The 122744-nt window shown below is 41.4% G+C and overlaps 2 long non-coding RNA genes across 3 annotated transcripts; one reads left to right on the top strand and one right to left on the bottom strand.

The window, feature by feature from the left end:
• Positions 1–8162: 8162 nt before the first annotated feature.
• LOC138114374 (uncharacterized) lies at positions 8163–100209 on the bottom strand. 2 transcript variants are annotated; one of them, XR_011152628.1, is made up of 4 exons: positions 100058–100209; positions 88235–88411; positions 56560–56667; positions 8163–8246 (listed from the first exon to the last, which is right to left on the bottom strand). It is a non-coding gene; the product is annotated as an uncharacterized lncRNA (long non-coding RNA). The 2 variants fall into 2 exon arrangements; XR_011152611.1 differs by lacking the exons at positions 88235–88411; positions 100058–100209 and adding an exon at positions 75001–75557.
• On the top strand, positions 80253–83557 carry LOC138117738 (uncharacterized). The gene is made up of 4 exons (XR_011154837.1): positions 80253–80370; positions 80740–80884; positions 80998–81466; positions 83372–83557. It is a non-coding gene; the product is annotated as an uncharacterized lncRNA (long non-coding RNA).
• Positions 100210–122744: the final 22535 nt, after the last annotated feature.

Raw genomic sequence — 122744 nt, 5'->3', positions numbered from 1 at the left:
CTCGAATTGCTTGCTCTCCCCTAAGCCAGCTGCAGAAGTATCTACATTTAATATGTTTTCAAAAATTGGTCATTATTTATTAAAATATTATATAAGAACTTTTAATAATTTATCCTATAATAATTTACTTTATAATAGTTTCTACAATATATTGAAATTTTCCTCAGTACAAATAATGGTGTCAAAACAGAAACTGAAATACAGAGGGATTCTGAGGTAAGTTGCACTGAATCTAATAAAAGCTAATAACAATAATAAACAAACAGCACAGCTACTCTCTGAAGGCTCTGGTTTGCATAAAGAACAATGAAAAAAAAAACATATATGACTGCCTCTCTCATAATTTTTTGAGTTCTCTTAATATCAGCCATGGCCAGTGTGTTGCCAGGTTTTTCAAACAATACTGCTGTGCCTAATTAAAGCATAGTCCTGGCTGATCCAAAATTATTTCTCAGATTATTCCTGTGAAAACTGTTCCTGAGATTATTTCTCAGGAGCCAGAGGGCACCATGGCCACCCCATCTCTGCCCATGACAGGGAGGCTGGAACTGGACAATCTTTAAGGTCCCTTCCAACCCACATCATTCTATGATGTTTTCCTGCTTTGGGGGAGCAAACCCGTGCCAGATGGGTGAAACAATTCCAGGGCTGGTGCTGCACCACCACTTTTGAAGCCAGGCCACTGAGATGCTTCCAAGGGTCTCATCTTCAGCATCTCACCTGGGACTACAACCCTGTATCCCTCTTATCCCAGCAGCCATGATGGGAGCTGATGGGCCACAGGTGGGACTGGCTTCTCTCCTTTCTTCCTTTTAGCTCAGGAAAGGTATCACTGACACATGAGTCCTTTTTGCAAACATTTTATTAATAAAATTTAAAAACAACTACCACAACCCACTCATCCCTTGCCCCTTCACCAACACACCATCAGACACCTTTCACACACTCCCTCTCTTTTCATCCAGTCTAAGTTTTTCCAAAAGATCAAAAGCTGGTAACACTGCTGGCCAAGTCATATTTTCCTCTTGTCAGCTAGTACTATTTTCTTAGCAGACACATAGGATTATAGCTGCCTTTTTTTTTTCTCTTGTTTCGAATGAAACTTTGCTAAACACAGCCTGAAATTGCAAATAACTTGCTGGGAAGCTACAGTAAGCAGTTCAAAAGACCATTCTGGCAGTAAAATTATTTTTAGCCAATTACCTTCTCTGTCTCTCTTATCATTGCCACTGCTCTTTAAGCAAGCTGCCTGTTAACATTTGAGAAGTAACTCACAGGGGCCTTGATGTGGTTTAATGTGCTCCTTGCCTTCTAAGGACTCTACATGCGGGTTTGTTTCATATATCTCTCCTTAGGCTGGGTCATGGAACACCATGGTACTGCACAGCTCACCCAATGTAGTTTTGAACTATGTTTTTTAGCCTGTGTCCTGCAGCCCATTACTGTCTGCACACCTTTCTTGAATATTAGTTATCAAACAACATCTAGGCAAGGGCTTTCTGCGGATGCCAATACAGCACAGTTGAACTCTGCCTCGACAAATCATCCTGAACAGAGAGTTTCGCTTCTAGAATCCATTAAATGAAGGAAAAATAATTATAACATGCTCTTTCTAGATGTCCAATAGTCTCTTTGTTTATTTGGCCTCCTGAGCTGCTCCTCTGTACCATAGCTCTGCCTGAAGCTTCCTCATGCTGTGCTGCACTCTGGCAAAATCCAGGTCTGATAGGGAAGCTCAGCCCACAGAGGCTGTGCATGAGGAGTCCACCTCCCTGGTGAAATTCAGTTCCATCCACAACCTCTTTTCATATGTTCATATTTACACAAAGGCAGCCTTCATGCTCCTGACTCCATTTAATCTTCCCCTCCATTTCCCCTCCAAACAGCTCAGCTCCTTTTTATTCAAATCCTCCCCAGATTCACTTCCATTGTGCATTGTAGATGCAGTCCCTTGGCGTAATGAACTCTCTCACAGCTGTAGCAACTATTGTTGAATTGTCAGTTCTATTTAAAATGTCAGGATTAACTGTTACCCAGCTGGTCATCTGAGCAGGAAGAGCATGGGCTCATTTGCTGTTGCCTGGTACATGGGAGACGTGAGAGATTTACGCAGGGCAGCCCCACTGCTTGGTAGGTTAAGAATGAAAAACTCTGGTCTCTTTCTTCCCTGATTAAATGCCACCTCTGCCCTACAAACACCTGAAAGAGAAAATACAAAACTGAGTCTAATTATAATTTTCCATTAATAAGTCAAGGCCATGTTTTACACAGAAAAAAAAAAAGTTAGTGCTTCAGTGCTAGAAATAATTTGTTAATCAAAAGAAAAGTGGCTGAGGCTTTTGAGCCTCAGGATCTGTGCCTTTTCAAAACAAATATTGCAGTTTCACAATACTTGCAACACAGCCTGATCAAGGCTAGCACACAGCTTCAGCTGTGGGTCCCTGGTGCTGGAACTGCTCTCCATGGAATTTTTGATCCACTTCTACCCAAAGTCCATAAAATGCATAGAGAATCAGAATTTTTAAAGCAAACATTTCAGAAACACAGATTGCTGGTTTGGATCCATACTTGGCCTAGAAAGAACATACTTGGTTGAAATGGATTGACTAATTTGACAGTAAGATATTACAGACTGTAAAATAAGTTCTACAAATCCTATAGTTTCATCCACTGTCAGTTTTACTTTCCTCTCCTAGGCAAGAGATCATGGCTTTCAGACATTTGTCTCAATTAGTTTGCTTGCCAGTTTAAACACTTGTCCCAATTTAAGATAATTACGTATCATTTAAAAATAAATGAATATAAAAAAGTCTCATCAGAATTGTTTGCAATCAATTTAAATAATCAGCCAAAGTTATTATAACATGTTAGACTGATAGTATCTGCAGATGAGATCAATTTATCATTTGTTGATCGTGATTCAAAACATAGGTAAAATCCCAAGAAACTGCAATCCAACACTGAGAGCATAAAATTGTATTTTTACAAATTGAACTGGAGGGGAGTGCTGGGATTTGACTGCCTGAATTTATTCCTGGGAAGAATATCAGCCAGAAATCATAGTTGGGAACTCGGATGTTGCTTGCTTTCACTTATTTTAAGTAACACAAGAATATAGAACAGAGATTAGCCTCATATGAATGTGGGGGAGTCTTAAAGTCAAGAAGCCTCCTGTACTTCCAGTGAAAACATTATATATGATCCTCTGGGAAGAGCAGCACTAGGTTACATTCAGCAAACTCTGCAGTGAGGAATGCTGGGCTCAGACACATTTGCAAATGACTATAGACAATTTTTGTATTTTGTAGGGCCAGGGCAGCTTTTGCTGATGCTTTGTATCTGTGCAGGAATATAAATATTAGACTAAAAATAAAACCAAAGACTGAAATGGAAGTTTTTACTGAACATTTTTATTACTTAAATGGAAATAGAATTTTTTATGCATCCCTAAATATATTTCTGTTCTAATTGGCCTGAGAAGTGACACAGATTGCTAAAATATCTGTTTTAATATATATATGTGTGTGTATATATATATATGTGTGTGTTTATATATGTGTGTGTGTATATATATATATATATATATATAGGAATTCCATTTAGTCTTCCCCTATTTGTAAGACTTCACAGGCTAAATAGGAATTGTAATTTTTAAGTAAGTGCTCCTTTTAGTGTCCTTCCAGTGTCATGTTCTGCTGGCTAGGAAGGAAGACCCTTCACGATGATATTGGGGTGCAGCAAATTCCATCATTTTTATGCAGTATTGGAAGGGCACAGAGTGTCCTGCATTTTAGGGCACCAAAGTGTCCTCTAAAAGATCTTTTCCAGATGTTTGTTTCTTTTAAAACTTTGTTTTCAAAATGTAGCTTTCCAAGTTTGCTCTTGGATGTCTTTTGTTTTGTTTTGAGTAAAAGTTGTCAGATACATACTTTCAATATCAGGTGTGGGAAAGTTCTGGTAAATCTTGCCAGTAAGGTATATTTAAATTATAACTAATTCTAATTTCCTACCTCTCTGGAACACCAGGAAAGCAGTGAAATTGCCACTGAATTTTCTTCTATTGCTTCCATTCCTGGTTCATCCTGTGACCTTCCAGACCAAGAGCATGTCCCCTGATATCCAAAAGTATAAAATTCCCACAGTTTTGTACCTGGGTATTAATTTTGGTTCCCGACTTCTCTTCTGGAGAAGGAGGATTAAATTCTGTTTCCTTTGCATCCAGTTGCAAAACACCTGCCAACGTCAACAGGGCCAGAATTTCACCCAGAAATGTCCCTCCACGGCACCTGTGAGGTTCCTGATGGTGATGGCATGTCCCCAGCTGGAGCTCTGACTGCTGCACTTCCAGAGTTCTGCAGGATCCCAGTGGGATCACACCCAGAGGATGAAGTGCAGGACATGCCCTAAAGTGATTTTAGTTTTCTAACCAGTAAATGGTTTAGTTTCTACAGCAACACCTATTGTAGCTTCTCTCTTCTTTCCTTTTCTTTAACAAGGAAGACTTGAGCATGGCTTTTTATCTATTATTATTATTATTATTATTATTATTATTATTATTATTATTATTATTTTAAAATATACTTTTCAAAGTGCAAAAATAAAGTACAAACACTTGCATATCTGGTATGTCACATGTTTATGTCTTTTACTGCTCTTTAAGGAAAAAATGGAGATGGACTTTTGTGATTTAGTTTTTTACTATAAGAAAGTGAAATTAAAATAAAACTGTATTTAGTACTGCAATACTGTTTTTTATATACATATAGGTATATTTATATCTGTGCATATATATATATATACACACATGCATATATATTCATGTACATATATATAGAAAGACATACACATGTGGTTTGAGTTTGCCTGGCCAAGCATTAAATTGCAGACTGTCCCTCTCGAGATTAAGCTATTTTTTGGACCTTTTTTCGCTGAGGAGAATACAGCCTTCACATGGCTGTTGAACTGAGGAATGTAGCAGCAGTGTCAGGTCCGTGTCATGCCTCCATCATGGGACTTAGAGCATGGTTCAACCCACAAGAATAACTCACTATATGCTCTACACAGAAAAAAAATAAATCTAAGTGTGACTGTACTGAATCAGTGGATTTAAAAATCTTTGTGTGTCAAAAATTCACTTCTTTTGATGTCAGTCCAGCCAAGTTCAGTCTCATGGTCATATGCATCTCAGAGTCAACTTCCTCTTTCACAGAGTCATGAAACCCTGCTGAAAAGCAGACATTCTGTGGTTAAGAATGTGTTCAGATTTTAGGCTGAACATTATCAGAGCCATGATTCAAATAAAGGATTTTTGAGTTCCAAGAAAGCATCAGTTCCCATGTACCTCCATTCATACTTTGCCTAGGGACAGCAAAGTCCTTGTCAGGGGCATCACTGCAGCCCAGAGAAGGCTGGGCACCTGCCCGGGGCAGCACCTGGGTGTAGAGATGGATTTGTCATGTCCTGAATTGTGATCCCCTTTTGGCTCTTCCGCTGTCCACCAAGACAGAGTGAAATGTATTTACAAATACCAGAATTAGCTGTACCATGAGATTAGTTAAGCCCTTTTTTAAAAACATGTGGGCTGCCCCCCTCTCCACCACAAGCCTTATAAATAACTTGCTTCCTGGCTGTTGTGTTGACAAACTGAGCTCCTTCAACCACCTCTGCCACCCCCACCTTCTCCCTTCACCAACACATGCTACTTCTCAAGACTTCAGAGTTTATTTATCAAGCATTTTTGGGAGGTGGTAGGAGAGCAGGATGGAAAAAGGAATCAGATTGTTCAAAAAAATCAAAACCATCAATTAAAACCAAATCCTTTCTTGTCACATGTTGGTACACACAGGAACTAAGCCCCAACCTGTTTTGAAAGTAACACAATGATTAGCATGGAGTTGCTCAGGAAATCTTGAACTTCAGAAGCCCACAGGACTTTTTAGGTGACACTGAAGTGGACTGAAATCCACCCAGGTGCTGCACAGAGCCAGACACTTCCAGCCCGTGCCCTGGTCAGCTGGCTCAGCAGCACTCACTCAAACATCCGTTCCCAGGCTTTATGCTCTTACTTAAAGGCCAGCTGATGGCTGGCCTTGTGAAAATCCCTCTTCAGTGCCAGTGATTCCATCTGCAGGATATTGGAAAATAAACTGTCCCCCAATTTAAATGCAAAAGCCCTACTTTATACTGCATGCAAAACATAAAATACCTTCCAGTAAGTGCTTCACATCCAGTGCTTTATGCACAGGGCTGAAGGGTTTTCTGTCAGAGTCATTAGGATCCAGGAATAAGTAGCAAGAAGTTTCAAGTGACCCACCACAGGTGTGTTAAATGCCTTTTAGAGGTTATCACTGTCTCGTGTTCAGGAGTCTCCCAAATGCTGACTTGTTTTTTACCTATACAAAGCATCTGATGTCACTGGTGTGTGTGGGTGGAAAAAGCTGTACAAAGGTTAAACAAGTTCTTTCATCCTTGCTCATGAAAGTAGGCTCATATTGCATTTCCAGTAACTAAGTGCATTATTATAACAGATTGGGGATTTACTTTCTGCGTGCGTCTGTACCTCTGGTGACTAACTGGCCATGTGCTCTCCCCATTCCTCATGATGTTGCTTAAATTATTGCTTAATCTGAATGCTCTTTTGGCCTGAGTTCAGAAAGGTAGTGCAGCCAACATTTCCCGCTATCAGTGAGCAGCCTTTCTAGCACAGCACCACAGAACCTGCTTGCAGGCTACAGAGATGAACTTTTTAGAAATTACAGTGTAAAGATTGTATCTCATAAAACAGATTGTTTCTTCAGCCAAGTACTCAAAAGGAAAGAGGCCACTGAGTTCGACATAGGAGCACTCATTTGCATGTGAGCATGGGAAAAATCCCACTGATGGTAGCTTAATATTAAGCAAAGGATTATGAGTTTTGCTAGATGGAGGCCTAAAAGAATCTAGAATCAGTGGAGTTACCTCAGCGGATATTATGCACTAGAACTATCCAAAAGCCTCTGATAAAGTGAGGTTTTTTTCCCAGAAAGACTGTTCAACACATGGGAGCCCAGGATGCTGGAGAAACCCTCCTCATGGCTGAAATATGAAGGCCATGCACAGGTTCCACTCAGAGGTGCAGTTGGAGGCTGAGGAGCTTTACGTGAGTCATTTTTTGCCGGTGTAGCTCCCGTGCTGCAGGAGGGTAGGTGTATCAGCACAGAGATCATCACAGCTACCTCAGGGAGAGCTCTCAGCCTCCCACACTGCTGCCAGCTCCACCTGGGCCAGCCAGTTCAGAGGCAGCTCAGATGTGTCTGCACCAGCCCCAGTGCCAGCTCTGTGCTGACAACTGGAGCACAGCACAGAGGCGTGAGATGCAGAGTAAGAACAAAGAGCCCAGATGGCCCAGCAGAAACTGAGCTGGGGTGTCTTCTAGCAGAGCTACTGATGGGAATGAACACGAGAAAGGGATGTGTGCTTATGTGAGAGCATCTGCAGAGCACACACACAGGGGATCAAAGTCATTTCAGCTGGAAAAGGTATTGGAGATCATCGGGTTCAACTGTTAACCCAGCACTGCCAGATCCACCACTAAACCATGTCCCTCAATGCCACATCTACACTTTAATATATAAGAATTAATATATAGAAGACAAATTACTGGTCTTTTAAATACCTCCAGGGTTGCTAATTCCACCACTTCCCTGGGCAGCCTGTTTCAGTGCTTGACAGCTGTTTCTGTGAAGACATTTTCCTAATATTCAATGTAAACCTCCCCTTGAGGGGGACTTCCTTCTCTTGTCCTATAATTTTCTACTTGGGAGAAGAGACTGATCCCCACCTGGTCAAAACCTCCTGTCAGGGAGTTTTAGAGAGTGATAAGGTCCCCCCCAAGCCTCCTTTTCTCCAGGCTAAACACCCCCAGCTCCCTCAGCCGCTGATCATGAGATTGGTGCTCCATCCCCTTCCCCAGCTGTTGCCCTTCTCTTTACACACTCCAGAGCCTCAGCATCTTTCTTGTCGTGAGGGGCCCAGAACTGAACACATTATTGGCTAAAATTGAAGAAATTTTAGACATGGTGACAACCCTAACAAGGCCAGGTGAATGGCAGCCAAGTACATGCTGATAAGTGAGAAGAAATAACAATTAGTAAGAAGAATTTGGAAAGTCACAGACACTTTATTGACTTTAAACTGCTACACTCTGGAAAAGGGTTGGTTCACTCCTGACAACAGCTCTGCAGGAAAGCTTCTGTAGAGTGTGGAATCTGTGGGAAAAAAATGACAAATGACAAATTGTATATTATGAGGCGTAAGACACAGAATGGAAAACATTATAAACAGTATAATGTGATAGGTACATGAATAATGCACTGCCAACAGGGACACTGTGTTCAGTTTTGGTCAGTGCTTTTAGAGGAGATAATACAGCAACAGAGGGGATTCAGATAAAAAATAATTAAAATAAATAGAGGAATGAAGAATTTTCTATGTGAAAAGATAAAAAGGATTAGGTCCATTTAATTTAAAGACAAAATAAGAGGGAATATATTAGAGGTTTCAATATGATGACTTTGATACAAATGAAATATCCTGTGCTCCTATTCAGTGTTTCTCTCATTCAAAAAAAGTGGAAACATTACATGATAAAAATCCATAAGGAGTGATAAAAGACTGCATTTTTTCTCACAACACCAATACAAAATTATTCTCTGTAATTCTTTCTTCTAGCAGAATTAAAATGGACTGAATGCATATAAAGAAAACTAGAATATGCAAATTCAAAAAGTTCAAGAAATATTTTTCACAAAGTTGTAAACACATCTCTAGATTAAACAGATCCTGCTCTGATATCGTATGCCAATTCCAGCATACATTCAGGACAGGGAAGAGAAAGCATGGGAGGGAGGTTGCCATGAAAATGGTTTTTCTGTAACTGGTGGCATTATGACTTTGGATATCTTATGCCCTGTTCATGAAGGTAAGATTCATCCTGTTCCAACAGCAAAGCCTCTCCCCTATCCTTGCACTGCTGTAAGCCAATGAACTTTAACCTCTGTATGTTAAACCCACTGCCAATGCAGACCCAAATCATGCCTGCCCTGTGTCTCAGGCCGGGGTAACACACAGGAGAAAATGCACTTCTGGTGTGAAAATGGAAAAAAATATTAGCCTGACGAATTATTTAAAAGCAAACAATAATACTGAGAGGTATTTGTAACTGTTTGGGAAAAAACGAACAAGTCCCAGCGGAGACAGACTGGCAGGCAGAGAGTGGAGGAAACGTTGCAGAGCTAATTAATTTATTACATAAATCCATAGCTTAACAACTGATTAACACTCGATATAAATGCCATGAGCAGAAAGAACACTAGAGCTTTCAGGAGCATCAACCAGCATCCTTTTGGGAGGGCAGGAGCGGTGTAGTACCGAACCTTCAGGAATGAGTGGCTCATCACACGCTGCATGTAGTGGCCAGATTTTTCCAAAACCAGAAGCTCTTCCTTTCCCATACCTTAAAAAGCCAACAAAACAAACCAAACCCACATGCAGTACAATGAAAGAGAGAGAGAGAAAAAAATTTAAACCCCCTGGTCTTTGTAACCCAGTTCCTCCTACATGCATTTCCCACAAACTGTCAACATCCCACAGGAATCTACCCACGTTGCACATCACAGCACAATGCTCCCGACAAAGGCATCTCAACCCATGATGTTTCAGGCAGCCTTTCAAACCGCCTTCAGTGTAAGTAGGTTCACCAGCTCTGTAATTAGGTGTTAAGTTTGATCAATCCGGGAATTTTTGCAGGGACAGGCTTCTTTGGCTGTTCAGCATGATTTATGCCTGTGTGGTCTGGCTGGAAGGAATAAAGGGGGGGTTTGTCCCATGAAGAAAATGAGACTTTGCATACTTCTCGTGAAGCAATTAAACACATGTTCAGGTTCATCTCTATTTAAAAAAGCCTTTAAACAAGCATGGGGACCTCAGTTGTCCTGTTAGTTCCATGGAACTAAAACAGGCAGGTGACTACTCCCCCTAAAGGCTTTAATTTATAAACATCAATAATAATAATGTTAATAATCATTGTCATAACAACATCTGCTCAGTTTGGCTTTACATGACAACGCCAGGCTTCAGGAGGGAACTATGATAAATTAAAAGCACAGGTTCTTACCATAAACACAGCTGGGGAGACAACATTGGGAATAACACTGATCCCTGCCAGTACAGTTTTCTTTGGTACATGCCAGAGTGTTGCAGGGTTAAAATGGCCATTTAAAATGCCTCTTTGGTGTGTGATTAACTCTCAGCAGGTGAATATTCCTATTGACACTGTGAACTGAAGGCTGTGTCATATGTTTCATTTTAGTCTCCAAAATCAGGGGTTAGGACAAAAGAAGGTGGAAAAATATCATTTTAGGAGATCAGGAGGTAAAAGACAAAATGTAAGAGAAAATTATAGGGCCATGTCAGCATCCAGTTCTCCAGAGGGCTGCACAGCATGTTTTCAGGTGTTTCATTAATCATTGCATTGGTACCTGTTGAGAGAGGTGCTGCTAATGACTCTTCTCCTACTCCAAACTCTCTGCCCAGAATGGGAATAACAACAAATTTGGCAATCAATTCTTGAAGTTTCAGCACCTATCATGTCTAGCACAACGCACTAATCTAAACATGCATCTGCCCTCTGTTTTCACCACACATACCTTGATTACCACAAAGCCTGATTTACACTGTTATCTCTCAGGTGTATTCGATGCCTTCCCTGCGGCCCCTTTCAACTTCACAGATGAACTTTGGATGCACCATCAGCCAGACGACATATTTTGGCTCTATGGTTTCCAATGCTCTGTTACAACTGATACTCTGATATTCTCTTTATTTTATTTAATTTGCCTTCCTATAAATTTCAGTTAGCAATTATGAGAAGAGTGAAGAGCCATGGGCATGCAGAACTCAGTGGTGTTCAGGGACAGCTGCCACACTGCAGGTGACTGTCTGACCACACTGTGATAAAGAACAGTAGCTCTGCTTACTGTAGAAGAGTTTTCCAGGTGAATTTTTGTTTTTATAAATCTAATCTTCATTCACACTATCTTCTCTTCCTAAGAAAAATTACAGCATTTTATTACTGGTTATTTTTCTGAAGTAACTTTGCTTTTGCAGTTGCATGTGGTACAAACAAAATCTTTGCATTTGCTATATATGTGTGGGTATGTATATAAATACAGATATGCACAATAAAATATGTGGAGGTATCTTGATTATGCTTATTTGGGGGAAAGATTCAAAATTACAAAAGAGCAAATTCAGTGGTTAAAATACATATTTTAACTGGGACATGGTGCAATTCTTTCCTCTGATCTCTACTGTGACCTTATGCAAACCACATTATTTCAGGAAATGTTCTGATCTTTCTAGTCAGTGATTGTGAAGCAGCATTTTAAAGGGGGTTTTCAGGAATATTGCAGTTTCTCATTCCATGGAAATGCAAGGGAGGAGAAAAAGCACTCTTATCTTACCTAATCATTCAACAACTTGTATTAATGATACATTCATATACCTAATAACTTTTTTGGGTTTATTTGTATGTTAATATTAATGTAAAACACATTGAAAGACAAATCATAAAAGTGAAAATTTTAATGTCTGAATCATCATTTAAAGGAAAGAGTGACAACATATGGATGGTATATTAGATGGTCCTAAGCCTCTAAACCTTGAGACCGGCCTGAGTGCAGCATCACACCTCCAAGTTCATGGTAAGTGATTTAAATATGAAACATCTGGAGTTTTAGACAATTATGTCTAAAAAAGTAAAGCTTGCAGCTCCCCCAAATATACTTTTTTTAAAAAAATAATAGTTTTTAATTCTTGGAGTACTTCTGCAGTATCTTGAAATAAGAGAATGGATCTTTGCCCAGTAGACACACTTGGGAGGAGGATTTGGGGCCAAACTTTTCTGTGTTGGCTCCTTGTAACTTCACAACACACTCAGTGCTGTGGGCTCCCATCCACTGGGTCCTCTGACTTTGTCAGCTCAGTTTCCACACCCTTGGGAGCTGCTGTCAGGACAGTGCTTGAGGATGTGGCAGAGGGGAGGAGAGGATAAGGTGGATGAGATCCAGTGTGGTTCACCCCCACGTTACACTGGAGAGATGCAGCAACACCTGATGGACAGACATGCTCAGCCCACACCTTTCCCATTGTGTGGCCACAGCTCACAGAAACCAGGAGGGGAAGGGACAGGTTGGGCAAAAAGCAAATGTGGGGGTGCTGACCTGTTTTTGTTTGTTTGCTTTTTGTAAAACTCATGTTGATAAAAACCCAACATAAATTAGTTACTCATCATATCTGCAATTATTAAGGAGAGCTGTTCCTAGTTTCAGTCCAAATTATGGTGCTAGTAATTTCAGATGGTTTTTTAAATCGGTGTGAGGGGTTGCAGAAAATCTGTCCCTGAAAACAAGCAGTGACCATGAAGGTGTAAAATGAGATAATTTCCGCCAGAAACAAAAGAAAAAAATGTTAGTATTCAATTACCTCAATGATAATTAAAACTTGTATCTGATGGCTGTAACTTAAGCATCGACTTAGGAACAGAAACCATTTTGTTCCTTGTTGGTCCTAATTTACATTCCTACAACAGTGCTGGAATAAAAAGACAGGCCACTGACCAAATAGAGGTGTTTGTATAGCCTTGAAGCAAAACACTTAGGATTTAAATTCCCTTTACTGCAACATGAGCTTGGTTAGGGCAGATTGGCTCTTTGCTTTCATTCACAACAGGCACAGAAGCAGACAAGTTCAGGTTCAAGTGTCTCTCAAAAGGCTCTTCAAGCCCACGTGCCTTTCTCTGGCTTTGTGGTATGAGAGCAGTGGGCTCCTCAAGCTCTCCAGAGCTGCTGCAGCACACCTGCCATTGAAAACCTCCAGCGGTGAAGATGAACAGCAAAACTGCTTCCATTTTTCAGATGGAAAAAAGTCCATTGTCAACAAACTCCTCCACAGAAAGCAAAGGAGAGATCACCAGCATGTTGTAGGGTGGTGAAGCCCCCACCCACAACAGGTACAGCGTCTCTGAACACCGACAAGGAAACCTGAGCCTTTCTTTGTTTGCTTTCTCCTGAGGAGGTGTGTTTGGAGGCTGAAGCCCTCTTAGCACATCGAGGTGGGACCAGCCCATCCTGACTGTGGGGACCCAGCAGCCAGACCCCAGCTCCCAAAGGAAACAGTCAGGGCTGCACAACAGAGAAGAATAAATAACACAAAAGGAGGGGAAAGAGCAGTTATGAGAAACAACCTCTGAATGATCCATCTTGATGTATTTATTTACACTACTTTTCATAAATTCCACTGGCCACATCCTTAATCCCAAAGATTCTGAACTATGCAGCAGAACCATTATTTTCCCTGCACAGGGATACTTTCACTTTCAAGTCGCTCCTTGGAAGCGCTTTTACAATTAAGTCTTTATTAAAACCTTTCAGAATAAATAGAAGGTAAACTTAGAACAGGTTCCCTCCAGGTTTTGCCAGTAGACATGCAAGTGCTGCATGTCCTGAGGGACAAGTGATTTGTTGCCAATAACCTAACAGAGTGCTCCTCACAAAAATATTCTCCCTTATTCCTTAATAAGGTCCATGTCCCACGTGTCTGCTCATGCACACTCCTAAAGTGGACAGGTGAGAGGCTGGGCAATCTCTGTTTCTTCAGGATTTTTTTAATCTCCTTTTAAACAAAAATGCTTTTAAAATTAACTCATCCTAAAAAGAAGGCAATACCTCCTCCTTTAATGACCTTAACTCTGTGGGAAAACAAATGGTTCCACAGAACATTAGCAGCAATCAGAGGGCAAACCATCTATAGTTAATCAAAGTAAACATTACAGAGGACACAAGTTTGCTTTCGCTTACAGTAAAGGAGTGTATATAGATATCTACTTGGATAAATAGGCTTCTCAGAAGGTTTGGTGGTTTTTTTTTTTTCTGGAGAAAGCCCATAAAACTTGGAAATTCCAAATAGATATTTTTATGTCCTATTGTGTAGTCACTCATAAACTTAATGTACATTTACTGTAAAAGTACCATTGCCACTGATTACTACCGAATTATTTCAAGCCAAATAATTTTGTGTAACAATCTCATAAGGAATACATTTGCAATATTTTAAATAGCTAAAATTAACTGATCATAGATGGAATTAAATGGAACCATTATGTGAAAGCCCTGCTACCATGCAAGGTGTACTTTTTACACAATATGCTTATCCCAGCCACGCTGGCCCCCTTTCTGAAAATTCTTTTCCTGCATTGTTCTAGCCCAGCAGTCATTCTGCATATTGACGTTCCTGTGCAAATAAACACCCGTAGAAATGAGGCTCCTTGGCATTTCCTGAACTTCAGAGTGTTTTCAAGTGCACTTCCTAAGGCCTTTTACACTTGAGAAAGACTCGTGTAGCTTAAAAGAAGAAATATGAATTCTCATGGCACTAACACATGCTTTGTGAAGAATATAGATTTTGCAATGTGTGCCATACTATCCACTCGGAATGTGCTGCTGTTGTAGAGAGAGTCACATGCTTGTTTCTCTTGAATAGAATTATGCTGTGAATAAGTCACTGTGAATCAAAGCGTCTCCTAAACCAATAAAGTACTGTACAACAAGCTCAGTAATAACAGAACAGGGTTCAAAAGGTTGCAGGCATTAAATAACATGGTAAGATGGTAATGGTCAAACATACAAGGTGTGTGTTTAACTCTGGAGTCTTTAAGAAACTTTCAGCCTGGTTTAATGACTCATCAAAGATATTTTAATCCTGCTTTGCAAGAGGTCTTTATCTTGCTGAATGTTATCTTTCCAATAAATTTCCATTGCCCCTCAGGCCAAATCATTTCAGTAGAAGTGCATTGATCAAGGAGTGTAATGATTCTCTTCTCCCACACCTGTCGTTTCTAACATTTCATTTTTAGTAGGTTTTTCCTTGATTTTCTCAATCATTAGCTGGTTTTATGTCTGGGAGAGTGTACAACAGAACAGAGGGGGTGCATACTTAGGGCTGTTCAGCAGAGCTCTATCATCCTGTTTTTATACCAACATAAAATTGGTTTAACACAGTGATAAACCAGGTCTCTAACAGCCAGTCCTTCGTATCTCAAGAAGACAGAGTTAATCTCTGGATTTTGGGTACCCTTAGTTACTGCACAGTTGCTCTCATAGCTGCTTTTTGTTTCATAATTAAGCTCGCTGCTCTGTTTTGCCAGTCCCTCACATCTTGTGTAAGCCTGTGTGATATCCAGAGCACAGAAGCTTGAATGTGCTTAGTTTTGAGAATATTCATCAGACTGGGGGATTTGGGTTTGCAGATTCCCTGTCAAAGGTATCTCACAGCTGTGGCTTGATAAACTCAAATGCTCGCATTTGCTCATCATCCAGAAGGAAACAAAACTGAATTGATACGTGCAGCTCAAGAAGCAAGTTTTTATAAGGCAGATGCAGAAAGACAGTTCTGGCTCCTGGGATGGCTGTGTGAACAGGAAGGATACCTCCCATCATGCCAGGGTTTGACGACTGCCACTGCAGTGAGTCGGACTCTCTTTCAGCACTGTTTCGACATCCAGGCAGCCATCACTGTTAGAGCTGCACTTTTGTGATAGCTGTCACATGAATTTTGTTTTCAGCTGGCTTCATGTGTTTTTAAATCAATCCACAGCTCGTGCCATAAGGAGACATTTGTTTCTTAAGAGGAGAAAGATGTGCTGAGTGATGTGGGAAGAGGGACACCGTGAACATGTTCAGAGGGGCTCTCAAGGATGCCAATCCCACAGCTAGAGCTCGTGGTTTCCTCTGAATATCTCAGAGGCCCTTCCGAAGTATCTCCAGCCATCTGTGTCCTCTCTATATGCTGTGGTCCCATGTCCCTGCCCTGCCTGCTCCCTCCCAGCAGGGTGGGTGGGATCTTGCCTGCCTGCAGAGTACTGAAATGCATTTCTGCCAGTGCAGGTAAAAACAAGGACTGCGAGGAAGCATCAGGCTTTTGGCAAAGGCAGGTCCTGCAGCCCCTGGGGCTGGTGCAAGGACAGGAGAGGAGCATGTGATGGGGGCAGTCAGGACATGGAGCTGCCAGTGAGCTTCATCTTCTGGTTATGGTTTCACATCTTGCTGAGTCCTGCCAAGGAGAAGAGAGGAGACCCTGCCCCTCACCTTCTCTCCTCCCCCAGCCACACGGTCCTGCTGCATTCCCTTGGGATGGTTCTGGTGATCAGATAGCCCTGGGGCAAATCAATTCAGAGAATTGACCTGGTGGAAATCCAACACTGCACATAAATAAATATGCAAGTAAAAGAACAATTTACTGCCAGATATGTCAACCTGTCAAGTGAGTGGGCTCGCCCTAAGGCCACACTATTTCCAAAGCCAATATTAGGAGGGAGAAGGGTGCCTGCAGCTGGGGAGAAAGGGCAGGGGAGATGGAGCAGGCCCTTTCTTTTCAGTGGAAGGTGAGCACTGACTTGTCAGGGCTGCTGTTAGTATGAACTCACCCCCTCTGGTTCTGTGCTACCTGTGCTTAGGATGGAAGGGGGCTTAAAAGGGGACAAAATTCATAGAGGAAAATTTTAGTTTCTGGAGGTTCATTCACCAGGGTTGAATAATTAATTAGTGGAGAGAAACACACTTCTCTGGGCAAGTGGTTATGTTATCTCAGTTGTGAGATTACTTTACCTCAATTATATCAGAATACTTTATCTCAGCTGGGATCATGGAAGGAGCCCAGAGACATCTACAGCTACCTGAGAGGAGATTGTAGTGAGCTGTGGTCTGTTTCCTCTGCCATGTCCCAAGTGAAAGGACAAGAGGGGATGGCCTGAAGTTGCATCAGGGGAGGTTCAGATTAGATACTAGAAAAGAAATTCACTGACACACTTGTCAAGTATTGGAATAAATTGCCCAAGAAGCTGGTGGAGTCTCTGGAAGTGTTCAAGAACCATCTGGATGTGGCACCTGGGGACATGGTTTAGGGGTGATTATGGGGGTGCTGGGTTGACAGTAGGACTGGATGATCTTGCAGGTCTCTCCCAACCTTGATGATTCTGTGATTACACCCTCTAGGGACAAGGCTGCTTTGTGAAAATCTGTAACAGCAATGATTTTCATCTTGTCCATCAAGACCCTGGAGTTCTCTGTTAGAGGGCTGAAGGCTGGTAGGGTGACCCACTGCCCAGGATCTGGGCTGGCTGCCTCACCTCCTGACAGCCCCCACAGAAGTCATCTGTAAGCCCAGGAGTCTGTGGACCACAGGTAGGAGCCCCTGACCCCACAGAACTAGGAACTCAATTCCCTCTGCACAGCCAAAGCAGCAGAAATTAGGAGGGAGCAATAACACCACTCTGCTATCGCTACCACTGAAATAAAAATACATAGTTAAAAAAATTGTTGGATTTTTAAATTTTTCAATATGTTTATTTTAAAATATAGAATATCTATGTGTATTTAAAAATAAAGAATATCTGTATTTAAATTAAACTATCCACGTTTTATACTACATGCTCATGATGCTCACCTTGCATTTTCCCCATGGAAACGTGTATGACTTATCATGACAAACCACTAGCCCTAGTGAAGAGCAGACCCAAATCTTTGGCAGGAAATTATGCTATGTATTATAAAGCTATTTTATACTAAGTGTGTATATTTTCAGTCTAATGCAAGGTAGAGGAAAAGCCCCAACTGTTTTTCTTAAATGGATAGAATCTGGCTAATTTAAGAAAACCAAGAATAAAATTTCTGAACATTTCATACTAAAATTAAAATTCAAATAAAGCTAAAGAAACAAGCCTTCTCAAATGTTCTCCAAAGAAATTGTTATATTTTGCTATTGTGGAATTTCACCAGGACTCACTGAGTTCCTTTCAATTCTCATTTTTTTCCTAACCAGCTCTTTGTCCACTAGTTTGAGCTGATCTGAATTTACAGGGTTTGCTGCCACCTTTTTCAGTTACTGAATTCAGAAAGATTCCTCTTTAAGCAACCTTAGCTGTTCTAAGTGTATTTTTGAAATCATTGGACTGCCTATTAGTTAAACTAATAATTTCAGGATGGCTGTGCATGTGCTGTATGTCAAGAGGTCCAGTTTCCACACTTAATAAATATACATAATAAAGTTGCTGAAAATTTTGTGTCTCTGTGTGCATAGAAGGAAACAACCTCCAAAACTGGTAACATTTGGAGAGCAAAAAAAAAAGGTGGCATCTTTGTCTCTGCTTTATGAAATTCTTAGGTTTCAGCAGTCATGCACATGGTGCATATGGTCTGTCAGTATAATTTACCTGAGTTCATTCACCATTTTAGTCAGTGAAAAACTCACCACCTGTGCTACGTGCTAAAATATTGATAAATAATAGATGTGGAAATTAGTTACTCTTAATGTATAAGATGTTGCTATGTTAATAATTTCCCACTAGGCAGACGGAGTTTGTATAATTAAGATCATTTATCTGTAAAAAAGTGAGTGTTTGAAGTTGCCAATGATATGTATCACAACATTATCAGAAATTATTAAAAAATCCATGCTGAAAAAAAAGGAAGGGTACATTTCTCCACAAAGGCAAGATAATGGAGCGTTGGAGATTTTGAAAATTCTAAAATGCTAGACACGGAAATAAAACGTTTTGTTTATTCAAGATTTGTTATTCAACTCAAATAAAATGCTCTGTTTATTTAATATTTGTTATTCAATGTAAGTATGAAGTCTGACAAGAATGCTATGTAAGTTAACTCAGTGAAACTTGCAGGACACAGCATCATCTTATTTACTTGCTTTTAAATGTCTGCTCAATGCCATGAGCACACAGGACCTGTGCTTTATTTAAAGTTCTGATGGATAATTCAGGGCAAGTAATTCCATGTCCCTGTGTTTCATTTGTTCACACTCATGTCTGTGCTGGAGGATACTGGGATGTATTATTGGAAGTATTAAGGGTTTGATTATCCCTTTCTGAGCATCACTGCTCTTACCTCAGGACAGCAGAGAAGAGAAGTGATGAATACACAGTTTTTCAGTTTTTCAAAAAAAAGGTTGTTAGTTAAAAGTTGTTGTTCACTGACACACTAGGGGTGAAATTCTAGTTCCATTAAAGATGTGGATTTGCCATCATCCTCAATAGGATTGGTTTTCATTTGTCTTTGATGGGATTTTGCACACTGTCTCATTTCAAACTACACTTACTATATGTTTCACTAATATCTCAATTCATAAGAGAAAACATCTAAACTTGTAAGGCAAAACCTCTCCTCTGGAGGAATGCTATGCATGAAGAAGGTGACGGGGAGCAGCCATTTTATCCAGAAAGCTCCAAGTATGACAGTCTGACTTTTAATTTATCACAGAAGAGCTAAAATAGCTACCTAAACTGTGGGCAGTGTTTTGACTCTAAAATATGCACCTTTGTTCCGTGCCTTGGCTGCCATTGAGGTATCAGATGTTTGAGGTGCTGCGCAAGAACAGGCAGTTTATTGCTGTTCCCTGCTTCTGTTTTTCCCAAGCTGCAGCAATCAAATGAACAAGGAAAGTCATTCCTACAAGGTGGAGTAGATATCTGTTAACATGCCTGCTGATTTTATGGTGGAGTAGAAGGAACATAGCTTTAACTGCTCGCTGTAGAACACTCTTAAACTTGCATTTATTTACATAGCATCTAAGGCATTTAGCTGACTGAAGAGAATTGATTAGCAAGGAGGCTGTTAAACAGCAGTCCTATAGCAGGCACTGCACTGAGGATTAGAGGTTTATTTCACTAATTGGTGCCCTCCTGTAGTCTTTATGGGTCAATTCTAAAAAAAAAATAAAGGAGAGCTCCGAACTGTGTTTGGAATAAAAGCAGAGTGATGCTTTTCACTGCACAGAAATCCCATAGATGAGCTCTTTTAGAAATGGGTTTAGGATTTTCCAGCCAAATTTTTCCTCTCTGGTGAACTCTTGCTGTATCCCTACTATGCTGTTTAACCCTAGAGAGCACAGCATGGTGAAAACCAGACCTGCAGCAGACACATTAAGGATGATGCTGTCTTAGCTGTCCACCACCGCTGCTTGGGATGTAGGAGCCATACACCTCTGTTGTGAAGAATTTTTTATCAGGGGAAGCAGAAATAAAGCCCTCACCTCCGGGGTTTTAAAAGGTAATCAGAATAAAGGAGATGTGCACGCTACACCCTTAAGAGCAGCGTTGGTACTCACACGAAGAGCTGCCTGGCTCCCGCTGGCTCCCGGAGGTTTCCAGGGCATGGACAGCACCACTAGAGGGCTCACAAAGTATTTAAAGGGTTATTACGTGTGGTACATGAAAAATAGTCTCATTTTACTTTCTGTTCCCCCATTTGTACAAGCAACGAATTTCAGAGCCGAAGCTGCTGAAGAGTACCTTTATTTTAAAGTCAGCCCAATGTCACAGGTTTACCTCCGTATGGGGACACTTCCACCTCCTGACCTCTCCTGTGTAAACAGGCTTTCCATGGAAAACAGTTTTGGCCTGATAGTGTTGCAGTCACCAGCCAGAGGCAGCCACTCTGCAAAGCAACACCTGCTCTTCCCAGTGCTTCCAGAGGAATGGAGGCGTTCAGGGCACCAGGTATAGCAGTGTTGGTGTATTTTATAGATCAGTGCTTCAGGGGAGAAAAAAAAAAACAACCAAAAACCCACAAAAAAACCCCAACAACAACAACAAAACCACCATAAACTCATTTCTCTTCCTCTTATTCTAAATTCTGGGATTACAAACTGTCAGGCATATGAAGATTTTGTTATATTGTTCATGAGGTCAGGGATGTTGGCCATCCCTACAATTGGATATGAAAGCTATTTGTGGCAACTAATAAATAATGTTAACTACCTCTAAAACACATTTCCTCTTAAGGATCAAGATCTATCTTTGTTGATGGGGGAGAGTACCAAACTAGTATAACGAGTTTTCTTTTTTGTCCTAGCCCTGAAGACCTTGTTACAACATTTGGTGCTGAGAGTAGAAATGTTCTAATATATAGCCCCAAACTAAAAAATGTGAAAGCAATAATCACAGGAGTATTTCAACCCTAACTGAAATTAATTTCCCTTTTTTTTTTTTTTACTCTTTCTTTTCCCTTTCCTCTCTGAAACAGACTGCCAAGGGAATTATTATGATTACTCTGCATGTTTTGCAGATGGTTGGCGGCTGCACAGGGTTCTCAAGAGAGGTCAACATCCTATAGCATCCAGCTTGGATGCTGCCCTACAGACCAGCTGAGCTGTGGAAGTCCTTAGTCAGCAAAGCTTCTGCTGACATGACTAATTAAAGACTCTGGTACGTGTCACCTCCTCAAAGCTCAGACTGAAGCCCTTTCATGAGCTGGGACCTGATTTTACTCTCCTATTAAACCCAGTGGATGTACTCTACTTGTCAGGAATGGAAGCTGAATTGGATTTTTTCCATTTTAAAATATTTTTACGTACATATGTATATACACATAGAAGCTGTAACCCTGATGGGTTCAGAAGCTGTGTTCATGGATCTTTTCAGGAGCTTCAGCTAAACCTCAAAAGGGTTTTTCTTAGGGATACTAGAGACAAGGTCATTGGTTATATCATGTCACCACTGTGAGGACAGGAAGTTTTCCTGCTTTTTTGGCTTTGCTATGTGGCATTCAGTCAAACAGTTCAGAGCGACCATGGTGACAGGCTGATGTGGGACAGCAGGCTGTGTGTTTGTTTAATCTGTACCTTTTTGGTACATAACTGATAGATCCACATTTTTTGTACCATTCCACAGTGAAATGGAAGAGAAAAAGGGGCAATACTGACATAATGCTGCAACACCCACCTGTAGGTTCCCCTGCTTTCTGTATAAATGCCAGTAATGTAGACACTCTGGTTTTAGCCCCTTTCCATGATTACACTGATTAAAGATCAAATTACAAGTAGCAACTGCCCTAAAGGCTCTGTTTAGTTTGAATACTCACATCTGCTTCTCCTTTTAAGTAATGAGAATGATACAACAAATCCAGACTTTCAGACCCAAAGAAGGGTAAAAGATCAGTTGCCCCAGATTGTCTTGGATTTAACCAGCCCCCATGACTGACAGGAAGGCTGTGGACCTGGGTCAGCAACAAGCATTGCTGTTTGCACTGAGAGTTTGCTCCTGCATACGGCATCAACTCCAGCTGCCCAGCCCTTAGAAAAGGTCTCAAGGGTTTTAGCCTTAGAGAGAGACAAAGAATTCACCATTTGAGGTCTTCAGAAGACCACAGTCACTCTGTTCTCCCCCACATGCATCCTGAAAGAAAACTGCTGGAAATCTGTCTTCATTCAGAAGTAACATCCTTCAGGACAGGAACATGTTTCCCTGACACATCCGTTTCACAGGGACAAATGCGGGGAGGTGATAATGCTGAATAAACAGTCTGAGATTCTCAAAGCCACCTTGAGTAAAAACTGGATTTTCACATCCTTTAGATAGTTAGGGCCCCTGCCCTCATGATCTGAACTGCACCCTGCAAGTGTGGCATTATACAAGTTTGAGTTTCAGATTTATTGTTTCAAATTATTTTGGAACCAGTGAGTGACACAGACACATCTGCTCATCTATGTCAACAAGTCACAGTTCTTATAATTTGGGGTTACATGAATCTTGGATTTCTAAAATGCAAATTATATATTTATGCTAGAAATTGATGTGTTTACTATCATTATTTCAAGGTGGGCTTTTTCACTTTGAACAATTTTCACGAAGTTGCATACCACTATTTATGTATGATGAGGTTGTATAGACCAATAAAAGCAAAGAAATTACAAGGTAAGATTGATGATAAATTGATGATACATTCCTAACTCATGCTGTTGTGCCTAGTTATTGCAGGATTGCCAACCAGCTCACGATAATTATATATTGCAAGCAGAGCTCGGGCTGGGGGGGAAATCATTGTTTTGGGTTCATGTTACTTTCTCTGAACTTTATTGGCATGTTTGATTAATATATCTTTTTTTATATTTTGAGTTCATAGGGCCTGCAAACTCAAATGCAAACCTCCTGATGGATCAGGAAGAGCAAGGCTGGTTTTGACTCTTGTCAAAAGCACAACAACAATCTTAATTACAGAATCAGAGAATCTTAGAATGGTTTGGGTTGGAAGAGACCTTAAAGATCATCTCATTCCAACCCCTGCCATGTGCAAAGGCACCTTCCACTAGACCAGGTTGCTCAGAGCCCCATCCAACCTGGCCTTGAACACTTCCAGGGATGGGGAGTCCACATCCTCTTGGGGCAACCTGCTCCAGTGTCTCACCACCCTCACAGCAAAGAATTTCTTCCTAATATCTCATCTAAATCTACCCTGTTTCAGTTTAGAGCCATTATCCCTTGTCCTATCACTACCTGCCCTTGTAGAAAGTCTTGTTTCATTTTTTACCACAAAAATGTGCAGTTCTTGCTTCTTTCTCTTTGCAAACCATTCTGGACCAAGCTCTTTATTTCCAGAAGAGACACCAGCCAGTCTTGTTTCTGTTTGTGAGAGAAGGAGGGGCTTTGAAGAGCACGGGGAAGGAGCTGTTACACACAGTGATCGCAGGTTTCTCTTGGTCTCTGTCTTTACTGTTTCCTAGAGTTCAAAAGCAAACATGTCTTTCCATTCTCGTACTGGATATGAGTGTAGTTTCAGTCCCAGAATGGTGGTGGTGTCTAGAGAGGAGTTTAGTCACTTTTGCACTCTCATTTTACACTCTTCTGTCCTTAACCCAATTTAAATGGTCAAAGCACTCTGGGCCAGAGATTTTTGTTCACTCAATATGCACACGGTCCCCAGCACTACAGGGTCCCACTCCAATGAAAACATTAAGTGCATCTCTGATAGAGATGCATTAATGCTAAATAATTGATCACAAATCCCTAAATCATACAATGCAATGTAATTTCTTCTCACAGATTTTCTTACACTGTTATTTATATCAGCATACGGTATCGATAAAAGAAATTTGTAATGAAGTCCCAGAGATGCTTTGATTTTATGTGGTTACAGAGACTATCATTGCAAGTGGAAACAAATACCTCTAATGGATTTTCTAGTACCTTGTTTTCATCATCCATAAGAGGCTTTCATCTGTGCTGGTCGGAACTGTAGGATGTCCGTGTGTTCTGCACCCAGACTTTAACAGATCTATATTTTATGGCCCTACAGTAAAAGTAATTGCAGGTTTTATAATGTCTGTGTACTGTTCCGACTGAAAGCAATCCATTTAGAGACTTCTGGAAAGCTGTTTCAGTTACAAGTGCATAAGCTGACACGGGCTCCAGTCGTGCAGCCGGCCAGTTTCCACAAAAATGCCTCTTTTCCAGCCTCTTTTTAATGAGGGCACATTCCAGAGATCTAACTTTCTTTTCCTTTCCCTATACCAAAATAGAAGAAGGTTTTTGAACATGAGGGGTTGGAGCTGAAAGGATCCTGCCCCTGAGTTTCATCAGTTCAGAGGAAGTGCAGGAACGTGGAGGCCGGCACAGAAGATGCTGGCAGCTGGAAAGGGCAGCAAGGGCAGGATGCCAGCATGGCTGCTCGCCCTCTTCCCAAATCAGACCCTTCGGCTGCAGCTCCCACTTGACAAAAATCAAGAATTGATTTTGAATCACTGTCTGACCTCAAATTAGCTTTCAAAAGCCGTGCAACCGTTCTTGGCAATCTCACCGTAGCAAAGCAGGAACTAAGGCAATCAGAGAAAAACAAAATCACTTCCTTATTTTTTTTCTCTTTTTTTCCTTTTTTTTTTTTTTTTTTTTTTTTTTTTTGTTTTGTTTTGCTGTGTTAAATGACAGGGTAATTATACCATACCTAACATTGGAGGGTTCTGCCAAACATTCATACCTACACAGCCCTCCACAGGGCTGCCTCCTGCCCCCATGGTAACAGCCAGCCCTGCAGCAAGAATCTGGCCCAAGGAGCACAAGAAGGTAACAGGGGAATGTGGCTTTTTAAAGGCACAAATACCCTCTAAATGCCAGTTCTGCCATTTGCTCCTCTCAAGACCAAGAATAACTCAGTCCTAATGTTAACAGTGCCTTTTTCACTGTATGTGATGAATGGATTAATCCTGCTATTATCAGAATAATTAATCTTGCTTGACACTCCAGGCAAAAAATCCAATACGCTGGATTCCACAGATAGGGCAGTGCTTCATAATATTTTGTTATTTTTTCAATGTATAATTAATAAGGAGAGTAGAGAATCCAGAAGAATCAGCCAGCATTAAAATAAGCAGAAAACAGAAAGTCAAGGTATCTGGAGTAGAGTCTCAGCTATTTCAATGACAGCATCAATTGAAAGGAAATTCCCCAACTGAGAGACAGACAAGATCCAGTTGCAGCTGGCTACAACATAGGTGCCACTTCCTAAACTACCTGAAACTACTTTTTGTCATGACATGAATTATTTCTCTCAGTGATTCATGTAATTTTAAACTGTCACTGTTTTCATAACATGCTCCTTGACTGGGCTGCTCCAGATCTATCAGCTGGAGAGGAAAGGGTAGCCAGCCTATACCCTTGGCATTGTCAGTCTCCCAAAAGCAGCCATTCAACACAAAAACTTGTGCACGGCTAAGTAGGGAAAAACACATTCTTTAGTTTTATGGGCAAGAAATTAGAGAATCCTCATATTAATCATGTAATTTTTTATTTTCAGAATGGCTCCCCAAAGACTTTCCTTGACTCAAACAATACACATCCATCTCCAGCTCTAGAAAACCATGTGAATCAAACAGTAATTTCCAAACACTGTATTTTTTGGCTTAAAAATTACCTCCCCTCCCAACACACCCACATTATCTTCTTATGTGCTTTCTTCTCCCTCAGGTTAAATACTCATTCTGAGGCAGCAGAGATGACCATACAGTATTTGCTGCATGCTTGGTTCACCTCCCTACCTGGGAAAATAAGCAGTAGCAACATGCTTGGAGCTCCTACATGGACCAGTGGGGGCTGATGGTTTGATGCAACCTTCACTTGGCCTGGACACCACTGACCTGCTGTAGCTCAGAACCTGCCCTGAGAGACAGAAAAACTGTTATTTCTATTCTCAGGGGGGAGGAAGTGTGACTTCAGAAGGATTTGCTAAATGACACCTTCACTTTGCAGCATCCCCAGCTGAAGGTGCCATAGAGCAGTTCTGTGTCACTCCAGGCTGCTTGTGAGGAACTGGTGTGCTGGGACACAGACCTGATTGAGAGACTTTGAGGAATTAGGGAATGAGAATTTGCCTGAGTTTTTAATCAGAGAAGAAAACAATCCATGGGACAGATACTCAGTTGTGATCACTTGCCATGACTTCAGGTGAACAGCTTTATGCAGCAGCAGCAGCAAGGTCTGGTGCCTTGAGAACCTGAAGGAAGGTGGAAGGAGGAAACCACAGTACAGGGAAAAACAGTGTTTACTCTGAAGTTCTGTGTGTTCTTGGATCAATGTGGAAGGGTGTTATATTATTCAGAGATGTGAAAATGCATTCTTGACTCAAAAATTAGATCTCCTCTCAGCCACCATGATGGTACTTAAGTCTTGGTGGAAGTCTCATGGAAATATACAAAGCAGAATCACTGCTGCCCATTCAAAGCTTCCTTAAAATCAAATGCATTTTTCAGCCACAAGACCTATCAGACTCGTGGCAGGGGTTAGATACTTGTCATGATTAGAGGTGGTCTACTGGAAGGTGTCCCTGTTCCTCTTAGGGAAGCTGGACTAGATGGTCTCCAAGGTCTTTTCCAACCTAAATCATCAATAGTTCTTTGTATTGGGATTTTGTGGCAAGGTTTTTGGAAGCAGGGGGCCTACAGGGGTGTCTTCTGTGAGAAGGTGCTGGAAGCTTCCCCTATATTTGACCCCACACTGGAACAGGGGAAAGGTATGGAATGCTCCCCCTGGGGAGGAAGGAGCAGCAGAGATGAGTGATGAACTGACCACAGCCCATATTCCCTATCCCCTTGTGCTGCTGAGGGGTAGGAGGTAGAGAAATAGGGGTGAAGTCGAGCCCAGGAGGAGGGGAAGGGAGGGGGGAAAGTTTTTCAAGGTATGTTTTTTATTTTTCATTATGCTACTCTGCTTTTATTGGTAATAAATTAATCTGATTTTCTCACATCAAGTGTGCTCTGCCCATGATAGTAATGGGTGAGTGCTCTCTCCCTGTCCTTATCTCAACCCATGAACCTTGTGTTGTATTTTCTTTCCCCGGCCAAGCTGAGGATGGGAGTGATAGGGTGGCTTTGGTGGGCACCTGGTATCCAGCCAGAGTCAACCCACCACAATTCATCAGACTTTTCCTGGAAGAAAACTTCACTGGCATTGAGAGATGAACCAGATTCCCAGAGAATGTTAGTCATACATGGAGACAAACCAAAGGTCCTGGAGATCTTGATCTAATTGAGCTCAAACTTTGCAGCAGAGAGATTGGAAATTTCTGGAACCTTTATTTTAATGGGATCTCTTTGAGCGATCCAGTGCTTTCCAGTGGGACCAAAGCTGGGTTCTGGAAATCCTCTCTGGAGCAGTGGACATGTTGCCTGAGCCAGCTGGTCTGAGGCCCAGCACACTCTCAATCCTGCCATGAAGCAGTTTCCAAAAGTGTGGTGCCAGAGAAGGACAGGACTGGGAGCACAACCACCAGCCACAGAAACAGACTCGTTCTTCAGCAGCAAGGACCCTGAGATGCAAGCCCAGGTTTGCTAGTATTTTAATCACTCTGCAAACATTTTTTCTTTCAATTGCTTCACCACCTCAAAATCTTGGCTTCTGTTTGACTCACAAATATGGTGTAACTTTTATGTTTGTTTTTTTTAGGGAGCCTTTTACAAGCTAGAAATCCTATGTTTTCAGCTGAGGCAGTTGCAGACTAACCCGACCACTGATGGCTGCAACATTATCTTGTTTTTATGCACTCATTTTAGTGTCTCTAACTGGTATTTCTCATTGCACTGTTCAATTTATAACAGGACTACCCTTCAGCATATTTATGTACAGTGCTAACCACAATAGGGCCCTGTTTTATAATTGTGTTGAGGTAATACCCAAGGCTCTCAGCAAGAAAAAATAATAAATGATGTGACACAACTGTGCTGAGTCACACCTTTTTAAAGCCCAGCTCTTCTTGAGGGACACAAGAGCATAGATGAAAACAGCCCCAGGCAGCAAAGAGCCCCTTCTGAACAGCTCCTGGTAACTCATTCAAGTCAGTGGTCATAAACAACAATAGCACAGCTGTTAGATAAATGGGATGCTTACAACTGCACACAGAAAACCTAAAAATTTCAGCAACAAACCCATTAGCTTTTACTACATGAGTGGTACAGGACCTGCTGTTTCAGTAATGCTCTGCTGGGTCACATAAAACCTGTAGAGAAAACACAGAGAAGTCTGGCACCCATCCATTCCTCCATCTGTCTGAGGGCAGCTGGGAAACTGCCCCAATCCATCCTCAGGCTCGGGGATTCTCTAATGTGGCAGCCACTGCCAGGGTATCAGAACTGTGAGCAACATGTTCACAAGCCTCAGTTTGCAGAGAATGCCCTTTATAATTTCTTGTTAACACTTAAAATAAAAGCTCAATTTTTTGCAGCTGTTTCAATCAGCCCCACTCCTGGGATGTGTATTTTCAAAACAGCAAAATCACAGACATTCAGCACCTCTTCTGGATCATCTCACCAGCCTATGACCATATCCAGCACAATCCTCCACACCAGAAATTTTAAAACTATTTTCTACCACATCCTATTAACATCTGTAATCCACAGCTCCATGCACAACAGTGGAGAGTATATTCTGAAGAATATGTGATGTATGTTAAAGGCACAAGAGTAGGGACACATCAGAACACAAGGCAAAGACATCATGAGCCAGGGTCTGTTGGTTTTTTCCTAGGGGGTTTTTTGGGTAAGGTGTTTTCCTTTTTTTCCCCCTGCACTACATAGTCCTCCTAATTTGTTATGACTCTGAAAAAAACAATAACCTAGGATGAAGGAATTAGATTGAGTCCTTCCACTTAGTTAATTTCCATGATCTAATATTTCCCTCATGTTCCAACATAACACTGTGCTCTGCTGACGACATCGGGGCTGAGGAAGTCTCTTAGAACTCGGATTCAATTCAAGGGCAAGGCAGACCAGAGACCACTTAGTTCCCCAGACAAAGTATTCTTGGTTTAGTGTGCTTGTAGGTGAGCCAGAAGGTGTAATGAAAATACTTAGGAAACCAAGTCCCCTTGGATACAGAAGATCAATAATGTTCTCAACAAAGTTGAAAACAATTCAGAACACAGTGTCTCACCAACATGTACTGTAATGTTTCACTGTAGTTTCTGTGGATCTCATTTTTTGGCAATATCTTGGAACAGCAATCAATACTTGCCCAGAGTATGCCTCCCCTCCCATTTATTCTGTTTTCCAGCCAGCGGCAACAACAATTATTTAAGGACAACTAAGCATTGATATGTTGCTAATGATGAGTATTTACTGTATGTGTAACAAAGATCAAGACCCTTCCATGATGGATACTACAGAAGAAAAGATCCCCAGATACCCTTTGCTGGAGCATCTGAGGAAATTCTGCATAAAATAAACAGCAATGGAAAATCACCAGTGGGCTTCCTACCCTTTCATCCAGCAAATAAAAATGTTACCACAAAGACAGTAGACACTAAAAAGGAATGGACTATCTATCAAGGGGGCTGAGCTTGTATGTAGGAAGGAAGAGAAGGAATTATTTTAACAATATGGGAATTAGGGTTTTGCGGCAGCAAAGTAAAAAAAAGTTGGGTTTGTGGGGCTGATTCCTGGTATGTGCTACTTTTGTTCTTCTGTTGGTCTGTATTTTATGTTTGCCAGAAATGTCAAAGAGTGCGATGGCAGATTTTGGTTTAGTCCATAAATTATGAAGGAAGTAAAGCAAAGTGATCCATCAATCCAGTAGCTGATGTTTAATCTCCTTTCTTCCTTAGACCTGTTGCTCCTGCTCTTCCAAGAGGATGTGAACTGTCTCATTCCCAGGAAATATAACAAACCCTCAGCTTCACAAACAAAAAGTCTTATTGAGCCTTTGGAAAATGCTCTGAACAATGCTGTCCATCTCATCCTGTGGCAAAACATTTCAGCAGAGACAGCACTGATGGAAATGAGTGGCAGAGGAATATTGCAAAATACATGTGACTGTAGAGCCCAATATGTTTGTCTGAGGGAGCTGAACACAGGGACACACTGGGAAAAGCACTACAAGCTGCTGGATGTGATGGCATTACTGAATACTGAGCAGCAGCAAGAACAGGACATACATAGCAAGAGGAAAACAAGAGCATCACCTGAAATAATTGAACCAAATTATACATTCAGTGCTTTTAGGCAACTGCTAGACGTGAGTAAGGAGCAACATTAGCCTTGTGCCCAGAACCAGCTCAAGTTTTTGGTTTCCAGATCCTTCTTCACAGAGTTGTCTCTTCTAAGCAAGCTCTGGACATTGCCTACACTTGATTTCTTGGCCCCAGATTTCCCATCTCAGTAGTTCAACTGCACCAGCAGGAGCAGCACTGGCAGAGTGAGCATGGAAAAGGCCCCTGGGATGGTGATACCCTCACCAAACCACCACTTCCACCCACTGGGAACAGGACGAGGAGCCTCCATTGCCACATCCACACGGACAACCCTCAGCAGTCACACCCTGTGGGATTTCCTCTGGTTTATCATTGGATCTCCAGCCCACAGCCAAATGGAACCATCGGGGTTACAGGTGAGGGAAGGAAAAGTGCTCTTTTTCTCCCTTTGCATCCCTCCTTCTTCCCACTTCCCAGCCTCCTCCCTCACCTGAATCAATCCAAAGCTGCAGGAGTAGAATCACAAGTTAAAGAGCAAAAAATAGGGAATATGGAAAAAGCTTGTCATAGAAAGGGGTTACTCATACCATCATGAGGAAGCAGGGTGATTATACACACTTTACACAGAGCGATAGAAACAATAGGATTACTCACACAATTTCAAACTCTAATGAAGTGCATCAGTTACACTCCCACAGCAACCTGGAGAAGGAAGGAGAGTAAAATCTGCTGGTGTAGCCTAATAAGGACTTTGTGAGAGAATCACAGTTAACATGTCCTACTTATGGTTTGCCACAAGCCTCCTGGGTACTGCAGTCCGGGGTTTCTGTATGTGCTCAGCAACCCAATGGAGAGAGAGAGGAAGCACAGATGTGTGTATTTTTTGTATTTTTTCCAGCCACCTCCTCTTCCAGTGTCATCCTTAACATAATCAGTTCAGGAGGTACAGAGTAGGTAGAGCGAAGGTAGGTACAAAATCAAAGGAGGAAGTTCACCAGCAGCTATTTTGAAACTTTGAAGAATACACTTTGTATTTCATTTTAACTCACTGGTGACACACCAAAAAGACAGAGGAACAGGGCAGATCTCCTTGAGTGCAATTCTACAACCAGACCTCTTGAAAAGAGCAAGAGCGGGATTGACTTTCTGCCTGTGACTGTGAAGGCAGTATCTGTAAATTGAACCAATGAAAGGAAGCACACCCTCTTCAATTTGTAGATTTCCCACCTGAGATCACCTCATGGGAAAGTCCAAGCTTTCAGAATCTGTAACCCTTGATTTTGTGTGAGAGCGAAATAATTCAAAATTAATTTTTCGCTTCATACTTACAAAAATGCTTCACTGCTGCTTCATATAATTTTGACCTTTCTATTATAATGTTGCCAAAAAAAGATGAATCTAAATGCAAGCATAAAAATAAAACTTGAAGTGAGCATCATGCGTCCTAAATGTATCGAAATAAAGCAAAATTTTTCGTAAAGATGTTGCTGAAATCATTGTGTTCTGTGTTGAATCAGCACTTTCTAAGCCTCCATCCAGCTCAAGAATTTCTATGCTTTTTACATTTATTCCTTTTCAGCAGAAAAGTTTTCCCAATGTTTTTTGACAGCACCATGATAACTTCTTCATTGCATTTGTGCTTAAAATTCCCTTTGCTTACATTGAAAAAATAATCACGTAGCTTAATTATTTTTTTTTTTTTTCACTCCTTGCCACGAGAGCACCATCAGCTTCATAAGAAGCTTGGAGTTATTCAGTTTGAATAATCTCAAACAAAACTGTGCAGAAGACTCCTCAGTTTGCATTACCCCTTCCCTGAGTGTCTGAGCTTTCCAAAGGCATAACTGGAACCCTGAGATCAACCCAAACTTTTTGCAGCAACCCGTTGGTGTTTCTGTTTATTATCATGCCTGATGTTACAATACACCCTTTCTTAAGAAAGGCGGTGTTTAATTGACCAAACAAGAAAAACAAATGCTTCCCCAAGGCATAAATTCCATGAACTGTTTGGATGTTTTCTATGAAGCTAACAAATACTTCTGTCAGTATTTGGAAGACTTAGACACTGGTTTTTGAATGGACTGAAGCAAAGAAGAGACAGCCTTAATGAGAGTTTATAGTTTCAACAAGTTTAAAGACATTCCAGCGTAAATACTACTTGTTTTATAACGTTGCTCATAAATAAATGAAGTTTTTAAGATAGACTTTATACTCTGATTAAAATTAATTTAAGTTAGTTAGATTAATACAGCTAGAATAACAGAAAAAATATGGTTATATTCCAGGCTTATCAGGCCTGTTCTTGAAACCTTCTTTTTAATATATTTGTATTTAATGTGTCCCTGCAATCAGACTACATGTGGAAACACTAAGTGCAGCTTTATAGACTTCTGGGAGCTTAGTGCAGCTGCAGGGGTATAATCCACAGATGATCCAAACACAGGAAAAGAAATGAATTCAGTTTTTGATACCAACATCATTTACTGACTTCATGCTGGTGTAGTGTAGGTGAACACAAGACTACAGAGAGGAGGACTAATTCTTGTTCTTCCCAAACAAATGAAAAACATTAAACCAGCATTTTCACTGCCAGAAATGAAAAAAAGAAAAAAGAAACAAGAAAAAACCTCTTCAACTTTCCATGGTTTTAGCATTGAAAAAAACCACTGGCAAGCTGTAACTTGGCTCCAAAGCCATTAAATTCTTGAGGAGGTCTTAGCACTGTCCTTAGGATCAATGAATCAAAGGCATACCACTGTCTCACAGGCGAGTTCCCTGGTTTTCCCCCTTGCCCTTCCCCCTAAGAGGGAGCATTCCAGGAAGGATGTTGCCTTTTACATAAAAACATGATACAGTGAGCCTGGAAGGAAGAGATACCTGACTGGGACAGGTTTGGGTTACTCAAGAGCTGATGTTTTTCTTATCATAGCTGAAACGATCTGTAAGTGCTCTGATGTGCATGATTGACTGAAAACTGGATGCCTAATACACACAGTCAAAATGTGAAGCATATACATGCAATTTCAGCTTGATCAAGCCCAGGGAATAAAGTTCCTAATGCAGGAGTTAATTCAGATACTCTTCAGACCATATTCAGAAAATAAATATGGAACAGCAATCCGTGTTGCCCAATCTGTACAGTGCCAGACAGAGTTAATCCTAATGAATTGAGTTATTTTGAATCCTGATTTTCCTAGCATGATTTAATTACTTCAGTTTATCAATTGCTTTTAAGTTCCAAGGTTTTAAAATGCCAAATTTTACGAAGGCATAGTTGTGGCATGATGTTTAGTGGCATAAAGTCTTGGATACTTCAGACATCTACAACCAGCTGTAATCATAGTTTCTAATAACATAGGATGGCTGCAACCCAGGCCTGCTGTCAACAGGTGACCATTTCCAGTTCAACCAAAGCACAAGACTTTGAACCCTTCCCTACTGTAAATATGTCCATTTGCCTGAATTGTTGGTTGAGAAAAGAAAATTACTTCTTGGTCTGTAGATGGGTATCTACTAGAAAATCTGATAAGCCAGCTGATCTTCATTTTGGAGAGGCTACTGAGCATATTTCCTTAGAAGATGATCAGTTTAAGCAACATTCCTTTAAATTGCCTGGGTTTAAACCCACAGACCTGAAAACTACATTATCTTCCTTGACTGCACTGTGAACTTCTCAACTGTGCCTAAGTAACTTATATTTCTCAATACTTCTCATTTTTAACAGAGTCCTAGAAAATATGGTCTTCTCACCTGAGTTTTGGTTTTGAACAAAATCAAAATTTGAGGTCAAATTTTGCCCTCAACCTTCTTCATATGCAGTTGAGTTCATGCTTCGACATAGATTCACCTTGGAGAAGAAAATGGCCTTCAGAATTCTGAACAGAATTTGAGGGGTGAAAAACTACTCATGTTAAAGACAAGAAAACACTCCTACACAACTCTTTACTAAGGAGTCAACTCATAATAAACATCCAGAATTTAGAAAACATAGAAAAAAGCAACCTTGAATAATTAGGGTTGCCAATTATTGATTACTAACTAGAAATTAGCAATGCTATTAAAATGCCACTTGGTTTTCCATGGAAGATTGGCACACTTAAAAAAATAAGTTCCTTTTATTTTGTATTAAGGATTATGACAGAATTGTGTTATTTACTACCCCAACTATTCAGAAGTACAAATTGGATTTTAAGTATTAACAGGACCCCCAGAGTATTACAAATTTTAGTTCAAAGGACTGTGTACCATAAAATTCAAAGCCAAAATTGCTTTACTTGTAATTTTCCTGTTTTAAAAGTATCAAGCAACCCAAATGAAGAAACCCAATCCTGTGCAATCTGTATGACCAGCTGGCACAGGTATGCAAACAAATGAAGAACAGAAAGCAAAAGCTAATAATTTGAACCAAATGTAATTAATTACTGAATAATTAACCCTGGTACTAATAGTATCAATACCAAGAGACTCTTCTGTTCTCTTTGTAACAGATTGTAAATTCTAGGGTTTTATAGGAGATGAGTTTGTGCCATATAGTTTGGAGTATTCTCAAGGTCAGCATGTTTGGCTTCAGAGTTTTGCGATATGAAAACAAAAAAACTTTGCAAAATTTTCAATCTAATTCAATTTTGAGTTCAGATCACATTTCCAGAGGCTCTATGTGTTCAGACCTACCAAGTTTTTGGCTGTAATCTATACGCAATTAGAAAAGAAGCAAGTGAAAAAACACTCTGTAACCTAGCTGCATGAGGTTTCCCAAAAGGGTTTCCAGGCTTTTAAGGGAAAATCCACTTCATCAATATAGCAAATCTTTTCAAAATCTTTTTTTTTTTTCAAAGGATGAGGAAAAAAAAGAGAGTGTTGCTGTGTCATGGACAGGACGTTGAACAAAGATGTTTTAGTGGTGATAGTGGTGTGTATCTCCCACTGTATCTATTTAGTAGTTATGCTTAGGTAGCAATAAAAATGAAGGATGGATCATTATTGATTATGGGATGAAGGCCAGACTGGTGTCTGAGCAGTTGGAGTAATCTGAACTCTGTAGACTGCTGGATGCTCCTCTGTGGCACAGAGTACAAGCTACGAGTTTAATGGAGGGAGTTACTATAAATAACATTTCTTCTCCTTCATCTCAGGCTGAATAAGTGCAGCCACCACAGCAAAGCAGTACTATATCCCACCTGAAAATGCTGAATGTGACAAGATAAATACTGCAAGTTACTTGGGGTATCTTTTTAAGGATATGTAGTTCCAGCTTATTTGGCATTGACAAAATTAGACACATGCACACAAAAATGCTATAATCACTTTCATATCTGATTTTAGTAGAAAAAAGGAGTCATTGAATCTGCATTACATTCTTTCCCAAATGCTCTCTATATCTCTTTCCCTTGCATCAGGAAGATTTTACTTCTGTTGTTGTCAGATTCAAAGATACTCAACTGAGTATTGAGAGCAGACATACAAACTTGAGAAGTACCTGGCTTAGTTTCGCTTTATCATCTATTACACAAGTCAGTTTGAAGTCATGTCTTCTTTACTTAATTAAAATGTGTATGTATCACTGTCAAAGTACTTTTTTGGTCTATGAGCAAATTCTGACTGGGGCATCTGTGTGCTTCTCAAGTTCCTCAGACACCAGGAGAGATAAAGGAAGGAAAAACAGGTATTTCTCCAGAGAAATCTGTATCTCTTAAATAATGTCAATTCGTTTTCTCACAATTTAAGCTGCATATTAGTCAGAGTGTAGCCTGCAGAAAATTATTATGAATTTAAGAAAAAATGTTGTGATGTAATTTCTACACCCTGAAGTGTCTGGGAAAATATCTCTTCATGTCTTCCTTTTCACCTCAGCATTGAGAATATAGAGGAGTTTTAGAAGTCTCAGCAAAGGACCTGTTTATCAATAATACAGACTTCTTAGGCTTAGGGAGGAAGTTACAGGCATTTAGTTAACTACAGCATTATGATTAAGCATCCAGAATATGAAAGCTGAAGTGCAGTGTTCATACAATTGGGCTACTGGCTTAAGACTTGATATTAATCCAAGATGTTTCACCTGCCAAGGGCCAAAAGCATATCTAAAGACCCATTTCAATCTCATCCCACAGCAAGACACAAATAAATAATGTGTCTTGTGAAGTCATATAAAGTGAAGCTGAATACCATAACTGGCTGCATGTTCCTTCCTTCACTCATACTTTAATTATGTAATCAATAATAAAATACTTAGATCAATAATTTTGAAGCTGTGAGCACAAAGCCAACACCAAAAGATGAGGTTCTGCAGGCTTTGCAGTGCCAGAGATGCATTTTCATAATAGTTGTGTCCTGCATTTAGTGCATGAATTTATAGATCAGCACCTCTTAAGAGAAAATCCACAGGATTTTCCCATGCACCAATATCCCTTTTCTACTCCTTTGGATTCAACTGCTTTTCTGTCTTGACTTGAATCCTTTTACAGGGCATGAACCTGCTCAAGGGAAAAAAAACTTCAAACTTCACAAAGATACTTCAATCTAGAAATAATTCAGAGAGAGCTGGGCTCTCAAAGCTCTCCCAGCTCAGTGCTCTTCCCTGTCCCTGCCCTAAAATAATTTCCACACACGCAGCTTTGAAATGACTTGTAAATGAAAGCAGTTGCAAAGGAGAGGGGCAGAGTCTGTACAAACTGAGCTGGGTGAGGACAGGTTGAAGCAAAGGGGCTGAGAGGTCAGTCCCTGCCCCAGCAGCATCCCCTGCCTGGCTGCAGCCCCCGTGGTCCAGGTGAGGGGAGAGGCTGCAGCCCCCACACAGCTTTTCACCAGCCCTGATCCAAGGGAGCAGCTCCTTTGTCAACCACTACATGAGTCAGGCTGCTGCTGAAGGAAATAATTTTGTTTACAGCAACGGGAAGGGAATTGCTAGGGCAATTAAAATAATTTCTTGTTTCATAATACAAGCCATACCAAGAAAGCCTGTTAGCTGCATTTCAGTGTCAGGTACTTAAAAAACAAACAAACAATCAATCAGGAAAAGTAGGTTCTAATTTCACAGAAGATTGTTAGTAAAAAGCAATCTTTATTTTAATGCCCTCAAATCTTCCATGTTGCTGTGCCTGGCGGGCACCCAGTCCACATTCTTGTTCCCTGGAGGCAGTGGGTGGACCAGAGTACCTACAGGGATTACTGTCCTTTGCTGCCTACCTGAGTCTTTACCTGTTGCTGAAGGCTGTGAATCAGGGGTGTGCAGGTATTTGTGAGTGAAAAGAGGAGAGTGAAACATGAACCTGTCACCCACTTCTCCTTATCATGGCAGTTGTTGGCAAGGAACTCTCAGACCTTGTGGACATGATGCTGCAGGTGCCTAGGGCCAGCCTGGTTCCAGTAAAGTGCATCCATTTCAAGATTTCTCCATGGATTTCCTCACCAAACACAAGATTTGCAATAATGGTGTCTCATGTAAGGCCTGACTGGCTCAAGAAGAGGAGATTTGTTTTGTTTTGTTTCAATTTTTTGAATTTTCCAGCTGTGTGTCTGCATGGCAGAGCTGAAGCCCAAATACATTCCACCTGCTGATCGCACCTGCCAAGTCCAGAAGGAACACCAAAATACTGATATGGTCCATCACAGTTAATATTTCTCAAGTCCCAAATATTTACAGGGAATTTTCCAAGCAATTGGTTGGGAAGGAATAATAATCCTCCTTTCTCACGTACACACACAAATGTACAGCTCCATGCAGCAATTCTGAAGAGCCACATTAAATAATGTATGTGCAGCTCGTGGACATTTTGCAGCAGGGAGAAGTGAAATCCACAGTGTTACATATTTCATTATTTGTTCAGCCCTATTGCTTGTTAACTGTTTAGAGAAGTAAAGCAATCTCCCCCAAAACTCTTTGATATGTCCAGGGTTGAATTTCTGGAAATACACAGTATCCTTTGGGGTGGAATGGCATAGCAGGAGGATGCCTTCATCCTGGAAGATTCCTAAACTGAACAGATCTGATTCAGCTGCCATTCTGAGTAAACAGATAGGTAGGTTTTGTTGTGGTTGTTTTAGGGAAATGATAACATTTGATAGAAATGCTGATAATTAACATTTATCAGTTGCAGAGGATTGTGATGGATTCTCTACCATTGAAAATATTTAAATCACAACTACTTTTTTTTCCCCCCTAAAGATTCATTGCAATTCAAACAAGAATCTGTTCAAAGCCTTCAGATATTTGTTACTACAGGAATCCTAAACAGACTACCACAATGGCCTTTTGCTATGGTTGTCTGTATCATCAAGACTCCATAGGGAAAGACAACCCTGCCATGGGCACAACGTCAGAAGCAAAGGCTGGTCTGTGTCTAAAGGGGTTTTCAGGGTAAGACTGAGATAAGGGGCAACAGAAGGATACAGGAAAACAGGACAAACTGAGCTACACAACTATACCAGGACAAAATTCTGAACCTTTAGATGGCTTTTAAGACACTGCCAACCTCTGAAGGTTTGGGAAAATTCAAATACTTTGTGAATAAGGTATATAAATATTAACTTCCCAATGTCTTCTTTCTGGGAAAAAAAAAAGCTACTACTATATAGTAACTTTCCAAATCAGTTCAGACTGGCTCTACCAACCAAACATTTCAGACAGCAGGAGCTGCAGAACTTCTGTTTTCTTTAGAACCAATACAGACTGACACCAGAATTTGTTACATCTCACAGTCTAGGTAGGGCCAGGTCTGGGCAACACTTGGAATAAATATCCATGGTCTCTTTGGTCTTCTTAAGGAATCCATACCCTTCTTTGTTTCTTTACAAGAAGACTTTAGCTGTGGAGGAAGACTGCTAACAACACTCCATACATGCATTTCTTGTGTCCTATCAGGTTAATTGTAAAAACATCCCACAATATCCCCATGAATCTGCAGAATATGTTTTATAGCTGTTCTAAAGAAGGTGAAATTAAATTAGATGTTAGCTTATGTTCTCAGATGTAAATTATGTAGCGGAATTTCAATTTAACTACCAAAATATTAGATATAACTGAAGCTAAAGAAAATAAAATAGTTTAAATTAAACATATCCCCCAGTATTATTTTTTATTTATAAATCATTATGCAACTATGGACCCCTGAAACTAGTTTTAATTGATAAATATTGCATAAGATCTGTCTTGAATCTGTTTTTTAAAGATGATTTGCATTTTGAAATGGACTCTAACTCTACAGTGTGGGCTTATTTATATAATAAATATTTAAGCAGACATATATCTTCAAGAATTAAATATCATTAATGGTAATTGAAAGGACACAGCTTGTGAAATGTATTTGGAAATCTTTTCCATATGGTAAAAACATCAGGCAGAGAAAAGAGGGTGACGATACCCAGCCTAGAACGTGCAGCCTGAATTCCCAGTATTTAATCAAGAAGGTTGGTTACATTATGGTATTTAATTAGGTTTTTTGCGGGTCAGTATTGCACCTGTTACCCTGCAACTGGGGAAAATCCAAAGAGTTTCCCCAGACCTCACATCCAGGTCCCCACCTGTTAAAAAACAACTGGAGGTGTTTGTTCCTGCACCTCTGGGTCTTGCAGGTGCAGCTCTAACCCAGGAAAACCTGGATTTGCCTATTTGACAATGTGGATGTGTTTAGGGAGAAGTTAACTTGTTAAAAGACACCCACAGCTCTTATTCCAGGCTTGGAAAGCATTTGGGGATCATTTAATTCATCCCTTTCTTTCCCATTGCAGATCTGACTGTTTCTAAGTGCTGTTGGAGCCCTATGGCCTTTTGTAGCACTCTGAGTACAAATTCTCTTCATAATAAAAGAGGCAATTAACAAATTGCAAAGGAAATATTCCATCATGGGAAATATAATTCTACATGTATATTACAGAAAAAAAGGAACAGAAATCTGATCTTGACTGTGGTCACCTAAGTTAATAATACTATTTCCATACATAGCACTAATTACTTGCTTCATATAGTTGCTGGATTGATGCCTACAACCAAAGGAAAGATTTAAATTGAAAGGAGTGATGGGGAGAAAAAATAGTAGAGGGAAAAGAAACACTGTGTATTCTTTCCTCAAGTGTTTATTGCTTTCCTTCATTTCTTCTTCCCTTTTTCTTTCACTCATTCTGTATTTAGGTTTTCCTCCTTACAGTCACCTATCTAATCAACTATTTTTGTAATTCCTATCCTTAAAGTATGGAATTTTCTTTCTATTTACACCCAACAACTGGAACAAGAGGGAGAAAAAAAAGGTTTCTTCACCTCAAAGGGCAGCATTGCTGTGAGGAAATGACTGTGCAAAAATGAAATTTTCTCATGGAAAAAATTAATGCTTTTTGCATGAGGGGACATTCAAATTCTTTTTTTGGAGAGCAATATACTGCTTCACTGGGTGTTTGCAGGACAGAGCTGGTGTGGCTGAAGGAGCAAGAGAAGACCTTTGCTTCATCTTGTGGCTCATTAACAGGGCCACCTGTCCGGCCTCATGGGGTGACATTGGCTGCTGAGCCAGTGAAGGGCACTGACAGTGCCACCACCACATGTGGAAGATGGAGTAGCAGGACCAGAGAAGATCACAAAATCACAGGTTCACAGAATATGCTGAGTAGGAAGGGACCCACAAGGATCATCAAGTCCAACTCCTGGTCCAGCATCATCCCCAAGAGTAACACCATGTGCCTGAGAGCATTGTCCAAACACTCCTTGAGCTCTGCCAGGCTTGGAGCTGTGATCACTGCCCTGGGGAGCCTGTTCAGTGCCCAACCACTCTTTGGGGGAAGAACCTTTTTCCTGATATCCAACCTAAACCTCCCCTGACACAACCTCAGGCCATTCCCTCGGGTCCTGTCACTGTCACCACAGAGAGGAGATCAGTGCCTGCCCCTCCTCTGCCCCTCACGAGGAACTTGTGACTGCAGGGAGGTCTCCCCTCAGTCTGCTCCAGGCTGAACAGACTAAGTGCCCTCAGCTGCTCCTCACACGGCTTCTCCTCAAGGCCCTTCACCATCTTTGTTGCCCTCCTTTGGACACTCCAACAGTTCCATGTCTTTTTTACATTGTGGCACCCAAAACTGCCCCCAGCACTTGAGGTGAGGCTGCCCCAGCGCAGAGCAGAACAGAGCAGAGCAGGACAATCCCCTCCCTTGCCCACCTGGTGATGCTGTGCCTGATGCCCCTCAGGTGAGGGATGTCCCTCCTGGCTGCCAGGGCACTGCTGACTCACATTCAACTTGCCATTGACCAGGACCCCTTTCCGTGGCACTGCCCTCTGGCCTCTCACTCCCCATTTGTATGGTGCTGGACTGGACACAGCTCCTGGTGGTGCAGGCCAAGAAGGGACCCAGGGGATGGGGGGACTGAGCAACTTCCAAATCCCATCACACGGCATGAGCTGGCTTGATGTCACCAGAGATGTGATCCCTTTCCTCTAAGGGGAGAGGGATGCAGACGATGGACCTCGACACCAATGTTCAATCCCTGGTCTGATTTAATCTGTGTTTACTGCCTGTGATGACAGACAGGAGGCAAAATCTCAACTTCCCTCGGAGACTATGATAAAACTGAAAGGTCTGGCAGGCAGTCACGCTGCATTCTAACTGGTAAACCAAAGCTCTTTATATAGAAACCATTAAAAGCACAAACATGAAACTCCACAGCACTGTTTTTACAGTCACCTTTCAGAGGGAGCAACAATCTAAAGTTAAACTGTTTTGTAAGGAGGACTTTTATGGCTCCTGGACTTCAGTCTGTTTAGTTTATTCCCAGAAAGGTAAAAAAGGATCTGAACGTGGTCTGTAAATACCTCTGATAGAAAAGGGCTTTTTAAACTAATGGGATAGGGTAGAGCAAGATCCAACATCTGGCAACTATGCTAACTGTATTCAGGAGCAAAGGCATGCATTCCTAACAGCCAAGATCTCCAACCAAATCACTTGCTCAAGGGTACACTGGATTCCTTCTCAGGTGAAGCCTTGAAATTGAACCTGTGTACCACACCAAGGGTCAGAGGCTCAACAGAGAAACCAGTATGATAAAAATCTATGGCTTTTGTCAGGCAAGATGATACTAAATAGTCCTTTCTGGCATTAAAATTATATGCATTCAATTCCAGTGGCATAATGGGAGGAGAATTTAATTTAGAAATTCTTTAATTAAGTGTCTCTCTTTTACTCTCTCTCTCAAAACATGACTGTTCAGGAAGAAAGGTGATATGGCCACAGTGGATTTACTGTTCACTGGGTGCAAATTCCTATTCTTCTGTTCTCCAGAACACTTAGTAGCTGTTGAGGCCCACACTTTTACCAGAATATTCAATGCAGAGTAAAAAAATTTGAAATAATAATTACAAATATGTGTGAAAATTTTTGATGTTGGGTAAAAATAGCTCAGGTCAATATTAAAGTGTTCACTTTCCCTGTCTTCTCACAAAAATACTCACTGACTTTTGAGGTCATGTGCAAACATCTGTGGCCTGAACCTCAGGCTCTAATAGAGAAATTCCACAATTCCTGTGGAAAAGTAATTTCTGAGATATTTCAAAGTCCTGGGAGAACTCTGAAAAGTCCTGGAACTAAAACTGTTTTCATAGCCTGCCATTAGAAATCATCACATTTTCTTAATGACAGTGATGCAGTGCCAAATATGGATCAATTTTTCTCCAGGTTGCTACAACTTCTAGCAGCTCCATAAGCAACTGTGCACTATCTTTTTCAATATCTTAGGTTTGTGTGCTGGAATCTTTGTGTAACAGGCTCCCCTACTCTGGGAGAGTCCAACACTATCAGTATCTCACATACCAGTTATGTGGGTGTTGTGGTAAATGGTTTACACTAGAATTAATCATCTGTAAAGATATCTAGGTTGTATTACATAGATAACAGCAGCCTTACAGCACTGATATCCCTACATCATTATGACAGATTAATTCAGAAAACAGACGAAATTTCTTAGTCAGGATTACAAGAAGCTTCTGTAAGCGTGACCAGCACAGAGATATGTGGATTGACAGCCTGAAAAGCATGGCACATAAACAAAATCTGCCTTTTCCTGCTCCTCTTCATCATCCTTTTGCTGCTTTAGGATCTGACTTCTTTGGGAACAGATAAAATTTCAGTGACACCCCTGTGGATAGGAGGACGCTGAACAAGTGTGTGCAGTGTGGTCACTTTACAAGCTGCAATCCTCCACATGGCAAGGAATTCCACCACAGCCATTTTCAATTTTTCAAGCTGCTCTTCCTGCAGATGTACCTGGGGCTGGGGAGGACAGAAATCCATGTGCACAAGAAGCTTTCCATTGGCTTTCTCCTGAAGAGAACTCATTCAGCGAGCAGCCCATACACCTGGTTATGGTGTTTCAGGCAGCCCAAGCCCACAGTTTATTCCACTTTGGACTGCAAATTGTGAAAACCACAGTCAGCATTCCGAGCAGCAGCTCAGCACTAAGCCTCACATTCACCATCCTACAGAACGGAGTGCTAATTATTCATAGGGAATAATAGCTTTCACATGAAGTAATACATTGACTGTCCTCCAACATCTAGCTTGGAATTTAAGAGATTATGAGCAGTGCCAACAAAACTACTCCAGGGCAAAACAACCCTGAATCGTCAAGTTTAGACAAGAGCTTTACTATAAACAAACAAAAGCGTGATATTGTTGAAATTGGTCTTTGAAATTGTCAGTGGGCGATCCACTTTTTTTTTATTTTTTCATCCTTCAAACAGGAGGGGAACTTTTACCTTCATATGGCAAAGTTAACTCCCAAACATTACCCAGGGAGCATTTTATAAAACATGTTGTGATATACACTCTCTGTTGCAGAGATATCGAAACAATCACTGCAAGCTCTTTTCTGTAACTACCACTTAAGGCTTAAGGATGTCCTCAAGGCCAAAGAGGTTTGGCTACAGGGAACTCAGAATTTCATTCCATCTTTCACTGGATTACCTTGGAACAAACCATTCCTTTGGTCACCAAAGCCAAGCTTTCACTTTTTGAGGACAAATAATTTTAACACAGATGGCATTCTTCTCCCATGCTCTCTATAACAGGAAGGAACACTTAAGGAACTTTAAGGAACACTTTGTTTCTACCAAAAAGCTCATCAAAATTCTCTTTGCACAAGTCTTACATGTAGGAAACACCTGATGCTGATAGCAGAGATTCTGAAGCACCTGGTGCTACAGCTGCCAAAACAAAATGCAGAGTATAAATATATCTGTATCTATCTATATATATATCTATATCTATTTTTTTTTTTTTTTTTAAGATACAGAGGTTGCTGAATTTCCTGGTTGTGTATAGTTGAAAATCAGACTGAGAAAGGAAGGAACACAACAACTTTTGTACCTTCATGTGATCTTCTGGTTTGGACTCAAGAAATTGTGAGAAGTTCAGAGATGCTCACACAATCACAATGAGTTGCAATCACCACTCAGTTCCTTTGAAAATACAAACTTTCCTTTGGCACTGCTGTGTCTCACGGAGTCAGGATGTTTCAGCTATGAGCATCTGCAGATCACAAGCAAGTGAAATGATGCTGCAGTCTAGAAAACATCACCTCCTTGTCACAGAAGGATGCTCCAAGGTGCCACCATCTCCAGTTTCAGCTGGTTTTCTCATGAAGTTGCAGTCATTTTTAAGTTCTAAGATGCTGAACTTGGCAGTTATGACTCATAGTCTACGACATTTGATTGCTTCAAAATGTGTTTTAGCTATTTTACCTTGAGATTACTCAGAAATTTCTTCAGTAGAAACAGTAGCTTCACTTTTTCACCTCATCTGTTACAAGAAGTAAGGCAATTTTTTCAAGCTTCACTGGTTTCAAGTTAAGATCAAGATAAGAAAATCACAAAATAAGTGGCTCAATGCTGCAAAGATTCATGTATTTCATTGCACACATGGAGGCTGTTCCACTGACATCCACAAAACTGCACATGTAATGCTTTTGTAGGAGAGAGAGGCACAAGGAATTTGATTTCCAAAGGAGTTCAATGCATGTAGCTCTCACTGACCCAAATATCTCTGGCCATGGGGCTACTTGTGTAGGTACCAGTCTAAAAATCTGAAAGTCTTGACCCAAAGAGTTAATTTTAAGTTAAAGCTGTGATTTTGCATGAAAACTACACCTTAATACATTGACCTGGAAAGGCAGCATTCTACATAACCATCAGTAGAAGGATGCTTGGATTCAGACCCTCAGATGATATAAAATGTGAGTACATTATTGGACACACTGAAACTACAGCTTTTCAGAAAAAGGCATGGGGAGTCATGTTTCTAAAAAATCAGTAGTAATAGTAATAACAATAATAATAATAATAGTCAAAAGATCTCTCTCAGCAATAGGACAAAGCTTTCCAAATAAAGAGCAGTTTACCTACAGAAACCTGCAGGTCAGCTGGTGCCTGTTGCTGTAAGGGGTGTTTGTTACCAGGGAAGAGACAAGGCCTGATTCCAGCCTCAGAATACAGAAGAATGTCAGGGGATGACCAAAACCTGTCAGATTTCCTTGGCATTCAGAGTATGTGGATCAGTCTGATGTCAGATACCATACCAGAAGCAACATGTCATTATTGCAGCTCAGAAAAATAGAGAAGAAAAAATGGAGGGCTACAACCTGATGGGTGGAAAGGAGCAATTCCACATGACATTCTTCTTTTTGAAACAATATTAGCAAGCAATTTGTTTCCCTGGTTTTCTCTAACCATGAGTTTTTTCTAAAGGAAAAAATCTGTCTCTTCATGTCTGCCAAAAAGCACGTCAGACCTCTCAGGGAAGCAGGACCTACGTGTTGTATGTATCCTGAATTAGTCTGGCATTCCTAGATACCCTGAAGTGAGAATCAGTTTATCAACTTCATTGCATGTTTTAAAAAGTATCATGAAACCATCTTGTATTATCTTAACTTACTTGTAAAGTAGCTTATGGGAAACTCTTTTAGACTGAACACATAATTTCCAGATACCCATGTCCAAAATTTCTCTACTCCTCAATGACTGCAAGTGCATATTGTTGCTTTATGGATGTCCAAATCTTTTCAATTTACCACAACTATTCATGTGTATACATCACTCAGGAACATATATGAACCTTCTTTACTTATTCACCTTTTTCTGAACCCTAGAAATACTTTGTGGACCATGAAGCGTTCATAGAAAAAATGCTGAAAACTGTGGCACTAGAGGAAGGAGTCACAGCTTAAGAAACCTTCCATTAAAAAAGGGATAAAGACATTTTTTCAGGAATTAAAGTGGAAATTTTCCAGATTCAAGTTTTGTGGCTTAAGAAAATTTCCTCCTTCTTTATTCTTTATGTTAATTGGCACCTACATTCCTACTGACAGTAGCAAAGTCAAAGAGATTATGAATTTTTCTCCTTTTTTAATACAGAGTTAAGAACAACCAATGTCCTGAGCATTTCAACAGCTGAAAACTGGACTTACCACACCATTATCTCATCTACTCTCATCACCAGAATCCAATTAATTAAGAAAACCCTCCCTTGGGAGAACAACACAGATAAATACAAAGTGACTTTTCACAGACAAGGAAAGACTCAGCCTCTCTGAACACCTCATTGGCTTTGGAAGGCAGAACCCAATTACTGGCGGATAACTTTTGGGTTTTCCCATGATGGTGGAAATGGGCGGACAAACAAACAATAAGTTACATATTAGTCCTCTGGTCTTACTTGGTAGGCCTCATCAGGAAAATATCTAAAACCTACAACTGTTATTTTTAAAGACCCACTGTCTTGATGGCTTAAGAGGCCTCCTTTGCTGGTTATCTAACCTATAAACTGGCCAGATCACGGTAGAAAGCCGAATTAATTCCGCTTTTGTAAGGGCTTTATCTTTGCCAGTTGGAGTTTCCCAGTTTTCTAATACTAAACTTAAAGGCAAGTTCTGTGGTATTTCATTCCCCATACGAGAAATATTACAGCCCATGGTTTTATGCTTATAAACAGAAAATTCACAAAAATAAAGCAAAGCCATCTAAAAACACTCCATTAAGCAGAGAGAGAAAACTAGAGAAAGTAGGCTTTGAATTCACAACCCTGGGGATCCAAACTGTGGCTGGAAATACGCTCCAAGCCTCCAAGCCATGGCACCACATGACTGTGGGCCAAAGGGTGTTGGCTACAATCCTCCTAACCTCTTCACAAGGCAGGAGCAAACCAACAGAGGATATCCCTGGAACTCTCTGACAAGTTCCCTGACAAGCTTCTCACAAGCTTCTAACAAACAAAGGGGTTCCAACCGGAGCTAGACCCTCCTGGACTCTCTCGAGCCCCAAACAAACTGTAAGAGATCTCTTAACACCCAACCCAGGTGCCAACAGAGTACCACCTTTATTCATTTACTCACGTGCCTCTGTGCTGGACCTGGAGAGCTGTCCGGGCTCTTGGGGCTCCTCTGCCTCCTGGACTGCCACAACTGCCCCTCCTGGGTGCCAGCAGAGGCAGGGGAGCTGAGCTGAATCCTTCTGGGTCCCAGAGGATTTTCAGAAGCCTCATTGTCCCTTCTGGTGGTGCCAAAGAACTGATGCCTTAAGAGGCCTCCTAGAAACAGAGACTAGACAGGAGTAAGGGAATAAGGTAGGTGTTTATGGACCCCAAGATGGACCTTTGAAGGCCTTTCAAATAAACACCTACCTTATTCCCTTACTCCTGTCTAGTCTCTGTTTCTAGGAGGCCTCTTAAGGCATCGGTCTCCTCATGGAGCATTTGGAAGGGGAAAGCAGCGTGTAACAGACTGTTACCGTGTTGGATATACACTTAAAGAAACACTGTGTTGTCTTTTTCTTTTTCTTTTCCTTTTTCTTTTTCTTTTTCTTTTTCTTTTTCTTTTTCTTTTTCTTTTTCTTTTTCTTTTTCTTTTTCTTTTTCTTTTTCTTTTTCTTTTTCTTTTTCTTTTTCTTTTTCTTTTTCCTTTTCCTTTTCCTTCTCCTTCCTTCCTTCCTTCCTTCCTTCCTTCCTTCCTTCCTTCCTTCCTTCCTTCCTTCCTTCCTTCCTTCCTTCCTTCCTTCCTTCCTTCCTTCCTTCCTTCCTTCCTTCCCTCACTACCTTTTTGTCCTAATCCATTTTGCAAGACCACAACTGGTGGCTGTGGAAAATGACTCCAAGTTCATTAGCAAATTATTAGGACATCCTAAATGGAATACTCTAAGTAACCACCTCTCCCCCTTCCCTTCTTCATGAGGCATTTGTATACACACAATATCAGAAGGACATTCAAAGCACAGTAACCAAAATTATCTCCAACAGCTACAACAAATGTATTTTCCTATTTAAAAAAAAATCAAAATAGAATCTTTTATAATTATTTCCTCTTGAGAAAGTAACCAAAATGACACATTATTATAGGATATATACTTTCTTGATCATAACTATAATATAGATTTTCAGAATTCATTCTTTAAAAAAAAAGATTTATTGTTACATCATTCTACTTTTTGGCATATTTTTAATCTTGGCTGTTTATGAGTGTTTCACAGGCCAAATGAAATTTTACAACAAGCATTGAAATTTTAAAAAATACCATTTTTCAGAATGTTGTTTTGTAGGAAATTGTGGAATAAAAAGTTTGCAATTACTGATTTTTCTGGGGAATTGCAATGCAATTCCAAGTTTGGACAAGCATACCTGCTTCATCTGGGAAGGAGAGACTGATGCTATCAGGGATCCCTGGTAAACTGAGTTGGCTTTGAACTGATGACATAGTAATGAAGGTTTTAAATTCCTAAGCCATCCAACTGTCTATTAACAGCTCTTTAAACTTACTGCATACACACTGATACCGATCTGCTTATTACTGCAGAAATTCTAAACATAAACATTATTATGAAATCTTGTTTTAGCCACCAAGAACAGAGAGAGAATGAAACACTAGACAGCTTTTCTTTGTCTTTTATTCCATGTGGGAGATTGGAGTTAGACATAGCAGCCCTGTAACCTGCTCTGGGAGAAAAATAAGCCCTTATAGGACAAAATGACCAGCATTATTCAAACAATTTGGCCTGAAAGGGCTTAGAAAAAGGTAGGTGCAACAGAGGGAGGGAGAGATATCACAGCTGAGGAATATAAAGTACAGAAAAGTGTGGCAAGGACACAGATGTGTGCTTTTGTCAAGAAATGGTTTATTTTTTAGAAGGTTAATTAATGGGATAATGCTTTTATAATGCACGTTGGCTCCATCAGCCAGAAAAGGGTTGTCAAATGGACAACCCCTTCATACTGTGGGAAAGAAGGCAAACTCCTCTGACTATAAGCAATTTTGCTCCATTAGGTGTTTGTTTCGGGCTCTTCTTCCTACTTCGTCTGAAGCAAAGGACAATTACACCGTCTGGATGGAACACATGCCCACTTCCCCTGGTTTGTTCAGACTGCTAAATGTGGCTGCCTTGCCTCTTTCAGGTTTTGTCTCTGGACTTATTGTGCCCTGCAGCCTGATTTCCACTTGAATCCACTCAGGACTAGGATGCTGAAACTTGATTGTTTCCACTCTTGGAGGCTGCCGGGTTTAGTGCCACACATTGCCTTAATGAGCTTCACCCCGAGCACGCGACCCAGCTGGCACTGAAAACCAGGAAGCATTTTGGCACACATTTTCCCTTTGTGGGGTGAGAGAGGAAGCAGACGCGAGCCCTGGCTAACAGTGACACAATTAAAATGGAAACAGAGAGCTGCCTTGCCCTCAGTGCAGCAGGAGATGAACCCTAGGTCACCCCTTTAGGCTGCGCCCCTGGGTTGGATTGGAGATGGGTGATTCCTCACCCATCCACACTAAAACTTGCATGCAAGTGGTCTCCAGAGGCCTGAGCCAGCAAAGTCAAGGGGAAGTCTGTCTCCCCATTCCCACAAAATCTGGATCAAGTCTCTCTCCTCCCTTCTAGTGAGCAAGAAACCTTTCAATTAATTGGTTAGAAAAGTTTGTTAGGTGAAGATCGCTGCCATATTTGGTGCACCAAGAGTCTTCTAACACTTAGAGCATCAAAGAAATAGTGGCACCTCACTACACTGAGGCACCTGTATTGTGTAATTTACAAGGGCAGATATTCTGGACTTGACAAAACAAGGTGTCTTGGTGGTAACTTCCCTAAGTGGTCCCATTTCAGCTGTTGACAAACATAGGATTTCATTCTCCCTGCTGTCTTGGTACTTCCCAAGTCCTTCTCATTCATAGTTGTGTCCAACAGCCCTTATTGTTAATTCACCTTCATCCTTACTTCATTTCTTCACCTGGGTATTTTGTAATAGCAGCAAGCATAGAGGAGGAGGTGAAGGGGTGGGGAAAGCACTCACCTTCTTTTCTTTCATTGGTAAATAACATTCAAAGCAACTTGGAAGCCATGTAGTTGTCAGGAAAAAATATGATCCTGTTCCACACCTTGGGACATTTTTTCTTGATGTAAATTTAGCAAAGGTGCATGAGAGAACATTTTAGCATGAAAGCATTAATCCACGTTTCATTATGTTTGTCAGAGCAGGATTCATGAGGATAAAATCTGTGCTGAGCAGGAGCATTTTCCTGTAACTCAAGTATGACTTTTCTGAAAGATGGCAAGGTGGAATTTGTATCATCATCATTAAAAGCCAAATCCTACAGTCCTTACCAGTGGCCAAACAAAATCTCTGAGCAAGTGCTACAGGGACCCTTAGAATAGATAGCAAAATGTGAACTGATACTGGTGTTCAGCACAGTCAGGATGTCTTCTCTTTCTTTTTCAAAAGGGATACACTTTTTGTCACAACGTCATGGACAGTGCCTACCTAAAGTGGTGTCATTCCCATAGCCAATTATTCCCACTTAGTGAGCAGAATCTGCATAATGAGATGTGATGGCTTTTCCTGCGATGCAGAGGAAGAAGTAATTAAAAAAATCCCACTGGGTAATGCTCATCAGCTTCTACACATTTTTCAGATGAACTGCTAAATTTTGTGGAAAACTTCACCCCCCTCATCCCAGTGGTCAGCCTTCATCTGCTCTACAAGCAAGGGCTGAACACTCATCAAGAACTGTTTAGTGCTCTTCAGTGTAAATAAAAGAAAAAAGCATTTTTTACAGTAAAGGCTTTTATCATCTGTAGAACTCCAAGTAATTTACAAAGAAGTCAGTATCTCCATCTTGCAGATGGGAAAGAAGATCAAGGATGAGCTGCTCAACCCGTGGTCATGCAGAAACAAAGCCTGGAGATCCCTAAAATCTTGACCCCTAAAATAGGGACTGCATTCACAAACCCAGATGCAGAAGGGACATTTTAGGGAATAAAACCCAGCTGTGCTCTCAATATTGTAGCAAAAATCTCCTTAAAAAGAAAATTACTGATTGATACAAAATCAGGCAGCTGGATGAATGGTGGAAAGATGACATTTGATCACCTTAAATGGAAAATACAAGCATTGTAGACAGTCTGCTCATAAGTCATTCACAGGTATGAGTCTATACAAGCCAGTTTTGCAAGAGTTTGTAGATCTTTTTCGTGATTGTGTTTCAGCTTCAAATCATATTGGCATCTACCCACAAAGTTGTCATCTTTGGAAACCCCAGCTTATGCTAAGTGTAGGCCCGTTGAGGGCTCTGAAAACATGTGGAATACAAAGAAAGAGCAGAAAAGAACTGGTAATGGAGGGGAAGCAGAAGGAAAATCAGAAAGAGTAAAGAAAGAAGAATAAATTTGAGAGGACGGAAGCAGGAGAATGAGGAAGATTAGGAAAAGAGGAGAGTCACGAGAAGAAATATAGGAGGAGAGATAGGGAAATTTGGTTTTAATTATGTTTATTGTAGTTCTTCATGCACAAAATTACAAAGTGAAAACAACATAAACAGCTCTGCTGCAGGCATGCTAGGAAACAATCCATAAAGCAAGGAAACGTTACACAGGAGCTTGGAGTGACGTACTACATTATTCACTACGTAGTAATTGCCCAAAAGAAATTAATGAGACTTTTTTCAATTAGTTTGGCGGATAGCTGGAAAGACTTATAGGTTTCTTTGCTGTAGATTCTTTACCTAAATAACAGATAAAAGATAACCAAGACCTTTAGAAGCTGGTTGTAAAATAAAAAGTTAGATATGCTCTGTGCAGGAAAGGCACCCCTGCCCCAGAACAGGACCCCTCATACCAGATGGAGGATGTGTTAATACAGTAAGAGACAATCCCTGCTCAGAGAACTTGAAGGAAACATTGGAATGGAGAGACAAGATGTGCTGAAATACATGAGAATAAAAGATTTTACAGGTCCAAAGCCTGAAGCCCAACAAATTCCCAAATCCACCTCTAAAGCTGGCCCAGCTTTCAGCTACTCAAATAGTTCAAGAGAGAAGCTTAACAGAAACAATCAAGCAATTTAGGTGTGACAAGTTTTGGCAGGGTAAAGTCATTCTCCCCAAAGAACTGCATTCTCCTCCACACTGATTAAGGCCAACAGGGACCCAAATACCACATTTCCAGCTCTTCCCATTTGTATTCCACATTTAGGGCTTTCCCCCTTATTCCTAAACCCATGCTCATTTTACTTTCTCTCTTCAAAGAAAGAAACTTCAGAAAACCCTTTGACCTGAAGGGCTGAATGGAGAGTACCTCCTATCCATAGCAGATTTTTTCATTTCCCCCTAGAGTCTGGATGATGATCACAAAGATTTTTCTTTTCATTTCCTTATTACCCATTTCTACCTTTGAACTTTTCTAATTTAGAAATCCATGATTCTTCATCTTCTTCATCTCCCATCTCTAGCTGCTGGATCTTCCCTGGTAGCAGCTAACAAGGCTGGGATCATTAAGCAAACAATCAAGGAGAAAATCTAGATACATGTTAATAGGAGGATATTCTTTCTCGTTACAGCACTGAAAATGTCTCTTAAAGTTTCCTGTCAAAATGTCCTTGAAATCTGCTGAGTGTTATTCTTGCCAAACACATTGTCACAAGAATTCTGCCTGTTTCTAACATAAGCCTCTGAGCTGGTTGGTACAATTTCTGGCAAAAAAAAAGTTAAGATCAGGAAACTGTGTACCCAAAAACAATGCAATATTATAACAAAGTGTCTACACTCCCAAAAGATTCATGTGGACAGGTCTATCTGTGTGTGACCATGTCCTGCACGGTGTGACTTGGCACCTGAGCTCTGAGCATCTGGCACAGCTGCAGTGCCAGGAGTGCAGCCCATTGTCACACCAGTAGTGGTTAATTGGCACAGCACGTTGGCAAAACTCAGAGCAGCCCAGGACTGCAGGGATGGGCACATTGCACAGCCTTTACCCTGCCAGCTGCCTCCACTCACTCATCACACACTCCTGCCCCACTGGCCCGGCAAACACGACTGCTGCTGCTCTCTGGAGCAGTCCATCTTCTCTAATGTCCTTAACGTGCTCCACTCATGCTGCATTTTTCTCTTAAAGCCTCCTAACAGAGCAGAAGTGTGTCCATGGAAACCTTCCTTGCTTTGCACTAGCTATGCAGTCTGTTGCTACACTTTTGCATCGAATTTGTTACTGCTGCTTATTCACTTGGACTGAAACAGCAAACTTGTCTGGAGATGTCCTGAATTATTCATAGGCAGCCTGTACAAAGATAAGTCAGGGCATGAGATGCACCTCGGTGCTGAAGTCAACGTGGTGTGTGAGAGTGATGCTTGTGTGGCTTTGTGGGGGAGCTGCTCTCAGCCACTGGGAATGCCGAGGGGTTGGCTAATGACCATTAAGACCTGACAGCCAATTTGCCTTTGACAGTGGAACACAGGGGAAGTTTTTTCACACAGCAGCTGCCTTTGCCTCACTTTGATTGTGAACACAACAATAAGGCATGGAGTCACTCCCAGGTTTGTGTTTAGACTTTCACAGCAGCAGTTTTGTGGACACATAGGGGCGAGTATATCTGATAGAGCTTTGGCAGCTAATTGCTTCGTTCTGCCTCTCCAGGATGTATTAAGATGACTACATATCAACTGTGGCTCTGGAGCTGCAGCTGGAAAACTATCCATGGAAGTTGGATAAATAGGCTGATTTCAGATCTGTTATCAGCTTTGAGCTCATTTTTCACACAGTGCAGGTGTATTCACTATAAAGTATTTATGCTTTACAAACAATTTCTACTTTCCTCTGAAGTCTGGTACCGAAAGAGCCAGAAGCCAGTGCTTGTGAACTCTGAGTGGGCCTGGTTTGAAAATGCTAGGTCCAGTTCTGATTTCACACCACTCCAGTATGGTTTGCGTGACTTCCATCTCTAGTCTGAGTGTGCAGGATCAGAAATGGGCCTATCTATAAAGTCATCACCTAAACAGGCAGTCATGCTTTTCTAAAAAGAAGGTGTACATCTATTACTCTGAGAAAATGGGGGACAAAGTGATTCCATACTGAAAACACTTCTGTAAGCCCTGCATTAAATACTCATTTAAGCACTCATGTTCATCCTTGTCCAAAACGGGAAAATTTTTGAAAACACAAAATCTTTGAGAGAAGAGGAACTTGGTTCTGACCCATTTACAGCCATTAGCAGACTTGGGAGGTGTCCCAATTTGAAGATGCAAGTCACAAAAGCAAGGTGCCACATCCCACAGCACAAGCTAATGGATTTAAAGAGAGCTACCTTGCTAAACCACCGTTGGTGGACCAGTTTGACCATGGGAAGAGACTTCTGTTTGTAAATGGCATGTTCCTACTTAAATTAACTCAAACTTCTCTTTCTGCTATCTTTATTTTAAAATCAGATTTATACCAGTTAGTAATTTTTCCCTAAAGCACTTTACAGATCTATGCCATCACAGTTGGTGTCTGACTTTCAGCTGTCAGTAATGTAGTACTGCAAGATGTTTTTAACTTAAATTATATATATATATATCTTATATTTAAATTACTTCAGAATTGTGTACAGAGCCTTGTTTTTAAACACTTGTTCTCTTTCTGGAGATCGTGTACACGTGCAGAGTTTGTTAGGAATCCAAGAATTTTCTGATTCTAATACTCCTACAGAACATGACTAAATATTCAGCAATGCTTCAAATTAAGTTAATGCCCCACCCGAGCAGATCAGCTCTTCAAACAGCCTACATTCCTTCATCTGGGAGTGGAAGGAAATCATGAAAAAAAAGTAAATAAAGGAGTGAGATGGAAAGCATTTTTGCTGTGCAATTATCCTGATTTTTAACTTGCACTCCCTGAGAAAAAAAGAGGGAAGGGCAACCCTTGACATGTCCCTAGGTCATGGCAGGGAAAAATTGCTTGTGGGTCAGTACTACCATCCATACTCACCTTGACCAGTACCTTACTCTGTCAGGGCACTGAACTGAAAGAGAGATCTTAATGCCTTATGTTTTAAAATCACAACAGATACAAGTGAGATGCCCCTCAGAGCAGGACTTGTGCCCAGCTCTCACTGTGGGGTGGAGCAGAGAGGAGGAAGAGTATTCAGGACACCTTCCCTCCCATTTTGCAGTATAACATTCTTCTTACTCAGCCAGTTTTCCCCTAGTCTACTTCATAAGGTAGCATTAAGCTTGAGTTCCTGTCTCATAATGTGATTTTCACACATAACCAACCTGTCTGGGTGAAAGGGTTGGGGAGGAGCATATTTCCACACATGTACTTATTTGAGAGTACACTCATCCACCTCAACTGATCATTTCAGAGTTATTAGGCAAATATCACGATGACACCAGACCTTCCTTCCAAACCATCTGGAGAGAATAACCCAGAAATTTTGCAAGACTTTTTCTTTCTTCCCACTGCCATGATTTCATTACCATAAACCAGCCTGCTATCAGACAAATCAGGGAATTATGCACCATGCTGAGCAAAGCCTTGGTGCAGGGTCCATATTTTGCCATTTAGCTCACGACAAAACTCACGTTTATCAGTCATACTTGGGAGCATTGCTGCTCTTCAGCAGAGATTTTTGCCTTCTGAGGAGGTGGTTTGTGTTCCATGCACCCTCTGAATCACATTCTGCCTTTTAGATTTTAGTACGCAACGATGACACAGCAAATTACACCCTTGTAATATGAAAACATAATATTTTTCTAGCAACAGTTCATAATGCTGTGACCAGCTGGTCCAAAATGGTTAGCAATGACACATCCTCAAATTCTCCAAGGCGTGCTGGTAATGCAGCTCCTCAGAGTCTCTAATTTCTTGGTTTTAGGACGAAATGAATGGAGCATCTTACATGAAGGCATTCCACTCTGGATCATACAGCAGTGGGAGTTTCAGAAGAGTTGAAGCCTTCTTGAATTTAAGCAGCTCACCTTATTTCTGGTGTCCTGTTCTCATGATGAGACTACAGCTCTGATGACATCTCTGTGTTCATGCTGATCGTATGGGGAGATAGGGTCACCCCTGAATTCTCTGCATCTCTGAAATTGAGAGAAATGTGAGTAAGGGAAAGTCCATTGCACAGCATGTGCTGCTAGTTACTTACTTTGACTTGACATTGATGGATGCATTCAAGTATTTACAAGCTGCTTGATGAGATGACTCAGAGAAAGTTTGAAAGAAACAGCACGGCTGACACCCCTGCTTGAAGGGGGAGGAAGTGGGAGGGAAAGATTGCCTTGAGATCAGAGTTTGTGGTTTTTTAAAATGCTGCTGCTTCACAAGCCCACTCTTTGTGCTGGAGTAATTATGTGGGTGTACTAGGAAAAAAAAGCTAAGCAGCTTGAGAAAGGTCTGGCTGTGGGGAAACCCAAATTTAAAAATCCTGAAGAAGCAGAGCAGCTCAGTAGTCCTAGAGGAGGACATGCAAGCCACCTTTGCAAGAGCCTAGAGCAGTTACTGGGCCAGTTGTGGGGAGTTTGGGGTGCAGATCAGCCATCCATGGGCAACAAGCCTACCTTTCCATCACCCTGCTGTAGAACTCCTCCCTGCTGGGGTTGTCCCCAGTCTGTGGCATTGCATGAGACATAGATCAGCACATTTCTCCCAGAACTTGAAGACTGCTTTAGTCGAAGGTTTCTCTGACCACATGAGGACATAAACAAGAGTAGGGACTGGAGGGTCAAAAAGCCATTCAGAGCTCTTCCTTCCACGCCTACAATGTGTGGCTGGGCCCTGGAGATGTGTCCTGCTACTCACCAGCACCAAGCCCTCTTGCTTGGGGTAAGGCCAGAGCCATGGCAAGGCACAGAACAGAGACTTCGGGATCATGTCTGTCATCACTGATTTTTTAATGAGCAGAGAGCAAAATGAAATGTGCATCCTGTTCTATGAATTGCCATTTTTTGAGCTGTTGGGAGGGAAATACCTGCACCAAGCTGGGAAGCCACTCCCAAAAGCCAACACATTTAACTCTTTCCATTTTTCTAACAGCTTGTGCAGGTCACAGAGCAACAGTGTAGAAAAACCCCACAGAATCTGTCTTTCTCCACAGTTCCACATGGGAGTGATGCACCTCCACCTGTCTCCATGGCTCAGGGAGGGGAAGTGCCCTTGTGAAGCCAGTGGTGCAAGGGAAAAGTGTGGTTAAACTTGGACTTCATCCCCATCCTCAAGACAGCCTTCATGAAGAAATCCTCATCTTATAACCAGCATGGTAAGAAGGACAAATTCCCTGAGTAATCAGCTGGCACAGTTCCCCAGCATGAAAAAAGAGGAGGGAAAAGACCATTCCACCTGCAGAGTCCTAACAGGGATTTTGTAACTTACCTTTGTACAAAGGAACTGGGATGTCAAGGATGTGAGCTATTTCTTGTATGCATTGCTGCTTCAACTCATCAGATAAACTCCCTTCAGAGTCCATTTCAGGCAGCTCTAAAAACAATACAGGGGTGTCTTGAGCATCCTTTGTCTGCAGCTCACACCCAGGTGAGCTCCATGCCAGCTGTGGGGGCCTGGGTAGAGGTGCTGCTCTGGAAGTGGGAGTTTGCTGTGGATCAGCCACCTCAGGATCCACCCAGGTGCTGTAGCAGAGGCATACCCTAACTTGCAAAAGGAATGTGATGTACAAGAATTGTTCTCCACCCAAGGAAATATCACATGCTACTATTTATATTCTTTTATATCCTCTAGGGGCTTGGATAATTCTGGATGCTCCCTGTTCCTTAAAATAAAATGCAAAAGAAAAAAAATTAAAAGGGAGGAGACATTAAGAAACTAATGAAAAATCCTAAAATGGCTGTCTTGTTCTGAAGAAATAAGAGTATTTCCCTCAAAAGTTTTTTTGCAAAAATCTCTAATTGCACTAGAAGATATTCTACTTCCTTGGAATTTTGTTTTTCTGACAGACTTTGCTGAAAGGGATATTTTTCTTGTCAAATCTTGTATAATTACAAAAGTAAAGGCACATTTTCCACTATGGTGGTGAAATTTCATTTGGAATGAAAGACATTAAAGAAATGTAGGTGTATTAATGTTGTCGAAAATAGCATTATGTAACAGACATTTGATGGACTTGCAGGTCTTTATTGGAGGTCAGATGCAGTTATTACTCATTCCCCAGTGCTCACAGAACATGATACCCCTTCTAACACCAATGAAAAGACTCTGGTGGACTGGAGAGGGAACTGTTTTGGAACACTGGTACCTCAACTTAATTCCTCTTTTCTTTTGAGAGTATAAAGGAGCAACACTCTGACTGGCAGAGTGCAGTGAGGAAATTTCCTTAATTGATAAAACAATAATGCTTAATACAAATCATAACACATGAGTAAAAGAACAGGAGAAAGGAGCCTCTAGCTGCACAAAAGAAAAGCTCTATGAGATTTTAAAATGTTCCCTTCCATGCATATATGCAGTGTTTTGTACAGTAACCATAAAAATGACATGTTTTATACCTTTCAAGCACAAGCAACCTGTTTTGACTTCGTAGCACTTGGTGAGTCATTAGAGAAACTGATCTTACTAAAAGCTTTGCTATTTCTCTTGTTCTAACTGAGATCCCTGAAAATAAAGGCTTGGGTAAGATACAGGCTGCAAAAACAAAATAATGTACATGTTCATTGTCTCCCCATCTTTGCAATATGCAGGCTTGGGCATCCAGCTTGCCCTTTCTTTGCCATCCAGGACAAGTCCTGGCTCCAGAGCTGCTCATCTGAAGTGGAGCCCCACTGGGCACAGGGTAGACTTCCTCCTTTCCTGTAAGTGCATGTGGAGGGGAAGTGAGGGTATCTTTTTGCTCATAGACTCACTATGACCCTGGGTGATCTGGGGTAGCTGGTGTCTGTGATGACACCTGGCTGAGCTCACTCCACCTGCCCATCCACCATGTCCCAGCCATGGCACTCCTGGAAACACTAAGCCTCTGGAGCTGCAAATCCAGGCACTGCGCCTGTCACATGTCCCTTGGCTCATCCCCTGCCTGGGACCTGCCTGCTGAGCCCTTGTGCCCTGCAGAGCCCCTGGTTTGTGCTATTCTGAGCCCTGGACACCACCCCAGCTGGTGTAGAGCTTCCCTGTGCAGCCAAGCTCTACATTGGAAACAGCACAAATTAGGGCAAGAAGACAGAGTCACCAGAAAGTTTTTGCCTGTGATCACACAATCAACCTTAACAATCAACCACCAGAAGAAGTGAAAGCACTTTACAGGAGGAAAAGCAACAACTAACCTATAAATAAAGCATTGCATTCCTTCTCAATGTACTTTTCCCCCTGAGCAATCAATTAATGTTTCTGCAACAAAGAGATTATCAGCTCCTGTGAGTGGGAAAGCAGGGGTCTGATGTGAGTGTGAGGGGGCTCGGCTGCAGCAGACACACTGCAGAAAGAAGCACCTCTCCTGCAAGGTGCAGCACATTGCATCCAAAAAATGGGAGACGTCCCTGCACTGAGGAATCATCTTACCTCTGAATCCAAACATCTGTGGATTTTATTTACTAATTTTTGAAGGCTGAACAGGCAGCTATGTGTGCAGAGAGGCAGCAGGGTATTCATTTGCTTCATTGTTCATGCCTTCAATCTTCCTCTGGCTGGTTGTGAACAGTATTTTGCTGCTGAGTACCAGTGGACTCTTTCATGGTGTCTGAAAGCTTGTCAATAAAAATAACTGCAGCAAGAAAAGAACAGCTTTCCTATCGTGCAGCACTTTCAAGTTATCTCTTGATAGCAAGTGGTCAGATGTCACCACTATAAAACCACAATTTTCTGGGATAATGTATAACCCGAACAATAAATCCAGTATTGTATTCCTTGTCTTTCACATCAGATATGCAGGGCCCAGTGTCACTGCTTTTCCCTTCAGTTTAACCAGGGTTGGTCTGTCTGCTTAAGCTGAATGTTCTTCTGACTCCTACTCCTTTCTAAAACTAACCCACTTCATCTGCTGCCTGAATAAAAAGCTTCGCGTTAGTCACGACATCTTCCTGCACTGTTTTATTCACAAAGTTTGACAGAAAAATACATGTTATGAAACCAACTTTTAATGCTTGATGGAAATAGGTCTGAACCTCCCTGGGCAGCTGTCCTGTGAAAACTGAAGGCAGCATTAAGAGCTCCAATCCATTTTCACCCTGCTTGATGTGTTGGCAGGCTTGGGTCACCCACTGATCAGACCAAAGACCATCATGCTGGGTGGACCAAAGGCCCATCAAAACCAATACTTGATCTCTGACAGTAGTCAGTAGTAGGTGTGTCAGGGCAGAGGAGGACAAATAAATTGTGGTGGGAATCATGTTCCCACCATGTCTCAACCTGCTGCCTCAGACGTCGTGCTCACAGTTTTAGTGGCTCTGGAAGCATTTTTCTTTTTGTGTTTTGGTCATCATATGAAGCAATTCAGACTTTCCACTCCATAGCATCCTATGAGTAAAACATGTCCAATGATCATGCAATGCATAAATCACTTTCTTAATGTCCTTCAGATCTTCAGTCTGGTAACACCAGAAGAGGTTGCCCAGAAAGGCGGTAGGATCTGCATCCTACATTCAAAACCAAGGAAGACAAATCCTGAGCTAAACTGGCCCTGCTTAGAGAGAGGTTTGGACCAGATTATGTCCAGGGATTCCTTTCAACCTAAATCATCCTGTCCTTATAACTTGTCAGGGTGTTCACCCCCCTTTTCAGCAAGTAAGAGTGAAACACTTCTTTCTTTTCACTTTCTTCTTACCCATCAACCACATCATTCACAGTCCCATGAAGGACCACAAGCCAACAGCCCCTCCCTGCCCTTGCCAGGTCTCTTTTCCAGATTCCAGGGTGATTATTCTGTTTTGCCTGTCCCCTTAGAAAAGGGTGAGGTGCTCTGTACCTCCATTCATCCTTGCTGCCCTTCTCTCAACCTTTATTAATTCTGTTTCATCCCTTTTTAGGGAGAAAGGAAGGACCAGAACTCTCTGCAGAGTTTAAGAGGTGAGCAAATCAGGCACTTTCTACTATAGGAAAGTGGTATATCCAGACTATTAGATAAACTTCTCCTAATAATCCCAGTCTGGTCAACTTTGCAGAGCCACGAAACAGATTTTCTCCATGCTACTCCCAGACTCCTATTTCTCTCTCTTACAGTAATTCTTTATTGTAATCCCATTCTACAACATCTTCATTCCTCTTCTCCTCTTCATTCTCACACTTCCCTAGCAGTCAGGGCAGCACTGGTGTTTGAGGAGCTCTGTGGAAGTCAGGCAGTCTCAGCCGCAGCTTCCATCACACCAGGAAGCTCTGGCTTGAAGAGAAAGGCTGTGACTCCTTGGCAGCCTCAGTCAGTGTGTGTTCTGGCACCACAGCCGCTTCTGCTGTCCTGCCCCACAGCCCTGCACCTCTCCTGCAGCACCTCAGGGCACCTTGGGTGTCCTGCCACACTTCAAAGCCTTCCTCATGCATACAAACAAAAGGTCACAGGTAGATTTCTTCCACATTAACACCTCAAAACGACTCTACAAAGGAGCAGAGAACATCCAGGCTAGTGCAGGGGATGGAGTGGGGTTGTGGGAGAGGGGAAGATGGTAGCACTGCACTGCAGAGGCAGCTGTTCCATCAGCTGAGGCTGCCGTGGGACTGCAGCTGTGCTCACTCTTCCCAGAGAGGAGCCCCTGGAAGCTCAGAGCCTGAGGAAGGAAGTTGCTAATGAGCATCTTTCCTTCTTCCCTTTCTCACATGCAAAAGTACAATTCTTTTAATGGCAAAAGATAATAACTGCAATATGTTATGATTACAGCACACTTTTTTTTTTTTTTTCTCCCAGCAAATCTTTGCTGGTTTTACATGAAGTCTGTCCTCACAAGGCTGTATGAGGTATCTAACACTGAAAGCAGAAGGCCATCTTACAGAGATATAAAGTGAAGCTCAGAGATGTAAAACTATGTGATTGAATTCATGCAGTCTATTAGGAGCAGTCAAGAAACAGGACTTAAAGGTCTGTCTCAGACTTCATTAATGTCTTTAACCACTAGAAAAATGCTTGTACAGAAGGGAGAATTTCTCCATGTAATACTGCTGGGGAAGCGATTGAGGGAAAGCCTGATGCATGTCTGAAGGAGACACCTAATTTATTTTCATGCTTTTCAGGTACCTTATCAATAGCCTTATGTTTTAGTATCCATAGCCTTACTTTAAGTTTCTCATCCCTAAGTAGGATGGCTCAGATTAGATGCCCTCACACAGACTGGAAATACAATTTTCTGTCTGGGTCAGGCTATTCCTCTTTTACATACTTCTCTTCTGAAATCCTTCCGGATTTCTCTTCAGATTTCTCTTCAGAAATCTGAAAAGGGTAAGCCTTGCTCTTCTAATAGTGATGGGATATCCTCCTCCCAGCCAAGGGCCTCTGCTCTCCAGCTATGGCCCCTGCTTGAGCGAGGAAACCCTTTCACAATTTTAATACATCTATCTCTGTTCAGGAAAGCACTGCAGTCAGGAGCTCACTTGCAGACCCCCTGTACTGTCAATGAGCTCTTGTAGAAAATGAGTGTCATACCCACAAGTACAACAAAGCAGAGTAAGTGTAACATAACTGGTGGGACTTTTTGCCTAAGGTTTTAAATTGTCCATATTTTTATATCATATCACTTCAAAAATGATATTTGTTCGTGTAATTAGAGACTGTACCATCCCAGAACAGCCAAATTGAGACTCTGTGGGCAACATGAACATTGTAGTTTCCTGGTATCTGCTTAAAATATATTCCTAATGCATTCTTTCATAGATTTATTTCCCCTGTCTTATTCAATATTCCAACATATTTTAAAAGTAAAAAAAAAGAAGATATTAAGAGACAAAAAGATAAAGCTAAATTTCTAACAACTATGGCATTGACAATCCTACATATCTCTAAGGAGATGGTTTTTTCTGCACAATCTGGGAGTTATAACCACACCAAGACAACATCAGCAACAACCATTTCTAGCTTTGCAGAACCTGATCACAGTCTGAACTGCCATCAGGAACTTACTGTCCCACCAAATGCTTTCCACCAGTAGATCTCCAAGCGAACTAAGAAGAAAGGCAAGTATTACTGTCCCCATTTCACACTCACACAAAGGTACTGGTTCCCAAAGAACTGAAGGGAGATACCTTGAGGAGAAAGGTCAGGAGCAGTAAAGTCATGGAACAGAATAAGGCTCACTTAAATCCCAAACCAGATGTTGATGGCTCCCATTACTCCTCCAAAACGACCAGACAAAGACATCAGATTTCAGTTTCATTTTTATTTCAGGCTGTCCTCATGTGACTGCATATTGCACCTCCTGTAAGAAAAAGCAAGAGCTTCCCTCAGGCTGTCCCAGGAAGGCCTTGTCCTGAAGCTGCTGCAGGGCAGACAGCTGTAGAAATTGTTTTTCTATGACAAACACACGATGTGCAGAGCATCACGCTTGGCTCCAGAAGCCGGCGATAAGGCAGGATGCGGGAACTGCCTCCTACTCTGGCCATGAACCCAGAACCACATCCTCTCTCTCGGGAACAACCAACTGTTTTTTCCTCTGCTGCCTACTACAGACCATGAGGATGGTGGACATCCCACTCAAGCCTGAAGAGGATTGTTTACCCTGTCATGAAAACCATGCCTGGGCAAAGTGGAACTTTACAGCAGCCCACAAGTAGTCGAATCCCAGACTCTGTAACCAGAGTGCAGAGATGCACTCCTGCTCTTCCCATCCTTCTGCAGTGTTCTGCTTCTAATAGCTCAGCCATCTGCTCTCCAAAACAAAGAAATAATACTGCAAGCACTTCCCTGACACTCTTGTTTTTAACTAGACAATGGTCTTTTCATATCCCCCATATTAAATCTGATGAGATGGCTTTGCTTAAACCTGTACACTCATATACATATTTTCATGCTGAGACCATGTTTAATAAGCTCAGTCCTGCCTAGCTGAACAATTTCTATCCAGCAGGCATTGCTCAGGTAGGTTCACAAACCTTGAAAGGAGTCACCTGAATACCCTTCATTATTACGGCAGCATCCCTGGTAAATAGGGAATCACAGCTGGAGTTCTAACAGCACTGTGATCATTCTCATCTTCCCATACAGCAATCCCACTAAAGCCCAGGACAAATCTGCCCCAAGGTAAGGAACTGTTGAGCATTCAGTACCACCAGCATTCAGTGAGCAGCTTGTGGAAGCTCTGGGGGGGCTCAATTTCTACGGTGAGTGCTGCTCTCCCTGAAACAGGACAAAACTCCATGAAGAACAAGCCTTTTTACAGCTGTGATGGAGTCATGCTCTCATCTATTCTAGCAAAAGGATGAAGCCCAGAACAGTTAGAGTTGACAGTATAAATTAACCCCTCTTAATATTTGCCTTGCAGTTTAATCTCAAATGATACTAACCTATGTTTGTTTGAAAACAATCAACTGGTCTCTGTTTCAATAATGGTTGTATGCTCTAGAACCAATTTTCCCTACTTGTACTCTCTTCCATGCCTTCATGAGTTTAATCACCTTATCTAAAAATGTGCAAGAACTATAAATATGAGAAAAAGCAAATCTTTCAGCCATGAGGCTGAGTGGAGGCATGTATATCAGTGAACGCATTTCCTGAGTAATAGCACACTATGCAGTTTGTAAAATGCAATTCTGCTGTAGCAACCCTTATCAGGAACATATTTACATTGATTTCTTGTAGCAATAGATCAAAGAACTTATTTTACTGACCTATATCTGTATTTAATTGTAGAGCAGTTTCTCACATAAATAAGAAATTTGTTTTCCTTTTTCTGAATAATTTCCTACTAATGGGCAGCAGTTTTCCTGACATAGATGCTTTGCAAAGATTAATTTTTGAAGGCTAAAACTGGTGTCTGAATTTAATATAACTCCTGGTTGGAAAATTGTAGATGTATGAAGCACTGGCTGTCTGTAGAGGAAAAGAGAAGCAGTACACACAGTGAGGCCACCACCTTGAGAAGACACAAGCAGGTGGCCTTGTCACAGAAATAGATAGATTTTTGTTCTCCTGACTATTTTCTCCTTTGTCTCTACCCACCCACAAAACTGTCTAGAAAAGTATAACTAATATTCATCCAGAAGAGGAGGACCAAGGAGCATGCAAGGCTCACAAATCCTGGCTCCTGTTCCTTTAGTAACCAGGGGTGTGCAGAATTTACTTCCCAACCATCCAACCAGACTTCCATTGAGACAAGGCCTCCAGTACAGCTGAGCAGCTTATGGTGACTCCTTTGTGGGGGATTTTAAATATTTTGTTTCCATTCTGCTTTAGAAAGTCATTACTAGCTGTGTAAGGGCTCCACACATGGGTCACTGTCACCTCTGGGCTGCTGCCCTCCATGCAGCCCTGCTCAATTAGAGACCCTGATTTGTTTGGTTGCTTCAGCACACACAGGAATACCTGTGAGGGCATTTGCAGCCATTAGCAGCATGTTCCAGATAGCATCAGCTGTGGTTTTCCATGATTAGTTGTGCCAAGAGCAGCTGGGATGAGAAGTCACAGAGATGAGGATTTTAGAGGTCCGAGTGAGAGTGTCCACAGAGCAGCCCAAAGAACCAGTCCTTTGACCTCCTGTTCCTTAGAGTTGCTTTGGAAATTTCTATAAAATATCTTTTCTTCCAAAATGATGACTTGTTAAAAAAAAACAGTGATTCTTATGGAAATATAGATGTTAAATGAAACTTTTTGTACAAATAGCAGCTTGTGTTGCTCTAGGAGCCAATATGTGTCAAGGCTACTGGAGCTGGTGTAGGGATTTCAATGTCAGGATTGGGTGTTCTCCTCACCGGTGTCATTTGATAGAAAGGAAGGGGCATCTTCTTCAAGCCCATCCACCAGAGAAGTTTCCACTTTTTATAAATAAAAATACTCAGGGGCATGCATCTGAGTCTCCCTCATGGTAGAGCAGTGCTCAAACCCACACAGACAACACCTCTCGGAGAAGCACAAGCAACTTACATGGCCAGAGATATTTAAGGAGACCCATCACAGAGCAGCTGATGGAGTGGTGTCAGGGGAATCCCTCCTGGCATGAGAAACCCAGACCAAGCCAATGAAGGGTTTAAATCTGTTTCTCCAATAACCCCAATGTGAAAAGCAAGCACCAGGCTACCACCTAGTCCAGAATAAACTTGCTCTTTCCCCTTTTTGGAGAATACTTTTAGAGATCTGCTTCATCCCAGAGCAGCATGGAAACATTTCCCAGCCAACTCTGCTGCCTAAATTTGTTCTTGAAAATGGCAAATAGTTACACTTAGGTTTCCTTTGACAAATTTGAAACCAGCTCGGCAAAATGATAAATCTTTCATTACCTTGCAAAAGTTACAGCTAATTCATTAAAGCTAACCCAAGCATGCAAGTCATTCATTCATGCTAGCTCATCTTTTAGGCAAGGGGTTTTCTGTGTCTGGCACTGTTTTCATTTAGGTGGAAAAATAAGTCACTTAACTTGGTTAAATTAATAACATGGAGCAATAAAGTAATCCATAAAAGTCCACATTGAGAAGGAGTTTTATGGATTTGAAAGACTCTTACATGCCATCAAAACCAAAAGATCACCTGCAATCTTCACAAACCCTTAAACTCAACTAGTCTGTGGTTATTATGGGGAAAGACACGATACGTTTGTGATTGAATTGCTTGTGGAGGCTGATCTGTGTCAGCAGACACTGCCATATGTGGCTGGCTGCCCTGTCATTTCCTACAGAGATGCTCACAAGTCTCTGAATAACACTCAGGGAATTGTGCAGGAGAGCATCACACATGTCCCATCAATTCCAAGAGGAGACGTGTCACTGCACCGCACGTTTTTAGAAATTTTCCATCATTACTTACATTGTCTAAGCGTTTTGCATTTTCAATGAGTGATGACACAGAAGTAGAATAAAAACAGATTATGGTTAATATCTGAGCTTGCAGAATGTTTGAAGAAGTCATTTTTACTTGAAAGAAGGAAAGAAACTGCCAAAGGCAGCCATGATTTGGATGAAGAGTAGGTTATATCTGTACCTATATCAACTGAAGTTCCCTTCTAGCATTGCTCTGGGAGGAAGGTTGGTTCAAGGGGTTGATTTATTGACTGATTGTTTTCTATAGCCCAGAATATTTCAATACTTGCATGATGGACCAAGAAACATATACCTTAGAGGGACAGGAGTAATTTCCTAGTTCAGGGGTTCTGTAGACACAGAGAAGCACTGAAGAAGAGTTGACATGGAAATCAAATCGTTGGTCTCAATTTCCCTGAGAATAAGAAAAGGCAAATATGCTGGAAAATATGGGCCAGTGGATTTAAGTAAGTGGAAAACTATGAAAATGTTTTAGACTTGGTTTAAAAACATTTGCCAAGTTGTTTTGGTTTAAAAACAGAAAGCAGCCACTTTAGCTCATTATCATACACAAGCCAGGCTGTCTGGCCATGCTCCCTTCATGCAACACCTCACACTAGTCTTTATTATTTTGTTATTACTAACTTGAGTAAAGATATGTTTTGGGAAAATTATTACTAACTTGAGTAAAGATATGTTTTGGGAATTTTACTAACTTGAGTAAAGATAGGTTTTGGGAAAAAAAAATCCCAACTACCAGACCATTAAAAAAGTATTAGTTACAGCTTTTGACCAAAAAAAGAGTGACATTTAAAATGATCTGTTAATCCATATGTGCTTTGAAAGGTGTTAATGTGAATTAACCAATGCATTTTGAAAGCACCACCATTTATTTTCTTGGTCCACATATGTCCTGTAGGAATTGAACGAAAAAGAAAGGTAGAATCCCAAGATATTGAAATATAATCCAGTGGATGCTGATGGATCTAGTGGTCCCTTAGAGGCCACTGTTGACCACACTGGCTGTGTATGGCTTAAGCTTCCTTTTACATTGAGATTGTGGGGAAAAAACAGGGTCTGTGATATGCTGAGCTATATCATGTCAGGAAAACTGCAGCCTTTTCTGGAGAGCAGCACCCAGCATTTGTAGTAACCAGGCTGTTCATTTAACGTGTACTGGCTTACTAAGTAAAGTAAATTAAAGGCTGAGGTGGCAACAACGATAAGCAGCAAATTTGTTTGTTCAGTAGGGAGCTGGAACGTATCAGCTCATGCTTTGATCAAGTTAAATTGAGGGGTTTCAAAGTACACACAGGAAATGCTCCAACAGATTAACTTTGTCCCTGGAGGTTTGTCCCAGTCACTTTTCAGCCTTCTGCCCTCTGTTATCTGTTTCGGCAATTCTGTAACTTTAACCTCAGAGAATCCACAGAGAAAAGTGACAGTGTTAAAGGTCAAGGGTTGACTTCTAGGGTGATGGGCATAAAGTCTTGGTCTTAAGAGGCAGGCTATTGGGCAGTCTTTGGTTCTTTACAAAAAGCGAAAGAAAGGGAGAGGAAATGGAAAATTAAATGGTTTTTAAAATCATTAGCTTTAAACGCAGTTAAGGTGGTAAATCATTACTACAAATCAGTATCCCCACATGCTGTGGAGATCAGCACATTGAAGTCTGGCTGCTGAACTCAAATTCAATTGACTTCAGTTCAAAGAAGGAACAAGGTTTCCCTGAAATTCTCCCCATGGACACGTTTATAAATAAGCACTTTTCCTACAGGTGGGTTTTCCTCTGTCTGAAATAGTGCCTGTTCACACTGCAGCCAACCTCTCTGTGAGCAGGTTATCTTCACAAAGCTTGTAGGAACTTGATTTCTTTGAGAGATCAATGGGTTGAAATTTGTCAATAGGTTCAAAACATTTCGGGGGTGTGGAAGTGACGAAGATACAAGCGCATGCAGCAGGATTGCATAAGCCTCATTTCTGCAGGAATCAGGAAAAAAAGTTGCAGCAATATAGAAATAAATAACTGAGCAGGCATAATTCCTAAAAAAAATGCCAGTAGGTAGCCAAAACCTCATTTCTGCTGAGGGCAGAAGGAAAGGGGAGATCTGTCATTTTCCTCAGTGTTTAAGTATTTCAGCCTGTGACATCTGCTTTTTGAGAAGTGAGGACATTTCAGAGATAAAAAACACTTCTCTCTGAAATAAGGAACATGGAATCTTCTTATCCTACCAGGGAACAATAAAATCTCCTGAAACTGGTAGATGAGATAGCATTTTTTCTGTTGCTAATAATGCTGTTCGGCAACACGGATCTGTTCATGAAACTCAGTGCTACTCATGCTGTGTCTCATCCATCCTGTGCACTGTTTAAAGCTGGCAAGCTATTTCACTGTCAGGGATTATCAATGCAAACACAACTATACAGACCAGAGAGGTACCTACATCAGCAGGATGAAATAGTCTCCATGCCCATAACACTTCTGAGTATCCAAGCCTGGCCCTACAGGGACCTACCTGGCAGAATCCCACTCTAGTCACTAAATCTGAATCAACTACCAGCTCAGTTAGTACACAGCATCTCAAGTGGAATTCAGAAGATAATGTCTATAAAATCCCTTGTGTGATTGCAAATCCCTTTGTCCTTGCAAAAATAATTGGCTGAGATGGGTTTTTAATATATTTGAAAAAATATGTAGTATATTTGAAAAATAATATAATATTCTAAGAATATTAAAGGCAGAGGTTTTGCAGTATTGAAGAACATAATAATTTCTTATTTTACTGATGACCTATGGCACCACAGATTCTGAGAGTTATTTTCTCATCAATACAGGACCAACTAGAAAATCCTGCTGTTTGGCAGAGCACAACCCCTAACCCAGGGAAGTGACCTATTGACTTAAAAACAACAGCAAATCTAACTGGTCTGCTAGCCCAGTTAATTTGTTCTGTTATACTTCCCTGTTGTAGGAGTTAAACGTTAGGAACTTCAAGCATAATCCCAGAATCCCAAAAATACCTCCTTCTCTCGATTTTCAGTTCAGCTTTGTGTTTAAACAGCATTGTCTTCCTATGTATCTTCTAGACTTTAAATCCTGCCACTTGCAAGCTATTTCCCTTTAAAGATGGACACATGAACAAAGAAATTTTCTTTCTCTATGACAACTTGGGACACTGACCACGGGTGCTGCTGATTGCTGTGCCCAGGGTGATGTGCTATGGCATGAAGAGCTTGGTTAAAATTCAAAAGGCTTGCTGCACATTTCCCCTCCTATTTAGCATCTTTATTTGCACTCCTCTCTGCACAGCCTCCTGGACAATCCCTTCATGCTTACGGTTTTCCTGACCCCTTCATTATCCTACATTAACTTCTTGTTAAAGACTTTCCTGCTGGGAAACCTAGAAACTTTCTTCCTTCCCCCAGTGAGATCTTAACTTAGAAAGAACAGTTATAGCAATAATTCAATTTAGAAAAGAAAAAAAATAAGACAGCTGCTCAGCCATGCTATTCAGCACTGATTTTTTTTTTTTTTTTTTCTTTTCAACCTTCTTAAGTTTTTCACATTTTTTTAGGAATGGAATCTGTGTGGAGCAGAAATTTTGTTCTCATTTCTGTTGAAAACACATAATACTAGTTATTCATGCAAAAGCAGTTCTAAATTTAAACAAAAAAGTAAACCATAACCTGAAATCCTTTTTTTTTTTTTTAGAGCTAGCAATCACTCCAGACAATTCAGTGCAATTTTGACTGTAAGTGCACGAGCTTAGCTTTTTGCTTGAGACAGATCAAAAATACCCCACAAATAAACTTTCCTACAGTATTTCCAGCACAGCCTTAAAACGAGCCAGAGACCAAAAACAATCTTCGAAGTCTGTTGCACCGAGGCAGGAGGTCAAAGTGCTCGTACAAATTGGTAAAGAAGTCACGTTTTATCAGTGACACTGCAATTACGGACGTTTGATTTCTGTTTGTAGGACAAGGTCCTCTCATTGATGGAGAACCCACCGGGCATGGAAAGAAAGGGATCTTTGTGTGAGGAGCAGCAGCACATGACAGGCATCCTTGTGACCGGCCGGCTGACCCAGCCCAGGCTGCCCAGGCTCGGGCTCTCCCGGCTCTCGCTGTGTTCCACCCCCATCACTGGAGTCTGCTCAGCTCTCCACAAAAAAAGAAAAAAATAAAAATATAAAAACCAGACAAAAAAAACACACCAAAACCCAAACCGAAAACCAAACGCACAGCAACAGCTTTTGAAAGAGGTGGCTGTGCTCATGGTCAAAATAAATTAAGGAAGAACAAACTACAGCCCCCCGGGCAGTGCTTGGCCTGGCTGTCCCCTGAACAAGCTTGTTTCTAGATTGCAGCAGGTATCTTTCCCAGAGCTGAAGGGCTCTCCAAGGCAGTGATTTCCTTTTCTTTTTTTCCCCCCTCAGGCATTTCAATGGGATAGTTAAAAATAAATGAAACGAATCAATGCCTTTTGGCTGCTGCTGTTTCAGCTGATGCCTCCTCTAGCAAAACACAAGCTTGATATGGTGCCTGAGAGCTCTTCTCGAGACAAAATGGGCTTCTCCACACAAGATTTTACAACTGCAGCCTTCCATCCTTATGACTTTGAGTAATGTTTTGCTTCTGAATGTTTATGCTTCCCAGCTATGAGTGAATATAGGAAATAGCTCTTCTGTGCAGTGGGAAGCAACCTAACAAGCCTGAGCTACATGAGGGCACTGGAGGAGTTTACAAATGTGTGGAGAGCGTGTGATGAGCAACCCAGGGGATGGTACCATTCAAGGGAGTCCTCTGACAGAGCTGGGGACAGCACTGTGCCTGGAGAGGAGCAGACAACCAACCCGAGCAAAAAAAGGGGCATCTTAACCTGCAGCTGAATGTAGGTAGCCAAATCTCTGGTCTTGGCTGTGGTGTTGTTAGGTTTGAGGGAAGATCTATAGGCAGAAGAAGGCAAGCTTGTCTGACCTGGGTTTTACAGGGCCAGTCTTACCTTAAGTAGGCACCACAGGAAGTGGATGAGTGGAGGAATAAATAACATGTTGAACCAATGCAGAGCTGGGGAAGAAAAAGTCTCCTTGGGGTTAAAATTTTGTGAAATTCTTGTTTTTTTCTGGGGAGAGAGGCACTTATTGGTTGGGGACAAAACAACATTGGTGGAGACTGAAGGGGCTGAAGATGACTTTCTGGGAGCAGGGTCCAACCCCGACAGTATCCCCCAAAAAATTCAATTCAGCTCTTGCAGGGAGTGAAAGTTTAGCTCTACCTCCAAGGCAGAAGCTAAAAGAGGGGCTGGAGAGGTCAATTGCTCTGTTACATATAGGGGCTGAAGGAAAATTACCGTGTGCACAAACTTAACAGCCACTGCAGAATGTCAGGGTGAATGCCACCTTTAACAGTGATCCTAAAAAAAGCAAATGATTATGTGAAGAAAGCAAATGGCAGCATAATGTTTTGAAAGTCCTGTCAAACTAAATAGTTTCCTGTGGTTTTGCAAGAATGGAGTGGCATGAGTACCATTAATAAAAAGCCCCCTACCATCAGAGATCATATAAGGATGAATTCAGTACTGCCCTTAGGCATTTTACAGTAAGCCAGAACACGTTTTTGATGGTAATGATGCCTTAGGCTTTAACTTTTATATTTTTCAAATCCTGTACTGTCCAGTGTGTAACTCTGGTTTCATGTGGCCTGTTAGCTGCTGCTCTCTCATGCTGGTTAGACATAACAAACCCCTCTAAGTTTGCTCTCCAAGGACACCTAGATTGTCCTAAGCCCAAAATGTGTAAACTAAAATCCTAAGAAGGGGAGGTAAACTTGGGGAAATTACATCATTAACTGAAGTTATAATTGGAGAATTAACCCTGATCCCCAAATGGACCAAACTTATGAAAGGGAAAGAACCCGTGACCCAAGGTCCATCTTGGGTGTAGCCTTTTGACTGCCCAGGGTGTACCTTTGAAGGCCTTTAAATAAATGCCTTCTTTTATTCTCTTACTCTTGTCTAGTCTCTGTATTTTAGGTGGCCACCTCAGGCATCAGTTGTTTGGCATCCCCAGAAGGGACAGTGAGGCTTCCAGAAATCTTCTGGACTGAGAAAGATCCAGCTCAGCTCCAGCCCCACTGCCAGCACCTGAGACATCAGTAAAATGTAAGAAGATTTACATACTGAACATTTTAGTAAAAAGAGAATCAGAAGAGGAGTACAGCCATAGTCTGCTGGTCAAGGCAGGGTACAAAGTTCAGCATTCCACAAAATCTATCTCACTGGCCAAAATCTAGTCTGAAAGCACTCAAGAGCAGTCTGTGAGTAGACTCTACAGTGATAGCACTCCACAAAGGATGCAGCCCTTAACAGCCTGCCTGTAAAACAGAAGCAGATGACAAGAGCAGGGCAGGGAACAGAGTTCAGCATGCAAGAGATCAAGCACGTGGTAGCACAGTAGAGGGACTGGATAGGTAACACCTCTGCCCCATGGCCTCCGAGCCTAGTGCGCCAGTGACACGGTGACGCAGTGCCAGCACAGCACACCTACACACCGACACGAAAGCAGTCTGGCCTTCTCAGCATGAGGGGATCACAGAACTGACTCAGAAGAGGGGCCACTTGGCTACTGCTCTGTCCAGGAAGACCAGGACCAGAGGGGTCCACTGGAGGACACACTTGAGCCTGGCAATGGGAGGCATCAGGACTAGCACCAAAGGGCCTGTCCTCACCATGAACACTGTCCAGACTGGATGTCCCTCAAACGGTTTTAACTTCCCTTTGAGTTCATGCCTGTTGGCCAGAGAGGAAAGGAAGTTGTGCCCAGTGGTATCCTGGCCATGCCAGTCAAACACAGGCTTCTCTTCCCACAGTGCTCAAACCTGCCCAGCACAGGGGGACTGACACCCATCTCCTCACCAGGACACCCTGCTTGACCATCCTCAGGTGGCCACTGTCTCCTTCTGCTTCACCACTGCCTGCCCAGCTTCCCAATCCCTGGGCTTGGCCAGGCAGTGCCCAGGGCATGGGGCCAGCCTGTCTTCTCTGATCAATACCCAGCTGTGGGATGTTCCTCCACCTCCCTCCAAAACCCCACAGTGGTCTAGCAGACAGGGAAAGCAGCATGTGGCTGGCTAGCCCCAGGCTCCCCGGCCCTTCAAGAGGAAGGCAGCAGGCTCTCTTACACCATCCTTCAATAATTTACTAGACAGGCAGTAACAGCTTCCCCCTCTGTTGCAACAAGCAAGTCAAAAACAGTAGAGCAGAAGCATCCATCTCTGACATTCCTGCAGGTTTTCTGTAATGGATCACTTTTGATTAATTAGTGAAACAAGTTTGAAACAGCCTGCAGGATACTTGGTGTGTGCTTGTGTCTCAAACTGGAACAGGAAACCGAATTTATCTCTATAAAACATGAACATAAAAACTCTGCCCTTATTGTTTCCACTTTCACAGGGGTCCTCCATTCTCTGCTATCCATGTAGAAAAGAAAAAAAATCTAAAACATCTTTGCTTTTGTACTAGAACTAAAAATGAAAAAAAAAATTGTTTTGCTCACCTTTCCCTCTCTGATCTGTGAGCACAGAGCCATTGCTTGACAAAATGTAGCACAAACACACAGCATGGCATTTCTTCTGCACGTTTGCTGTCTAGAGTTTCCTCAGTTAAAAACTGAGCCAGGGACTGGCTTCCCACAGCTGGTTACCAGTTCAGCACTTGAAGCACAGCTCCTCTTTGACAAAGTCCCACGATGCTGAATGTGGTACCAATCTCAAGCCTGCCTAAGCAACACCAGCTCTGGAGTCTCTTGAACAGCAGCACACACTGTGAAGAGAATGTCTTAAGATGCTCACTCAGAGAATTTTTGTTAATTTTATTATATGTTGCCCAAACCACCAGAAAAAAAAAAAATTGGTTAAAGACAGCAACTTTCTCCTTTTTTTTTTCTTCTTTTCCGAGGAATTAATCTCAGGCCTTGCACGCTTTCCCACGCTCGCAGATTGCGGGTTATAAACGCGTGGGAGTAATGCAGTTTCGATCAGTCAGGTAGGCTGGGTTTCTGTTAGCTGGCTGCATACCTTTGAGCCCTATCAGCACACAGTGATCAGTGGAATTCCTGGCATTTTTGTCATAGCATCAGAGGCAGTACTTTACAGAGTAAATACCAATGACCTGCTGTTCTGTCAGGGCTCTGTACTTACCTTTTATTTTCAAGTCAAAGGTTAGGCCTATTTATGTAAATCCTCAGCCATGGGCCAAGTAATCTGACCTCCTGGTTTTCATTCTCCTAATTGTTTCAGGTGTTTTTCTTGAAAAGTTTGGTCAGTTAAGGCTAGGGATCTTTTTTTAAGGCGCCTTTGAAGGGCTCTAGGGGCTTTCATAGCCCACCCAGTTTGCAAAGTGGAAACATCAGTGACCTGATGCCCTGGGCACTTATTTAAAATTCATTACCAGGAAATAAGGTTTTGATATATAGCCCCTCTATGCTGAAGAATATCTTAGGGAACATATGCATGCCATTTTTTACTTTGGATTATGTGATCTCTGAAGCCACATAGAGAGGCAATAATAAATTACACTCCTGTTTGCCCTTCATTTCTAATAAGAACGTTATTCAGCTGTAGATAGTTTTGACTTCCCACATGCTGGCCACTGCTTCCAATTCCTTTGTTACTTCACGCTTGGCCGTGCCATTTTATTCATAAAAGGGTGTCCGAAGCTGTATAACAAGAAAAAGAAATTTACTGGTCTTTTTCAAGCCCTTTCTCTGAGATTCAGCCCTGCTTATACTCTAAGATTAAAAAGCAAGATGAATGTCTTCTGAATAAGAGAGAAATACAGCCAGTTTACTCACACATAAAGGAGCACAGATACTCTAGATTTTGTCCCATCGCCCCTGGGCATAGAAACTTTGTATTTCCATATGGCCAGAACCAGCCATAGATAGCTCCACAGTGGGAGTAATTCTCTCCCGTCTTCAGGAGTGACTTATCAGATCACTGCTTTCACTTCTGACCATGGATAAACCACATAAAATGCATGTTATCACATTTCAGTATTTATTTCTTCCCTAGTCTTCCTCCAGTTAAGTGTCACTTTGAGGTATGCACTGGAAATGGATAATTAATATAAGAATAATATGTTCTTTAACTGGTGCTGATACCAGAGCTCATGCAACCATCTGAAAGCAGCAGCTCTAAACTGGAATTTGGCTTCTGCAATTTAGGTCTGTGGGGACCAAAAGCACAATCAGAGAGCTGAAGTTTCAACTTCTGGGCCACTCATTATGCAGCTAATTCTCCAGGTGTATTCCTTTTAATTATTGGAATAGTCACTTGTCTGCTACTGATGAAAAAAGGGATTGTAAGAAACCAGGTTAAGTGAAAAGCACCATTTACATTCTTCACTGCTATGTGCTACTGACTTGAATTACAATGTTCATTTTTTCAACCCTCAGGTAACTACAGCCTCATTTTGGGGGGGGAAAATTCCTGCATCCCATACCCAGCAACAGAAGAACACTGAGGAAACATTGAAGAAGGAAGGTCAAGGCCCTCCACCTGAAGCCATTAGTAGTTAATGCATATAAGCTGGGATAGAGTTAACAGAAATTGCTACGGCAAACAGATGAGCGATGGAGGCATAAAATAATGACAACAGCTGGCAAATGGAAATAGAAGTCAAACTGTCAGAAAAGGTGAAATTACACTCAGGCTCTCAGGCCTTCATAAAATGTGGAACCCATACTTAGGAGAGAAATTGTACATTGGGACTTTTCCCCACCTCTCCTGATTTCACAGGCCACTTCCCACGCTCAGCCACAATTGCTCAATATCTCTGCAGTGACTGCAACTGTTACTTACATGCCAAATTTTGAAAATACTCTGACTTTCTTTGCATTGAAGGAGATGTCATTGTTTGGTAAGGCAAGTTCCTGGGGGACACCATCTGAGACCATGCTCTGAAGCCCTGTTTTCTACCAGTAATACCAATGTGCATGTTTCTGTTGATACTTCTGGGCGCCTTAAAGGAGAAGATGGGACCAAATCATTGCCATCCTGAGGTCTATTTATTTTCATACATAGCTATCTTCCTAAGATTAAATGGATGTGACTGCATGGCCTGCCTGTGCCCAGAAGATGAGCAATGATGTTAAGATTCATCAGCATTGGATGAGGCCAGGACACTGACACCAACCCATTTTCCTTCCCAAGATGTGACCAAAATAAGTCAGCATCACCTCAGTTACATGGCAGGGAGTCTTTGTACCTCTCTATATGCCCCTGTTGCCATGACCTGAGAGGGAGCCATCAGGGTGGTGGGATTTAAGCCTTCCAAGTTGGGAACCCACAGCATTTCACAGACCCAAATGGACACATGCTGATGAGTGCAGGAGTCCAGTTAAAGAGTCCACAGTCAGGTAAACGTGGATATAAAATATCCAAGGGGACTGAAGGTCTGTACATGGATGCAGTGGAGCAGGAGGAAGAGTAAATTGCTGTAAGTTGAGGTTCCCCAGGAGCTCAACCAATCCAAGTCCTGTCATTTACTTCTCACCCCAGCCACAAATTCCAGCAAGATGTTGTGTGCCAAGACCAGGCCTTGCTATGACCCTGCTATGAGCTGGTTCAGGGAGTCAAATCAGGTAAAAAGTAACTCTGCAGCAAAAAGCTGAGGCCTTTAAGAAGTTTAGTTCCCTGAACTGGCTCATGACATGACCATGCAAATATCAGTGCTGGCAAGAAGAGAGGGAGCAAGGTGCAGGACCAAAGCTCTGACTTGGACCTAAACCAATTTGGACACGAGCCCTTAAACAAAGGGCTAAACCAGTCTGTGTAACGTCACAAGCATGAAATAATTCCCCAAACTACTGCTCACATTCCTATTTACACAGCAATCCCCTGCTTCATAGGAGTGCATGAGGACACATCTTTCTGAGGCAACAAACGTTTTTCTTCCATGCAGAATAAACCCATTCCACACACCGCTCAAACGCAACCTGCTTGACCCTTAATTTTTCTACTGGGCCCCTATCCAGACATAAAAACTGAACTCTGAGGGCTGTTAAGCAGGGCTAGAACAGCTGACCAGATCTCTGCCAGCCTTTACAAGCTTGTTGAAAGACAAAAAGAGCATTCCAGTTCAGCTCAGTTGGGCTTGCTAAACCACAGCGCTCCCAACCAAGTCCAGCAGGTTTTCACTCAGCACTATTGTTCTTAGGCACATGGTAGACACAACTTACTTGCTTCCTATTTTCTTGTTTTGTTTTGTTTTAAAGCGTTTCTTCTCGTCCCTCTCTAATTCCTGGCAGTGTTTCATGGGATTCTGTGCTTTAAACACACAGCTCTCAGAACCAACAATTCTTCTACAGATATTTCTCCTCTGTAGTCATCCCTTTTCTCTTTAGAGGCAGCACGATCCTATATCACTTTTGAATAAAAGATATATGATCCCTGACAGCATCTTGGCCTTACTCCATAAAAGCACACTGTTTTATTTACTGTCCATGTAAGCCTGCCTGGGAGATATAGATAGAGATATAAGGCATTTTCTATTGATATTTCATTTAGCATTAAAATTTTTTAATGTACTTCTGTCAAATGTCCACCTTCATACTACAAGTTAACTGATGCTTTCCTACTTACTCTTTCCCATGGCTTCTGATTTCATGGTTTGCAGAGCCAGCTGTGCACGTAGTGCATGCACCACCTACCTCCCCACTGACTGGGTTATCCTGTTTAAAACACCATTGTGATCCTTGGGTGCTTTACATGGGGTTGTGGCAGCAGCAGTTTTGTCTTCTTGGTCAAACACACAGAAAGACATACCCCACGTCCTGCAGCAGCCATTTTGCACGCTACCCAAACAACATTTTCACAAACAACATTTTGTACACTTCCCAAACATGGACCAGATCCCACAGCTACAGAATACAGCCTTGGGATCCTCACTGATGCAACCAAAAGAGCTCTGCCTCAGAGCTCAGTAGGGCATGGATGAGACACAGGCCTGGTCCCCAGCATGGTCTCTGGCTGGGCACTTCGGGGTTGGCTCCCAGAGCCATCCCAGCTGGTGTTTGCTGCTCCACAGCTCCTTCCCTGTCCACTCCCTTCACCAGGCAGGCGGGGTACACCCTGGCACAGTGCAAACTGGTGTGTCCACATGAGCAGACGTGGCCAGAGGCTGTGTCTGTGTGGTGCATGGCAGTGCGTCCTGCAATCTACAAGCAGCCCTTGTGTCCAGGACAAAAATCTCCACTCAGAGAAGGTGTGAGGACAGCACGAGTGGAAATACCTGTGCAAGCTTGCATAGCTGCCTTAATCCTGTGACACAGCCTCTCTCAGTTCTTGGTCTAAACATCCTCGATACATCCACATGCTTTTCCTCTCTTTCACTCTCTGCCAGGGGCCTCGACAACCAGTCCGGGCTCTAACCACAAGTTCACACACAGGAGAACTGGAATGGTTTCCAGCTCTGTCTTCACACTGCTTGGCTGGCGTGTGAAATGAGGCTTCATTCTCCGGGGAGATATTTGGGTCACAGTCAGGGATGGAGTGACCTACTTCAGTATCCTTGGGAATTACTTTTACTCTCCATTTCTGACTCAAGAGCCATGCCCAGACAGATGTATTACTGCAATATTGCAACTGTCCCAGTAAAACCTGCCAGCCTTGACTGATCTTGGCATCCCTCCTAATATCCCTGGAACCATTCACCCCTCCTGGCTGGTCTGCTGGCATGGGAATAGACGGAGCACCTCAGCAAACCTCACCAGGCCATCCTTGCCCTTTGGTAAATGCGCAGGATCAGCCCATTACAGAGGGACGTTTCAGCATATGCAATGCAATTATGTCAATATCAAGACACGGCGGATTTCTCTCCAACGAAATTTCATCAAATCAAGAAAAATGTCCTAATTCCTGCAGCAGTAAGTTGTCTCCCCTCCCCCTCAGATACAGCATTAACCTTCTCTACTCAGCAACCCACTCACAGGATTGCTGATAGCTACTAATTAAAAAGGTTTTTAACTGGCTGCAAAACTGGACTGAGTGAAATGATGAGTATCACTGCTATAGATATGAATTTTGATTTGGATCTCTGAAATAGTCTCTCTCTATATATATACATACATACATATATACACAAACATCCTTACTTGCATGTTTTTGTATATTACACAGAGCATGGCCCTTCTGTGGGTGGGTATGAAGGAAAAGACAAAGCTTGCAAATTCAAATTTCAGATGCCAAGTGGAAGATGAAGAATTTTTAATCCCTCAAAAATGCTCTTTCCACAGAAATCCATTTTCCAGGATTTGCCCAAGTCTGCCAAAGGGCGATTTCTTCCATCCTGTCCCCTACTGACAAGATCACAGCTCTGGACCCTGTCAGCTGAGACATCATAGTTGAAAGTAGCTGAAGTTTTGAAGCTCAGAGCCAGAGGTAATAAGTCTCTGAAAAGAGGAGCTAGTGTTAACTCTCATTGGATGACTCAGGACATTTCAGCTTTCTCCTGAAGAGCTTTGGATTTAATCTGTTCTTGTTTTCACACCCAGAAATGAAGCAGATTCAGCAGCTGAAGTCTGGTCTGGATGGCTGCGAAAAATGATTGAAATGCAACTTGAGTGAACCCTAGAGGCTCATTATACGGAAGGTACCCTCTTCAGTAGCAACTGGAAATATCATGCATCTGTTACAAAAAATACACAGTCCTTCTTCTTTGAAGCCAATTTCCAAAACAATTTTTCACATAAGAAAGGAGAAATTTTCTGAAAATAAAAGAAACTGCAATTCGCTGGGACCTGACAGAACTGACTGCAGCGTTGCACAGACATAGTCTGTCCTGTTTATAAAGACACAAAATGTCTCTCCAAAAAGCCTTCCTCCATTCATTTCTACACAAGCATGGTTTACACCCTCACTCTAAGGACTGAGCTTCATTTTCATACAATGTTTTTCTGCCTCCTCACAATGGAAGATCTTCCCCACTTACTTACCCCTTAAACAAACAAACATATCAAAGAGGTATGGGGTTTTTTTACATTTGTTTTCTAACTGGCTATGAATTAATTTATTTAAACTGATAGGCCAGAGGCAGATTTTTGGTTTTCTAAAATCTTATTGCTCAAATCTTAGTTTATGCAAAATGAGCAAGAGAAGTCAACTGTGCCTCAGTCATCACGGTTTTCAGGGAGGAGGGAGAAATGGAGATTACTTACTAAAATCTAGTTTTGATTTGTCTCAGAGGCAAATTAGCTTTCTTTCCTTCTAGCAAAGCAAGGTGTAGAACCGTTCCATCACTGGTCTCTTCTTAAAAGGGTTTCAACAAGAAATATGAACTGCGCCTTCATTTTCAATCTATAGAAGAGTTGTGGAAGTGTTTCTTTAAAGGAAAGAGGCGTTAAGAAATGTTATTGAAATGTGGGAAAATAAATAACTTTTATCCCTCATGATCAATATCAGTAAAGGTGAGGAGACTGTCAGAGGCCTAAATCTGAGGCAGAGCTGAAACTCCCCCTGTTGGCATCTGGTGGGCCATGCCTGGAAAACCATCTTTCCTCTGTTTTCACAAACCCTTGGGGATTTATTTCAAATGAACAGGTACAAATCCTCAGTTATTTTCTCCCTAATGCCAGCCAGGAGAGAAATTAGCCAGATCCTCTGAAATCTGTGCCACTGAGCCTCCCTGTGCCTCGCGCTTGGTGAGCTGTGAGATCTGAAAGTGGAATAAACCCACGTAGCGGTGCAGGCTGGTGAGGAGAAGCTGCAAAGTAAGAAGGAAAATTAACCACAGGGTGCAGCTCAGTGAAAAGCAAAACATTAAAGGAAAAAGAGCCTCCAGCCATCCTGAGAGTTTGGGGAGGAGGGAGCAGTGCCTGCTCAGTGGAGATGACAGGTATCAGGCAGTGCTTTTGCTAACAGCCTGTGAATTTATCCTTGGGTTCACAAGGTGGTGATGGCACTATCAGTTGGCTCATCCATCATCAGAAAAAAAACCCACCACAAATAAGCAAATTGATCTATGGAGTTGACCCCTATCCAATGGCAGAAAAAAAAAATAGGAGGAGGAAGAATTACATGTGTTATTCTGGCTAGGGGTAGCAAATGATACAAGTCATCGAATCCAGCTAATAAGCCCACTCACTTTGTGTCAGGGAAGCTACATATCCTGGAGGGATTCTTCAGGGACTGAGTTTCAGTCATCCTGCCAACTGCATTTGCTGTCATTTGGAGCAAATTCCTACAGCCTTTTCTCTTTTTTTTTGCCTGTCATAATTAACTTCCCAGGCCATCTTTATGCACAAGGATCGGGGTTAGCACAGGCAGTACTGTTCGCCTGCAGACTGAACATATGTTGTGGGTCTTCTTGTTCCCTCCTTGTACCTAATGGTTCTTCTAACTCTCAAAATTCAGAGTAATGCATCTGACAATGCCAAAGACAAGAACTAACGAGACTTTTACCACTGCAGAGCCAATACAACTGTGAGGAAACAAATCAGCACCGACTCTTCTGTGTGGACCACAACCACCCGTATCTGCTGACCTGCTGAGTGTAGAAACATTACTTTTGACACTGATGTCAAAACGATACTGATACTGTTTGATGGTTGAGTGTTTCTAGCATTGTTTGCCACAAATGTTTGCTGTTCCAAATATGTCGTGGAAATTACTGTAGGGAAGTTCTCTTTATATAAAATAATATCCCCATGACACAGCTGAGGGAAGAATTTATGTGGAAAGGGCTGGACAGCACAGACTTACAACATGTGAGATCTGTAAGGAGACATTTCTCCCTTTCATAAAAGGCAGCAGATACTGAGGATTGCCTTAAACCCTGCCCAGTTCATTCTTTCCAAGGGAGGGAGCATTTTGCAGTTAGGGTCAAACTCTGTTCCTCAATAAACATTGAGTGTGTCCTTTCCTCTGCAGAGTCCTACTGACCCAAGTGCAGATGCTCAAGGAGTGGAGTGCTACCCACAATTACAACAGATGGCAGGATCTCATTCTGCTGTATTGACCCTGCAATTCTGCAGTTCCTGCTGTATCTGTGCTACACTGGCAGGAGGTCTGCTCTGATCTTTCTCTTCTTGTGAAATCATTATCCCAAGAAAAGCTAGCTAGACATTAAATATTAAAAGAAATTAAACTCATACATGCAGTTGTCCTGACAATTCATTTTATTGACAGCAGAATTTTGTTCCTGCTTTTCAGATAAAAATGTGAAGAGACTACAAGAGTGTTTTAGCACTGCACAAAAAAGAAAATATAATTTCTGCCTGTTCACCCATGACAGGAAGAGTTAACCATAGGCACGCTGCTCCACAATGTACCACATCATGACCAGGAAGCTAATTTCAAGCATCCTTTACACCATCACTGAACTCACCAGCGTAGAGTTTATCACCTCTATGCAATGGCCCTGTGGCCTCCCCTCTCCACAATTCATGTTTGTGACTCAAGTGGTGCACACACATGCTACAGGCACCTGGCAGAGGTCCAAGGAGCTCACTCATCACTCCCCTGCTACGTCATTTCTGCACTGGACAAAACCCCATATGGACCTTGCCCATAATGGAAATCATATTTAAAACAGTCTTTTAATGATAAATCATTAGTGGGGGTGCTTGGAGGTCTTCCTAAGCCCTCAGCAAGCACAGGGGTGACAAAGGCACAGGGAAAGAGCAGTGGATGTCAGCAGGGAATCAGTGTCAGACCAGTGCTTGTCTGGGACAGGAGATCCCTGCAGAGCAGCCCTTGGCAACTGGATGTCCTGAGTGTCCTACTGGAGGCCACCTTACAGAGATGCACTATTCAACACCTGTAGATGCATTTGTTAAGTCACCCAGTTTCAGCTCAGAGGCATCAGCAGTGGTTGTCCCGAGATGCTGATATGCCAGAAGGACACATCCACAGCCCTGTGCATCCCCAGTGCCACACAGAAAAAGACACAGAGGGTCCACCAAGGAGACCAAGGCTGTGGACAGCACTTATAGCAGGCCCTGAGGAGGCTGCTGGTCAGGAGTTTCCTTCCTGGGCATCAGCTGAAGCTCAGCACAGTGGCCCAGAACTTGCTCAGATGTGAGGTGCTCATGCAGCCCCGTGATGCTGCTTCCCTGAGAGCAGCAGCTCCAGCAGTTTGTTTTGCTGTGATGGTGAAGCTCTGCTCTGAGTACAAGAACTTCATCCCAGGAGGGGAACAGCCACAAACAGTTTGAACGTGGTTTCGCGCCCTTTCATGAGCTGCACCCAGCAACAAATTTCCTTTGAGCATCCTTTGCATCCCTACCAGGCTAATGCTGGTCTGGCCTTAAGACCACCTGAGCATCCACTCTCTTTTCTCAAATGTGTTTTCAATGAAATACCTACTTTTGCTTTAGGATTGCTTTGAATGCTAAAGTGGTCGTCTTTATTTCTTCAGAACAAACTGTTTGCAATTTCACAGGTTTTGTTCTTTTCTGAACGTGCTATCTGCAAATGGATTAGCTTTACTTTTAGCCTCAAGTGCTTCTGTGCAGGCATTTCAAAGTGAAAGAACTTTGGAAAAACAATTTTCTAGAGTGCTTCAAGAAAACAAAAAATCACATGAAGTGACTTTGAATTATTCCACTGTATTAAATTACTTAAATGCTTAAAGCTGGAAGTTTTTTAGGTTCTTCTAATGGTTCGGAGAGAGAAATACATAAAATAATACTCCTTAATGCTTTCACTTGTTCTTTAGTCTCAAATAAAGTTCTCTAAATGCTTACAATGCTATGCTTTATTCATAAAAGGTGAAATTCATTCATTCTGCATAAATCCTTACTCATCAATCAAGGCAACAAGTAGGAAATGGAGGGAAGATAAACTGCACTGTTCAAAATAAGCAGACTAGCAGAGTGATTCAGAGCACTTAAAACTAGGCTCCTGTTCTGAATCATCCTCTAGAGAAGTCTCTCCTCCATTAAGTACACAGGGAGTTTTGGAGGCAAGTCTCCTTTGGCTGAAGTAAGCCACAATGAATTAGCCCCTTCATTCAGACCATCAGTTTCTTCACAGATCCATAATGTTCTGCTTCTGGATCCTCTCTCTACATAGCTTCACTGTGGGGTTAAGTCATCCCCATTTAGACAGGAATGAATTCCCAAATGTTGCAATCACCCTTGAAAGATGTAAAACACAATCGGCAGGAAAAATAATTGCAAACAAAGGAAAAAGTGAGAAGAACTGAATAAACAATAAAAATATCAGTGCCAAAGGACATTAGTCTTTGTTGTCTGGGGCAGCACAATGCACAAGGTCTTTCCCTTGTCTCTATTGCAGTAAGAAATGAAGGAAACCTGCCTGCACATATTTATTCATATTTAAAATACATTAGTTTGGCCATATTTGCAGCCAGTATGTATCCACTTTACTTGATCGTTTCAGCACCCACATTCCACCAAGCTGTATATTTAACAGTAAAATTCACAATTTGCACTGCTTGGTGTGCTACAGAAGCCATTCAATCAGAGAACAGAAATTATTTGACCGCAAATTTGCAACTGTAAATATTTATATCTAAGCATTTGTAAATGATGTGCAGTACAAGAATAATTGCCAAATCAATTCAAAAGGCAAAACTGAATAAATTAATGCATCTATGAATTATTCATGAATTTTACCTTCTCATATAGCAAGTTCATTATTTCTCTATGTAACCAGTAAGCGGCTAATATGTCTGAGTGCCTTGAAAATACCGATTAGTCTTCTGGATATACTATTCAGAGCTTTTAATCAACAGAAGATTTCAATAAATATTAAACTTTCAGTTAGGGAAAATATGAGAAATCTTGCTTCTAGGGATAATGCATGCTTATTCCAGATTATAAGGAAAAAGTATTTGCAATTTATCCAAAATATCAAGAGAATTTTCCATAGGTATTTTAGCTCAGATGAGTGTAATAATAAAGTGCTCAAGAATTAATTGGCCAGGAATTTTGCAGATTTGATTGATCTTGGGAAGATCAACCCAAAAGACAGAGCTTGACTGTTCCAAAGAGCTACACACTGTGGAGAGACACCATAATTTTCTCTAAAGGTTGGAGAAATCTCACACTTCTCTTGCAAGAAAGAAAAACCCAAGACACACCTCTTACACCTTGGAAAGTCTGTGAATGGCTTGGAGGCAGGAAATGAGAGCAGCTCCTGGAGAGTTTGCTGTTCAATTGTGAGATGGGGCTCAAGGACAGATGAGGGATGTTGGCCTCAGCTTGGCTCCCTTGTCCCCAGAACTGGGTGTGGGTTTCACCCCCCAGCCCCCCCCAGCACAGCCTTGGTGACAGCACAACATCTGTGCCTGTGGACTCAACACATCTCAAGAGCTGCCACAGCTGCCTCTGACCTTTCTTGGGGACTGTGCATTACATTCTGCTTCTGACTTCAGGCAACAGACTAGAAAGCAGCGCTGGAGGGCTGCATAATTTGTGCACCACTGGTAGGAAAAACAAGAGCAATAGTCTCTCTGGGAGGCATCTTCCTGGTTACTAAGGTACAAACACCAGGAACAAGATTCAGAGTGATGGGGGTTTGTCAGCCAAGTCAGTCAGAAATACTTTTAAAGCTTTGCAGAGGCTGAGGATGTTGATACAGATTTTATATTAGACTGGATTATCCCAATTATTTCCACTTGTTTTCTTGTGTTTTGTTTAGCTGTGTATGTGTTTGCATGAGAGAGAGAGAAGGGAAAGAAAAGGAAAACATTGCCAGGCACATTTGCCTACAGCTGCAGAGAAGGTCCAGTCTCTGATTTTATCTTCAGAGGGAGATGGCACTCTACAGTTAACCCATGCAGCAACTTCAAAAAGCAGATTGTTGATGACAGATTCTGGTTTATGAGACTGGATAGTCCAACCTGACAGGTTACTCTACAGTATGAGGAGGTGCTCTGCTTAGAAGTTTCCAGGACTGAGATATTTCCAGATAAGACCAACTTATCTCTGCAAGAAAAGGAGTGAGCAGAGGCTGCAGCACATAGGGTGTGTGCAGACTGACAAGACATAGTATCTTCTAGGTTTTGAGAGCCCCATTCAGGTATCCTACTTCTCCATGCTTTGCTTCATTTTGATGATGAGCTCAGAGAGGCAAAGGAAACACTTTTCAGCGCACGCTTACCTACAAGCAGTTTGAAGTCATACAGCATTGTGAAAGCAACAGAAATGAAGAAATTATAGAAATTAAAGGCCACAAGGCCACTTCAAAGCTGTCATCTAGCCCAGCCTTCCTTTGAGGAGTCAGTACTAAGTATTAATAGGTTATATGCAAAAGAAGTTTGTGAAACTCTGAAAGGAAGAGGGTAGTGTTGAGAGGGACCCCAGACTGCTCAGTTAGAACTCATTCCACTCTTCCATCATACAGTCTGTTCTGCCTCCACTGAAAACCACCTTAAGTTTCCTTTTGCTGTAAAGCTTTAAACCAAGCTCTGAGAAGATAAAATGGATAACTAAACTATTGTCAAATTTGTGCAATTCATGACACACTGGTAAGTAGATTTTTCTGTTTAAGTGTGTATTGGCTAAAGAGTTATGTACAGATAAGGAAAGCACAGTGAAACTAAGGAAGATACCTGTATTTCTGTATTGCCTGTGCTTTAAGAAAAAAGAAAATCAGAGTCTGTGTGCAAGATCATTTTTAGTTTGGTCAACACTGCTTTTAATAAAATGAATTCAGATTCAGATTCTGAAAAAGAGTTCAGATTAATTCAATATAGGAAACATGTGCTCATCATCAATCCATATCAGTGAAGTCATATGAATAGATGAAGCCACAGAATATTACCTTAGCCTGGGTGTATTTCCTTGGGCTCCTCCAGACTGTGGGAGTCCCAGGAAAACTCCCTGGGATGTCCTCTGCAGCACCTTGTCTCTCCACGGAACAATTCACTCCCACAAAGCAAGTCCAAGGAGACGAGGCACACCACACTGCACGTGGGCTTTAAGAGCTGTTACACTGGGCCTGTATCAATTAATTCAAAACAAATTTGGAGATGTCTTTAAGGTGACTGCCATAAGACAACCTTCCTAGCCCAATGCTTCACCTTACTAGGAGCTAGCTATAATGAATGAGTCGGCTTTGCAAAAATAAATGGAGCATCTACACAGAGGATAAATGGCCATCAGACCTAAACAAGGCATTTATCACAGAAGTACTGGTAAAGAACTTTTAAGGCTACCAAACTATTTAAAACTCAACTTCAGCCTAGGGTGACGTTTACATTTTTTGCAATCCCATGCTGCTGACAAAACAGTGTTGTTCCACTCTCATCTCTAAATCTTCCTCTCCCATAGTGCTGCTTAGCAGACACTACACACCTGGCATTTGTACTCCCCTTCCTAAATGTCACAGTTGGTTCATTGAACATCCTTTTGTTTATTCACCTATTCATCTCTCTGACAAGTTCTCTATTCATCTATCTGTCTGACCAAGTTCATTTTGAACTCTGATCATGTCCTCCAGAACATTTTGCAACTCCACCAACTGACGTGTCAAATTTTAAAAGCATCTCTTCCATCAGTCAAATTGTTTGTAAAAAAAAAGACGTATTTTTGCATCTTATTGTACATCAGAAGTAGCATAAGAGATATTAGAAACCTTCCAGCTTGATAGCACTGACTTTGAGAATAATTTCTAGTCATTTGTGAAACTGGCTGACAGTGATTATCATTTGACATCCCCTTGAGCAAATTAAAAAAACATGGTCATATGGAGTGCAGACCAGTTGTATTTTTCATGGAGTCTGGAGACCATTCAGGGCAGGAATGTGAGGAATCCCCTGACTGAACTTGATTTGTGAATGTGTTTGAGTTTCCAAATCCCCATTTAAAAAATGGACCACATTCTGTCATCACTGGCTCAGAGAAGAGCTCTCTCATGGCAAGTGTGAGGAATGCCCAGAGCCAAATATTTTGCACATTCAATTGAGGAGGAAACAGAGAAAACCTTCAGCTGTTTATTTGAAACCTTAAAGACCGTGCACAGTCACAGAAACTTCAGGTTAACTGTCAATCACTGTTAATGTATGTTAATAACAAACCAGATATGTGGCATCAGTGCAGACCCTTCACAGGCTTATTCCAGTCAAGAACATTTTATCCAGGTGACTTTGTCAGGGGGATTAATCACAGTGCAGGCTTCTCCCTCCTCATCTTCAATGTATGCAGCCAAGTGGGAGTCCAGAACCCCAGAGAAGTATTTGAAAAGTGTGAATGTTTGTTAAACCTTTTTTAAGCTTCACTTTTGTTCAAGGGCAAATTACAGCACAGCAAATCTCTGGAGTACTTCCTCACTTTGTTCAGCCCAAGCTTGGCAATACGAGGTTTCTGGAAACCTGCAGTTCCTGATGAATACCAGGAAGATTTTCTAGTTTCCTATCAGGCATGTATTAATTTGATTCAGTCCAAGCTTGGGGAAAAGTCTCTAGACAGAAGAGGAGGAGCTGTAGCAGTCACGCACCGATTTTCCCACTGGCATGTCCCACACCCTGGGCTAACCCAGGCTCTTGCTGGTCCCATTGGCATAATGCTCCATGTCATCCCTTCTGTGGGGTGGAAAACCAAAGTTTTCCCACTCCACAGCTGTCAAAATTGAGAACATTTCTCACTTGCTTTCCAAGGTATTTCTTCTGCACACCTTCCTGTACCCCCTGCATTCCTCTCTCCTTCCCTCTGAAACCTGCACATGGGGACACCTTTCCTTTATAATCTCTCTTCTCCCTATAGTCACATTTTTTTACTTCACGTTTGCGGGTTTTTAACCCAAAAATTTCCAGAAAAGATAGAATGATAGACAAACCCTAACTATCTTTCCAAGAGCAAATTGCTGTAACAGAGATATTTATTGAAGCAAGTGTTCCTCTGATTTATCACCCCACTCCCTCATTCCTACTGCTCACTCCTACCACTGAGGTTGTACGGAGCCAGTAATCCCTACAAAGAAAGAGCTTGACCTTTATCTTTTCCGATAAAGGATGTAGAAAGATTTGGTGCAATTTCATCAGATTTTCTTCAAACAGATTATCCTATCCCTACAGACACAACACAACAACCCAAACCACAATGAAAGGTTTTGCTGCTGGAGGTAGATTGCTACTTAATAATGGGTGCATGCACATAAATAACCGAGCCAGAGCTGAGATTGTTTGATTAACCATTAATTTTCAGAGTTGCTGGAAAGCAGTTCTAAAATCACTAAGAATCACAACACTGATTTGAAAAGGAGTCAGAACGAAAGTCTTGCTATCACCATGGATACAACAGATGGGGACTCAGCATTTAAGCAAAAAACCTGGAACTTCACACTTATACTGGTGGGCAAAGTAGATCACTTAATATTAATGTTTAGAATATGTCCTACTTATAAATAAAATTGTAATCAACATGCAAGGCAAATCTTGATCTGTTTTTTGTTGGAGTACAAGCACTCATCATTGGTTACTTCATTTTTTTGCTTGTGTAGTGCCTGTGACAGCACAATGCAACACAACAGTGAGGTAAGCTGATAGTGGTGTTTCAAATGCAAGATAACCAATATTTTAAACATTTTGAGAATAACTATAACTTTCCTGTATTCCCATCAAGCCTGAATCAGCCAAATCAACACTCTGATTTAACACAAACATTATTAATTGACTTTATTATGACCCAGATTATAAAAATGTTCAGACCCTTCACTCACAGAGATTTTGGTGAGCTTTAGGTATTTGAATGCCTTCATTAATGTGGAGCCCTGACTTTGGTTTACTGTCAGTGATGGATCAAAACCCATGGAACGCTGATGGGTATTTGGTCTTGTTCCAGCCTCAGCACTCCTCATGACTTTATTATCATTTTTCCTTCACTGACACCTCCGGAGCCTTGTGGAAGATCTCAGCTGCAGCAGCCAGTGCAGCTACAGATGCACAGTGCTTACTGCAGAGAACAGGCACAGCTGAAGGGGGCAGGAATGATTTTCCCCAGTGCCTTCATGCTAACTTTCTTCAAAATAGCATAAAATGCCCCACTGCATCAGACTGAACTAAATATTCCTCCAGCCCAGAGTTCTGTCTTGGACAGTGACCACATACTCAGAGAAAGGTGTAAGGACAAGGTGAAATGGCATAGATTTAATTCAACACACTTGCCCAGTTTCCAGTGATTTCTAAAACTAGAAGCAGCTTTTGCTGATACTTCTTGACAAGATCTTCTTCTGTGATGTCTCTAAGTGCCTTCTGAGCATTGAATTAACATCGTGCCCTGTGACAGGGAATGTCACACTTCATCATGACATGGAATTCAAATCCTTATGAAAATATGGGGCTTAAATGATGCTTCTACCTCCCTCAGGTTGATGGCCCTCTCAACTCCAACATTATTTTTCATAACCAGATGTAAATAGGAACTTTTAGTAATTACACATCACAAACATACAGACTTCATAAGGTCACAGGACAGTTAGGCTTGGTTGGGTTTTCAAGATCATCCAGTCCAACCCCCTTCCAATACTCTTTCAAATGCTTTTCAGTTTAGACACCTGAAATCAAGGGCTAAGTCCATCTGCCCAGATGTGTCCAGACAACTGCGAGCAATTCTAGCCCAGAAGCCGCGATATTTGTTCAGCACAGTATCACAGATAAAAAGTCCTTTTTTGCCTCCTTTTCTCCCCATAAAATTTCACCTGGGACCCAAAAATAACCTTCCAGATTACAGAAATTGGTACATTGCCACAAAATGTTTCCACTTCAGCAAGCTAGCATTTCTGGCAAAAAACAACCCCAAACCTATTTAGTGAGGAATTTCAAAGAAGCTGTAATGAATTACTTAACTAGGCTCCCCAGGCCTTGCTCGTGGTTCAGCGTGTATGCTGATCTCTGCCTGATGGCATTTGGCTTAGTTTTTGTACCCCTGAAAAATAAACAGAAGGTTTGCCAGTGGCTTTGGTGAGAACAGATTGAGTCTATAAAGAAATGAAGACAATTTCCTTCTGGAAACCGGTAGTTTTCTGTTAATAGAGGAATCCAGAGGAAGAGAAAGCAGCATGACCTGTGGAAAGATTTCATTATCTCAAAACATCCAGCCTTTTGAAAAGGAGGATGTGTAATTAAAATGCAGAGATTGAAAAAAAATATCTCTGAGCGTGCATAGTAGCAGCCCTGGAAGCACCTTCTGAGGGCCAGGAGAGGAAGGCAGGGAATGGCAATGGGCACTGAGCCACAACAGTCCTCTCAGAGGTGGAAAGTGAGGGTTGAACTGTGCACTGTGTCCAGCAGGATCAGTGTCCAGCAGCAGCATTTTCTAGGGAGAGTCTGATGAGGAAATGAGAAAAGAAGGATATTTTCTAAAGTCTTCTGCATGGAGGAGGACTCCTCTTTCATTTTTTCAATGAAAAAAGGAAGCAAGAAAACCTGCAGCTGCTGAATGTTGGATGTATCAAATCCAGGACTGATGGTACAGCTTTTTGCAACTCCTTTCTAGCCTCATTTTACACTAAAAATACATTATGCCATTTCCTAAAAGGTTTCACGAATGCTTCTAGTGCACCAGGAAGCGAATAATTCTCTTTATCCTGACCAAAAAAAAGTCTCAGCTCCTCATTAACCTTTTTACAGGATGTGATCTCCTGTAGTTCTGCAGAAGAGATGTTGCCTAGCTGGGGTGTTCTTGTTTCCTGTTATTTCATAGCTCTACGGGGAAATAACCGGTGGTTTCGAAGAAAAAGAAAGGAAGTAAAAATGGCAAGGGAACAACAGAAGCATCTCTATTATTTTTCTACACCAGGTTATCTCTAGATTGCTGTGCCATTGCCTCAGGTTTAAAGAAACCCAAGGGGAAATCAAGCAATTCACACACAGTCCCAAATGCTGCATGAGATTGTGCCTGAATCAGAGGGTATTTAAAACCCATTATAGGCAGAGTAGGATCACACATGCACAGGCATCCATATAATTTTTGCAGCAACATGAGAGGGACCATAAATGTGCTCAGAGCAGGAGAAGAGCAAGGTGACCTCACTCCAGCATCACAGAGCTCCAGGCAGGGCCAGGTGGCCTCACCCCAGGGCAGAGCTGCACAGAGGGAGCTCCCTTCTCCTCACAGATCCTTTACCATCTCAACACTTCAGGACCCATGAGAAGAGCTCAGGCCTGTCAAGTCCTCCTGTTCAGCCCATGGACTGCACATAAACCAGGTAGATGCTGTGATTCAGCTACTTCTTGTATTTTCCTCAGTCTTCTTTCCTCTTCCACAAATGTGCCTTCACCACCTACTGAGATCCCCTTAATCAGCTACAACGGGGTCTCAGCTCACCTTCCACACCTCCCTTGCCATGCCAAGGATAGTTTACTGTCAGTCTACCACACCTCTGAGCCCCAGGAGTCATAACCATGCCTGGCAGAGGTGGCCTTCCCATTCCACTACCAGCCTCATCCTCAGCTATTCACTCACCCCCCGCAGCTCACAGTCACTTGGCTTCCTCCCTCCAGCATCCAAAGCAGTTTCCTAAGGCAGTCTGGGAATTATTTGTAGGAAGAAGTCACAAGAGGAAGACTGACACACAAGCAGAGGCTGGGCTGTGTGTTGTCTCCCAAGCCAATTGCTGGTTGTAAACTGTAAGCTGTATGAAGGGAGGGAGGTGACAGAGGCCAGGCAGCCTGACCCTCACCTGAGCCGCACAACCAGACAATTAGCCAGAGTGTGTCACACATCTCTAATCTGCACACAAAGGTATTTTACCAAATAACTTCCTGTGTGAAGCAAATGGACCAAATAATTAAAGCACCACAAGCAATTTTACCATTAATGCCATTTTTTCACTTTTTTTTCACACACTCATCAAATATTTGTAAAAAGCGTTCCATCAATTAAACAAACCAACAAACTTCCAAAACATAAGTGCACATGCTGTTTCCAAAAAGTGCTTTTCCACCTTCTTGCAGTCTTTAGAAGCCAGTGTGCATGGAGGATGCTCATGGGCACCCAGCAGAGCTGCCCCTTGCCCTGCAGCTCCCACCCAGGGCAGGCTGAGGGGACATGCAGCAACCTGAGCAAGGAGCTGGTGAATAAATAACAACAGAATCCAACCCAAACATTTCTAACTGGATTTTTTATGGCTGTAGCTCATTCTTCCTCTCTAGCTCCACTATTCCAGTCTTTTGTGGCAGGACTTTTTCTATTACTATAAATACATTTTTACCATCCACAGTCAGAGTAGCAGGGGATAAATGTTTGATTTCCTCTCTAGCCAATGGGCATCTGCTGCCTAGGAAGTGATCAATGAAATGATAAAGCTTAATCAGAGTCTCATTGTATATTATGGGAAGAGTTACATATCAAAGCTGGGTTGTGAGGTTTCCAATCTGAGTTATTTACTTGGTTGTATATCTTTCTTGATCTTGAAAGGACTCCCAAAAAGCCTAAATCTTACCAAGCTCTTCACTTTCTTGACACCCTATGGCATTGTGTAGTTTTTGTATAAATGAAAACATAAAACCTTGGTAAAAGACCAGAGATGTTGTCCTGCAAAAACACACAGAGCATGTGGAGCCAAATTCCAGAAACAATGGCAATATTTTTCAAAAGGGAACTCCTGAGGGTTTTGGTGACTAAACACACACATATAAAAAAGAATATTTTTTAGTACATTTTGAATACTTAAAATATATTAAAATTAAGGGGAAAAAAAAGGACAGAAGCAACTAAACACCTCATCCTTTGCATATACTTTTAATGAAACCAGTATCTCATCCTGGTTGCTTTCTTATATTGTTTTTGAAAAATGGAAATAATTCCTGCTAACGGGCACAACTGAAAATTAACTGTTCAAGCTCAATGTTTTCTAAGTGTGCCAAGAACAGACCATAAAACGGGAGAAAAAAAGAAAGAGCACTAATTACTTTATTTGTCTCCTAAAACTAAACTAACAAGTAAAAGCCTTTAAAGAACACCGGTCAAAAATACTGATATCAAAGGAAAAGACTGCTGATAATCCTGGATTCTTTTGCAATGATTTATTCCATATTTTATTGCACAATTTATAAAAGAGAATTGCGGCAATCGGAGCCCTTGCATTGCTACAAGAGATTAAAAGATTTTCTTATCAGACAACTCAGAATAGCGGTGATTCACACCTTCATTATTTCTTGAAACACTGCAGCTTCCTCCAGAAGGTACAGCGAAGGTTTTGCATGACTACATCCTTCAAACTAAACAGCGCTCGTGTCATTTTCCCACGGTGCTCAGAACAAGCTAGGGGTGAAAGAGTAACCCTTTTAAGCCAGTTAAACAACCGTCATTATTTTAAAATAAATGAAGAGGAGCCGAGTTATTTACGACTCTGTGCTCATGTTTTATGCATGCCTTACCTCGGAGATATTCGATAGCCCCCCCACAACACTTTGTTGGCTCTAATCTTCAACAAGTGTTTGCCAGGAAGGTCACATTGGCCTATTCACACCGAGAAAAGTGAGATTGGGAGACACGGTAAAGTAACAGGACAAATGGGAAGACACTGGAAAATTATTTTTGTTGCCAGGGTTTCCACACAAGCATAAAACCTGGGTCAGGGAGAGTCCCTTCGGTTAAAAGTGAGTGCCAGTGCTTCTCACTGCCAGGTGAAATCAAGGATACGCCCAGCCTTGCTGTGCAGGGAGGAGAGCCAGAAGGAGAATGAGCTACTTGCAAGGAATTTCTTGAAATCTGCAAAGAGGAGCCATCCTACTCACGTAGAGCTTTGTGGGATTCCCCAGCCAACCATTAGCACAGATCAGACTGGCCTTCAGGGTCTGCAAAAGAGATGGGAACTCAGACCGGGAGGGTAAGCACCTGAAACTGTGAGGGGGTGGTCCAGGGGAGACCCTTCTGTTTTGCCAACACTTTTCTGGAGAACAAGACACCTGAGCAGCTGTGCTTGGGAACCAGCTGTACCCAAAGGTATTGCTCTTCACAATTGTTCCACAGCATCCTCATGTGAAATTATATTTTGGTTCTGTCACAGGTAGATACCTTCTCCAGATGTGGCTTTTACCAGGAATATCAGAGCTGCCTTGGTAAAACCAGGGCAGGGCACCCATTCAGCTTGCAGAGGGTGATGAGGGGCTGTGTTACAAGTCCTGACTTGAGGACTGTGTGTTTTAACCCCACATTTCCCCCATTATTAACCTCAAATATGCTCCCAAAGGAGTTGAGGAAGGAGCACCTCTTTCCTTTTGTGATCTCTCCCACTAAGCAATACCAAGGAGAATTTAAGCCGGGTAGTGGCAGTCACACTGGACATGCCAAGCCTGATGCCCAGACTCAGGGATGACAAGCTTTCTTCCATGCATAGTCCTGCAGCAGGAAGGGTGAAAGGTCTCCCTGTGCCCTTCAACACACACACATGGTCCATTCAGGAGGTTGCAGCCCTATTTTAAACACAAAATATATCCAACTACACATAAATTGGTGTCCACTGGTATTTCTATTGTAATCTCATTGATTTGTGTGGCTTATGGAGGCTTGGAGTGAAGCAAAACAAAAACACACCTCTGTATCACCTTCAACATTGAGAACCCCCAAAAAAGGCCCTTCAGTGACTTTCTAAACTCCATTTAAAGTTTCTTTTTAACTGAGAGTTTCATGGATGAGATATTTAATAGAATGTGACCCCCCTAGCTCATTTAGCTTTGTAGACAGCATATTGTGCTTGAGTCTCTCATCCATTCATGCACTTGTATTACCTCATAAAGGTATTTTTTAGAAATAAAACATGAATAGGGAGAATTTTTTTTTTTAGCCTTAGTGATTAGCTGGAGATTAGAATTCAATTGAGCAGTTTAGTTAAATATGGGTTTGTGTGTGTTGATATGGCTCCCCATTGTCACTGCAGGTATGAGAGGTTTGGCAGTTTCCCAGCTTGGCTCTCCAGGGGGGGTTCATAGCAATGCAAAAAGCAGGGTCCCACCTTGCAGTAAAATAAAATGAAATACTTCTCAGAAAATGCTTATTGAAATCTTGCCAGTGTTAAGAGAGAGAAATTTGCATGAAACTAATTATTTGTTCCAAAGCTTTATTTTTTTTTTTTTTTAATGACAGCAATGTCTGGTTTTACTTGATTATACATATATATATATATATATATATATATATTGTTGGGGTTTGTTCGCCCTTCAAGCTAGCTCTGAGGAAACAATATTAGAAGAAGAAATAATTAGGGAAGCCAACAGTCAGCTGCTTTCTCTGAAGAATATTGGGCATATGACAAACCCACTACAACATTTGGCACACTATTTATGGGCAGGAAATTTTAATAAAGAAATGACACTCTGCAAATCATGCTGAAGTTGTATGAAAGTTTTTTTCCTGCTAAAACTGAAGGACCATAATGACAGACAGACAAAAATGAACTTCTGTGCTTTCTCCTTGTCATGATGGTAACTCACAGTTTTCTTAGTGTGAGATATCTCTTCTTCTGAGCAGTGACAACATTTATAAATGGTACTCTAAATGAGACAGATCTTTGAAATAATCTGTTCCAGGTTAGCCTATCATTACCAATAAAATACCTCTGATTTGTTCAAAACATGTAATTTGAGAGGGTTTTTTCCCCTGCTGGTGTAACTCTTTTGCTCTTTTAACTCTCAAAACCACAAAAAATTCTCTCAGAAATATTCCCAGCTGCTCGGGTCATGCTCAGCTGTGCTGATACCAGTTTACAGTGAACACATTTAGCACATTAAGTCTTGATTACATAGCAAAATTGGAGAGTCAAACAAACATCTCCTCATGCATCAGGGAACTACATAGCTACAGTAAGTCCTGAGGCATGACAGAACTTGGTGCCACTTGGTGAATACACAAAGTAGAGGCAAAAAGCCCTAAAACTCTCTCTCTCTCTGGCCCCCATGGAGTGACCAGCACATGGTGCAGGTGGGCAGCAGGGTGGTGCAGCCACTGCAGCCGAGGGATGGCACTCAATGGTGAACAAATGGTGACATTTGTCCCTGTCCTCTGTCACCTCCCTGTGCCACAGCTCTGCTCTGCCCCTGCAAGTCTGACTCTGAGCTCATGAAAGCAGGAGCAGAAAAGCCATCCCCATTTCATTAATCCCAGACCAAGCTCTCAAGGCACGTGATGAAGGAAACGCAGATGTGCCCACAGAGCTCTGCAGCGCAGCAAAGCCACGTTTCCCAAAGATAGGGATCACAGCTGGGGTAGTGGTACAAACTCGGCACCAAGAGATCCTTCCTGCCAACATCTAAGCAGTGGTAAGGAAGCACAATGATGCAGGTTCAGCTCTGTGTGCTGCCAGAAACCTGACTTCACACTCTTGTCTCCTCTCTGACCTGACTAACCTAGCAAGTGACAGCCTTGTTATAAATATCCAAGAATCATGAGGTGGTCACTTTCCCACTGTCACAGCTAATTAACTTCTAGGAATAACTATGGGAACTATTTCATTTCACCATCCCAAACATGGGCCTGGAGAGAATGTGTGTTTCTGACTGAACTGGCTGAGAAAAAACACCCCTCTGTTAAACATCAGTGCAGGTATAAAATACTGTGGGTATGTGCCACGTATTCAAGGCTCTGCAATTTTGCACCAAGATTTACAACACAATTTTCAATCACTTACACCACCATTTTCAATCATTTGCACATGGTGGTATTTGTAGACAGAGGAGATATCAAGGAGTTCATCTGTGTAAAACCCCCAAAAAGTGACTGCATACCTAAAAAAAAAAAAGTACATTAACTGTCATTTCAGTTTAGAAAAATCTAGGCATAACCTCATAATTAGGAACAGCTAAATTGTCTACTCTTTAGTCAACAGCACAAGGAGAAATTTATTTTGTTTAATAAACTGCTCTTAATGATTACTGTTTGTTTGCTTCCTAAATCTCAGAGTAATCATGTACTGCAAGTGCAAAATGCTGGTGAGGAGGTTTGTCCCCCGAGCTTAAATGACAAAAAAATCTTTTCAGTTTTCCACTTCAAGGGAAACTTTCCTCCATAGCCCCTCACCATTGACCTGTGAGCCTCCTGCCAGCTCCTGGTCAAAAAGAGGGACTTTGACTTATGGTGTGGAGGGCTGCCAAGAACATGAAACCAGCACCTATAATCTTGGGGACACCAGAAAGCTGTAAACTGGCTAGATATAGAGCAGCAATTGTTTTATAATAATTGTCCACCGTACCTGCATCCTGTTCCTGTTCCAGGAGTTTACAATGGATCAATGTACCCATAAGTGTTTATACCCAGATGAACCTGTGACAACACTGTTCAAAAGACCTTTCTTTCCCTCAGCTGGACTGGCCCAAAAAGGGAACTTGTTCTCCCTCCAAAGAGGGATTACAAAAAAAGGCAACCATCTCTTTCCTATTGTGCTCACGTACTGGAGCACAGAAAGGACAGCACAGGTATGAGTGGCAGGAGGGAGGCCACATCATTCATTATTTCCCTTTTGCAGAAGCTTTTGGAGCTGCAGGGTGGCTTTCCAGACAGCTTTCCAGGAACTGCCAGCTGGAATGCCAATGCAGAGAAGCCATGCTTTGCACAGAGACATATGTGCTCTCACATACATACACAAAGCCTCTGAACTCACTACAGGAAAGGTTTTACCCAAACAGCAGGATAAGTAAGGTGTGGAAATTACCTTAATGCAAAATCCATGTGAAGATCAGCCCCTTCAATTTTACCACGGTAGCAAGGTGATCCCACTCACAGCTGGGACAAATGCTATTGCTTCCACTTCACTATCTGGTGGCAAAAGCTATTTTAAATTCATAGACAGAAAAAAATGACAGAGCTGAGAGGTTGAAGTTAGAGTGAGCCAAGAGTAGGAAGTGCTGCACATTGTATCCTAGAAACAGCTTTCGGCTCCTCGGTCCTTTTCAGTTACTCATTGTAGAAGGGAGGTTGGAAGAAGCGGTGCAGATAAAGTAGATATCAGCTGAATTTTTGCCAAGTGGTCATTAATCCCTAAAATTCCAATCTTATTTTCATTAAAATTTAACAGCAGAGACATGCCCTGGACTACAGAAACACGGCTGAGTTTGAGCTTCAGGAATGTGTTTATGTGTACATGGGTGGGAAAAAGCAATGGTGGGACGGAACAGCCTGAGACATTCCCTCACCTACAGTGAAAGGATGAAATTATATCATGTGCTTTTTATCTGTAGTTTACACCAAGAAAACCATGTGTGAAAGATTGAACACATTATAATCTCAGGAAACATCTCGTTACCCAGATGAAGATGAGGATGGTTTTCTCCAAAGGAAAAAAAAAAAGGGTTTTTTTCCTCATTATGAAAGAGAATCTCTCATGATTTAATGGTCCTATGAGAAAGAGTGCTTTGCCTTTGAGAGTCAAACAAAGCTGAGTGAGAATCCAGAAGATTTAAAAGTAACCTTGGAATGATATGCAGATGCTGGTTAAGATGTAGACATGCCTGAAAAAATATCCAGCCCCTCCTTATAAATCCTCTACTTTCCAAAACATATATCAAGCTTAAAACAGAGCAAAAGTTCTGCATATCCTTAGTGAAATCTAAATTGACAAGGAATTCACCTGTTTTCTCTCCCTTTTGGAACCAAGTCAAGATTGCTTTGGTGAGAGGAGTTACAGTGTTTTGCAAGTTCATATCATATCCAGTGGGGAGCAATTAAAAAGAGATCATTCTTTTGGGGTTTAGTTTCATCCAAGGCTGAACCTTCAAATAGAGATTCCAGTATGTAGGAGGGGAGGAAAATCTAATTGGGGAAAAGGAGAAGAATGCAGCTTGCAAATTCAGAATTATTCCATCAAAGATAACTAGATCATCTTTTTCATAGCAGGAATTAGAAGTGACAGATGGTCTTGCTGCTGAACCAAAGGTGTAGAAGTCCTGAGATCCAATCTGTATTTCTGGCTCTGAAACAGATTTCCTGTGCAAGATAGGGTAAAAAAGCAGCATTTCAGTAATGGCCAGTTTCTGCAGACTTCATCTGAAACAGCTAAACCCTGATTTTTAGAAGAGTGGTCTGTGAGCCCCAGCTTACTTTCAGAGGGAGGGACAATGCAAAGGCGCTGTGGAAAAGACAGTTTCTTTCTCACAGATTGGATTAAAAAAAGCTGAAAATTTAAAAATGCAAAAGCAGTGCCAAATCTTGAAAACTCTGACCAACAGTGTTTCTGAGTGGTGGGTTTACATCTGTGAAACAGAGACATTTATCCCCTTTCAATATTCCTGTGCATCCACAGGAAAATATGACCTCAGACAAGAGAAACAGGGCAGAGGTAACACCAATGTCAATACCTGCAGGTAAGACACCTTTTACATTTTCAATTACATAAGCCTGCCTTCAATTAAACCTCATCAGCTTTGTTCACATGAACTGAAATTGCCTATTATGGTGCTGAATTGCATTAAGCGTTGAATTTGAATTTTATTTCTGTATGCAGATATATTTTTAGTTGGCTTATGCATTTCACTCGTTTCTGAAAATGGTAAATTGACTTCACTTTTTTCTCTAACATTAAAATAAATGCCACCATAAAACTAAAACTCTCCAGCAACTCTGTGCTTTTGACCAGAAATTAAAGTTTATCAAAAATGTGGGTGAAAACAGTGCTGGTATTTGCAGCCCCTGAGAAAATCTGCTCAGGTTGTGCTGTACAAGACTCTGAGATCCCAAAATACTCACACAGAGTCACAGCTGACAGGGCCGAGCAGGACATCCCTGCCCTGACATCTTCCAACAAACTGAGGGTGCAGCAGCACGGAGCAGAGGAGGTGGAAGTGATTTCTGATGCACTCTGGTTGCTCCCATCCTGGTGCTTCAGCAAGGGGGAGGAGGAGAACTCCAGCTGACATGGAAAAGGAGCTCGGAAGAGGATGAGGAAGTGAGGGGTTGAGGGGGAGCAGCTCAAACTGCAGAGCAGAGGAATGGAAACATTCAGTGAGGACAAAAGGTCTGTACAGAGAAGGCAGCAACTGGTACAAGAAAAGGTGCAAAATGAGTCAGCTGAGGATAGATGGCACTATGAAGAAAGTAAAAAACTCAACTGAAACCTGAAACTTCTTCATCATCCCCATGAATCACAAAAAACCCCATGGGCTTCTCCATCGAGTTCCCAAATAACCTCCTGGCTGATCAGCCTCTTACCCTAATTGGTAAAGATCTCTACTCGGCATCTAACTTCTAAAACTGTTAAGGGAGCACAAAGGCATAAATTTAGCTCCAGATGATGGATTGTGTTTTATCATTTTGCTGCATTTTAAAACTGAGCATTTTTTGGGAAAAGATACGCTTGTGAAATCAAGTTCTGTTAGAATTTAGTCTATGCTAGGATTAAAGATTCTTGTGCAGATTTAATCTGACATCTCAAATGTGTATTTTGACACTGTCTTCATTCTTTAGGTATCTGAAAGCTACATGATCTCACATTATCATTTATACCGATTCTTTTTTTCCAAGTTCATATGTTTTTTCTGTATTTTCTTGTGTGAAGACTTTGCACAAATGGCATGTAAAATTCCTAGGATATATTTGGTGAAAATGACCTTCTACTGCTGGACCCCTTCTCTTCCACCTTCAAAAAACTTCCATGTACCTTCATATGTTTGCTGAATTCCAAAGTAGAAATAAAAACCCAGAACAAAATTTCCCTTTTTTAAAATTGTTGCAGCACTTAAAAAAATATATATGTTTTCTTTCTATCTGTGCAATTATTTGAAAACAATGCTCTTTGTAAGACAAGTCAAAAATTACAAGATAAATGAATGGAAAATAAAAGTACAGTCTCCTGCCGCCTCGTGATATTTTGCCATATTGTCAGAGAGAAGCTGAGCATTTGCTGCCCTCAAGTGGTGTCCTATTTTTCCTTTCTACAGACATTCACAACGATGCTTCATCATTTTTATAGCTTAAGTTCAGAGCTAGGGTTTTTTTGAAAGAAAATAGAAAGATTGGAGCAAACAGAATTCAGCTTTGATTCAGAAAACGTGGTTTAAAATATATATATTTTTTTCTCTTTAAATATTAGAGAGATCTTTGATAAGACTGATTTTGGATATGCTTCATCTCTGCTCTACTGCATTGTAGAAAAGGATGCTGACATACACAACCACACAAAGTGTGGACTCCAAAAGACCTAAATATTGTTTATTATTCTTTTGTGGCTTTGAATTTTGGGCTATACAAAAGAAACCAAGAAATACGGTCTGAGAAAAATGTTATTGCTTAAAAGGGCAACTGTAATGGGGAAAAATTGAGTTTGTCATATCTTTATTGAAGATCATGTTGAATTACTGACAATGGGCTAAAAATGAGTCAGGGAAAATGGGATTCCTATCACACTTCAGAAGTGGATTGTAACTGACTCAGGAGCTAATTCAGCTGCAGCTCAAAGACAGCTGGGTCAGATTCTAACTCAGCCAAAATGAGCAATAGGAATTGTGTCTTCACACTGCATTACAAGAGAAAATACACTCTTTCCAAATATACTCCAAACAGAAACCTTCTGTAACAACACACATGCCTTGTTGTAATCTTCACCTACACTTCCAAACCAGCACCAATTCCTATTGACTGCAGAGCGTTTGAGAGCTCCCTGGGCTGGAGCTTGTTTTATTCATGCTCTGAATCCAGGAGTACCAAGGAAGGGCAGAAGTGCCCTATTCATCAGGCTATTAAAGTGTGTCATCAGAGCATTCAGGGGCCGTGTGTGCCAGGTCCCATGGTGGTATTTCAGACAGGCACAATGCAAACAGATGGTGCCTCAAGGATAATACACACTCTTGGTTACAAGAAAATGCAACAATCCGACATAATGCAAAAACTGGGGAATAGGACTGGGAAAGAAGGAGTGAGGAGAGCAAGTTCCACATGGTTCCCCATGTCTTTATGCAACAAAAAACATCTGCATATTAACATGAAATAACAGCTCTGGAAGCATTTATGTTTTCCTCCCTCTCCAATTTTTTCCTAATGTCCCTGTCCCTCTGACATATGTTGCAATCCTATTGTGAAACCAGTAATTTTCTAAAATGTCTGAAAAATAGCAGGTGGGCATGACACGAAAAGGCTAAACACCATCATTTGGGACTGGTTCCAAAGGAGATGTATATTGCACATACTAAAAAAAAAAAGGGAAAGGGAAAATGGTCAGTGAAAAAAAAAAGGCAGACTTTTCTATTTACTTCTAAGATCATACATACCCTGAACTGGGAAAGCTGCATCCTCTTGGACCGCTGCCTGGACAGCCCTTGTGATGCTCCTCAGTGATGCTGGGAGCCTGGCTGGTGCCAAGGCAATGGCAGGGAGGTGTCTCTGCTGTTCTGGGGAACCAGCAGGAGCTGCAGAGCCTGACACAGGCAGCACAACACACCGAGCAAAATGGTTCATTAATGCACAACTGCTGCTGGTGCTGCAAGCTGAGAACCTCAGCTGCCCCCTCACCTGACTTACCCCTCAAAGCTCACATTTAACCCTGGTGTTTGGGCTTGTCTGCTTTTTATAGAGCTCCCCTTCCTTTCAGTTTGTGAAACCGTGCCATCTTTTGTACTTATTCCCTAATCCATGCAAGAGCACACATCCAGTCTCAGAACATGCTTGTCTTCACGGCTGACAAAGTCAAACGTTGCAGCAATCACACTTTGGGTTTGCTTGGCAATTTTAGCATCTGCTTCTCTTACATTTCTCCAAAGGTGCAGTAATGAAGCCTAGGGTTTGGTTTACACCAGGAAGAGAAGATACAGAGATCTCCTATTTCCCTGCATCCTGCCTGGATGCCATTTCCCAAAGACTTAGTTTTTCTCAGGAAAAGTGTAGCCCAACAGAGCTGCCAAAGAAAAGCCCACCATGTTATGTGATGGGAAAACTTTGGGGAATTTCACGAAGCAACCAAGTGGGAAAGCTGAAGGGTTTAACAGAATGTCTATAATACCAGTCATTTTGTGAAAACATCCAAACATTTATTCTAAACAAAAGCAAACACCTAGTCTAGACTTACAAATACTCCATCTTTAAATTCCAATACTTAAAGTTCCTATGACAGATTTTAGGATTATATAACTTGCCAAGTAACATAGTCCATATCTTCGTCACACCACACCTGGTTTTCTGTACTAGCAGATGTCATGCAAGTATCAAAACATATGTATCAGGAGAAGAACTTAAAATGCCATCAGTGGGAAGATCAGCATAGCTGAGTTCATGAGCTGGAAACAAGGCAATCTATCTCTAGAGCTGCTTTCTTGCAAAAAAAGCCCTCAGGATTCATAAGGTGTAAGGACAGTGCTCATGGAGATGGCTGTATCACTCTGTGTCTGAAACCAAAAAATCTGCATTCAAAGACAGGAGTAATCAAAAAGGGGTTTGTTTTGCTTTTGTTACTTGAAAGGTACTTGTAAGTGAAATACAGGATGTCTAATTGTAGATGAAAGAGAAAACAGGGATTTCCTTCTGGTGTTATCAATGTTAAACACAGGACAAGAAACAGAATATATAGGGACATCTTGATCTTCTGCAGAGGAACATTTCTCCTCCTAAATCCTCCAGTTCCTAACTCAGGCATTGTCAATGCTGTTACCCTGAAATTCTTCACACTGCAATGCATGGCACTCACTGCTTTGTAGTCCTGTTCCTGTTTTGGCCATCCCCTCTACCATTAATTCATTCCTGTGTTGTTTCAGCCATTCTCTTTTAGTGGGGAAGGAGCTACAGAAAACAGTAAGGAAGGACTCCACTCATCAGGACCCTTTAATTTCTCCTGCTATATTGTAAAACTGCAAAGCCCTAAACGGAACAGTTTAATGGAAGAGGCCAAGAAACCAGCCTGTGTGCGTGCTTAAATGGAGAGGAGCAGAACCTGCAGCATCTCTGCAAATAATGCCCCTGGCAAGGAGTGAGTGTAGTTTCAGAGACTCTGGCTCTTTTGCTATTCCCTAATAAATATATGAGAAGCACAGCACCAATGGTCAGCCAGGCAGAACACACACTAGAACAAAATTTATGATTAAACAGCAAACAAAGCAGCATTTACATTTCTGAGTCTACAAATCTGCTCATGCACTGGAGCAAGAGTAACAACAATGAAGCCCATAAACAAATCTACTCACAGGGAGCAGGACAGAGAAAGGAAAGGTGGAGCTTTTGCTGTCTTGTTGGGAAGAAAGGACATAGAAGACACACACTTTTGACAGGAGTAACCACAAAGCCAACCATGAACTGCCGTGACTCCTGTGACGGAATAGAGGCCTCGGACTAGAAGTTAAGCAGCAAAATATGAGCTGCATGCTCATGTTACTGAACCAAGAACTCACACATCAACACATAACTTTGGAGTTGTTAAAAGTTCATTCATTAAAGGCACATTTGTGGCTCATTTACTCCAGCCAACAGGAGAGGTTTGGTTTGTAAAGCAGACAGGCGAGATCCAACCTTGTGAAAGGCATGCAGACAGCAAGAGGAGATAAACTTGCAGGGAAAAAATCATGCTCTGCACAGACCCTTGCACAGAACAAGGTAAAGAACCAGCAGCTGCCTCAGAGCAGAGGTGTTGCAGTACAAAGCACCATCCACACAAGGCAATACAAAAAGCAAGGTGAAAAACACCCTGCCTAGGAGCAGTAGGGGCAAGGAGCCTAAATGACCTCCTCTGGTCAGAAGGGGCAGAGTCAGGCATAAAATAGGCAATCAAAAGTCTCCATGATGGAAAGGATAGGAAGATTTAAAAGTCCATAACTGGGGCAGAATAAAAGTGCACATTTCTCAAGTCAACTCTTTGCCCAGATATTAGGCAAACAGCAGGAAAGAAAAGTCCAGAGCACCACAAAAAGCAGAAAGGTGGTTTAAGGTGTACAGTTCTACTTTATTCCTAAATATTCCTTTCTTCTACTAAATATAATATTAAGTCTTACTGTTTAATTATGGAACACAACAGTGGTTCTGAATAAGACACTGAATCAGGACTATGGTTTAATTTATTATCATTTCTGTTGTCTTGCAAAATGATGTTGACAAATTATTTTCTTCTCTGCACCACTATTTCACCTCCTAAATTTGGCTATTCTCAAATACTTAGATAAGAGAAACTTCCTGTCAAGGAAAAACTCCTGTGAGTTTTTACAGTGCTTGTATAATGGGACTTTGACCCTAACTTACACCTCAAGGTGCTACTGAATTTGAAAATGGTCACTTACACATTTTGCAATGCCTGAATGAATCCACTGCTGCAGATGGAGCCTCATATTAATGTAGAAAAAGTAGGCCATTTTACCAAAGAAAGATTATTTGTAAACCAGGCAGAACCAGTCAGCTGATGTGACAGAACACCCCAATATGGGGACTATAATGACTACACTGTGCAGGACTGGCTTCATGGTGTGTGGACACAAATTCAGCACCTGAATCTGCAGTACTGCCTGGAGCTTTGCTGTTGTTTCATGTTGTGGTCGTTTCTCATGACTTTCTGCATGAGTGAGACCCCAAAGTGCCTTTTGAAACAGGGACCTAATCACTATAAAGAAAAAAGCTTTTAAAATCTAAGTTTATTTGTGTAAATCTTGGCCCAAAACTTTATATATATATATGTATGTGCATATGTGTGTGTGTGTGTGTGTGTGCACGTGCATTCCCATCAGTACTAATTATGATTTTTTCCACATAATTTAGGAGATAAGGTGCCAAGTATGAAGGAGAGGGGGAGGCAGCTGGGTTGAAAGCAGAGGGATCTTTGTGTCCCATCAGAAAGCAGAGCTGGTGGCACTGCTTCTACAGCTTCACTCAGTTGCCTTGGTGGAGACTTCCTACATAAAGGAGTCCAGTAGCACTTCAAAATACCACCATGGGAGACAGGAAGATGGTGAGGAGACAAATATGTAGAAAAGGTAACTGGAAACCAGATGAAAAAGCAATATAAAAACCCAGTATGTCTGGGGTCTCCACTGTTTTTATTCCTCTTGCAATCTGTGACATTAGGCAAACTGATTTATAGCTCGATCTGTTCATTATTAACAACAACAGACCAAATTCCTGGTTTTCAAAAGAAGCTACCACCTCTATAAATGAAGCTACTGCAAAGTATCTCCTTTTTTCCTCACTTTGGAGTTCATTTGTCTCTGATAAACAGCTATTGATGCAAGATAACAAATGCTCTATTCTTTCACACCTTTCCTACATCACAGGGTAGGTGAAGGAAGAGAGGCAGGTGATAGGGATTAGGGAGTACAGCAGGTCAGTGAGATCACTTCAGGTGACAGAAAGGGTTTTTCCAGCTATGGACCAATAACAAGAGATGAAAAGGGGATTTCTGACATTGTGGATACCATTTCAAATCACTGTTGCATTCATTAAAAAAAAAAAAAAATTCAACCACACAAAATTCAAGAGACCTTGAGGTGTGCCAAGGATTTATTCACTGTGTGACTGCAACCAAGTTCATTTGCTTCCAGACACTTCTGTTTGCTTTGTCTTACCCATTTCATTTCTTTGGGGCAGGGAATATTTCCTTGTCTGTGTTTTCACAGAAATCAGAGCAAGAGCACTCCGGTCTTGAGTGATATCCTTTGCTGATATTTTAATAACAATACCTAAAGACCCATTTGGAGCAGATGGGCTCAAAGTCTTCCAATAAGCAAGGAAGTTAAATGCTGGTTTTGGTTAAGAGCACTTTGAATAAATGCAGGGCTCTGAACCCACAGACAGCTCGACAGAACCAATTTAACCACTGGTAGCCCCTCAGGTGAGAAATGTAATCTGCTCCCATAAAACAGTTGCAGCATTTCCTTCCACACAAAACTCTGCTGCCTACAGCAATTCCTCAGCAGTCTGCACAAAACTCAGCTGACCTACAGATGCTGCTGAGCCTGGGGCCAGGGAGGCAGGAAAATGGTACTGAAGCAGTTGCATGGAAGAAAAACTGAAAGAAGAAAAAAAAACAGAAATGAACCATTCAAGCAAATAATTTTTTAAAAATCCTGAAAGCACAAGTGTGTTGGGAAATGCAACACACGAAGGAACCTCTCAGGAAATAAGCAGAGCAAGTTCTTTTTTTTCAATTAAGCAAAAGAATAGCAACTACTTCAAAGGAGATACTTAAACAGAAGTTCAATGCATCCCATGTTTAATTATTTTATGTAGTTTCCAAGATCACCTATTTTATTACCAATGCAAAAGTGGTGGGATTTTCAACATTTAGTAGTTATGAGTATTATGTATTTTACCATTAGAGTCCATTCACAGGATTTTCTTTATTTGTGTCTCACAACTGATTCTTTAAAGTGTGTAATGTATACTCATTAAAAATGCTGGTTGACCAATGACCCCATATTCAGTAAAGGGGAGGGGGAAATGAAGATATTGCAGACCAATTATCTATTTAGAATTAGCTTTCCCAATCTAGGTTCATCTCCACATATTCAACTGATTTCCTTTTACAGATCCCACTGGCTGCTCATCCCTAGACCCAAAGCAAATTCTGTGCCCATTTCACTTAACTCCTTCACATGTTTATCCATTCCAACACTAATTTTTTTTCACTTCTGACACTTTGCAAGATGTTTTCATTTTTTTCAGGAGATGTGAATTGTGCCATTCATTCTGCTGACCTTTACAAAAGTGAGAAGAACCTTCATTTTTACAAGTCTCCCATTAACATTCAAAATGTCTGTGCCAGGTTTCCTCTAGCCAGGTAAATGCTGCTGAGAAGATTAAATGGTCTACTTAATTTGCTGATTCCAGCAGAGTCATTCAGACTCACTTAAGGTGCCCACATTTAAACCAAATGATTCATACAGTGACAGTGAAAACCAGAGGAATTCCTAATTATTAGCTAAAGTGTTAGTGGTAATGTAAAAAGATTGTAGATGGCGACAAGGAATTTTAGTTTGTTGGGTCAGCCTTTTTTGGGGGGGGTTAAAGCATCGTAGCAAACCACAGCTAATAACTGTGCTTTATTAGCTACTTCTGGCTTTCAGCTGCCATAAGTTTTAGTTGTCAGCATCCTTCCTTGCCCCACAGATTGAGGCTGAGTAGGTTGGATACTCCTGACAAGAATTTATTTTTGGCTGCAGTTTTTAAATAGCTGCTATATTCTTTCATTTTTGTTTGCTCTATTCTGAAGTCCTTTCCTGGTTCTTGAGTGTTTTTGAAATGCCCAGTTTTCTTAAAAGAGGTTACCTAAGTCTCCCTCACATCTAATGGGATGTGAAACCTGGGAAAAGAGAAATTGTTTCTATGCAGCTTGCTGTATCTCTGAGAATATAAAATACACTTCCATTTCTATAGCACTTTTTACAGGCATCACAAAAAACTCTTTATTTTAATTATTTAAATTTAATTTATTTAATTTATATTAAATTATTTAATTTATATTGCAGTCTTTACTGCAATATTAAATAAAATTACTATTAAACAGAGAACTGACTTCACCCTCTCCTGAATTTATAAGGAGTAACTACAGCTAACTGCTCTTTCTTCATGTCACACCAATCAGTCTCTGGAGGATCAGAAAACCCTTTGGAGGATTATTTTTCTTTCCTGGAACACTTCAAGCAAAGCTTCTGGGAGAAGGAGACAGACCGTAGTCTTAGGTGACTTTCAAGTCTCACATCCACATCTCACCCAAACATCTGAGCTGGAAATTTGGCTGAAGTGGCTCACAAAAGCCACGTCAATAATCAAATAGAAATCCCTGGGCCAGTGCAAGGGGCAAGCTGGGGCTGTGTTTTGTGCCTTATGCAGAGTCTCAGATGCTCTAATGATTCAGATACTCATGAGGAGACTGTGTTTATGTCCTCACAGTCTTTTGAAGACACACAACAACTTTCTAGTCCTGGCCTGAGTCAGCTCCCAGGCAGAGGAGCACATTTATAGGCTGGTGTTTTGCTCAAGCAAATAGTGGCAAGTGCAGGGACCCAGCAGCAGCCCTACATCCATGAAATCAAACCTACAGGCAGAAAAAGTCTCATTAATATGAAATTCTACCAGGAGGATTATGAAGACATCTGCAGTAAGACAGCTGTCACAATATTTACTTTACATATGACAGAAAAAAACCCCAAAAACGTTTTAGACACTTTTAAATTGTAACATCTTAATTTGATAATAGCAATTTATATTAAACATGCTGATAGAAGTTTGAGAACAGAGTAATTTAGAAAGAATCAGGTTGCATCCAACATTACTATTTCAATAGAAATAAAATGTTATTTAACAAATCTAGAGTAAATCAAGTCAATTTATCACTGATGCCACATACTGTGAGTTTTCAGCAGAAAAAAAAAATCATAATTTCTTGGGGAAAAACGGGATTTTAGTAGATGCCTGAAGGGAACTCTCACTTCTCCAGCACAGCCAGTTCTGGTTCAGTTTGTGCTAAACTCGTGCATATATTTACAAAATAACACCACTGTCGAATACAGATACATTGAGGAGAAGGTTGGGGTGGGGGAAGTCCTGGAAATAAAGCACTCTAATTGAAATTGCTTTTGGCAGGAGATAGGCGGGAAGCTTAATAGTATAATATCTACCACACAAGTCCCATTTATTAAATTTCCTAAGTCTGGCAGGCAGGTCTCAGTCAGTTCAAAACATCAGCTGAGACAGACTCAGTTTGCTTCCTCTCAGCCTTGATGCAAAAACACCAAGACAAATAATTTCCTTGCAGAAAAATTATTGTATTGGTGTATCTATTACACTCTGCTGGAAGAGAACATTACCACAGAATCAGCCTCTTCTGTTTGGACTCACCAGAAAACCAGGCAGAAATCATAATAAGCACGAGCCAAATAAGCCATGTAAAATTACAGTTGCAGAGTTTATCATATATGGCTCCACTTTGCCTGAGGCTCAGGAAGTTTCAGGTTTTCTGCTCTGAAGTAACTTCTCAGGCAGGATATATAAGGGTCTATAAAAAATAGCACTTTTGAATATATATCTGTTACACACATTTTGAAAACCATGACAGAGGAACAAAGACAAAAAGAAGTGTTGGTTCTGAGTCAGCAGCAAGTATCTCCCATTTACTCATGATTTTTAACTTGTGTTTGGGGAAATGTCCTTCTGAGACAAACCAGCCCTTCCATCCACCCCCTGCTTTTCTACTTTCTAGAAGAAACTTCCACTGTCTTTTGCCATTACCAGTGTTATTTCCAGGTATCTGAAAGTTCAAATGGTCTCATGCCATGAGAGGTATTTTCTTCTTTCATCCCATCCTGAATAAGCATATCCTCTGTCTGGTCTATAATGTTCATTTTGGCTGAAGTTCTTCCTTCCTATCCCCCCCTTAAGCACAGACACACTTTTTCTATGTTACAGGTCTTAAAATCTGTCACTTAACAAAGAGCTGAGAACAGGAGAAAAGGAAAGAATAAAAGCTGGTTTGTTCCACTGTGGAAATCCTTCATATTCTGTTCTAAGAGGGTCTCCTACCTCAGTTATTTACCAATTCCAGATGTTTCCGTAAGAGGATTAATCCTGCCCCCCCACCCCCAATGAACTTAATTGTTCCATAGCATCCTGCAGGATATGGAGAGGGGAAAAAGAGGGAATTTTCTTCTTGACCCTGAGCTGCAAAACAATTTGTACCCTGAATTTGAGAACAGACGGTTTCTCCAATGCTCCCCCAGTGTAAACATGAGCTATTCTCTGCCTTCAGACTGTCTCATTTCATTAAAGACATCAAACTGATTTTATTCAATGATATAACAGGAGCAAACTCCTAAACTGCCCACTCATGTTGGTTTCTATCCTAAATTTTCTTAACAGGCATTTGGGAGGTTTTTGATTTTCAGACATCTGTAATTTACTCTGTAAAGTGATAAAGTCACAAGTAAGACAAACAAAGCAGTGTATGAACAGCTTAAACCTGGCTGGTAGAGCTAGCTGGCAATGCATAATGCATTTTTTCAGCAAGTAGACTGCAGAAATCTTGCTTCATTTACTTCAAGAATGCACTGTGAACTTATTGAAAGTAGCATATCTCTGGAGCCTGAATACACTTCAGATATAGCTTAATTACCCGTGCTGTTCACAGGCACAGCTCAGTTCAATAGAACCTCATGAAAAAAACCCAGTGGTGAAATTTAAAACACTAAAGGAAGGTGGAGTGTGCTCTGGTGATGGCATTTTTTTCTTGTAACACCCAAAGAGCATTGTGTGCTGTGATGCTATAGAACATTCAGCACCAGGTTATAACTGAGGTAGTTGGGATACACTCAGTGTTTTTAAAAACCTAACATTACTCCTCTACCTACAATCTATAAAAACTCTTAGCTCATACCTACATTTTTGTGCTCCTTTAGCACACAGGAATCCCCTCACCAGGAATCACACAACCCGTGGGGATCACCTGGATTCCAAAGGAATTCCCCTGCCACCACAAATTCAAGCTACCCATTTGCAGAACACCTCGAAAGATCAGCCAAACTTTGGAGACCAAAAGGTGAGGCTGTCATACACAATAGGGATGTAAAATCAGACTTTAACCTCTTCAGTACAGGCTTTTCCTTTCAAAATTTTCAACTTCCTAAATAAATAAGCTGTAAGAAGCATATATGGGGTTATAGAACATGGCTTCTGGGAAAGCAGCTGCCCCACCAGCCCACTTTTCAGAGTTTCAATTCTCTCTCTCTCTCATCTGGTCTCCATTATTTCCAGGAATTTTTTTCAATGAATGCCGAACAGTAAGAGTTATTTACCATAATTTCTCATTAATTAAGTGCAGAATTATAATCAGTTAGAACCACTAAAGCACAGCATACTTGAGTTATTTTATGTTCTCTTCCCAAAAAAAAGCCAATAAAAATAAAGAAATCAAGAGGCAGGACTGAAGAGTGATTTTGAGTTCCCAAAAGGAAAAAGCTTAAAGTCTGTTGTCAATATCTTTTCTCTGTAAATCAGGTTCTTAGAAAATCCCTCCAATTAGAAACATACATCCAGGTATAAACCCTCCTCTCTTCCAGATTTGTAAATAAATATGCATAGCTAGATTTATATCTCTTTACCTTGCACTAGTAGAAACAGCTTTTTAGAAACAATTAAATGATTAACTAATTAACATAACAGCTCACCATTAACAGAATTTTTAGTCTTACATTGAGAAGTAGCAGAGTGGAAAATTATCATTCTGTTGCCAGCAGAGCACCAGGAAGCTCTTCAGAAGCAGTGTGAAATGAAAAAATTCACTTTCTTACCCGAGGGGTGCTTTTTTTCCCTCTCATTATCACCCAAGTCAGTACTGCAGAAGAGATAAATGTCTAAGAAAGAGATTTACTTTATGGATTAACTACAAGCAACTTCCTTGACATGTTGCCATTCTAAGCTGGATACTGGTTCTGATCTCACTGGGCAGGAGAAGGAGAAAGTAATTAAAACCAGAGAAATTGTCTCAGCACAAAGCAGAGAGAAGAGCATCTCTTCCTTGGCACCTACATCTGCCTCCCTGTGCTGGGTGATGGAGACCAGCTTCCCCCAAACTGGAGCAAGACATTTTGGTGGGGACTGTGGGCTATTTTTATTTGCCTTTTAATTTGGAGTCGTTATGTTTCACATTTTAAAGAAAACCCAAGAGTTTGTCTTTTTCTTGTTGAAATGGAAGTTAAAATACACAATTGCATGACACCAAGTTGCTGACATCATACACATCACATGATGTCACGCACGCTGTCAACACTGTGCCACATTTGTGCAAAAGTAAAAAACAGCCTTTTATAGAAACATCTCACATTTTCCCTGCCACATGGCTCTTCTCCTTTTCTTTTATATATATAACATGCATAATTTACTTTCCTGTGCAAATAAATCCTAGCCTTTATTCAACCCCTCTGGTTGCACCTATTTATAAAGGATTAATCTGAAGGCATACAAACTTTTTTTCACAATTTCCTGCTCAAGACCTCCCTGTAACACCTTCTAAATGACGGCAAATAACTTCCCAAATACCTGCTTTTAACCTTACACAAATTAAGCAGAAACAACACCACCCCACCACAAATTAAACGGAAACAACACCACCTCCACACCCCACATATGTTTATTTTTTCCTCATGTAAGGCAAACCCATTCAGGCTGTGAGCTGTCAAACACGCTGCGTTCCTTGGTTAAGGAAGGAAAAAAATAAAGATGCATTGTGTTTTGCCAGGGTGGCAAAGTACTGTGCTTCTCACTGATTATAACACTGCAGTCCTAAATCTACTGTTACCACTCTTTTCAATATTTTATTCAGTATTTTATGATCAGCCAGTGATCAAAGGTGGAAATCCCTTACTCTTTTGCATAATCATATTCAGCTACATTTTTTCCATGGGGCTGGACCATTTCTGCAGGGAGTCCAGCAGAAGTTCCACTGGAAGACTCCCTATATTGGCATTTAAAGAGAGTTTTGTTTTCATTACGGCATATAAATCACCCTTCTATTTCCTACTCTGATTGTTGGATCACACTCCAAAGGACATAACATGTGGCAATAATATTTTGCAGCAAAATAGAAGAAAGAAGAAATTTGAGTCAATTCAAGCAAATACATCCTCTAGCAAAAACCCAACAACTTTCTTCTTAGTTACACTTTTCCCCAATTGCCTGTAATTCCTTAGGGTTGGAAGACCTGTCCAAGCAAAAGCCATGGATTGCCATCACTGCTGGCTGGGTCATCTTTGCTCTGCAGTCCTTAAAGGACATGGTGGATGGGGACCAATCTAGAAGTAATAAGCATTAAGGCTTAAAATCAAAAGATATGGTGAGGTGATTTATTTAATTCAGTTGTGACTCTTTGGATTTTTGCACCCATAATGACACTCAGCGAATTAAAATGGGTCTCATACATTTATCTCTCGATAAAACGTTGTTAGCTCCGTTTTGCACCACTGCAAAAAGCCCACTGCTAAGAAACCCTGAAGTGCATTTCTCTGAGCTATCCTCTACATTAAATCAGGCACAGGCTTCTTGCTGAAAAAGAAGAACATGGGAGTATCATACTGTAAAAAATACTGGTATTATTAAAAAAAGTAGTACTACAAAGGATAGCACCTTCACAGCAAGATGCTCCTCATATAAATGAAATAACCCAAGGTCATTACTAACACATTCCTTCTTTCAGAAATCTCTCAAGCTCTATATATTGCATAACATTGTTTCTTAAATTTGAACAACCTAAAACTCACCTGCCAACACCTCTGAATTCACAAGGATCATGAAGAGCCATTATCTGTGATGTAGGAGATCTCTAGAGATGTTGCATAGAATTTTGAGATCCACTTCTGCTTTTGCTTGGTTTGACACACTACTCCTCCAGTGCTCCCCTGTTTTCTAAATTGATTAAATCAGCCTGACTGATGGCAAAGGGGTCAGGACAGCAACACAGACATTAGATAGACAGAATAAAGTTCACTGAAGGAATATTTTGTGACACACCAAATACTGCTGACACTGAACACATACTGCATTGTGGTGTCAGTTAAAGTTTCTTAAGTTGTACTTCTCAAAATTACACTTAGAATAGCCCTATTTCCAGCTGAAAAAAGAAGCTGGGTGCTACAAAAAGCCATTATAGGAATGATAAGAAGTGCAAGAAAAACTTATTGCTTAGGAAAGCAAGGCATCTCCTCAGACCTGAACTTACTAAATAGAAGCACTGGAAGGGCAGATGTGAGGAAGGACAGCACTGCAGGGCCAGAATTTGTAGCATTCCTTTACTGCTATTGATTCCATGACAGTCCCTGCTTTGCTATGCTGCAAACATGGGTTTTCACAATCTACTGAAGATCAGGACTGTACCCACACTGCAACCAGCATATCCCAGTGGAGCTGGGAGCCTCTGTTTCCCAGTCTTTTCAGCCAGGAATACAAGTGCTCAACCTTCAGTTCTAGTCACAGGAGATACAGGGAAAAACCATCTGAAATCCTGTGTAACTCTATTCTCTCTCCAGGAGCTTATAAGTAGCAACCTTCCTTCCACCACCCCAGGCACGCTGACACTGTTTTAAATGGCATTGCTCTCACTGTTTTTCTAACCTGCCGTATGGATTTTACAGCCACCACCACTTCAGCTCTGTGTTTGGATTAACCCACAGGTTATTTCTCTGTGGTTTGTGTTCTACTCAGTCTCCTACCCCAGCTCCAGGAGGCAGTTTTCTGGAAGAACAGAAACCACTGACAGCAGATCCTGCCAGAGACCAGGCATCCAGGAGAAACCTCTGCATTTCGGGGGAAAACTCCTGGGGGAGAAGGCAGGAGCGGGACTGGAGCAATGCCCTGGAATACTGATGAAGATATGGTTTGAAGGAACAGGTTTCCAACAAAAACATGGCAAAGAACCCACTGGAAAGAACCCACATCCAGTCAAACTCAGCTGCAGGCACCAGGGAACAACACACCGGTGAGAGGCCCCACATCCACCGCTTGCTGCGACACCTCGGATGGGAAATAAAGGGAGAAAATTCACAATCCATTTAGGAACCTCTCCCTGCACCGAGGAGGGATCCCCCACACTCAGAACACATCTGGCAGATGTTTCCCAAACCTTTTAAGACTCCCATGGCAGGAGAAGATGAGAGGGCCCTAAATCAGCTGGGATAGCAGCATTCCCACACAAGCACCCTCTCTCTCAAGCCAGTAGGATTTTGACGTGGGTGTCATAACCTCCATTTGCTCCAAACATCCCTCAAAAATTCTGGGCTCCAAGCATGACCAATGGGATGAGCATTTCAAAGGGCACATTGTGATACCTCCAGGGACGTTCCAGTTCCCAATGATGGGATTTTTCTTTTCTTTCTCACCAGACAAGAAGTCTCTCATTAGTGCCCAGAGATTGCAGGACTCAACTCCCATTCTCCAGCAGGCAACTGAACTTTTTCATGGCTTTTTTGTGAAGTTTCTCAAAATCTAGCATTTATTTCATGGGAAATTCCATATTTTTCAACAAGGTTTTACTCTAAAAGGAAAAGTAAAATAGGATTTCTGAACTTTCCCATGGAATAAAACCACTGAAATTTGTTTCTTTGAAAGAGAGTAGCTAGGAAATTTCAACTATTTTTTATAAATTCTTAACTTTAGTTCATATATACTGTTCTTATATTATTTAACAAATGGAAATATAGGAAATTGGTTATTCAGGAATTAAATATAACTACTCCCATTAATTCATAAAACATCTAAGTTTTATTCAGTTTTGAAAATCATTAATGACAGTAGCAATTCAATGCACACTGAAGGCTTTGCTCTTCTTTCTGCTTAAAGCTTCTTTCTCTGTGCAGAAAGTTTCATCACATTTTTACTAACAGAACACACATAAAAAATGAAATCAAATTTCAAGCAAAATATGCAGTTTCTTTTTGCACCACCTTATTCTTCTGAAACATTTTCCAAAATTGAATTTTTTTAAAAAATTATTTGTAAAATTGCTTGAAAAATATGCCACATGGGCATATTTCCACATAAAAAATTAATCAGATTTTTCTGACAAACTCTTTTCTGACTAATTGCACTGAGATTTTCATGAGGAGGGCCCCTAAAAACCTCACGGAGTTGAATACAGAATTTGGTTTCCTCTGTACACTTCCTTTTGGGATCTTGCATGCACATACTTGCCCAGTATGGACTTTTCCTTTCAAAATTAACCTGTTTTCCACTTCTCAGATAAACAGACCATTAAGAGACATCTATTAGATTGCAGCAAGTGGTTGCTGTTATTGAAAATACACATGCAGGAAAGTTGGTGCCCCACCACGTCCCTTTACGACAGTTTCAATTCCGGCTCTCATTTGTTACATCCAGGCTTTTGCTCCTGTGAATGCTGATCAAGCTTCTGCTGAGCCTGGGGAAGAGGCAGGAAGGTTTTCTACTGAAGTGTTTATTTGATTAGTTTTCTCCCTTTTTTCAACATCAGAACCAAGGTGAACAGAAGTTTGTGTTAATTCTCAATAAATTAGATTAAATAAAAATTCCCCAAGTAGGGACAATTTTGCCTGCAATAACTGCCTCAGTTACTTGTGCTTCTCTGCCTGCACTGGAATTTATGACAAAATAAAATCAGCCTTATAAGCACAATGACAAAGCAAGCAATAATTTCACCAAGGAAAGACTCACCACTCCAATAGCACTAATGTACAAGTGTTAAAAGGAAGATCCCAGAGCTTTCACAGAAATATATTTCACATCCATCTACTGTAAACAACATCAGACTCTTTACACTATGACAAACCAAAGTGCACAGGATGGTTATTCTTAGAACAAGCAGGTACAGAACATTCCTATCACAGATGATTACATAAAATAATAGACCTAAACCTGACATATAATCACATGAAATTATTTTTAAGATTTAAAAGTATTTTCTTGCAGACAGAGTTCATTTTCCTACTTTTCTGCTTCCTTACTTGGCATTAATTCATATTCTTGAACCAACACACCTTGTCTGAATGGAGGCACATAAAACCACTACAGTCCAAACTTCCTAAATCCTCTCTGTCATTTAAGGGTTCCCGATGGTCTGAAGTGCATATTTGGAATGACAGACAATCAGACTGTCTGACACTGTCAGATTTTCTTTTGTCTCAGATTATTTGCCACGGAAGGCTCTCAGGGTCAGGTGCATTAGAAGTCTCCAGGACTGACCACCTGGCGTGGATTACCTGCTTCCAGGAATGAGGAAGTCATAGGGGAGTGAAGGGTGTAAAATCTCAACCTATAGGGCAGCAAAAACCCATGCATTTTATCGGGGTTACAAAGTAATAATCCAGAAAGGATCCTAATGGATGAAGTCGAGCCCATTCCCACCTCCCTCCTGGTGGAACATGTTGCCCAGAGAAGCTCTGGACGCCCCATCCCTGGAAGTGCTCAGGGCCAGGCTGGGTGGGGCTCCGAGCAACCTGGGATAGTGGGTGGCACCCCTGCTGCTAACAGGCAGTTTGGAACAAGATGGTTTTTAATGCCCCTTCCACCCCAAACCATTCCATGACACTTTACAAAGGCAGAACCTGTGTGAAGGAAAACTTTAGTTGAAATTTAAAATCACACAGTTTCCAGGTCTGGATCAAAACAGGATTTCTCCACTGCCTGAGGAGTGGCTGTGCTTCCATTGACCAGCAGTACAAAACCAAACCTCCCCCCTGAACATCCTCCCAGTGTGAGCTCATCTGAAAACGCTTCAAATCTTACTAGTCTGTATCTAGGGAGAAAAGAGGAAGTAGCAAAGAAAATAAAGCAATTATTAGTAAACCAGAGAAAACTCTTCTACTTTCATACAAACTCCTTTATAAATTTCTTGAAAGAACTTTTTGTTAGTCAACTGAGGAGTTTCCTACCTCTTTTTTTTCTGTGTTTTCATGTTTGTTTCTTGTGGTTTGGACTGTACAAAATAAAACTCTGCTCCCCCAGCCAGTAAGGAATTAACAGCCACTGTAAACTGAGTCATGACGTTTGTATTAGCTCATTCTTGTTATCAACTTGATACTCCCCCTACCTCCTCCCATTCTTCCAGGTTTCTGAAGGAGGCCACTGTGTGGCAGCCCAGTACCAAAAACAGATGTCTGACAGGGTCAGCAGTGCCCAGTGAAAATTTATCGAGGCATTAAATACATAGGGAGCAAATATTCAGCTCTTTTTGCTGCAGTCACAGATGGCAAGAGTGAAAGGGACTGGATTCCTTGGTCTGTTGCTGAAGGAGCATACTCCATGCAGATGTAGTCAAATACCATGTTAAGGATCTTCTCTCAATCACCTTTGCAGGGAAATGCTTTGCAGAATAACAGATCTGCAAAATTTCTTTGTGAAGTTTCAACTTAAAATTACCTTTTTCAGCATCATTCCGCATAATTCATTATATGACTTTTATTTTAGAAAGGTGAGTAATATACCAGCTCTTACATAGTCATAAAATAACTTTTAGCATCTTCCACTACTCCCTATGAGAAGCACTGCAGCTGATATAATGGTGAGTTAAAAAAATATACAAGTCCACAAAACTCAAAACCCACCATTGTGAAGGAGACTCATGCAGGGAAAACAGAATATGAGTCAGACAGAATATTAGAATAATAGTTCAATTAAAAGACCCCAAAGTGTATCTGTGTCTTCTCATTTCTGAAGTGTAAATGACAATTTCCCTTTAGAAAATTCTAAAATAAGTATCCAGAGAGCTCCAAATCTGGGTGCCCTGCATCAAACCTCCTTCTACATCCTGGACAAACAAGCAAGTCGGTGAAAATGTCTTTTTTTTTCTCCTTGCAAATATGTCCTGATGCAACTTCAGCCTCTTGAGCTGTGGCCTCATCCCACCTAGCAAGTGGAATAGATCTACAGGTCTGATCACTGTTTGGATGGAGAGAGCCAAGGAAAACCTCACCTTGTCCCACAGCTCTGTGGCTGATCAGCGAATGGAACTTTCTCTTCTGAGTCAGCACTGAGTCACTGGTGGGGCTCAGTGCTATGGGACAAGGGATTTCCACTGAAATACAAACCAAGTTCCAGCTGAGCGCTAAACACAGCTCTCTTCAGCCAGGACAATGAATGCAACAGCTTTATGTGTGTAAAAATTCATGAAGTCAAAGAGTCTTTTATTTCCTGCATCTAGAAACTAGATGACTTCATCTAATTATGAAACAGTAAAACCTTCACATCAGGCAGTGACACTGCTCTGTCTTCCCAGGGACTCAGTCTCCTTGTCTCTTCCACACACAGAGGACTAGAGCTCTAGTCTTACTCCTCCCACCCACATTTGCCTTACCAAACAGAGCCATATACAAGCTTTATACTCCACAACCACAGCTCCTCTTCGCTCCCTGCAAAATGGAGCTGGGAGCACTGGATATGCAGCCCCATGTAAACCCAGTTTTCCTCTAGAAAAGCCTACAGCCACAGTAACAGGGCAATATGAGGGCAAGGGTAGGAAATGCTGCAGGATCTCCAGAGCTCACTCAGGAGTTAAATCCTTTCCTTCCTTACCACAGGTTTTTGTTCCTACAAAGAGTCTTCTGAGCAAGCACAGGGCAGAAAAGTGTCCATTTGCAAACCCTTGCAAGAGTTCGTGTCTGTTTAACAGCCCATGTGAAAAAAATCTCTTTTTTCGTTGGTGTTTAGATTCCCAGACACTGGATAGTACATGGGACCCACAGGCCTTTGTCCATAATAACTACCAGGACAGGAGAAATTGCTTCAGCTCTTCTCTGGTGCCTGGGGCCAGACACTCTGTTTCTGCCCTGATTTCACTTAAGCCCTTCCATGTGCCATCCTCTGGAATATCCATTGGGAGTTCCTGAGGGGCTGAACATTGGCCACGCTACGCCCTCAGCCCCAAACCCTTCTTTTCACCACCACTCTGTCCCTCCTGTGGTACCCATGCTGGCACCACAGCAGCTTGGCCA

This window comes from Aphelocoma coerulescens, chromosome 1, assembly GCF_041296385.1.
Source record: "Aphelocoma coerulescens isolate FSJ_1873_10779 chromosome 1, UR_Acoe_1.0, whole genome shotgun sequence".
Lineage (NCBI taxonomy): Eukaryota > Metazoa > Chordata > Aves > Passeriformes > Corvidae > Aphelocoma > Aphelocoma coerulescens.
This window is presented reverse-complemented; position numbering and strand designations above follow the sequence as displayed.